The following is a 106059-nucleotide window of genomic DNA, read 5'->3' as shown; positions in this document are numbered from 1 at the left end:
ACTCCCAGCCTTGACATTTTCTACTTATATAAACTTGGGCAAGTTATTAATCCTCTCTGAGACTCAGTTCCTCTATCTGTAAAAATGAAAGTGTTGAACTAGATAATGTCTAAGGTCCCTTCAAGTTCTAGGTCCCTTGATATGATCTCATCTATAGGGGGAGAAGATTGATGACCTTGAAGGTTCCTTCCAATTCTTAATCTCCTAGTCTGCTTGCAATAATAATAATTATACCTAGCAATTCTTTACAGTTCTAAGATTTACAAAGTCATCATGACAATTCTGGGAGGTTAAGTGCTATTAGTATGATCCCTATTTTGCAGATGAGGAAACCAAAGCAGATAGAGGTTAAGTGCTTTGCCCAGGTTATACAGTTAATAAGTGTCTGAGGTCATATCTGAACTCAGGTCTTCCTGTCTCTAGTTCCAGTACTCTATCCACTGCACTACCTTGTCATCTCATTAAAATATGCCTCAAATTAAATGCTCTATGAATCAGACTTCAACTTAGACTAGCATTTCTAATATAAGTACAAATTAGTAAAGCTTTTGCTCTGTTCCCATTTTAGCTTATACACACATACACACACGTTTTACTTACAATAACTCTTCTGTTACAGAGCATGCTTTGAGGAACTTCAGTCGAATTACTTAGAATATTGGATTGTTTGTGATTACTTATCGGATGCAATCTATCTTCTTGATATGTTTGTACGAACGAGAACAGGTAAATATGTTGCGTTGTCTTTTAAACTGTACCCTTTTTATACCATAATGTGAAACCTCTCAATGCAAATAACACCAAATAAGCCGATAAACCAATACTCGAGGGAAGGAAAGCAGAGTTAAAGGCATAGCCATACTATGTAGAAACCATGAGTTTATTTACTTACTTATTTTGCTTAGACTCAGCAAGTTTGCTGCTGTGTATGTAAAATGCAGAAATGATTTTCCTCCATATTTCCCCTACCATCCTAGCTTATATTAGACCCGAGGTAAAAATTTCCTACTCATTTTTTTCCACAAAGTGAGAATAGTTCTGCGGATTTTGAAGGTATCTTGGTTCATCTTAGGAGAAGGCATGAGAATGGCTTCTCTGTAGAAGAGAAAAAACATTGCTTATAAAGAAGCACATGAATATGACCAAGACTCACCATATTTTGCCTAATATGCCTTACTTCTGTTATCTCTTTCCTTCCAATTTTTCTGTTTTGATTGTCCCATTTCTTGCTTATCTTAGTTATTTCTTCTTGCTAATAGACTTTTCCACCTTTATGTATCTCTTATATATATTTTTCTCTTTTAAAAAATATCAAGTGAAAATTAAATTAAAAAATACCAGTGATAAGATAATTACATAACTACTTGTCCATTTATCTCTGGAATATTTTATACTAATAAAGATGTATTTATTTTAAATTCAGTCTTGCCTTTGACCATAGTATATAATATTCTGTTATAGAGGGAGAAACAATGTATTGATTTGGCATTATATTTTAGGTTACCTGGAACAAGGATTATTGGTGAAAGAAGAGGCTAAACTCATAGACAAATATAAATCACATTTGCAATTTAAACTTGATGTTCTCTCAATGGTACCAACTGATCTGCTGCTTTTACAATTGGGATGGAACTATCCAGAGGTAAGATTAAACCGATTACTCAGGATATCACGTATGTTTGAATTCTTCCAACGGACAGAAACGAGGACAAACTATCCAAACATCTTTAGGATTTCTAACCTTGTCATGTATATTGTGATTATCATCCACTGGAATGCATGTGTATACTTTTCCATTTCTAAGGCCGTTGGATTTGGGAATGATACATGGGTCTATCCTGATGTTAATGACCCTGAATTTGGTCGTCTGGCTAGAAAGTATGTTTACAGTCTCTACTGGTCGACTTTGACCTTAACAACCATTGGTGAAACTCCACCTCCTGTTTTGGACTCTGAGTATGTCTTTGTGGTGGTTGACTTCTTGATTGGAGTGTTAATTTTTGCTACTATCGTCGGTAATATCGGCTCCATGATTTCCAATATGAATGCAGCCAGAGCAGAGTTTCAAGCAAGAATTGATGCTATAAAACAGTATATGCATTTTCGAAATGTAAGCAAAGATATGGAAAAGAGGGTTATCAAGTGGTTTGACTACTTATGGACAAACAAAAAAACAGTAGATGAAAGGGAAGTCTTGAAATATCTACCAGATAAACTAAGGGCAGAGATTGCCATCAGTGTTCACCTAGACACATTAAAGAAGGTACGTATTTTTGCTGATTGTGAAGCTGGACTATTGGTGGAACTGGTGCTAAAGTTACAGCCTCAGGTCTACAGTCCTGGTGATTACATCTGCAAAAAAGGAGATATTGGACGGGAGATGTACATTATCAAAGAAGGGAAACTGGCTGTGGTAGCTGATGATGGGATCACACAATTTGTGGTCTTGAGTGATGGTAGTTACTTTGGGGAGATTAGCATTCTTAACATTAAAGGTAGCAAAGCTGGGAACCGAAGAACAGCCAATATTAAAAGTATTGGCTACTCAGATCTCTTCTGTCTTTCAAAAGATGATCTCATGGAAGCTCTGACTGAATACCCAGATGCTAAATGCATGCTAGAAGAGAAAGGCAAACAAATCTTGATGAAGGATGGACTGTTGGACTTAAATATTGCAAATGCAGGAAGTGATCCTAAGGACCTAGAAGAGAAGGTGACACGAATGGAGGGATCCGTAGATCTCTTACAAACAAGGTTTGCCAGGATTCTGGCTGAGTATGAATCGATGCAGCAGAAGTTGAAGCAAAGGCTAACTAAAGTTGAGAGATTCTTGAAACCATTAATTGAAACTGAGTTCTCAGATATTGAAGCACTAGAAACAGAGAGTGCACCCACAGAGTCTACACAGGAATGAAATGATGTGAGATGACAGGGACCATTAACTGGACTTTGTGAGTTGCTTGGGTAATAAGAATCCAAGGCAAATGTGAAATATCTATTCAGCAGTCCTACAAAGCTGTCTTTTCATACTGGGAAAGTATATATATATATATATATATATATATATATGAAACAATGGGAAACTGACTTGGATTCAGTAAAGGAAATATGCTTTGATGAATCCTACAATAATCATCACTGAAATGGAAATACAGTTGTGGAGTATTCTGAATATAGTCACCATGTCATGAAGTTTTCTTGCTGGATACTATGTAAACATGCAAGCCAATTAATTTATCAGCACACATATCTTCTGATTACTTCTATATACCATCCTCTGTGTGGATATAGTAAACTTTCTGTTATCTGGGATTGTTGAGTAAAGAGCTATTAATTAAGGAGTGATTAAATATTCTGGCAATTGAGAGTTACAATCATGGATTACCAGTTTTAAAAGGAGTTAGAATATGATAAAATACATTTAATACTAAAACAATATTGAGCGTGATTTAATCTTTCTTTATGATTCAAAAGGCACTTCAGGATCCTACAGTGCCTCTGGGCCATTGAGATAAGTACAAATTAACATTGTATTGGAGAATTATAGAAGTGCTGGTTAGTTGGGATTTCTGACTGGTAGAATATCTAATGAATGAGTAGCACTTTGTTTTGCATCTCTCAAATACTTAACGAGTATTATTGTTTATGGTAGTTATCTGTGTTTGTGTCTTATTTCCTTACTAGGCTGTAAGCTCCATGGGGGCAGTCTAAATTTTGTATCTGTGTGCCATGCACGTAATAGATGCTTAATAAACATGTGTTGATTTGAATAAATCAGCTTTTTTTGCATGTGTTTTTGTCTTTGAGATTCATAAAAAGTTGTCTAACCTATCTAGAATAAATTAGTTTATTTTTGGGTTCAATTCATCTTAAACTCCTCTTAGGAAAAGTACTATAAAAGTTTGTCAGCTAAAGCTTTAGAGGCATTCTTAACAAAATTGTGAAATTCAGATAGTATGCTAGTATCTAGCCCAGGAAGAAACTTTAGAAAGTATAGTAATATAGTGATTGAAGGGTCTGGAAAGTTAGGACTCAGGCTATGACTATATTATCCAAATTGAAAATTAGCCAGAAGCATGTTAATCTTATGAGAATATTAACATATTAATGGTTTGGGATATGATGAGGTAGAGCAGAGATGTGTGTATACATATATGTATATATGTATACATGTATACATATATGTATACACATATACACAAAATGCATATGTATACACACGTGTTTATGTGTGTATGTATATAACATTATCTGTGTGAGACAATACACAGAATGCGTACAATAAAGGATGTAAAAATCTCTCAAATAAGTAGATGAATATCAAACACTTATTACCTTTTTAAATGATCCAATATCCTATTAAGAGAGCAACATCTCTTACCTTTGTGAAGAAACAACTAAACAATTTTCCCTAGGAACTTGTCCTATATAACTGCAGCATTACAACCATGCCCCAAAGATTTTAAATTTCTGATATTTTCCAAAGCAAGTAATTACAAAGTCTTTTATATACATCTAATCCCTCCAACCATTCTCTAAGGTAGATAGAATGAATATTAATATCTTCATTGTACAAATGAGGTAACTGAGGCTTAGAGAACTTGTGATTTCTCCAAAAACATCCAATTTAATGAATGGTAGAATAGAATTACAAACTGAGATATTCTGGTCTAAGTTTTGTGCTTCATTTATTACACCACCTCCTTGTGACAGTGAAAAATATGAAAGTAAGAGAAACATTGGAGTGCTGCTCCTTTGGGGTAGCTCTCTACCTCCCCTTGCAGTATTCTATTCAACTCTCCTTCTCAAAAACTGTTTTCAGGAAAGCTTCCCCAGAGTTCTATAGTGATAATGCAATTTTTTTTTTGTTTTAGTATAATCAAGTACCTCTGATTGAATAATGTGATTAAAGATCCTCCTCCCCGTTTCCCCCCCCCCCCCCCCATTAATGGGCCTGCCTATTAAGGGGAGTTGATTAACAAGGCACTGGTTCTCAAGGGTTGTGATGCCCTCTGGCTCTAAAAAATGTATAAATAATCTGAGGTGAGGTTTTACTTTGGGGCTTACTCTTTGGAAGTGTTTGGCCAGACGAGACTCTGGGTAGCTGCTTAGGAGACCGACCCCAACCCCGACTTTGAAAACCCATACATGAACTTGTGTTCCTGATTCCTGGCTAGGCTCTCTATTCACTTCAGCACCTAGCTGCTTCTTACCTATTACTACCTAGCTATCTACTTACTACTACCACAATGGTAAATACTGCAACTACTAATAGTAAACATATAATGTTTTAAAGTTTGAAAATAATTTATCTCATCAGATTCTTGCAAAAACTGTAAGATATATACTATAGATATTATTTCTACTTTAAAGATGAGGAAATTAAAGCTCAGAGAGGCGAAGTAATTTGCCTGTGGTTACATAGCAAGTTAGCGTCAGATGTGAAATTTGAATGCAAGCTTTTCCTGAGTTCAAGTGATTTCCAACACAAGGAAAAAGTCCAGAAGGGGTACCTACCGCAAGTATTCAGAGAGATTGTAAGAAAGCATCTCATACTCTTCATAAGGTCCAGTCTCAAGAACCATATAGACTTTATCCTAGGCTACCAAAAAAATTGATGGATGCGACTGTTGAGCCAGTGATTTATCAAAGGTCATGGAGTACTCTTTGACCCAGAAATTTGTTCCATGCTAGGCATATACCCTAAGGAAATCAAATACAGAAAGATCCCATTTATATCAAAATATTTAGAGCTGCACTTGTGGCAGTAAAGACCTTGAAATGAAGCAGATGTCCATTGAATGGACATCTAAAGAAATTGTGCTACATGAATATAATTGAATCTTATTACACCATAAGAAACAATGAATATTAAAATTTTGGCATATGTTGATTACAAAGAGCCAAAATGGTTCATCAATAACAGATCATGCTGACTAACTTCATTTCCTTTTTAGATGGGTTACTGAACTAGTAGGGCAGTAGAATGCTATAGATACAGCTTATCCAGATTTTAGTAACACTTTTGATAAAAGTATCTTATGCTAATTTGTGGAGTAGATGGAGAGATGTGGATTATACCATTAGATTCAGAACTGATTGGCTTGCTATATTCAGAGTAGTCATTAATGGTTCGATGACAATATAACTCCACTGCTGGAGTGTTCAAGTGATTTGTACTTAGTCTTGTGCTCTTTAATATTTTTTTAAATCGATAACTTGGATTAAGGCATACATGGTATGCTCATTAGATTTGCAGATGACACTCAGGATTAATTAAAGTGGATGAAAGAATCAGGATCCAAAAGGATATTGGCAGGTTAGAGCATTGGGCTGTATCTAATCAGATAAAATTCAATAGAAAAAAAGGTTACTTTGTAATTGTGAAGTTGATTTTTCAATCCAGATGTGAGAGCAGAGGGGACATGGTTAAACAACAGTTTGTCTGGAAAAGATCTAGGCATTTAGAAATAATATGATAAGGTTGAAAGAGTGCTGGATTTTGATTCAGAGGATCTGAATGAGCTTGATTTTGATATCTGAAAAAATTCTAGAATTCGTTATTAAAGATTGTGTTTATAAAAAGCATGAAAAAAGAAGTCATGATCATAAAGAGTCAACATGACTTCATGCTAGACTAACTTAGCTTCCTTTTTTTTTTGTAATAATTACTACACTAGGAGATCAGAGGAGTGATGGTCATATATGTAATATGGCCTAGGGATTAGAGGTGTTTTGCTAAAGAGAAAAACCAGCTATTCCCTCTCTTTAGCCCCTACCCTCTTTTGGGTGGAACTATGCTTTCCCAAATTCTTCTATCTGTGTAACCCTGGGCAAGTCACTTGATCCTGTTTGTCTCAGTTTCCTTGTCTGTAAAATGAACCAGAGAAAGAAATGACAAACCACTCCAGTATCATGTCAAGAAAACCCCAAACGGGAGTCATGAAGAGTTGGACACAACAACAAACTATTCTAGACTCTCAATAGATGGTTATATATAAATATTATATATATATATATATACATATATATATATATACACACAAGTTACTTTTCTATGTTATGCCATTCCTGTGTTCCTCTTTTATATTTTTTCCCTCTTTTCCAGTTAACTTTAATTAATCGATCATGGATGTATTTATTGAGATATATCCCTAGTATTATGCATAATCCCTGTCTACCAAGTTATTTTCTTTTTCTTTCACTATGTTACTGATCTTCTGCTTGGTTCATGGTTTGTTTGTTTTTTTAAAACTTCCTCTTGAATTCCAGATGTCCTAAATCATGGAGGCAGCTGAAGTTCCTTCATCTTTGGCACATAATTTCTGTTTTGGAGAGATCTGAGACGTTGAGGGGATTAGAGAACATATCTAGTCCTCCATCTTGTTTATCAAGGAACCCGGAAGTCTCCAACATGATCTCTCATTCTTTCCTTTCCCTCAGTCTTTGACAAAGAGGTAGCCTTTCCTCTTGCCAACTGCAACTCTACATGTGCACTTGATCCTATTCCTTCACATTTTTTCCATAAATTACATCATCAACCATTCCTTCCTTCTTTCTTTTCTCTCTCATTCAACCTCTCCCTATCAATTGATCCCTTTTCTACTGCTTTCAAACATAACTCATGCCTCTGTATACTTAAAAAAGCTTCACTAGACCAAATCTGATGGGCTAATCCTTCTTAGCCTCTCTGTTGTATTTGACACTATTGACCACCCTCTCCTCCTGCACACTTTCTCTTCTTTAGGTTTCCATGACCCTACTGTTTCCTGGTTCATCAGCTACCTGTCTGGTTGCTCTTTCTAAGTCTCCTTTACTGACTCCTCATCCACGTCATGTTCCTTAATTAGGTATTGCCCTTGATTATGCCCTAGCCTCTTCTCTCATCTCTATAAACTTTTTTGATAACTTCATCAACTCCCACTTAACTATGTAGATGACTCTTAGATCTATAAAATTAGACCCAGTTTTTCCCTACTCTTCAGTCACATCACGATTGCCTGCTGTTCATTTCAAATTAGATTTGTCCCAGAGACGTCTTAAACTCAACATGTCCAAAAAAAAAAAAAGTCCTGCCTTTTTCCAAACTTCATTCTTTCTGTCAAAGCTACCACCATTCTTCTAGTCTCCCAAGTTTGTAATTTTGTAATTATCTTGGACTCTTCAGTTTTTCTCACTCCATATAGTCAGTCAGTTGCCAAACTTTGTCATTTTTACCTTCACAATATCTCTAGAATCAAACCCTTTCTCTCCATTCACACATCCGCTACCTTAGGTCAGGCCCTTATCACTTCTTGCCTACGTGATTACAGTAGCATCCCTATTGGTCCTTCTGCCTCAAGTCTTTTATCCTACACTATGCTGCCAATACAATATTTTAAATGCAGATCTTACCATGTGACTCCTCTACTTAACCAACTTTGGCGGCTTCTTTTTGCTTCTAGGATAAAAATATAATTTCTACTTAGCCTTTAAAGCTTTACACAACGTGGTCCCAACTTACCTTTCCATGTTCACTGGACATTACTTTCCTTTTTACACTTTGTGATCTAGTCACACTGGCTTTCTCTCTGTTTCTCATATACAACACTGTATACTTTCTTAACTCCAGAGAGAGAGAGACAGAGACAGAGACAGAGAGTCCTTTTCTTCCCTAAGATGAAGATTAAGCAACACTTTCTCCATGAAGGCTTTCTCTGCCCCACTCATGCCCCAATAGCTAGTGCCTTCCATACCAAATCATCTTGTATTTAACTACTTTGTATATGTTTATATATATTTACTTTATGCTGTACATCTTTGTGGATATATGTATGTATATATCTATATATGAAACATAGATATTCATATATACTTGTCTATATACTATTAGAACATAAGCTCTTAAAAAGCAGAGTATTTCATTAATTGTATTTGCATCCCTAATGTCCAGCACATAAATGCTCAATAAATATTTGTTGTTTGACTGATTATTTTCCTCAGACATAATTTCTACTATAGAAATTATCTACATCTATGTAATTCAGAATTTTACCACTTGATGGCAATATCCATCCACAAAGTAAGAACCTCGGCAAAGGAAGAAAAAATCATCAAATTCAAAGCCTCAAAGTTCCATTGTTTTTCACAGAAAAATGTACTTTTTCCAAATTTCAAGGGAATATCCTAACATACTTGCAAAAAATATGAGGGATTACAGTCTAGAAACTTGTAATTTCAATTGTTTTCAGGACAATATAAAATGGTCATGTCAATGGAAAACACAAAATGGAACAAGAATTTAAAACACAAAGATAATAAAAAATAATGATGCAAATGAAAACATTTAAATATGTAGAGGATTTATTTGTGAATTTCAAGAGAAACAGGGAAAATAATAGTCATATTAAAAGGTTTAAAAATTAAATTATGTTCTATACCAAGTTCATGCTGCTCCCAATCATATACCCTATATTCCAGTCAAACTGGTTTATTTGCTGTTCTCTGTATATAAGATTCTATTTGCTATTTCAGTGCTTTTGCATAATCTATCCCTCAAGCCTGGAACACACTCTAGCCTCGGTCTTACCTCTTGCAATCTCCACATCCCTTCAAGATCCAGTTCAGGGGCAGCTAGGTGGTACAGTGGATAGAGCACCTGCCCTGGAAATAGGAGGACCTGAGTTTAAATCAGATCTCCAACATCTGACACTTCCTAGTTGTGTGATCCTGGGCAAGTCACTTAACCCCAATTGTCTCACCAAAAAAAAAAAAAAAAAAAAGACTTGGTTCAAGAGGCCCATCTGCACATTTTCACCAAAACCCTTTGTCTTTATTTATAGTTTATACTTCCTTATCTGTTTACAAGTTCTTTCTGCTTTTCCTCTTCATACAGAGCAGGTCAGTCAGTCCTCAGTCAATAAACATTTATTAAGGACTTGCTATGTGCCAGGTTCTGTGCTAAGTGCTGGGCTTACAAAAATAGGCCAAAGATAGTCCCTGCCCTCAAGGAGCTTGAAATCTAATGATAGGGCTGCTGTTTTGTTTTTGCATTTGTATCTACAGTGCCTATTATAGTGCCTGATATATAGTAGTTGCTTCAAGAACTTTGTAAACTTTAAGGTACTATCTAAATGTCAATTTTTTTGTTTTAAATCAAAGTGTAAGAAATTCATTGTAGTTAAAGAAATGGGGGAAAAAGTGAAATAGGTTAAATCTTCAGCTATGCGTGCAGCGTGGCGATCTTGTTCTTTTTTGAATCTCTTTGCTGAACATCTTGCACTTTCCCTCTCACCTTCAGTTCCTCTTTTGAATCACTTAGCCCCTTCCTCACCTGGAGCTCCTATTCCAGCAGTTTCAGAGACAGGTAGAGTGAGGGCACTGTTAATTAAAAGGGAAATATTCTTCCATTATGACTGCTGAGTCTGTAGTTTTCAGAAGTCCTAGTTAATAGAGAGATTTGATAGAATAATCATATTGTGCCATGATGCTTTCTGGACAAGGCTGAGAGCTTACATGGAATGAAAACTGGAAGTAACAACTTAGGGATTTCTCCTTTTTAATATATTCACAAAAGCAAGGATCTATATTCCCAGCATGTTGAATAAATTCTAGATGATACTTTCTAGAGTTACCTTTGGAGTCTGACTCTTGGTTTCCTGATTAGTAAAGAGATGAAGAAAGCCTTTTTTTTCACCATTTATTCCCCTTGGGATTCTGAGAATTATAGTGTTGCCCCAAATTACCAGCCTGACAATGTCTGGCCCTAAATCAAGAGTAATATTGGATTTCTTGTCAGGTCTCCAATTTTCCCCCTTTCAATTAGCATTACTTTATCTGAGCTGAGTTTTAGCTAGTTGGATTCCATCCAAGACTCCACTTTGGTTAGTTCTTAAGGATGAAGGGAGGCTGTCTCCTGGATTTGTCACAGAGAATACATGAAGTTGGCCATTACCTATACATTGGTGGCATGGAAGACTATGGTGTTTTATGATCTCTCCCAGTGTTCTCATTGCACAGATTGCGTAGAAGAGATGACAGATGGAACTTTGAGGTTCAGAATACTTTAGGGAAAAACATCTGCCTGCTATCATCAAGAGGATTTTTATAAGTGGGATTAAATTTTTTAAATCATCAGTATTTATTTAAAGTATAGTAAGCCAAGCTCCTAGTTTCTTAGTTTGCAAAGAATAGTCAATAGATCTAAGTTCCAGATGTTTTCACTGCTCTTCACAGGTGTGAGGACTCCCAAAGCAAATGAAAACCTTAAATTACCAGACAATGTGTTTATGCAGTTGAGTAATATGAAAATTGCTTTGATTGCTTGCCATTTATTTTTTAACCACTAAAATAATTGGACATTTGAAATATATGAACAAAAAACACTATTCCTTGTTAGTGGAAAATCTAGTTGGCTTTATTGAAATGCTGTAAAGGAAAAACTTCTGAATTAAATTCTAAAAATAAATAAATGCTAAAAATAAATGCTTCCTTATTTCAGAAATCCCTGGGAGCTCTATATTCCATTCCTAGTCCCAACCAAATGGCTCAACGCCCTTACTTTCTCAGGTGTTCTTCATTCACAAGATCAGAAAATCAGCTGCTTCCTCTTTGTGGCTCCAGGAATCATGATTTCTGAACTTCATTCATTCTGTTGCACTGGAAAATGCAAAGGGGTGAAAAGTTGCTGGGCAAAGCTGCTTCTCAAAATGACAGTTACAATTAATGTCTGAAGTCTGCGTGAATGCAGATTAGCAGGGAAGAATATCAAAATACCTTCTACAAGTTCACTAGTTTTAAGCAGTTCTACGCAGACACCCTGTCCTTAGACTGTGCACTTAGATTTCTCGCTAGAATACTTATGAAAGACATGCCTGTAAGACAGATAAACACACAGGAGGGCTGCTAGCACTGGTTCACTCTTGATCTGGTCAGACAGGAAGACAGCTTTGGAGGGGTTCATAATCCTACTTTATTAAAGTCTGGTCTTCTCAGAAGGGTTGCTGATAAATGGGAGCACCAACTCCGACAGCATTCCCTAATCACGCTTCTCGCAGGGGCTGGCTTGATGGGGGTGCACCTACCCCTACTTCTTGATGGGGTCAATTGAGACAGGCACAGCTTGTGCACCCCCCCAAATCCCCTCAAACCTCAGTGGGGGTCGGTAGAGGCAAACACAGATTTCCCCCAAGCCTGATCAAGGCACCAACAGCATTCCAGTTTATGCATTCAACCCTAACGTTCCCCACTCACTGATCAATGCCCACTTGCCAGCAATAGTCTCACAAGTTTGCATTATCTCATTGTTAAATCTCACTGTACAGCTGCAATGGATATTTACAATTTTAAGCACAAATGTTTGTATTATTTATAACTATGTAACACTGTGCAAGCAAGGTGGAAATGCTTTCAACCACTATTGTGAGAACTCATAGCCAACACCTGGGAACAAGACATTGTTATGGATGTGGATCCTGGGAGCTAAACTGTAAGAAAGAATAACAAAAATCTACCTTATACACACTAAAATCCACCTTACTAACAATGCTGAAAACATATGAATAAATCAGTGTGCCTCATCTGAGTACTGAATCTATCTGGGTGGGGATGCAGCATATGTGTATATATATACTTTTATACACATATACACATTTAAATATGTGTGTGTAAATAAATGCAGGATTTCTAGTTGGCCCAATGGATAGTGTACTGGGCCTAGTCCAGGGCTGAGGAACCTGCGCCCTCAAGGCCACATATGGCCTTCTAGGTCCTTGGGTACCACCTGTCTTTTGAGTGCGTCCAAGTTTTACAGAACAAATCCTTTTATTAAGGGGATTTGTTCTATGACCCCAAATGGGTCACAAAGAGGTAAACACGACAGAAATGACTGAACAAAACAATATATAAATGCATACATATATATGTTATATACACATGCCTATAATTTATATATGTATAGTGTATATATGGGGCAGCTAGGTGGCACAATGGATAGAATGCTGGGCCTGCAGTCAGAATGAGTCATCTTCCTGATTTCAAATCTGGTCTCAGATACTTATTAGCTTAATTCTTTTACCTCAGGTCCTCATCTGTAAAATGAGCTGGAGAAAAAATGACAAATCACTCTAGTATCTTTGCTAAGAAAACCCCAAATGAGGTTACAAAGAGTTGGGTACAACTGAAACAAGTGATTAACAACAAACAACGAGAGAGAAAGAGAGAGAAAGAGAGAGAGAGAGAGAGAGAGAGAGAGAGAGAGAGGAAGGTATATGGATATTGTCTGTATATATACAATTCATATATGTATATATGTGTGTGGGTGTGGGTGTGTGTGTAGAGAGAGTATAAAGAAGGAAGGAAGGAAAAAAAGAGAATAAATGACCCAAAAGGAAGTGGTAGTTGGATTTTTCTAAAGAATCCATTACTGTCTTTTCCATCCCTTAACTTAGATTACCTCAATCCTTGGTTCGTATGAAGATATAATGCATTAATGAACAATTCATTCTTCATTCTTTCCCAGGATTAACACGCATTTAAAGAAACTATGTAAAGTCCTTTTGTAATTCCTAAAACAAAATCTGGCAGAATATACAGTAGGTTCTCTGGGTACTATTCTTTTCCACAGTAAATTAGGATAGTACTTGAAGAAGATACTCAAGGAATCTGCAAGGATACGTTGTATAACTTTTTAACTCAGTGTGTAAAGAAGAAACAAATATTTGCAAGGTCAGACAGCTTGAGATTGAAAGACGTAGACTAGAACAAAGAACATTTCTACAGATATTATTTTCCTGGGAAACTAGGAGTTGACAATGATACGTGCTCTGTAAGATGAAATTGATATTGATATTTCCCCTCCTCCCCCCTTTTCTTCTTGTTGCTGCTTCTTGTTTTGAGAACAGTGAGGGGGTGTGTGTGTGTGTGTGTGTGTGTGTGTGTGTGTGTGTGTGTGTGTGTGTGTGTGTGTGTGTGCTATCTGGCTTGTAACAGAGCTCCCTCCTCTTTCTGAAGATTGAGGGCTTCAAAAATGCTCTTACTTTTTCTGCCTGACCAGGAACTCCAACACACTCTGGCAAGGACAGTGGGCCTTGGGAAAGATATCTTTCTCAGAAGTACTTCTACTGCAATTTTTAACCTCTTTTTAAATTCTCAGTGTGTTCTTATGTGCACGTTCTCCCCTTCACCTCCTGTCTTTTTTGGCCAGCTTTGTGATTTGTTGTTGTTCAGTTGTTTTATTATTCAAAGTTACTAAACCTAAATAGTTCATACAAAGTAACCTCATCGGGCTAATCCTCATTTTGATGAAGAGTGATTTGGTATATTTGTCTGAGCTAAAATGTCCCCAGAACTGCCAAAGCTACAAAATTCCAGTCCACCTAAAAGATTCTTGGAAAATGTGTAGTTAAATATTGTGTTCAGGAGAGAACTCTCCCTGACAATGCCCCCTGAATGATACAAAGACAAAAACAGTTCTTGTCCTCAAAGAGCTTCCATTGCACTACGGATATGATGTATGTGGGGCAACTGGACAATAAGGTTCTAATTCTTAGAGTATGTGTAATTTGCTCTGCCAGATAACAACCCCAGAGAGAGAGCTTAATGATCCTTCTCCTGGAATGGTTTGATAACGAGTAGTGGAAGGCTCAATTGTTCACTTTAAAGCATGCACAAATGAGTATTCTCCACATAGGGATGAAACAACTTTTAATGGACTGTTAAGCCAAAACTTTGGGTGCATACAAAAGGCATGAACAGATAAAATGCCTCCTTTTCCTAGTGAAAAGTCTCTAGTTGGGATAGAAATGACAGGTACTGCCTTCAGCTGCCTCATTTCCTCATGTGGCCACCATGTGTCTGTGAACACATGGCTTCCTTTGTTTCTTCTATTTCATCAATTTTTTCCTGATTTCAGGTGAATGAGTATTGGAGATAAAATGAACAAGATTACAACCTTGTGAACTTCAAAGAATCAGAAGGTTCACCAGAGGTCCAGCAACAGGGTCTATAGCATTGTTTGCAGGTACATGCAGTAGCAGAAACCTTTGAAGGAGCTAGCAGTAAGAAGTGACCTCTTTAACCAAGTCCAGCAGTGAATTAGGGTTAGCAGTCAAAACCAGTTATCCTGCATGGGAAGGAGTGTATCATATGCTGGATATACCACAACCAAAAATTAAACTGGTGGAGTTGGAGGTGGAGAGAAGCTTGGTAGTAACCACTTTAAGTTTGAGGCCATTCTCCCAGGGATTGCTAGATGTGTGGAGGAGAGTGTGTTTCTGGCTCAGGAAATATCTGTACTTCTGTCCTTGCTATACTTTCTCAGTAAATATATCTTTTAAAGAATGAATTGGTATTAATTGATTAATTGATATTGAGGCAATAATCACTGGTTAGACGATATTGGAAAGATATTAAATAGCAAAGACATGGCGAAAATGGTACCAGATGAGGGCTTGTAAGTATATTAGAAGATACCCCTAAATCCTTCAGGATTATTTCTGGAATTCTAAGGGGATCTGACCTGCTTGTTGGAGTATGGGTTTAGAGAGTGAACCTAGAGTCTATATGTTTATAAAAAAAATAATAATAATTTGAGAAAGGAAAGGGCAATACACACGCACACACACACACAGACACGCACACACACACCAATCAGACAATTGGCACAGTAGGACCAGAATTCTGAGAGGTGCTTGGAGGTAGTGCTGTAAATTTAGAAGTCATCAAAAGTGAGAATTGAAGATACACAGGGAAAAGATTGTAGAGAGAGAAAGCCAAAGAGAGAGAGAGAGCCTTGACAGATATTTATGACTAATGGGTGTAAGAAGGATGAATCCAAAAGAGACAAAGGCAGGGTGTTCAGAGGGATGGGATGAAAAATGTGGCTCAGTGGAAGTAATGCTGGATTTGAAGTCTTGGGCCTTGATTCAACTCTAAGCTCTGGTACAAACCCCAATCACTTGCTACCTGTGCAACTTTTTTTTTTTCAACCTCAGTTTCATCATCTATAAAATGAGGGGGACCAGATTAGATGGCATCTAAATCCTTTTCTCTCTAATGGTGCTATGGTACTAGTCTGCCAAAAAAAAAGAAAGTGACGACGGGAAAAGTAACAATGGGAATGTAGTATCATGGAAGCAAAGGGAGGAGATAGCATAAAAACAGAAGCTGGTCTATAGTATGAAATTTCATATAGAGGAATATGAGAATTATGAATATGACTATGAGGAATAAAAAACATGGCCACTGGATTTAATGAATAGATATTCAAGATCCTGAAGAAACCTGTTTCAGTGGGACAATGAAGACAGAAATTAGATTGGAAGGGGTTGAGGAGTGACTGAGAGGTAAGTAAGTGGAATTGACAAGTAAAGGTAGGAGATAGAAAAGATGTTAGCTTGGCAGGCAAGGAGTAGCTGTGACAAGGAAAATGTATATTTATTTTAATTTTTAAGACTAGGAGTGTCAAAGAAACCAGTACAGAGGGAAACACTGAAGATATGAGAGGGGAAGGATAATGTTATGGAGGAGATGAGAGAGAATGAGATAAAAGGTACAAAGGGAAAGATTCTGCAAAGAAGGAAGGTCACCTTTCTCACTGACACTTGAGGGAAGAAAGAGAGGATGGGGAAGACAAATGAGAGTTTAAGAGGAATCAGGGAAGGGCAAGGAGTTCATAAGATTATAGATTTAGAGCTGAAAAGGAGCTTAGAGGCAGTTTCTCTCATTTTACCAGTGAGGTTTCTGAAGCCCTGAGATGCTAAGTAACTTCTCCAGGGTTACATAAGACGACTGTGGCAAGATTCAGACATGGATCTACTTGGCTCCAAGTCTAATGCTTTATCCACTGTTAACCTCATTGAAGGATTTCACATTGGATTGCCTCAGTTTTCTCAGAAAAGAGGGGAGGTCATCTGCTGAAAATGAGGTAACATGGGATGAAGTTGGAAGCTTGAAACAAGTTTTGCAACACTCACTATGGGAAATGTAATAGGTATAAAATGTCATCTTGAGTTTTCGTTGGTAATTAACCTTGACAATATTGCTAAACTGGTAATTAACCTTGGCAGTATTGTTAAACTGACACAGAGCTATGGAAACTATAATAACTCATCCCTCTCCTACTCAGTTTTAGATTTTAAAAAAAAGGCTATCTAAAACAAGACATCTGTCTGGATTGAGGAAATAGTTTTCTGTTATTAATAGAGCAGGACCTCCTTAATTCAAAATCAACTTGTCCTTGGAAGAGAGATACCTTTAGATCGATGAGAACCTAGAATGCCCAAGATATGATATACTCTGACTCTCAAGAGAGAAGATAATTAAGACAATAGATACATACAGTGTTCTTGCCAAGAAATGAAATACACTTAGCACAGTTAAATATCGTTCTTTTTTTTAGTCCATAAGCTAATAGACCCTATTTAATTATCCTGGTCCCTGCTGGGTCTTCTGTGTTTCCTTTTTAGGCAATATCTCATTGTTAATCTTTATCAAGAGCTTTCTTGTTTTCTGGCTTACTTACAGGCATGTCTTTTGTTACATTCAGGGAAACAATAAGGCTTTTCTTTAAGACTGTAGATGAGGAGCAAGGACTTTTTTTTTTTATAAGGTGCATTAAATTAATTCAGCATTGGTTTCTCAGATCATTTGTCATTCAGTATGAGGATATATATTCTGTGAAATGTATCCAACTAATAGCTTTAGCAGCACCTGCCTAAGGCACTGCCAGTTCATATTAGCAACTATCATTTCCTGAACATTGTGGTTATGATACAAACACTGGGAAAACCCCCCACTAAAATACAATAATGTGGTTGGAAGGGATGACATTAAGAAGTCATCTTATTACCCTTAGGCCAAGGTGAATCTATGACATGCTACACAAATTGCTGTCTGACCCATCTAAAAGATCCCCAGGGAAGAAGATTTCATCACTTCGTTGAATAATTCATCGCAACATCATCTAGCAACCACCACCATTAGAAAGTTTTAATTATTTTTATCATGGAAATTATAGGGTTCTTGATAAAATACATACCTTCCTATAAACTATTAATTTAATACTTATAACTATTAATTTAATTTTTAATAGGCAAAAGGTATTAAATTAATACCTATTTCTTTGCCATTTCTCACTAATGCTATTGAACACTATTATTATTGTCATTAGCTCTTATGCCTTTAATCTTTGATTAAATGGAGAGCTGGGACAAATAAGAAACTTTAGGAACCCAGATATAAATTATTGGTTTAGTAGAATACTGTCTTCAGAGACTCATGGTCTCAAAACAATGATAGAAATGTTCCTAACATTCACAGCAATAAAAATGTCTTTTTTCGGGTCATATTTTCAAATAAAGTGGTTTTTCTGGGGCCACTTTCCCTACTCTGGTTCCCAGAGGGAGGCTGCCTACAACTACTCAGGATTCTAGGACTAAACCAGAAAAGTTAGGGTTTCTATTACTGTAGATCAGGAAGTCCCTATCTGGTGTGTACTCTTCATTGACTATCAGCCAGAGTTAATTAGCTTTAGAAGGCATATTTACTAAACAGGTAGAGCAAAAATAGTTGTTACAAATTTTCCCAGGGTAGATTCTTCCCTTGTAGAAATACAATGTCCCTGGGGAAACTAGACTCAGACTTAAAAGAGCACACATGGCCAAAGTGTAAACTCATAGACCTAAGTTACAAAAAGTCTTTTTCTTCCTTTTTGAAATTCTTTTGAAATTCCCTATAGTCAGAGCTCTTTGTTAGGCTCTCAACATCACTAACCTTGTAGAGGCCTAAAACTGCCTTTCCTGGGTGTGTTTGGTTTATCCGCAAATGCCTCAGTTCCTGAGTCATGCTCCTGTTAGCCACTGCTATTCTGGATACATAACTATTGACACCAATGGAAACTACAGATTTTCTGACCTAAGTTCACCAGGCCGTTGTCTACTTGTCAATGGTCTCTCCCTTTCCCCAGATAATTCCCTCTTAGGAGTACTTTTCTAATATATTTAACCACCACTTGATTTATAGCTCCTGGAATACATGATTCTTAACTGACTAGTTATTTTATATATAGGACCAGATGTGTGTCTGATTCATTTGGCCAATCACTAGACATTTCCTGTATACTCATCTTCATCAAATGATCAATGAACTTCATTCCTCTCAAATTGAGGGTTTCCTTATGCCTAGTTTATACCTTTGATCAACTTAATCAAGAAGATTGGGCTTTCTGTGATTACATTAATTAATGTAGGGGTGGAAACCCTCACTCTTACAAAGATTCTTGGCTTTATTTACTAACTCCATGTGCTCACATAATTTTAAAATCATTGTTATGTGTTAACTAAAAAGCCTAATGATGCAGTTTTGAAATAATAATTTGCATTTATCTTCTACAAAAACCCCATGTCAATGCTTCATCATGCTGTGGAAGAGACACTAGATTCTTGAAGGCCATGCCATAAAATCTGGAAAGTTCTACAATACTCCAGAAAGCCTTTCAGTATGGCAGGCAGACAGACAACAGCAATTTATTAAGCACTTACTATCTTCTAAGCCTTGGAGATATAAATACAAGCAAAAAGAAAGACAGTGCCTACCTTCAAGGTTTTACTTTCTAATAGGGAAAGATAATACATAAAAAGAAGAATAAGCAGAAAAGAGGTGGTGAAGTAGAAGAGAGATTGGCGGAGAAGTTCAGAGTCAGAAGTATAGTCAGGAGAACATGTACAAGTATCCTGTAATTGAAGCACAGAGGCTTCCTGGAAGAAATTCACCAATGGGAAAGGGTGCTGGCATGGGAGAGGTATGACCTAAGGTGAGAAGGTCTTTACATAAGGTGGGTTTGTTTTCTTTTTAAGATACTGGTTTCCAGGATCCGTGACCATAAACAGTTCACTAGTTCCCAGGATTTCACGTCATAAACAGTCTCACTGTGCTTGTGCAGTGATGGATAATATAAACATTTGAGTCAAGTTGCAAACAGCACACTGCACCTGCGCTATGCTGAATCACCATGATATTGCTAAAGTTAACGTAAACTTGTGAGGCTATGGCTGGCAGATTGCATTCTTTGTGTGCTTCTCTATAAATCAAGTGAGCACTGGTCAGTATTTGGGGAAAGCACAAGCTAGAAAGCTGCGCATGCCTTGACTGGTCTCCATCGAGGCTTGGGGGATCTGTGGAATGTGTGTGCCTGTCTCGACTAGCCCCCATTAAGACTTAGGGGATGCTGTAGGAGTTGGTGCTCCCATTATCAGCGACCCCCTTGAGAAGAATAAAGCAAATAACCCCTTATTTTGTCTCCATTGCCATCCTTTTGGCTGCTTGGATCAAAAGTGAACCTGTTAGAGGCCGGAGCCCAAGAGCTCCTGTCTTACAAGGTCATGGGCACTGAGAAGATAGCTAGCTGAGCCATGGTGGCAAAGTCCAGAGAGTCAGAAACACAGTCAGGAGGCATCACAGCAAAAGTGCTTTTGCGTTCTAAGGACCAGAGAGTCTTGGTCATGTCAAGCTAGAAAACAAAGACAATTATAAAGTACTCTTTCATCCCATGTGACCTGATCCAGTCTGGTGCCTGGAGGCTTTCACAAAAGAAGAAAATCAATCAATTAGTGATATTAAAAGCAATAAACCTCTATTATAGGTTCATTTAATTCACACAAAGGGAAACAGTGGGCCTAAGTACATATACCTCTGAGCCAGAGCATGAGGGAGAAGGGGCAAAGAATGAATGGTCTCCAGACAAAAGATACACAGACTTCCCAGTCCCTAAAGAGGGGAAGAATGCAATTGGATCTCAGTTCTCAGATGAGTTTACTAGGCCTTGGGAGTAAAAGCAGGAGGAGGAAAGGGAAAAATAATAGTCCTATGACAATAACAATGTGAATGGTAACACCATCTGCAAGCCTTCCCTCCGTTAGGCTTCCCACAAACCAGCTCCCTTAAACAAAATCACAAATAAGCTCTTCCACTCATGCTAGTTGCTGCCTTCTCTCTCTTTCCCAACTCTGACTGCTCTGACTTACTTTCTACTCTACCCCTTCTTGCTCTACCTGTTCAGCAAACTTCTCCCACCACAGGCTCCATGTGACTCAGACTTCCATGTAACCCAGGTAGGTCACATGGGCCTATTAATGGATGGGAAAGATTTTCCCATTTAAATTACTATTACAATCAGTCACACAAAAGGAGGACCACATACTAGATCTTGCCATTACCTGCATGTGTTCTATTTCCTTATTAAGAAACGTGGCCATTGACCCTATCTGACCATATTCTCTCATCATTCCATCTGTTCCCATGCTTCATTTCTATTCTTTGCCTTCACTGAGACCTTTCCTCCCTCCAGCCTTCAGTACTTTCTCAGGTCATTATCCTGCTCTGACTTTGCCTTCCTCCTTCCCCAACTTCAACCCAATAATTAGACATTTCAACTACATAATGTTCCCTGCTCTTAAATCTTCTGCCCCTTGTCTATTGCTGCTCTTCTCTTTTGAAAGCTTAACTCAAGCTTACTCCCACTAAATGCCTCTTTTGCTCCTTCTCACCTTCCACTGAATGAAGTTAGAGGAAACCTCACAACTCTACTAACTAGATACATGGGAAATTCCTATTATTCAACCTCAAATGGGCCCACACTAGAGCAAGACAAATTTTTTTATTACTGTATAATTGAATCCTTATATCACTCTCCACAAAAGGTATTCCAAACTTTTTCTTCCTTCCTCAAGTCTTTCCGATACCTCTATGTCTATCTCTCTTAGTTGAGGACTTTCCATCTTATTGTACTGAGAAAATTATGACCATTCAACATGATCCCTCTCTTCTCCCATTCACTTCACTTCGGAATCCCTTGACATCATCTCCCACTCTCTAGTCTTTGACAAAGAGTTGGCCAAAGCCAACCCCCTCTACATGTGTCCTTGCTCCCATTCCTTTCCTTCTTCTCTAGTCAGTCACATCCTCCATCATTCCCCTTCTCTTTCAAGTTTTCAAACTCTCCCTATCAACGCATATTTTCTCTACTGCTTTCAAATATGCTCATGTCTCCTATCCTTAAAAATCCTTAACTAGAGCTCATCATCTCATCAAACTATTATTCTATATCTCTCCTCCCTTTTAGTCAAAGGAGAGGCATATGGTAAGATCTGTTCTTCAGGAAAATTACCTTGACAGTAGTGTGTAGGATGTATTGGAGTGGGAAGAAACTTGAGGCTGGGAGAACAATTAGGAGGCTGGTGCAAAGTCTACACAAGACATGAAGAAGGACTGAATTCAGGTGGTAACTTTGTGAATGGAAAGAAGACATCAGATGCAAGAGATACTGTGCAGGTAGGAGTGGCAAGATTTGGTAGCTACTTGGATATGAGTGGTGAAGAAGAATGGGGAATTCAGGGCAAAATTACAAATCCATGACATTAGAAAGAAGTTAATGCTTTTGACAGAAACAGGGATTTTTATACATATATATACATACATACTTTGTATATATTTGTATTTATGAACTTTATACTTATTCTGCTGTAACACCAATGTAATACCCATAGCAACTATTATGAATATGCATGTGTATTTCCAGCATAAATTTTCAAATAATAATAAACTTTCTTCCTCAAAGACAAAACCAAAATATTTATTTGGGACATCATTAGAATACTAGCAGTTAAGATTTAAAAGGGTACTTATCACTAATCCAGGGAGTACCAACACCTCAGACTTTCTTTCTGTCAGGCCTCCCCACAAAAACAGGTTCCCTTAGATAAATTCCTCCCTTTGCCCACTCACAGCTTGCTTCTCTTTTTCTGCTCTGCCTACTCTCATTCTCTGCTTGCTTTCTCTCTCTCTCCTCCTTAGGCAAGCTCCTTCTAGTCTGAGCTTCGTGTGATCCAGGCTCCATGTGACCACAGGCTCCATGTAATCAAAGGCTCCATGTGTTAGGCCTTTTAATGGGTGGGGAAGATTTTCCTATTCTATTAACATTACAACTGCACATATTTTGCTGCCTTTCCATTAGATTGTAAGTTCCAACTGAGTAGTGACTGCTTCATTCTTTGTACGTGTATTCCTCAGTGCCTAGTAGAGTGCCTAGCTTATTGAAAAAGCTTAATAAATACCTATTAATTGATTTATTGAAGTACTACTATGGGCCTCCTAGATGGAGCCAGATCCCCAGATTCCCTGGGGCTTTTGTCTCTGGTTTGTGTGATCTGTCTTTTCATACAGATGCCTTGACTGACAACAGGGAAGAAAAAGATTGATTTGTCTGGTTAGTGCTTTTTGTATGCGTGCTAAGTTTCAACTCAACAGCCATTTAAAAGGCCATTTCTTCACCATGCTGTAGGCAGACATGAAACAATTACAGAGTGCCTGAACTGGAGAGCTGGGTTCCTCCATTGCATGAACTTCCATGCAGGCTCATCAAGGTAGAGAGATCTTGGGAAGGTATTTTGCAAAGATGGGGTTTGAGCTGAGTTTTGAAGGAAGCTAGAGAAGCTAGGATTGGGAGTAGAGGAAGAAGTACTGGAGGCAGTAGGAGACAGAAAATGCAAATGCAAATGCACAGATGTGTCATGTGTGATGAATAGCAAGATGGACAGAGTTAGCTTGATAGTGGAGCACATAGAGGAGACAGTCAAGAGGAAGAAAGTTAGAAAGGGACCAGGTCTTGAAGGTCTTTAAATACCAAATGAAGGAATATTTGATTTGGAGGTAATAGAAAGTCTCTGGAGTTTCTTGAGTAGGGGGAATGATATAGTCAGACCTATGTATTTTCTTTCTCAGCTGCTATATTACACCATTGCTCATATTGACACTGTAGTCCAACAAAATCCCTTGCTGTTCCTACTGACCTTGGTATCTCTGATGGACTCTATACCACTGATTGCTCTGCTGAAATTCCTGACTTTGCTCTTCTGGCTAGCTCTTATAGAAAAAGTAGTCACTCTTATTGTAGGACCAGCTGAAGCCTCCCCTGTTTTGCTCCCTTGGAGTCTGGGTTCCGAAGCCTTCCATTCTCTTTTTTTTTTTCTTTTTAGAAATTTAAATTTATTTTCAGTTTTCAACATTCACTCCCACAAAATTTTGAACTTCAAATTTTCTCCCCATCTCCTCTCTACCCCCACCTCAGAACAGCATGTATTCTGACTGCCCTTTCCTCCAATCTGCTCTCCCTTCCATTCCCTCCTCCCCCATCTCCCATCCCCTTCCTTTTTATTTTCCTGTAGGGTAAGATAGATTTCTATACCCCATTGCCTATATATCTTATTTCCTAATTACATGTAAAAACAATTTTTAACATTCATTTTTAAAGCTTGAATTCCACATTCTCTCCCTTCCCTCCCTTCCCCCATCCTCACTGAGAAGGCAATGGAATATAGGTTAAACTTTTGTAGTCATGCAAAACACTTCCACAATAGTCATGTTGTGAAAGACCAACTATATTTCCCTCTATTCTGTCCTGCCCTCCATTTATTCTATTCTCTCCTTTAACCTGTTCCTCTACCATAGTGTTTGCTTCTGATTATCCCTTTCCCCAATCTGTTGTCCCTTCTATTATCCCCCCTCTCATCTCCTTCTCCTCTGCTTTCCTGCAGGGTAAGATAAACTTCCACACCCAATTGATTGTGTATATTATTCCCTCCTGCAGTCAAATCCAATGAAAGGCTCACTTATTCCCTCTCATCTTCCCCTTCTTCCCCTCCATTGTAAAAGCTCTTTCTTGCATCTTTTATGTGATGATTTACTAAATTCTACCTCTCTTTCTTTCTCCTAGTACATTCCTCTCAAAACTTAATTTTCTTTTTTAGATATTATCCCTTCACATGCAGCCCACCCTGTGTCCTCTTTCTCTCTTTCCCCAAACATATACATACACATATACAAACATACACACATATACATACATACACACATGTATTCTCTCCAATTATCCTAATACAGAGAAAGGTCTCATGAGTTACAAATATCATTTTTCCATGTAGGAATGTAAACAGTTCAACTTCAATAAGTCCCTTATGGATGACTTTCCTCTTTACCTTTTCATGCTTCTCTTGATTCTTGTATTTGAAAGTCAAATTTTCTATTCAGCTCTGGTCTTTTCAACAAGAATGCTTGAAAGCCCTCTATTTTATTGAAGTTCCATTTTTTCCCTTAAGTATTATACTCAGTTTTGCTGGGTAGGTAATTCTTGTTTTTAATGCTATTTACTTTGACCTCTGGAATATCACATTTCAAACCCTCTGATACCTTAGCATAGAAGCTGCTAAATCTGGTATTATCCTGATTGTGTTTCCACAATATTTTAATTATTTCTTTCTAGTAATGTTTTCTCCTTGAGCTGGGAACTCTGGCATTTGGCTACAATATTTGTAGGAGCTTTTTTCAGGAGGTGATCATTGGATTCTTTCCATTTCTATTTTACCCTGTGGTTCTAGAATATCAGTACAATTTTTCTTGATGATTTCTTGAAAGATGTTGTCTAGGTTCTTTTTATGATCATGGCTTTCAGGTAGTCCAATAATTTAAAATTATCTCTCCTGGATCCATTTTCCAGGTCAGTTGTTTTTCCAATGAGATACTTCACATTGTCTTCTATTTTTTCATTCTTTTGGTTTTGTTTTATAATTTCTTGATTTCTTGTAAAGTTAATAGCTTCCATTTGCTTCATTCTAATTTTGAAGGAGTTATTTTCCTCAGTGAGCTTTCAGACCTGTTTTTTTCATTTGTCCCATTCTGCTTTTTAAGGCACTCTTCTCCTCATTGGCTTTTTGGACCTCTTTTGCCATTTGGGTTAGTCTCATTTTAAAGTTGTTATTTTCTTCAGCATTTTTTTGGGGGGGGGGGTTTCCTTTAGCAAGCTGTTGACTTGTTTTTCATGATTTTCTTGCATCACTCTCATTTCTCTTCCCAATTTTTCCTCTACCTCTCTTACTTGATTTTCAAAATCTTTTTTGAGCTCTTCTATGACCTGAGACCCATTCATATTTTTCTTGATGGCTTTGGATGCAGGAGCTTTGGCTTTGATTTCTTCTTCTGGTTGTATGTTTTGATCTTCCTCATAAACAATGAAGTAAAAAAATATCTCTTCACTGAGAAAATAAGAATCTATAGTCTGTTTCTTTTTCCTGTTTGCTCATTTTCCCAGTCATTTCCTAAGTCAATTACTTGACTTTTGAGCTCTTTGTTAAGTGAGGGGCTCCAGAAGCAGCCTTTACTTCAGCAGTGGCTGCCCCTGCCCTGGGGCTGGGATTGGGGCTGGGGCTGGACCATGCTCCCCTCTCAGCCAAGTGACAGACCCTTTCTGCTGACCTTTGCAGCTGTGTGGTGTTTGTGGGTTGAGAAGTCTGGAAACTGCAGCCACTGACAATGATTCAGTCCTCTAAGGCCTGCTCCAACTCCATTCATGTTGGCATGGCCCATGCTGAACTGTACTTCATTCCCAGTTTGATTGCAATAGACCCTTCCTGTCAACTTTCCAGATTGCCTTGGGATGGAAATTTGCTTCAGTCTGTCATTTTGTGGCTTCTGTTGCTCTAGAATTTGTTTAGAGTCATTTTTTACAGAGTTTTTGAGGGGTTTTGGGGGACAGCTCAAGCAGGTCTCTGTTTCTATTCTGCCATCTTAGCTCTGCCCCCACTCTATAGTCTTTTAATAATTTTTAAAAAAGCAGAGTGGTTCTATAAAGCCATTGCCCTTAGACTTGGCCTTTACTATCACTTAAAAAAAATATTTTCTTCTTTATTATGAACTTCAACTACTCTTTCTGAATGGATGAAAAATATTCATTAACTGCTTACTATGTGCTAAGTATTGAACTAAACTCTGAGAATAAGGTACAAAAGCAAGCCTGTCTATCCTTTAAAGGTGTTTCTCATAGAGTGAGACAACAACATTATAGCAGAATGATGGTCAGGAAAAGGTGTTTTAGTCTGAGAAATCACAGGAATGGGAAATGGAGTACTCCCTTTTTATAAACAATAGTCACGTTGAGATTTAGGAGTTCTGGGACCAAAAATAGTGGCATACCGCGTCCTGCCCTAATGAATTCGACCTAAGACTTCTTTCAGCCAAAGTAAATCAAAGTTTATTAAAAATCTGCCATATTGGGTAGACTCTTAAGAAATCTCAGCATCTGCTAGACTCTTACAGAATCTGTGCATTTGTAAAGCTAATGCCAATGGGCCAGAATGAATCTGAGCTACATTGAATCTAAGCTTCTTCATGGAGGCAAGATGGATTTTATATACAGAAAGACTGTGGGAGGGATCTAGGGGTGGCCAAGTAGTCTGGGCTGACTGAAGGTAGAATCCAGGGAGGATTTGGATGGGAGTTGCTAATAGCTGGGGTGACTAGAGGTCACACACCAGGAACCAAGAGAATGGGATTAAAGATGGGAAGCAACTGAAGGCTGCCTGGAGATACCAGACATTGGAGGGCTAGGTCAGGTTATGGGTAACAGAGATTGGCACATATCAATAATGGAAGGCTTGTGGCCTCGGGCTTACAACAGATCAAGTGGGAAGATTCAAGGAGAGTTCAAAGGGGCTCCCAGAGCCTATACCCCATCATTAATACTAATATGATTAGTTCCCAGAGCAAGATGGTGGTGGTGGTGATGGGGTATAAACTGAGAGGCAGGCCAGATGACAAGAAGATGACAATAGAAGACTGGAAGCTTCCTCCACCAGCCCTATTTAATGAGTGGACCAGAAGCTGGTCATAGTTTCAGCTTACCTTTCAGTTGCATTTCTGATCTTTTCCTATGCAAATGTAAGCCACTCAAGTCACAAAGGATTTATATCTTTCAAAATCTGCTATTCCAAATCGGAAAGAGGCCTTTTCAACCTGACTTATGGTTGAGTAAAGTATACAGTCAATACCTTTCAAAGAGAATTAAAGTTTAAGGACTATTGATTACATATCAGTTTTTCATACCACTTAATTAACAAGGAGATCCCTAGTGATCTGCCTACTAGTCAGTCAACAAACATTTATTAAGCTTCTATTATGTATCAGGCACTACGTACTAAAGAAAGCACACAAAGAAAGGAAAACCCTACTTACAGAACTCCAACTCTCAAGGCGCTCACACTCCTCTGCTGGGGGAGACAACATGCAAACAACCGTGTACAAACAAGGATAAAAAGTACTGGATAAGTTGGAGAGAGTGGGATCGAGACTTTTTGTAGACGGAAAGAAGGAGGCCAAAGGAAAATTCCAAAGCTGGGGGACAGCGAGTGAAGGGTGGGGGTCTCGGCTGCGGCCTTCCTTCCGCAGCCCCGCCCCAGATCTCTGCGGAGGGCCATTCCATTCAGTTACCCTTCTGCCCTCCGACGGACGCGGGCTAGTTGGTCAAAGCCCTTCCCAAAACAGAGGGCTTTTCTTCCCGGCCTTCACCCCCTTTCTGGCCGGCAGAGGTGGAAACTTCCATCGACATGACTTGGATCATTTTGAAATCGCCCTCTCAAACCCAGGGCAGGTACCAGGCGTCATGGTGGGCGTACACCTTTCAAAAGTCCCGCCAGTCAAGCCAAACACCAAACGTGAGCTTGGGGAACCTCGCAGTCCTCGTGCTTCCTTCCCCGCCTTCCTGGCGCTTCATCCCTAGACCCTACTATGCCCCGCTGGGAACTCCAAGGCATGCTGGGAATTGTAGTTCGAAGGACGGCGCCACCCTAGGCGTATGTGTTCACTCGAAGACAGCGTCTACTGAAAGACCCAGCCAGAGCCCCGCGGAGAAGGAAAAGAGGAAACGGACCTTTTTTGCCACGCGTCCAGCCACAGTGCCCGCTGGGAGTTGTAGTCGGTAGGGGGCGGGGTTAGGGGCGGGGTTAGGGCGGACGCTGCCGGTAAGGAGACGTAGCTCTCTGCTGGGGGTGTGCGTCGGCCGCCGGATGGAACGAGGCAGGCGGGCTGAACGGCTGAACCGAGCCCGTCCCTCCGTTGGCCTGGCCCGGGCGGCGGGTTCGTGTCTCCGGGTTTCCTCGCCTTCCGGTGCCCGGATCCTGTCAGAGCCCTGAGGCGGCTCCTTTCTTCTCCATCCGTCCCGCGCGCCGGGTGATCCCGTCGCCCCACAGACCACGGTGCCTCCTTCCCCGGCTCCGGAGGGCGACGTGGCCGCCTGCAGGGGCGGCGGCGGCGGCTCCTTCCCCGGCCCTCCGCCTACCGGGGGTTGGGGATCCCTCCCGGCCTTCCCGGCCCTCACTCCTCGCTTCTTCTCTCGGCAGGGATGGAAGCGGCTTGGCGCCAGGTGGCCGGAGGCAGAGGCCGCGCGAGAGGCCGGGCGTCCGCCGCTCCGGCCTCGGGGAATGGAGTCCAGCCCCACGGCGGGGGCGGGCGGGGCGGCGGAGCCCCGGGAGCCGGCAGCCGGCCGCGGCCGGGCCGAGGAGCTGGGGGCGCCGCGGCTCCGTCCTCCGCCTGGGGCCCGCCCGGCAGCCCGGCGGCAGCAGCGGCCCCCGCGGCCCACGGTGAGAGCCCCTCGCCCCTCCGAGAATTGCCGTTCCGTGCCCCTCCGGGCATCTGTGCCCTGGGGCGTCCAGGCTGAGCCCCCGAGCTGGGGCACCGTGGTGTATCTGCGAACACGGGGGGCGGTCTTTCCTTTTTTCTCCCCCCTCCCCGCCCCCAGTCTCCCCAGATCCATCCTAAAATGCCTAAGATCACAAAGGTAATCAGCGATATTGAAATAGTTATCAAAGTATTTAAAACAAACATTGAAGGACCTCAGTTTAGTAGTTGCTGTGACGGCAGTAGGTTTGTTCAACCCCTGGCCGAGCTTAAATTCTAGAAAACACTGGAGATGCGAAGCATGAAAAGACTGGGCGGTGAACAAACGAGAAGTTTTACCCCTAAAGTAGGGCAGCTGCGGGGTGCGGGGGATGGAGCCCCAGCTCTGGAGCCGCAGACACTGGCGGCGTGACCCTGGCCAAGTCACCTACCCGAGCTCTCCTCCCCTGGAAAGTCAGCCGGAGAAGGAAGCCGCAGACCCCTGCAGGGTCCTTGCCAAGAAAACCCCACATGGCCGAGCAAAAAAAACACCTGAAATAATCCTAAAACAGTAAAGAGTGGGTCTGTGGCATTTTAGTAGATTCTGAATGTTGTGCGGGCTGCGTTCGCAGCCCTCCAACAGGCTCCTCGGTAGCAGTGAACAGCAGGAATGCGTGTGATCAAAGAATTAATTTGTTAAGTTTTAGAAGGGATTTTTTTTTGCAGCATATTTTTTTCCTTAAGCTAATATTAAAATTTTTCTACTATACATTTATACCATGATAACCATCTTTTCTGATGGCTCACCATGGTTTAGGAGTAACTCTGGGTTCTTCAGGGCTTTTCTAATATACAGGGAGCTCTAATGGGTTCTCTCAGTTTGGAAAGGCTGTGAGTATGGGCCTTTAGGAAGGACTGTGTAAATGTGAGTTTATAGGCCCCTGCAACTCTTGAAGAGGATTGTCATCCATGGCTAGGATGCTTAAGGACCACCTCTGCCAGAGGAATCATAGATCTTTACTGAGCTGACATTAAGATTAGTTTTTATCACCTGAGTGCACTATTTGAATTGCAGTGAGATAGATATCCCAGGAACCTGTAAATAGTGGTGGGATGGGCGATTGAAAGTATTTCCCGGGAGTAATGGGAAAAATTACTAGTGCACACATGGATGGAGAGTTATCCTAAGTGTTTTATTGACTTTAAGTGGTTGTGTTACTGTGCCTTTTCTATGGTAGGAAAGATGCTTTTTCAAGTTAGATATATTTTTTCATATTTGAGAGTAAAGATTTTCTGTTACCCACTCATAAAAGTCTTAATTTTTTTTATCTCTAAGATACTCTTAGTGGTTAATTGAATTGGTGACATTTATTTTTCCTTACTAAGTATTAGCTTTATGGGACGTATTTTGCAAATTTTAAAACCCTATATAAATTATTCCTGTCCTACATCTTTTGATGATCCTTGTAACGGTTTCCCCTTTTCCAAAGTTCTCAGACAACCGGGTTGAGCATCATTTTTTTTTCAAGTTTTCAAATATTTTTTAAACTGTGGTCTGGGGATTGGTTTTTTTTTTTAATAGCCCATTGTAGGGAACTCCTTGTCCCCATACATAGAGATGAGCCACTTATCTGAAACTTAGAGTATTTAGAGGATGTGTTGGGCACTCAGAAAGGTTAAGGTTCATCACATCACTAGTATGTATCAGTGGCAGGGCTTAAATCCTGGTCTTCTTGACCCCAGGACTCCTTCACATTGCCTGTAAGAAATATGGGGTCCTTATATGCAATGGCAGACGTACAGTAAACACTAAGCTAGTAAATGCTCCGTTATTTGCGCTAACTCACCAAATAATAAATTTCATCTTTGTGCTAGAATATAAAAAATATTGTACCTGCCTTTGAGGGGTTTATCTCAGGCATGACAAGACATAGATACACATGAAACTATACAAAAAATTCTTATCTTCAGTCTGAATCAATTCCACTTCCAACAGATTTATTTCATTAACAAATCCATGCTAAAAAAGTTGACGTTCTTTGAGCATTCTCTAGGGAAAAAAGGAAAACTGGCTCTGATATGCTAGGTATCTTGGTTTATATTTCTTTTTGTATCTACCTCGTCATCTGTCAGTGCTGTGCATAATTAAAGCTACAGTCAAAGTCAGTATCAAAAATCCATATATGGGATTGGATTGAAAGTATTTGTTTGAAACCCAATTTCTTTAGTAACGTAAATGTAAAAATGTTAAAAAATTCTTTTTGCAGATTTTGACAGTTTTTAATACGTATATCACAAATGAAGTTGCATGTCTCTTCTGCTCCAATGTAAAAATTTGTAGTTGAAATTTAGAAGTAATATTAAACTGTTCTAAAATTGTGTCATTAACCTTTTTTACAATTTAATTTTCTTTCAGAGGGAACAGTCACTAGAAACTTTATTCCTTTACATTTTTAGATATGTGAAATTTTTTTTGATATAGTTCCAGTTTAATATTTTTCACAAAAACATTATTCTAGATACCTTTTTGCCAATTTTTGTGGGTGTGTGTGTGTGTGTGTGTAGACTTTCTTTCTAATATTGTTATTTCTTTGGTTCACTTCGTAATCTTTTTGAAGGCCATTGTTATAGAAACATTTTATGTTTTACAGAAGTGAATGTTTTCTATTGAAGAGTGATAAACTTGACATAGATAGTCTACCAGAAGTTACTTCTGGGATTTTGGTGAAGGAGAACTTGGCAAAAACTAACTAATGTATCATAACTTGTGCTTTACTACTTGAGAGTATTTTACAGAAATTAAAAATCAATTTATTCTTTTAAACAGAATTAATTTCACAGAAGAAGTTTGAAGAAATCAAGAAGGCTAATCAAGCAGCAGCAAAAAAACTCATTGAAGATCATTTTAGTTCCTCTGAAGAAGAAGGAGATGAAGATACAGAAGGAAAGCAGGGCAAAATAGTTGACAAAACGTTTATAACCTACACCAGTCAGATAGGTAAAACATCTAAAATTTTGTTGGTTTTTCTTTTGTATGTGTGGTTGACAAAGTTAAACTTATGATTTGTGGTGACATGTGACATGTTTGTGAGGCTTACAGCTAAAGAGTTTGCCTTTTGGTTCCCATTAATGTGGTAGGCCAGGTTGCTCTTCTTTTTAAGTTGAGCCTTGAGCTGACTGTGAAGCACATAGAAGAATTGTAGCTATAACTTTCTCCCTTATATTTTGTAACTCTTCCTCTTGCTCTTGTGGATAAATCTCAGCAGAGTATGAGGGTGACATTGGCAAAATTTGATTCTCTCAGAGATGCTGCTGAGGTTCCTGAACTTTTTTGTACTCTCTTTCGTCATTTAACTAAACTTTTGTGGACTTTGAATGTTCCTTTTGGATTTTTATTCTGATACCTTTTCCTTCTGTGTCTTATGCTCAGTGCATTCTTGAAATTAGTATTCGTTTCTCATTGAATTTCTTCAATAAATTTTTTGCCTCGGTATGTTTTAAGGTTTGTGTGGGATACTCTCATACCCTGTTAACATGAATTTCTTTTTTATTCACTCTATTGGGAGAAGACTATAGAGATCTTATTTCAGATTTGTACTGTATTTGATAGGTTCGATATGCAAGTGTGTGGCTAAAAGGTTGTTGCAGTTTTGATAGAATTTGAGGAAGGTCTCTTGAGAGGTCATCTAGATATTCTTCCTTGAAATTTGAATTTGATAGGCAGTGAAAATGCACTATGGAATTCAGGACAGAGGTCAGGGTGGACCTGCATGTACATAGTTGTGATAGTAGATGCTCTGGGAATAGATGTAGTAATTAAGGGACAAAACAGAGGGAGAAGACAAAAGGGTCCAAAACAAAAACTGTAACCTACATGTAGGGAGCAACAGGAGGAGGAAGCAACAAAGAAGATAAAAGATGCTGGTAGAAAGAACTGGGACAAAACAGTATTGGAGAAGCCAAGTGAAAAGAGAAGTTCAGAAAGTGGGAAATGGTCGACAGTGTCAGCTGATCCCACAGAGTCTAAATATTAGCTTATTTCTTCTTACTTTCTGTTCAAGGTCACTTTTACTTTCTTTTATAATGTCATTGTAATCAAACTTCACTTCAAATCTGCTTCAAGATCCATAGAAATCTGAATGTTCACCTTAACGCAAGTGAAAGACAGAATACTATCATAATTGTTATTTCTCTAAATATATGAATATACTATAGGTCTGTTAAAGCAGTTTGATTCTGATTTGATAAAGCAGTGATAGGAATATCTTTCTGTGGTGTGTGGATGATAGGACAGGCACTGAATTTGGAGTCAGGGAAATAAGTTAAAATACTGCCTAAGAGTAGCAAAGTCATTAGGTCCTTTAACTTCTTTGGGCCTAAGTTTCTTCTGTAGAATAAGGAGGGGTTGTACATGAAGGATCTCTTTGAACTCTAAAGCTAAAATCCTATGATCAGTAATACTGCTCTAATTTGGTGGCAGATAGTGTATCTCAAGTGTATATTACTTTATTTAGCTAAGATTAGCACATTTTTGTTAGTTCACAACGGTATTCTTATAATGGTAGTATTTTTTCCTCTTTATAATTGAAACTGGTGTTAGCTCTACTTTAAGTGGCTCAATGACTTCAGGATTATAGAAAATTTGTGATAAAGCAAGAACATGGGAGCTTCTAATTCTTAGGATCAGTAGTTGTAAATCATATAAAAGATAACTAACTAAGTCTAGGTCTTTGCTATGGCCTGACCTTGGTTGGAATAAAAATAAATTTTTCTTTAGTCTTGTTGAAAAGTTGGTCTTGTGAACTATAGTGATCCTTTTTGGGTGTCAGAGAAAGCTTAACCTTAATGAAATTTTCAGAGAAATCCTTGGTTGACAAAAAAAAATTAATACTTACTTTAACTAAGTATTTGTGACCAAGGATACCTTAATAGTGGTTAGAGTAAGTTTTCATTTATGTGGTTTTTATGATGTATTTAGCACTTAAGGTCCTCAGTCTCTTCTCTTTGGGGGAGATAATTTAACTTTTAAATTAATATTCTCTATTACATGTTAGTTACAAAATGTTTTTGTGACTTGTGGAAACATGATGGCATTTTGAGAGTGACTGTTTTATGTGGCACATTTTCTTTTGAGGAATAAATTATAGGTAGCTGAGAGCTTAACCTTTTTAAGTATAAACTTTTAAAGTTTACCTGATGTTTACATTTAGAAAGATAAAATTTTATCACATGCTTTTATTTTCTTAAATAGAGCGTAATATAATGTGACTTTTTCCTGATGAGTCAGAGTTTTTGTTAGGAATATCATTTACTACACTGTGCTTTCTAAAGTGATCCTCTTTGGTGTGAAAGAAGTAGGTAGGCCTATTTGGCCCTGTACTCAGTGGCCCCAGTGTACTCTGCTTTTTCAGCTCCTCTGGTGTTTTCTGTCTCCTTTGCTGTCAGTCCCTTTTTACTACTATTAGAGTGCCTATCCCTAGCTTCTTTCCAGTTTTAAATTTGCTTCTTATGTGAAATTTGCTGGCTTGGAAACCGTATAACCAAGCTTGCTTAAAATTATATCTGAGGTAAGTATAAAGAAATTCCGCCAGGTTTAAGGGCTTCTCTGGCAAGTCAAATTATTGAGCTGTGTGACTTCTCAGAGGTCTTTTTTTGCTTAATTTTTATATTCTAGACAAATTAGGTTTCTGGATAGATGAATAGGCAATTATACTACATTTCAGAAAATTCAGGGTACTTAAAATGTCAATTTTCTTTTCTTTTAAGATGGAGATATGCATGAATTGGAACGGACCAGACAGTACATAAATGAAGCTTTTCAGTCGGGGGCTATGACATGCTTAATTTGTATTGCTTCAGTAAAGAGAAACCAAGCAGTAAGTTCTTTATATCTATCCTTGAATAGTTTTTATATGTGCTTACTATTTCCTTTTTATCTTCTTAAAAGTTTAAAAATACCAGTGAACTTGGACAATTTAAAAATAGAATCAACTTTTTATGAGCATATTTTTAAGAGGTAAAAATACTCATTCAAAATTATCCTTGAATAGCCCATCTGAATGTGTGGATTTAGCATTATTGAGTTCCTTGTCATCTAACATTAATTTTAATGACAAATGTTTAGGGAAAGCACTAGGAATACCATGATAGAGTAAGATAGTCCCTGCATTCAAGTAGTTTACAATTTATTCAGTAAATTACTAAATTACAATCTATTTAGTAAATTTATTTAGTAAATTTATTTAGTAAATTTATTTACTAAATTTTATTTACTAAATTTATTTATTTAGTAAATTTATTTACAATTTATTTAGTAAATTTATTTACTATCTATTTAGTAAATTTATTTACTGTTTTACTCAGGAACCCTGAGCATCTTCTCCTCCCAGTTGAAATTTTTTTTTTTAATTAAAGGGGCCATCCCTTGAGCAGCTACTTAAAGAAGCCCATTCATTGAATGGGTGCATCTCACACAAAGTGAGAATGTGATAAGACTTTAGCCTGAAAGGGCCAGGGTTTCACATTGCATTTCCAGTCATTCTGATGAATATCAGGCCACTGCACCCGGATGGCTCGGGAGAAGAAAGTGAGGCTGGTGACCTTGCACAGGCCTCCCTCCCTCAAATCAAAGTCAGCTACAAGTCATGTCATCATCTTAATGTTATGGTCTTCTTCAAGAACAAAGGACAAACACAACAAGGAGAAAAGTATTCCTTATATATGAATACAATAAAGGAAATTTTCCATTCTAGGGAATACAAGAGTCCTAGAATGGCAAAATCCTCTGGAAATGTATGGATAGCCTCCAGTGTTTGAAAAAATACTTGATCCTTAAATTCATAGATAAGTCAGTTGTTGGGAAAGCAGAACATACTTTTCCCAAGTCAGCCCACAGTCTATAATGTTCAGGAAGTCAGGTGGTACAGTGCAGAGTGCTGGACTTAGAGTCAGGGAGACCTGAGTTCAAATCCAACCTTAGATACTTAAGAGCGCTGTGACCCTGGGCAAATCATTTAACCTCCTAACCTCCTTCAGTTTTCTCATCTGTAGGTAAGAATAACCATAGTCCCTACTCTCAGGGTTGATGGGAAGAACAAATGAGATAATGGGTGTTGTGCTTTGCAAAGCTTAAAGCAGTACACAAATTCTAGCTTATCATCATTATTGCTAATAATAATGCTAGATCAGAAATCTAGTTATACAATTTTAACTATTACCCATATTTCAGAACTGTGCTACAAAGCTCACAGATCATCACAACTATTTTGAATAGGTTAAAAAGAGAAGTCAGTCAATGAACAGATTAGCTCCACAATCTATAGAAGCAAACAAACATGATAGCATAATAGATAAACCTAGAGACCCTAAATTCAGGGGTCAGAATCAGGAATTGCTAGGAGAACTGGAAAGCAGAATGGCTAAAATTAGGTTGTCAGTGTCTCACTGTAAACTAGAATAAGTTCCAAATGGATACAGTGGCCTAGAAAGAAAATGTCACAACTTAACCATTTAGTGGAACAAGGCAGGAAATACCTAAAGCTAATATGTTGACAGTTTGTGACCCAGTAAGAGATAGAAAGGATCATAGAATATAAGTGGACAGTTTTTATTATGTTAAATTAAATAGTTTTTGCACAGAAAATTAATAGTTAAAATTGGAAGGGAAACAGTTAACTGGGGGGGAAACCCTTTGCTGCAGAGTTCTTTGACAAAAGTCAAAGTTATTTAAGAAACTGATTCAAACATGTAAGATCAAGATACCTTGTTCTTACCTCAGTACATAAATGGTCAAAGTACACACCATACCTCAGTATGTAAATGGTCAAAGCCATATGATCAAGCAGTTCCTCAAAGGAAAACATTGATTCTGTCAACAGCCATATAAAAGAAAATAGCAGCTATTTTGTAATGACAGAGAACTGGAAACCAAGAGGATCCCTAGCATTGGAATGGCTGACAAATTATAGTGTATGAATTATGGAATATTACTGAAGAAATGACAAAAGGGACAATTTTAAAGAAGCCTGGGAAGACTTGTATAAACTACTTCACTCTACTTGATGTAGAGTGAAGTAGGCAGAGCCCAGAGAAGAGTTTATACAGTACCAACAACTCTGAAAGACTTAAATAAAGAGTTCTGATCCATACAACAATTATCTAATTCTGACAGGTGATGAACTCAGGGTGTAGAATGAGCCATTAGTTTTTGGACATGGCTAATACGGAGCTTTGTTTTGTTTGTGCGCATGTGATACAAGGGTTTTGTTTTACTTTCAAAAGGGGAGTTGGGATCAAGAAATTGGAATGGTAACAGGGTTTCAAAATAATAAAAGAGGGTCAGTCAAATGTTTTAAGAAAAATGCAGAAGAGAACAGATCAGAGGTCAGTGGAAAAAAGCAGACAAGATAGCTTTGCAAATAGCTTGTTGAATTAATTATATACTTGAAAAATTAGCTGTTATAATCATGAATTTATATACAAACCTCATTCAGTTTTACCTTATGTTTAGAAGTCCTTACCTCAGGAACAGTTAGGGGGCATAGTGGATAGAGCCTTTGGGGCCTGGAGTCAGGAAGATCTGAGTTGGAATATGGTCTCGGATACTTAGTAGCTAGCTGTGTGACCCTGGGCAGATAACTTAACCCTTTTGGCTTTAGTTAACACTAGTACCTACCTCCCAGGGTTGTTGTGAGGATCAAATGATGTAATAATTGTGAAGTGTGTAGCACAGTGCTTATAGGGCACATAGGGTTTTTTTTAAAACAGAAAACCAAATAAATTTAACTACCATTTTTAACAGTGTTTTTATGGAAAAGACATTGAATTCTAATTTAGGGTGCCAGTATACCTCTCTCTGTTCTAAGCAGTGAGCATTTATCCCCCCCTTTCTCACCCTCCCTTCTTGCTAAGAGTGGGAATAGGATCTTTCTGGGCACTTCGTCCCAGATTATGGTCTGAGTCTGTTTATTGGTGGGTTGGGCGAGGAAAGAATATTAGGGTTAAGAAACAGGAAGTATCCCCTTGCTATACCTTTGTGGTGTCTGGCTGTTGATTGGCTTGTTCTTCCTGCTGGTGAAGGAAGAGAAAATAACCTCCCCATAGGATTTCCTTTTTATCCATCCACTAGTCCTACCCCCTCAGATGTGCCTCTGGATTTGAGTTGGTGTGTAGGATATTTGGTGGTAAAGAAAAGAAAAATAACACTGTCTCTGCTCATAGTGTATTCTGTAATAATAAAAGTAGAAATCCAATCAGTTCTGTATCTTAAGCCCATCTATCTGGGTGGCCCACGTGGCCCCATTTAATCTGCTCACTTTTCCTATTAATGACTTGCTGCCATTTTTCTGCCAGCTGAAGGAAATCTTAATTTGAACATTGTGACTTTGGTCAGAATATTTAAAGCGTTTTGCTGATGTTTTCAACAGTGTCATCCTTAAGTAATGCTTTACTGGTTGCTTTATGTAATTCTAGGGGGTAAGGCGTAAAAGATAAATGTGGAAGTGAGGGAGAATTCAGTTTTCCTAAGTGGTTTTTGGTGAAATAATGCTTTATTATTTGTCAATCATTTAATGCCACTCAAGTCACTTTCTCATTTCATATTCTTCCAACTACCTTGGGAGATGGGGAGAGCAGGAACTCTTTTTTGTTTTGTTTCTTTTACTAAGAAGAATCCATATTGTTGCCTAATTTTAATTTCTGATGATTTTTTTGTCTTAGGTTTGGAGCTGTTCAGGATGTTTCTGTATATTTCACATGCCCTGTATTCAAAAGTGGGCTAAAGATAGCCTGTTCCTTGTGTCTTCACCTTTGACGGATGATGACTTTGGAAAAAGAGACTATCCGTGGCCTTGGTAGGCTTTTGTCCTGTTGGAAATGCTTAGTTGAAAGTAATAAAAATTGTTAAGAAGTCATAATCTCGAATTTTAAATTTTTACAGGTGCACTGTGTGATCTCAAAGCTTATGATAGTCTTTTAATTAATGATTGGTAGCCGTTGTGGAGAAACCATTTAAGTCACAATCGGTAAAAAATGCCTTTCTTCACATCCCATACTTTTATCTCCTAAGTCTTTGCATTTATACTGGGATGTCTGTTTGACCAGGAATACCCTTCTTCTTGGTTTCCTTTCAAGACTCAGTTCAAATCCCACCTTTTGCAGGAGGCCTTTCTTGATTCTTCCTGAGGCCTAGTCTGCTCTGAGATTACCTTCCATTTGTAGCGTATCTACTTTTGTATACCTAGTTTATTACATATTGTCATGCTCATTAGAATGTGGGTTTCTTAAGAGTAAGGACTGTGTTTTTGTTTTTCTTTGTATTTCTAGTGCTTAGCACTGTGCCTCAAACATAGTTAATGGAATGCTTGCTGACTAACTGGTGATGAGTCAAATAATTTTCTCATTTCTGAGACAAGGTGGAGCTTCTTCACACAGACAAAAAAGTTAGAGTGAAAATTTGATACTCTTTGTTTCTAAGGTTCACTTTTTTTAAAATGGATTTTTATTGACATTTGTTTTTATGTTACACAGATTTACCATGCTAGCTAACTTTTGACCAACTAATAAGATATAGTTGTATTTGATTTTTGGTATGTCAGTAATAGTTTTCAACTCCTGTACTTCAGATAACAAGTCAGGTGTACTTTCATTCATGTGGTGGTTTGGTGAGATGCCCCTCAACTTCTGATAGTACTAGTCTTAACAGCATCCTTGTCTGAATATTTTGAGGGAGTGATAGAGGTTTTTTTTTGAGTAGCCAGAGCGAATTATTTGAAAATTTTTTTGCAAATCATTATTCAGGAGATGCAATTTTTTGATCATCCTTTGGGATAAGATCTTTTTTTAGGAGGTGATAGACTGAGTTCAAAGAAACGTTAGAGGCTGTCTTGTCCAGCTCCTGCATTTTTTGTAGTTGAGAAAACAGACTTGTCCAGCTTGATACAAGTAGTATATGTTGAAGGTTGGATTTGGATCCATGTCTTCTGACTCCAAAGTCACTGCTCTATGGCGTTATCCAAAAATAGCATACTAAATTCTTGGGATGGTAGAAATGTGTTTTCTGTTTTGTTCTGTTTTGGCTCTGTAGTTAATAAGAAATTAATACCTCAGTTTTGTAGCTTTGCCAAGGGTTGAAGTATTTCATATAAATGAGTATTACAGGTAACTAAAGCTTCTTAAGAAAATTTTTTTTTATTAGTACTTTTTTACATCAAGAAAAGTAGCTAGGAAAACAAGCAGACTTCAGTTTTATTTGACAAAGTATACAGCAGTAGATGGACAACCATAGTCCCCTCCCTCTCCTGATCTGTTTTGTCATCCTTCTGAATCAGAATTGTTACATAATTTGAATTGTGATGGCTTTTAATTTGTTTTGTATTACATTTTTGTGATCATTATATGTGTTCTCTTAATTAACTGCTTGGCATTATTTTAGAGATGTCTTCCCAAATGTTTTTGCATTTTTCATATTTGTCCCAATTATGCCCTATTATGTTTACATACCCACTTAAAAAATAGAATGCTTTATTTTCATTTTTTTCTGTCATAAAATCACCTTTTAAAGTATAATAATTTTTTAATTTTGACTGTTTTGAATGGAAATCTTTTAAAAATTCTTTGTGTTTTTATTAAGTAGAAGTTACTATTCAGATGATGTCACAGATCCTCAGAATACATTTTTCTTAACACCTCCAGGTTATTATGAAAATACATTACTGTGTCATAATTTTTTAAAAAATGATTTATTATTCCTATCTTTTTTTTTACATCACCTAGACTTTTTTTTTTCTGTATCCCTCTCCCTCTCTTCCCAGAGAGCCTTCTAAGAAAGAATTTTAAAGGAATTTAAGAGAGGAAGAAAAAACTTTCTTTAAAACTGAGGAGTTTTAAACTGAAAACTAATGTTAGATGCAGTTACACAGGAGTATAAGTCTGTGTCTTCACAACTTTTCTTTGAAGCTGTGCTTATTCTTTATAATTTTGCAGTATCAATTTTCATTTGTTTCTTGATGGTTATTTTTTCCATTTATGTTGTTTCCTTTTGTTATTTTATTTTAAGTGTTTCTTCTTTGTATTTGTCCTGTGGGCCATTTCTTATAGCAGAGCAGTGTTCCATTACAGTCTTGCACCGCAGTTCATTTAGTTGTTCTCTTGTTGATGACCATCTGTTTTGTTCTCACTTATTTGCTACAACAAAAAGTACTGCCATAAATATTTTGGTGTAGGTAGAGTTTTTCTTTCTGTTAATGATAGTGTTAGATATATGCCTAGCAGTGTCATCTCTGGGTTGAAGGGTAGGGAGTTTTAGTTCTGTCTTCTAACTCTTGCTATCATTGGGTCATAGACATTTTTTGTCTATAAAAGTCTTTTATGCCCATTTTACAGAATGCAGAGGTATCCTGAAAAAGTTTTAGGTATTACTTACACAATAATGGAGTGTATGACAGTGCAAATGCATTGTAAGTTGAATTGAAGTTTTATGTTCATCTTTTCCTCTGCATGTTGCTTTGAAAAAGGATACTAAAATCCAGCTTAATAATTCTTTTCCCTTCCTCTAGTCCAAAATGTAGGTTTGAATATAAACGATCTGAAACACCTACTCGGTATTATTGCTATTGTGGAAAAGTGGAAGATCCACCACTGGATCCATGGCTTGTACCTCACTCATGTGGACAAGTGTGTGAGAGAGAATTTAAGCCTCCTTGTGGGCATAAATGTTTACTCCTCTGTCACCCAGGTAACTTTAATTTTGTTTTAATCACTTACGGTTGATTAACCACTTTTCAAAAATGCAAAAATAATTTTAAAATTTGACATTGAAACCTAAATGTTGATTAAACAAGTACGGAAACAAGTATCCTAAACTGTTCATATGAAAAGCAAACATGAATTGAAAGTTAAACATGTCATCACAGGCTTCAGTATTCACTTTTGTCCTTTCACTGGATTTCACTAGGTCCTTGCCCTCCCTGTCCAAAGATGGTTATTATTACTTGCTACTGTAAGAAGGCAAAACCAGTATCCCGCCGGTGCAGTACCAAAGAGTGGTCCTGTCAGCAACCATGTGGTCGGAAGTTGTTGTGTGGGCAGCATAAGTGTGAAAACCCTTGTCATGCAGGTAAAAGGAATGTCTAAGTAAGCTAGATGTTTTGAATGAGACAATTAACAGAGCCACCTATGAAAATGTGATACTTCTGGCATAAAAGAATCAATTCTCAAATTAATTTGTAATACTCTTGTTTAATCATAATTCCTGATTAATCATAATTTTAGGAGATTGTCAACCCTGTCCACGAGTTAGCAAACAGAAGTGTGTCTGTGGCAAACGGGTAGCTGAACAACTTTGTGCAAGTCCAGTGTGGCACTGTGATCAGGTGAGTCTTTTAGAACTGAGCTGTGGCGCTAATGGGAAGCTGCTTTTTTCTGTCAGTTTCTGTTGTTCAGTGCTAATCAATGCCACCCCCAGTGTCCTGTGACACTTGGAATGTAGGGAATCACTCTTTCTTTTAGCTCATGAGGAGTAAGAGTGAACCCTAGTGGAGGCCTGTGCCTTTTTGGGTATTTGTGTTAAATGATTGGTAATAAACTTAAAAGAATGTGTTAGAATAACCAAGTAGATTTGCTGACATTTAAATTATTAATGTATAAATTGTCACAATTTTTTAGTCACTCTAAATCTTCATCAAGGTTATTTTTCTTAGCTAATTGTAGTTAATGTGTACTTTGGTTCTTCTGCTTTTGCTTTTTTGCTTTACGTAGTTGCATAATGGTTTTTCCATAAACTTCATATTCTTGATACTTAATGATCTTAATTGCATCATAGTATTCCATTACACTGATACACCACAATTTATGCAACCATTCCTTCATTGTTGGTCATTTAGAAATGGAAGTGACCTAAGAGGTTATCTAATATAATATCCTTCATTTTTGAGATGAAAAAACCAAGGGTGGAAGAAACCAGAGTTGCTCAACTAGTAAGTAGCAGAATTAGTATTGCAACCAGGTCCTTTGATTCCAAATCCAACCCTCTTTCCACTATACCATGTAGGCTGCTTCCAGGGTTTTTGTACTTAAGAAAAAATGATATGAAACTCTTTGAACTGATAGTTTTTCCTTTAAAAAAAATTGAGGTTACATTCCATGCCCAATAAAGGAATCTGATTAAAAATGGTGTGATTATTTTTGTAACTTTTTCTACATTTTGCCAGATTGCTTTCCAAAATGACTAGACTGGTTTGCAATTGTATTCATAATGAATGTGTACTTCTGGTCATGGTAGTGTTGAGTTTCATTGCTTTTTAAATGTTTTGGCCAATTTTATAGATATATACTTCCAAAATTATTTTAATCTCTTTGATTAGTAAGGTTGAGTTTTTTTAAGTGACTATTAGCAGTTTGTCTTTCTTCTGGAAATTGTTAATATTCTTTGTCCATTTATCTATTGTGGACTGGGAGTTACTTACCAGTGAAAATGTTTCACAGTTCTTTGTTGATTTTTATACTTTCAGTTCTTATCTGTCATATTTGCATATTATATGTATTTTCTGTTTCTCTTTTGATCATATTATTTTTGTTGTATTGAAATTTTAAACTTGATATAATCAAATATCTTCATTTTTTTCTGTTTAATAGAAAAAAATCATTTTGCTTTCCACAGTTGAGATAAACGTATCATTCTATTTTCATTTTTTGTTTTCTGTCCCATTGGAATTCAGTGATGTTTGTGAGATGAGGGCTTTTAAATGAGATGAGAACTTTACTTCCCTTCTGAATTTTAAAGACAGACCATTAACATGTCACCCATTTCTGATTTGTTTTCAACTTCTCATTTCATTCAATAGTGTTATCACACATTCTAGGAATTTTCTTATATTTTGGGATTAATGAGACCCATGGAGGTTGTGATTTGCTTAAGGTGACATAGGTAGTATAGAAGAGTCAAGAGTTAGATCCAAGTACTTGACTCCAAATAGGAATTCAATTTTCAATTCCATGAAACTCCTTTAAAAACTTATTTTAATACTTTGAGATGTCATTTTATTAGTGTAGATATTTTGTGCACTAATATGGATTGCAACCGTACCATTTTAGATGGTCTTTGTGAATTGCTGTAGCCAAAAAAGCTCAGAACTATTGGAGTTCATTCATTTCCATTACCAGGTCCATACTGGAGTCTTATCTTGATAGAACCAACCAGAGTTTTGTTCCTTTTGTTATAGCCTTGAAGACCTCAGGGGCATCCTAGTGATGAGTTCTTGGAGAACTTCATGGGAAATTAAAAAATTAATATTTTACTGATGATTTTTTATGAGGAGTTAAACCTCTCTAAGTTAGTGTGCTGATTATTTTGATGGGGATGGATAAAAATCTCCAAATTTTTACTTTCTTTCTTGGTGTATGTGTTTTTTTAAAACCTACAGAGACTTTGCTTGCGAAGCATCATTTATGGATGGGGGGTAGCACAGTGTTATCATAGAATTCATTCTGGGTTAAAGAGGTAAATAAAGAAGGAATTCAGTTATTTGAAAAGATATTAAGTACTATGAAATTGTGTTTTCATTTTATGGGTGTCAGATGAATAGTTTTTGTTATGTTGTTGGGAATTAATCTATTAAATGCTTCATTGATGCTGATGACATTTCTTTTAGGTATGTGGAAAGACATTGCCATGTGGCCATCATACGTGTGAGCAGATTTGTCACCCTCTTGCTTGTGGAGAATGTCCTCGATCTGGGAAAAGATTCTGTCCATGCCAGAAATCAAGTAAGGGTTTGCTACTTAAATGTAAAGTATTAGAATTGAGAAAGACCTTACAGATCACATTCTTGAGGAAACAGACCCAAAGAGAACTGCTTTTATGACTCCCATTCTATTTTTTCTTTTCTCTCCCCCCTCCTTTTTTTTTTTTTTTTTAACAAGTTTTTAATTAATCCCTTGCTACCACAGTTTCTCTCCTTTTTGGGTAAAAAGAAAAAAAACCCACCCCAAAATGAAATCCTTAATACATAATCTGCATAGTTCAACAAATCAGTTTCTCTCATTATCTCTGCCCCCAAATAATAAGCGTTTTTTTTTGTGTTTTTTAATTTAATCTTCCTGTTGGGAGGTGAGTGTAGTATATTTCATTGTCATTCTTTGGTTTATCATTGTGTTGAACAGTTATAAAGTCTTTTGAAGTTTTTTGTCTATAATGCTATGATCATTGTATAAATTATTCTGCTCACTTCTCTCTGTATCACTTAATAGAAGTCTCAGTTTTCTCTAAAATTGTCTTTTTTATCATTTCTTACGGCGCAGTAATATTTCATTACATCCATATACAGCAGTATCTAAACATATTGTTGTGTATGGATGTAAATGAGAGAGCGCTTCTTAGTTTCCAGTTTTTATCTTTGATGAAAAGAGCTGCTATAAATCTTCTTGTACTTTTCATCTCTTTGATTTCGTTTAGTATATAGGCTTGGTAATGGTATAGGTGGACCAGAGGTATGGACAGTCTGATTACTTTCTGAGTGTAGTTCCATATTGCCTTCCAGAAATACTGGATCAATCCACCGCTTCACTAATAATGCACTAGGGTACCTGTTTTCCTAAAATTCCTCAAGCATTTGTTATTTTTCTTTTCACCAGTTTGTTAAGTTTGAGGTGGAATGTCATAGCTACTTTAATTTTCTTTTCTCTAGTTATTAATAATTTAAAGCATTTTTTCAAATGATTATTGATAACTTAGATATTTTCCTTTTAAAGCTACTTCTTCCTTTATCCGTAGATTTGAAAGGTAATATCTTCCTTGTCTTCAGTCTGTTCCACTGATGAATCTTTTTTTTTTTTAGTCACTACCAAGTCATTTTAATGAATATAGCTTCATAGTACAATTTGAAATATAGTACTGATAGATTCTTTTCCCCTCTCTCACCCACTGCTTTCTCTCCTTTTTCCCCATTTTTACCCTTGAGATTCTTAACCTTTTTGTTCCTTCATATAACTTTTTTTGGCTCTATAAAGTATTTTTTGGGGAATTTGATTAACAGTGAATAAATAAATTAAGTAATATTTTCATTTTTATTGCATTAGCTTGAGTTATCTTTTAGCAATTTTTCTCCAGTTGTATTTATTCAAAGAATATTTTGTATTTAGATTCATATAGTCTCTGGGTGAATCCATAACTACTATTCTAATTGTAGTTTTCATTTATATGAAACACTTTACAAATTTAAGTTGATATCCTAGATTCTTAGTATAGTTTACAATAGAAATTCGACTTGGAATGTTGACCCAGAAAGAATACTACATGACTGTTCTTAGGGGCCAAAAATATTGGTTTGTCACTTTTTGAATCTTTCACCTTCACCTCCATAAGAATTATACTTTTTATATTATACTTTTGTCACAGGGCTATTCCTTATGTTTCTGGTTGAAATATATTAGTTTCATAATTACCCTTTATGATTTTTAAGCCTGCCTGTCTGGGTTTAATGCAGATCTCCTGTGATGAGTTGTCAACTAAAATTCCTGATTTCCAATAGCAATTGAAAATTCTGTAACATGTAACATTTTCCTTTATTTCTGAGACATGTATATTAGGTCATTGGTCTTTGGTTGCTTTTGGATACTAATAGGTTTTTTGAAACCATATAAACTACGAAGTGTTGTGGGGATTACTATTAGTAGATTTCTCTTCAGCTATCGTTTCTGATAACTTTTAGTGGTTATATAACTCAGAGGCATAACTATACAGTTTAATTTTCAAAAGAAGTATTTATCAATGGATTCTAAGATAAAGTTTAAATTGGCAAGTACTGTTAATGCTTAATATGTCATTAACATTGACTTTTTGTCTGCATTTAGAGTTCTCTTTGCCTTGTACTGAAGATGTTCCAACTTGTGGAGATAGTTGTGACAAAGTACTTGAATGTGGAATTCATAGGTGTTCACAGCGCTGTCATCGAGGTCCTTGTGAAATATGTAGACAGGTTGGTCATTTTTTGTTCCAATAACTTTGAAATGTTACCTAATGAAAGTATAGGACTGGAGATCCTTTTTTTCCCAGGCTGATTTCCATTTTTTAATTTTATGAATCAGAGGAAAAGAGAAAAAGGTACTTTGTATAGTAGGTTGTGAACAGTATACAGAATTCTTTTTTTAAGTATGAAAAAAGAGTATGTCATCAAAGAATGATTTTGATTTTTTTTCCCCTTCAGTTTAGGTTCTCTTGGATTTATGGAACTTGTTTTATTCTTTTAAGAGATAGTCAATGTAGGATTATCGTATTTAAAGAAATTTTGAGATGTTACCCTGTTGGGGGCCCAATCTTGATTTTTAGGCCCCTATTACATATGTACATTGTAGCTTTGACCTAAGTGCAAAGTTAGTGAATAAGCTTGCAAAGAGACTTAGGTTTCACACTTGTAATGATCCTTCTGCTCTCATTCTAACTGGCGAGTTTCTGATAAAAATTCACATGTTAAAGTAACTAGACATAAGGGGCATTTAATGAGTTTGAAGTTTTCTTTTTTTAAAAAATAAAATAACTTAGAACAGAATGTAGAAAGCCTTACTCTTACTCAAGTAATGTACTTAGAATTCAATGATTCCATGATACAATGAAAAATACCAAAACAGCAAAATAAAAAGATTGAAAATAGAAGAAAATGAAAAATGTTTGCTGTCAAAAATAACTACTCAGATAACTGGTGAAGAAAAGTTAATCTAAGAATCATCGGACTCCCTGAAGACCATGAACAAACAAAAAAATCTGAATATCATGTTTAGGGAAAGCACAAAAGAAAAACTTCTCAAATTTCTAAGAACCAGAGGCCTAAGTAGAAATAGAAAGAATCCACAATTTCCTTAAAGAAACCTCAAATATAAAGTACCCAGAAATCTCATAGGCAAATTCCATAGGTTTCCAGGTCAGAAATTACTGCAAATAGAAAGTAAGACTTTTCAGGTATCAAGGAATCACAGGATCCCTCAAGATTATGCCACAACTTTTCTACAAGCTGGGGAGATGATATGTGATATTCACAAGACAAAAGATTAAGGTTTACAAACAAGAATAGCTTACCCTATAAAACTGATCATAATCATTCAGGAAAAAAAAAAATGAATCTTTAATTAAGGAATAGAATGCTCTTAAAAATCCCTAAGGGAAAACAAAAACCAGAGCTAAGCAGAAACTTTAAAATGCAAACATAGGTGTTGAGAGAACCCTAAAAATGTTTACATTTGAGCATGTGGGACTAAATAGTGATGAAGTGCTTATATTATAATAGAAGTAGAAGAGATTCATGCTTTTTCATAATCTCCTTTAAAGGTCACAAAGATACAAAAGATGCAAACACAGAGATTGGGATTAATTTTGTTGACTTTAGAAGAAGAAAGGAAGTGGAGGGTTGAGAAGAAATATAAGGGAAGAGATGAAGGAGAAACTGAATGTTACATAATATAGGTATAGGAGAGGAACATGGAACAACATGGGCGGGGACAATGGGCATCTTATCCTTATTTTTTTCTGAATAACTCAAAGGAGAGATGAACATCTGACAGATAAGGAGTCTGGGCTTAGTAAAGACAGGCAATAGGAACAGACTACGTGAGTTATAGAATGTTAATGTTAATTAGATAGGTTAGGTTTTTTTTTTCTCATTTCCTTCTTTGTAAAAGTAGGAACAGGGAGAAAGAAAAAAGTGTAACAGAATGTACTGGAGGAAACTGTAATCATGAATGTAAATGGGATGAATTCACCCATAACAGAAGAATAATCTTAAAAATTTGGTGGGGTAAAGAAACAGTACATGCCAGCACAGGTGGCACACACTGTACTATATATACTTCTATTCATCAGTTCTTTCTCTGGCATTGCATCACATCTTCCTTCATAGGTACTTTGTATTCGATATGAGTATTTGTAATACTCAAAATAACTTAGTCATTCAGAGTTGTTTTTCGAACAGTGTTGCTCTTACTGTGTATAACATTCTCTTGGTTCTGCTCATTTCAGTGTTCATTATTTTGTGTAAGTCTATCCATGTTTTTCTAAATTCACCTAGCTCCTCATTTCGTGTAGCATAGTAGTGTTTCCTCACAATCATACACTGTAACTTCTTGAGTCATTTCCTAATTGAATCCCTCAATTTCTAGTTTTTTGCCACTACAAAGAGAACTGCTATAAATATTTTAGATCATGTATGTTCTTTTCCCCTGATCATCTTGGGAAACAGACCTAAGAGAATTATTGTAAGGTCAAAGGGTATACACAGTTTTATAACACCTTGGGCATAATTTCAGATTGCTCTCCAAAGTGGTTGGATCAGTTCATAGTTCCACTGATACTGTATTAGTGTCCCAGTTTTTCCACAACCCCTCCGACATTTGTCGCTTTCCCCTAACATTCTAGCCAGTATGATACGTGTGAGATGATATCTTAAAGTTATTTTAATTTGAATTTCTCTATTTAGTAATGCTTTAGAACATTTTTTTATATGGTTATATATAGTTTTGATTTCTACATAGAAAAACTGAAATTTTTAAGTTTCACTTTTAGCTTACACTGAATTCATGACATTAGGGAAAATTATGTTGGGGATTGTTATCACTTTGAGTTTCGGACTCTAATTATTGTACACATTTTAATATTAAAAGTTATTTGGCTACCAACATTGTTTAATTATTTGTTCCATTGTTTTCCAGGAAGTTGAAAAACATTGTCGTTGTGGAAAGCATACCAAACGAATGCCGTGCCACAAACCTTATCTGTGTGAAACTAAATGTATTAAGATGCGTGACTGCCAAAGGCATCAGTGTAAGAGAAAGGTAACATTTTAAAATATTAGTGTTGGAAACATAGAGATTTCTTGGTCTTTCAAAACTTCACCCTCAACTGCTTGACATCTGCTACAATTTCCCTGTTATGTTCAGGAAATCTTTGTTCCTCATGCATCAAGATATGAAATTAAAAAAAAATACTGGATTTCCTCACAGGAATTTTTATAAGTCTTTGGAAGTTATTCAGTCACATAGAATGTTGACTTATTTCCATCAGTCATTTAATACTATCAAATTATGTGTTTCCTAGAAAATACAAGCATGACCAGTATATTTGACTGATTAATTTTATTCATCTTTATCAAAAAAAAAATTTTTCATATTGTATGAACTGAGTTAGCATAATTGACCTTAACACTGTAAGAAAGATGCTTCTACTTAGGACTAAATCGTTGTTAGAAGATACATATTTTGACCTTCCTTGACTTTTGGATTTGTGATTTCTAGTATGTCAATATGAGCCAAATATTTTGGGAGATAGGTTCTCTGAATGTTGGGTTGTAAATTGAATTTGTAAATTGTTATAAATGTTCTGAAGTTTTTATAAAAGGACTTAGTGCAGAGTTTCCTACCAGAGTATTATTTCTCAAATTATCTTTTATAATAGAGGTTTCCTATATTTTCTTAAAAGTGAAGTAAACATGATTTCATATTACTATATATGCTAAACTTGAAACTTCCTAAAATTCTTTTTCTGTTATTTCCTGCATATATGTAAATAGACAGGAAAATAAATGACAAAATAAAATTCATAATTAGTAGATCCATACGTTATTGTCATCCCTTCTATTGAATTTTAGTCTAATTTTGAAATGAGCAGAGTGGTGGTTTTTAAAAAAAATTAATTTTAGTTTCTGTGAAATATGCCACTTAGTGTTACAGGTAAATTTTAGGAATCTAAGAGATAATTTCTTTTTTTTTACAATTTTGTTAAATACTTGATTTGCAAATTATAATAAAATCAAATTAATTTGAATTTTGAAGTGTCAGTTTAAGCTAGTGAACTCTAAATTACAGACTATGCTAAAATAAGTTCTGTTTTATTCATATTAATTAAGGTTATTTGAACTGTGCTGCTTTGCTCAGGTACTTAAAAGATTTGCTTAAATGAATAGATGAATAATTAACAAAAACAGTTATTTTAAAAAGTAGTTGTGGGCATTTGCCAGAAAGAACATTTTTTAAGGGCTTACTGTGCTAAGAGTTAAGGATACAAATAGAGAAAGCTAGTTGGAAATCCCCTGTTTTATTTGCTTGTAAGTTAATTTGCCAGCTAGGTGGCACAGTAGAGAATGCCAAGAAGGTCTGAGCCTCAAACATGTACCAGCTTTGTGACCCCAGTCAAGTCACTTAAACTTGTTTGTTTCACTTTCTCATTTGTAAATTGACTTGGAGAAGGAGATGCCAAACCACTCTAGTATCTTTGCCAAGAAAACCCCAAATGAGGTCATGTTGTTGAGTATGACTGCAACAACCGAACAAGAAGTTAATTGGGGAAAATGATACTTAAAAGAAAGTTCAGTTTCAGGTTAGATAGCGCTTAAAGTCCTAAGGGTCCAGCAAGGGGAAGAGGAGATGAAAAGGCCTCAGGATGAAACTGTGCTTATATTATCTAACACATTTTTTTTTCACTCAGCAAAAATCTGTATTCTGAACCTTCCAGGGCAAATCCTACCCTTTCTCTTCTCCCTCTCTCCTCTGTTGCATGAGAACAAAAGGAAAACTGGATCCATTGTGAGCATGTATATAGTCAGTCATAATATTTTCCCTCATTGGCCATGTCCAAAAAAAATTCTTATGCCTGTGAGTCCTTCATCTCTCCATTGGGTAGTGTGTTTCATTATTGGGCCTCTGAAATAGTGGTTGTTTATAACACTGATCAGAGTTCCTAATTCTTTCAAAGTTTTTTGCCTTTACTACATTGTTATTGTATGAATTATTCTCCTGATTGTGTTCACTTCATTCTGCATCATTTCATCTAAGTCTTCCCAGATTCCTCTGACTCTGTACCCTTCATCATTTCTTATGGCACAGTGGTATCTTATCGCGTTAACATACCATAACTTGTTCATCTATTTCCCAGTTTATGCTACCCCCTCTGAATTCTATTCTTTCATACCTCAAAAACAATGATAAGTATTTTTGTACATCACTATAGTTTGTTTAACTTAGGACTAATCACTCCCTTAATCTCCTCTCCCTCTTCTTAAGTCTCCTCACTTCTCTTTCCCTCCTATATTTCTATACCCGTGTGTGTGTGTGTGTGTGTGTGTGTGTGTGTGTGTGTGTGTGTGTGTATGTATGTGTATGTGTCCCTATTATTCCTTCCTTTGACCACTTCAGATAATGAGGTTGAAGTGTCAGACCCCTCATCTTTATTTGTATAGCTAGCTATTTGGTGCATCCTGATTAGGTGAGATAATTTTCCCTAACCCTCCTTTTCCTTTCCTCCTAGTGTATTCCTCTTCTCCTCCCTTTACAGTCTTCTCTTAACGTCATCAAGGCACTGCAGAGCTATTCCTAGACCTTAGGCCTTGTTTTATTAGACTCTCTTTGTGACCCCTGATGATGAGGTTCAGAGGAAACACATGTATCATCTCCCCTTATTGAATGTAAGTGGTTGATCATTGTTGTGTCACTTAAAATTGTTCATTCATATTTACCTTTTTATGTTTCTCTTCACTCTTGTATTTGAACTTCAAAGTTTCTATGCATCTCTGTTCCTTTCAAAAGGAAATCTTGGAAAGATCTCTTTTATTAAAGGTTTATTTTACTTTATGGAGCATTATACTCAGTTTTGCTGGGTAAATTATTCTTGGTTGTAAGCCTGTATCTTCAGCCTTCTGGAATGTCATGTTCCAAGTTCTTTGCTTTTTTTGTAGCCGAGAACTGTGAAATCGGATGTGATCCTGATTGTGGTTTCTGGGTACTTGAACTCTTTTTTTTCTGGCTGCTTATGGTATTTTTTTCTTTGATGTAGAATTTCTAGATTTTGGCTGTGATGTTTCTGGGAGATTTTATTGTGAGATTTATTTCAGGAGGTAACCAGTGAATTCTGTTTCCATTTTGTCCTGTGCTTTTATTTTTTTGGTCATAGCCTTCATATATTCCAATAATTCTTCAATTTTTTTCCCATGATCTTTATTTTCCAGGTCAGTTGTTTTTGCTTTGAGATATCTTCCATTTTCTTCTATTTTAGCAGTCTTTTGAATTTGTGTTAGTATTGCTTACTGTATTATGCAGTAATAATAATGGCTTCTATTTCGTCCATTTTAGTTTTCAGGGAATTTGTTGTTTGGGCAGTTTTTTTTAATTCTTATTGCAAGCTATTACTTTCCTTGCTTGGTGGTAAGAGTGAAGAGTCAAGGTTGATACCTAGATGGTGAGCCTGGAGAACTGGGAAGATGCTTACCCTCAGCAGATATAGCAATGTTTGTAAAGGAGGAGGGTTTGGGGCATTTTGAGTTTAAGATATCTATTGGACATCCAGTTTGAGATGTCTAATAGACATTTGGAGATACAAGATTTAGTATCAGCAGGAAGGTTGGGGCTGAAATAAAGTAGATTTGAGAATAATCATAGAGATGATAATTGAATCCATGGTAGCTGAAGAGATCACCAAGTGAAATAATTTAGAGGGAGAAGAGGGCCCAGGACCAGATTCCTGTGGAACACCCAGCAGCAGAGACTGGGAAGGAGTGGTTACATAGGTAGGAGTAGAACCAGGAGACAGTGGTGTCCTGAAAACCTAGTCAGAAGAGAGTGTCAAGGAAAAAGAGTGTGACAGGCAGTGGCAGAGACTGCAGAGAAATCTAGAATGAAGATTGATTGAGAAAAGGCCATTAGTCTGGGCAGTTAAGGGATCTTTGGTCACTTTGGAGAGAGCAGTTTCAGTGGAATGATGAGGTCAGAAGCTAAATTCTAGGGAATTAAGAGAGTGTGTAGAGGAAGTGGAGGTACTTGTAGATTTCTATCTCAAGGAGTTTAGCCATAGAAGAGATACGGGAAGAAGCTAGCTGGAAATACAGATCAAGTGAGGAAGGAGGAGCCATGAATGTGTTTGTAAAGGCAGTAGGGAAGCAGCCAGTAGACAGGGAGATGATAATAATAATAAATAACATTTATTTAGGGCCTACTGTGTGTCAGGCACTGTGCTAAGAGCTTTACAAATATTATCTCATTTGATCCCCCACAACAACCCTGGGAGGGAGATGTTACTATTATCCTCTTTTTACCATTGAGGAAACTGAAACAAACACAGTTAGGAAGTGTCTGAAGCCTGATTTGAGCTCAGGTCTTCTTGACTCGAGGTTTAGTGCTCTTTTCATTGCAGAGGAGGCTGGAAGTTGGAATTGAGAGCCCCTTTTGCTCCAGGTGTGTGACCCCGTGGTGGCTGGTCCCTTCTGAACTTGCTTCTCCCTTGGTGCACTGCCTGGGGCCTATTGCTTCTCTTTGCCCTAGAACTCTGCTTTCCTGTCCTTACCCTACACCATTGATGTGGAACTGAATATTGGCCCCCAAAGCTGTCAGTTGGCTTCTCTTCATGTCATGTTACCCCCATCTGGGTCAGGGTGTTGCATTGTGGGCTTGAAGCCTGCCTCCGTGTAGGAGTGTTTGGTGCACAGTAGGCCCCTGGCCAGACCCAGGCCTCAGTGTTCAAAGACCTGTATGTTTCTTTAGGTTGGCTAGGCAGGAAAAATGACTCACTGTGACTTTTTCTTCTATTTTCCCTTCAGGATTTGGTCTGGTACATTTTCTTTATCTCTTTGGAGGAGTTTTGAGGGCTACGTGATACGCTTTTTCCTGCTAGTCCTCCATGTAAAACTAGATCTTCGAAACACTGTGTTACAAAATATTAAACCGAGATTTTAAAAAATAATAAAGATTGATAATGCATGTTGATAGATTAACAGTCATTTTAGTGAAAGTAAAAATGGTTTTTGTACTAGCAATTAAATATTATTTTCAGAATATTTCATTATCATCCTTTTATTTCTGTTTTAGTGTTTTATGACATAATTATTAACTCAATAGTATATACATAGAATTTATAATTAAGTAAATTCAGTGTATGTTGGGGCAAACATTTTTAACTGATGGGTATAAAATAGATTTGGGAAATTACTGTTATAAGCAGTAATAACCTCTGAGGATTTTTGGACAGGAAAGTGGTTTGGTCACACTTCTACATTAGGAAGACTATTTTGGTAACTTTAAGAAGAAAGAATTGGCAAGAGAGAGGGTAGGGCCAGGAAGATGAGTGGCAGATGATGTGGCTCTGAATAGGTTCCTAAGAAAATAGTAGCTGTTGACTGTGACCTCTGGAGCCTTTGTACACATTGCCAGTGGAGCTATTTTAAGCTTGGGTAACTTTTCATACCTGTTGGATCATAGGGGTTAAACTAAACTCTTTTTCTGCCTTTTCCCCTTTTTTGCTGCTCTTCTTTTCCAATTTTCCTCATTTCTAAGTGCTTCCTTACTTGACCACTAGTTTATCTGCTATTGTTGTGGTCTTTCACAGTTCTTGGCAGAGTTATCAGAATATGATAGATGTAAACAGTTGCTTTATTGATTAAGCTTATAGTTAACATTTAACGTTATGCTTTACAGAAGCATTAAATTAACATTTAATTAAGTTAACATTTGATTGCTTTTGGAAGTGTTTAAAAGTTTTTTAGATTATCTAACACTTTATGCATTTCTCTACAGTGAAACTGCTTATTCAGGCCATGACTTTGAAGTCCCAAAAGATGACTTCCTGTCATTGCTTCATGCTGTACATTAAATAAAAGAGAGAGATTTATAGTTCTCTAGAGTTGATAGAAGGGAGTTAGCCCTTGTTACAGAGGACCACAAGTAGCTAGGATAATGTTGGGATATTGGCGTGGACTTGAGATGTCAATATGCTTACTGCTTGTGGAGATAAGAATTGGGCAAGTTCCAAACACCTGTATTTTTTCTAGTTTATGGATACGAGATATTAGATGTCACTGATTTATTCCTACAAGTGTTATCCTGGTGTCTTTGAATTCTCAAATTGAGAAACTGTTAGAGATAATTTAATTTACATAACTGCCTTCTGTTTTTATTTCATTTAAAAAAATCACCCAAATTAGTTTATGGCATGAATTTACCAGTAGCTAAGCTATATTGAGCTACTTTACTCATAATAGTCAAGCATTGTGTTTTTTAATCAGTTAACTGCTTTAAATTAACGTGACATGGTGGATAGAATGCTGGGCTTGAAGTTAGGAAGACAGTTTCCCTGACTTCCAATATGTTTTCAGACACTCACTAGCTGTGTGACCCTAGGCAAGTCACTTAACGCTGTTTGCTTTAGTTTCTCATCTGTAAAATGAGCTGAAGAAGGAAGTTGCAAACCACTTCACTGTCTTTGCCAAGAAAGTCCTAACTGGGGTCACAAAGAGTTGGACATCAATGACTGAGCATTAACAGTAACAACAAAGTTTAAAAGGCAGGAGAGAATTAACTGAAGGGGAAAATAGAGATATGGGGAGTTTGGTTTTTTTTATGTAAACTTAAAATGAAGAAAAGATTTTTAAAATTTGACTTAGGTGGATAAAGTCATTCAGACAGTAGACATTTATTGAGCACCTGCCATGTGCCAGGCGCTCTGCTAGGTGCTGGAGGTAAGAGCAAATGTAAAATGTTGAGTCTGTAGTTTTTATATGCTGCTTCCTGTAGGTTCTTGGTAGAAATTGTAATGGGACTCAGACTGGAGAGAATAATTCAGAGTGACTTAGACTTTGTGTACTTTTTTCTCCATAGTGTTGCCCTGGAAACTGTCCACCTTGTGATCTACCATGTGCGCGAGCTTTAGGGTGTAGAAATCATAAGTGTCCCTCCATCTGCCACAGAGGTAAAATTAAATATAGTAAATTCAGTATGTAAAAGAAATGAAAATTGTTTTGTTTTTCATTTTTATTAAATACTTAGATTGTAATTATTTTTTTAAATTAATTTATTTGTTTTCAGTTTTCAACAATCACTTCCATAAGTCTTAAATGTTCTCCCCCTCCTTCTCCTTCCCTGAGACGGCATGCAATCTTATATGGGTTCTACACGTAAATTCTTATTAAACACATTTTCATATTAGTCATGTTGCAAAGAAGAATTAAAATGATTGGGAGAAACCATAAGAAAAAACAAAACAAAACATAACACAAGAGAAAATATTCTGCTTCATTCTGCATTCTGATTCCATAGTTCTTTCTCTGAATGTGCATGGCATTTTGCCCCAAGAGTCTTTTGGGAATATTTTAGGTCCTCGCGTTGCTGTCTATCAGAAACAGTCGTGGCACACTGACTGTTACTCTGTATAACGTTCTCCTGGTTCAGCCCATTTCACTCAATATCAGTTCATAGAAGTCTTCTTTGAAGTCTGACTGCTCGTCATTTCTTATAGTGCAGTAATATCCCGTTACATTTATATACCACAACTTGTTTAGCCATTCCTCAATTGATGGCATTCCCTCGATTTTCACCTACTCCCAGTTATTGTGAGGATCGAATGAGATGATGATTGTAAGGAGCTTAGCAGAGTGCCTGGCACATAATTAGTGCCACAGGAGTGTTAGCTGTTGTTGTTTATTAAAGAGAAGGGAGGAAAAAAAACAGTCCAGCAAAACTAACAGACTAAGTCTGACATTACATGTATTCAGTGTTATACTCCCTAGTCCTCTGTCTCTGCAAAGAAAGGAGGGAGGTTTATTTTTTCAGGTGTTTTCTGGCAACAAGGTGGAGGGCAGGAGGGAACAAGGATTGAAGTGCAGACTGTGTGCTGAAAAGTTTTATAAATGTTTCATTTCATCCTCTCAACAACCATTTGAAGTAGGTGCCAACCTTTAGTAATTACTAAATTACAGCGTTCTATTTCTTTACATTTACGTTGTTAGAGCTGTATATACATTTTCCTGGTTTTGTTTTATTTCATTCTTCGAGTTAGGATAAGACTTTAATTATTTCTATGAAGTTTTTATATTCCTTTCTTTTTTTAACTTTTTGATGCTTTTTGATTTTTCTTTAACTGATGTAAATGCTTATTGAAATAATGTTTTTGTCACCTACATTTCCAACTCTATCTATTCCACCCTCCTCAAGAGCAGTATAACAAAGAATATAAAAGAGGGAAAAAACAGTTCAACAAAACTAGCCGTTATATCAGAATAGTCTGATATTATCTGCAGTATTCCACACCCACAGTCCTCCATTTCTGCAAGAAGAGAGGGTGAGGTGACTTCCTGTCTCTTCTTTAGGACTGAGTTTGGTCATTATAATTTTATAGCATGCACATTATTCTCTTTTTTTTCATTATATACTTATTTTTTTCCATTATAAATATGTATATTCAAGTAAAACTAATTCCTCCCATTAACCAGTCCCCTCTCTATCTGGAAGTGGATAGTGTGTTTCATCGGTAGTCCTCTGGAATTGTGGTTGGTCATTGTGTTGATCAGAGTTCTGATTCTTTCAAACTTATTTGTCTTTACTTTACTGTTATTGTATAAACATTATCCCGATTCTATTTACTTCATTCTACATCAGTTCGTACAAGTCTTCCCAGGTTCTTCTGAAACTCTTCCGTTTATCTTTGATCTCTTTGGGGTATGGACCAATTGTGGTATTGCTGGATTAGGGAGTATGTACAGTTTAATAGCTTTTGGGACATAGTTCCAAATTGCTTTCTGGAGTGGTTGGACTGATTCACAGCTCCATCAGCATTGCATTAGTATACCTGTTTTACTATATCTTCTAGAGCAGTTGTCATTTTTCTTTTTTCTCAGGTTTGCCATATGATAGGTGTGAGGTAGAACCATGTATAGAGTTGCTTTAATTTTCATTTCTCTAATTATTGATAAATTTACAGCATTTTTCATATGAATGTTGAAGAAATTTCTTTTTCTGAAAATGGCTTATTTACATTATTTGACCATTTATCAATTGGGGAATGACTTTTGTAGATCTCAGTTCCTTTTATGTCTTAGACATGGCACTTACAAACTTGCTGCAGATATTTTCCTCCCTTTGATTTATTGGTGCTAAACCTTTTCATTTTTATGTAATCAGAATTGTCTGTTTTATTTGCTGCGAACTTCTCTCTCTTGTTTGGCCATGAAGTCATCTCCTATTAATAGCTCTGGCTGGTAATTTCTTCCATTCTCATTTGGAGATTGTCTTGCTAACCTATGTGAGATGTTGCTCTATACCTAGTTTCTACCAGAGTTCTTTCCAGTTTTCCCAACATATTTTATTGAATAAGGAATTCTTGCTCCAGTGTGGATCTTTGGTTTTAACTAATCATTTGACTACTGTGCTCATTTGCTTTTGTATATTGCACATTCTTAACCAAATTGCCTGGAAGATTACAGCTTGTATAGTTTACTTATACTATGGTTTTATATGGCCAAGGCAATATTCACAGCACAGATGGTGACTGGGAATATGCCTAAGCCGGAGTAGTTCTGAATCGCAAAGTATACTAGACTCTCCACGTAGAAGGCCGAAGAAAAACATTTATTCAGATACCAGAAAGCCAAATCCCAACACCAGAAAGTCAGATCTGTCATAGCAACCAAGAAGTCAATACATATTAGCGCTGCAGGGGACAGAGCCATTCCCAAGCCTCACCCCTCAACCCCTGAGACCTTCCTACAAACAAACACTCAGGAACCTCTCTGTTCCTGCTTGCTTGTGTCCTCTCCTCCCTCTGCCCTAATTGCTCTCACTGACTTCCTCCCAGTTCTGCTCCACCCTTCCTGTTCCACCTATTCAGCAAGCTCCTCTTTTAGACTTAGGCTTCTATGTGATTGAAGCAGGTCACATGGGTCTATTAATGAATGGGAAAGATCTTCCCATTTAAATTACTATGATGGGTTTATGATCCAGTACTACTAGACCTTTTTCCTTCCCAGTTTTTTAATTAATTTCATTGATATTCTTTTCCTTTTGTTCCTCCAAATAAGTTTCATTAATTTTTCTAGCCCTAAATAGTAATCCTTTGATAGTTTGATTGCTATGACCCTGAATAAACAAATTAATTTAGGCAGCATTTTCATTTTTATTACTACATCGACTCAGTCTGTCCATTAGCATTTGATGTTTCTCTAGTTGTTTAGATCTCCCTTTATTTTTGTGTCTTTGAGTGTTTTATAATAGTGTTCACATAGTTTATGTATATTGGTAGGTAGTCTCCCAAGTAGTTTATCCTGTGTGTCATTAGTTTAAATGGAATTTCTCTTTCTTTTCCGACTGAACTTTGTTGACAGTATAAAGAAATGCTGATGATTTGTGTGGATTTATTTTATATCCTATAATTTTGTTGAAGTTGCTAATTGTTTTAATTAGTTCTTTTAGTTTATTCTCTAGGGTTCATAACATTCATTTTGTTATTGTTGTTGCCATGCTTTTTATTTTCATTCTGTATGTTGTTTTCCTGGTTCTGCTTACTTTATGTATGTCTTCATTTTCTTTTGTGTTTTCATCATTCATCTTTTTTGTTTTTTAATAGCACAGGAATATTCCATTACATTTATGTATCATGACATGTTTAGCCATTTCCTAGTCAATGGGCATGTAATTTCTTTTTCATATTTTGCTATCACAAACAAGGGCTACTATTCATATGGGACCTTTATTTTTGTGTATCCTTTTGTGTAACTTTCCTTGATGTATATACCCAGTAGTGGGCATCTTTCTCAATTTGCTGGATGTGAGATGAAATCTCCAGTTTTTTTGTTGTTTTGTTTTGCTTTTTTTGATTTGCATTTCTTTGTGATTTAGAGCAGTTTTTCATGTGGTTATTAGCTCTTTTGAAAACTCTTTGGAATATTTTCCTTTTAAACACCTTTTATTAGCCTGAGTAAATAATATTACCTTTGAAGGGGTGGTTTTTGGCCACATCTCTCTTTTTTAACAGATGACATTTCATGTTAATATTGACATTTTCTCTTGAAGGAGTGAAATGTATGGAATTCACAGTTGTTTTGGTCTAGGTTGCCATATATGATTTATGACACCAGAGACAAAAAGGTTCAGTTTTGCAAGCTTCTCTGTACCCTACAAGGCTGATCAAAATTATGATTCCTTATTTGGTGAAAGAACTTGTACTGGCATATATTGTGGACTGCGTATCTAAACTGGGTCTTGAATTTATGTATTATGAAGGACTTTGCATGAGGACTAATAACTGTCAGGTAAAAGTGATAATCCATTGAGTTTTTTTCCCTTCTTTTCAAATCTCTAAACCTAGTCTATTAATATTACAAAGCATTTACTGTTTGTATAAATTAGAGCTTGAACGGAATAATTGTCTAGTTCAGTGGTCTGGGATGAAGAAAAGGTTATATTTGATAAGTTTCTATTTGCTTTAGATAAGTGCTGAATTTATCTGTTTAACACTGAACTTGGCAAAAGGTGTTGAATGTCATCTGAGTTATATTGTCACTTCTGAGCTTTATTTGTAATTTTTTTGTCAATCTTCAGAAAGGTTAAGATAAATTAACTGATACCCGGGTCAGAGAGGCTTGCTTTGAGTTGGTATTAATATAACATTTATAATAATCCATCTTTAAAATATCCAGTGCAGAGTTTTAGTAATTTGCATAACAGATATTGAATTTTTCCCAGGTTGTGGTTATGTTGGCTTTTCTGTTTCTAGGGTCACTTGTTTAGATCTGAGTTGATATTTACTTTCAAGGCAAAGAAGGTGTTTTTATATATATATATATTTAGGGGTAAGTTAATGCTTGTGTGTAAATAAGAAATACCATACTAAATGTGTGACTTTTTAAAACTGAAAGCTGCAAGTGTGCTAAGCAGACTTTTAAAACTAGACATGCAGGAATGCTTACTGTGTAGTAGATTTATTTGAGTGGCTTGGTCATATTGTAATCCAGGACTCCTGAGATTTTTTGCTTGACATCAAAAATTGAGATTCATTGGCTCGAATCTTGTGAGATAGAAGGAAGAAAGAGTTGAAAGCTGGAGGATAGAACCATTTAAGCAGTCTAAAAAAACAAGTAAAAACAGCAACTTTATTTTAAAGAAGGTACAAGACTTATATGAGAGTATTTTTTCCCTTCCTTCCTCCAAGGAGCGCTATATAATTGTGAATTGTATTCTTTCTTTCAAAAGAATTGGATTATGCTTCTTAAACTGTAGGTCTCAAGTGGAAAAAGTTTACGAAGTTTTGAATAGCATCGTCCTGAAGGCTGTCAGGCAGCTTTAGAAAATCCACTTGAAAGCCTTGATCCCTGTCAGCTTTAATTGAATTATTGAATATTGTTGGTACGTGTGTGTATGTGTGTGTCAGTGTGTGTGTGTGTGTGTGTGTGTGTGTGTGTGTGTCTGTCTGTCTGTCTGTCTGTCTGTGTCAGAGAAAAAACATTTTAAGGCCAGGTTTGTTGTTCCTGATTCTTCACAGCTAGGAATGTCCTTCTGAGATGGAGCCCAGGGATCTGAGGAAGTTTATTTCAGATTTATTTTCTTTGTTTCATAAAAGTTTTCTTCTTTCTTTTGCTACCTAACTTTATCACCCAAATGCTTCTACCATATTGTGAACCAAGGGAGAGAAAAATGAAACTCAGGTTAATTTTTTCTTGGAGTATTTATGAGAACTTGGGATTGGATTTATTTACTCAGGTCTTCCTGATTCCAGGCCCAGCACTGTATCCATTGAGCCACCTAGCTGCCCCAGTTATAACTGGATTTATTAACTCAAATAAGTTTTCTATATTATATGCAGAGGGAAAATGCAAAGTTGAATCAGTCAGGAGATTTGAGAATCCTCAGCATGGAACGATTAATTGAATCCATGAGACTTGATGAGCTTACCAAGTGAAGTAGCATAGAGGGAGAAGAAGGTTCAGAGCAGAGTCCTGTGGGTTAGGATTAGTGGGTATGACTTGGATCTTCATCCAGCAAGAGAGATTGAGAAGGAAAGATTAGATAGATTGAAGTACCAGCTGAGTGGTGTCCCAAAAAGACAGAAGAGAATATTAAGGAGAAGAGAACGAATAACAGTGTCAGAGGCCTGCAGAGATGTGAAGAAGGGTGAAGACTGATTGAAGAGACCATTAGTTTTGGCAGGTAAGAGAGCTTTGGTCACTTTGGAGAGAGCAGTTTTGGTTGAATAATGAGTGTTGGGGCTTGATTATAGAGAGTGAGAGGAGAAAAAGTGAGGGTACTGATTGGAGATGATTTTCTCAAGAGTTTGGCCACAAAAGACAGGACAATGATGTTTCATTGTGCAGATGGTTGGATCCAGTTAGAGTTTTTTGAACATGGAGAAGTTATAGGCAATGTTTATAGGAAGCAGCCAGTAGACACGGTGTCATTGAAGAAAAGTGAGAGCGTGGAGATGATAGGAAAGACCTGGCTCCTGCCATCATGTTATCCAGGTCTGTTGGTTTTCATAATTCACAGATATTAGGGAATTGTTCATAATTGTTGATATGACCAAACTTTTTTTTCCTAGTTGGGGAAAATGGTAATATCTGATGGTTTTGCATTTGACTAAGATTGTGTGTCTGAGACAGTTTAAGAAGGAAAGTGTTTTCATCATTAATTTTCACTAAATTTAAACCTTCATGCATAGTTGTAAGAATGCTTCATTGCTTTTAAGCTCATTATTTAATAAGATCTGTAGGTAATTTTAAGGGAAGAAATGAGATAATTTTTAAAAAAAAGTTGTATTGATGCTTTTTGTCTTTGCATAATAGTCATTTCAGAACCTCCCTGTGACAAAAACATGATAAAAACATGTTTATCTGATAAACACAGATAAAATGAAATCTAGTAATGTATATATTTTTTTCTATCTTTATAGTTCTCCATCTTTGTGTCATCATTATCAGTTCTTCTGGACTGTTTGTTAAATGACTCAATTCAACTTTCTATAATTTGTTTTAGTTACATTTTAAAAGTCATTACGTATAAAATTCTCTTGATTTTTTCATGTTTTCAGTTTGGACAACTGTTCCCAAGTTCTCTAACCTTGTGGTGTCCTTTCTTGCATCACTGTGATATTCCATTATATTTATGTTTCATACTTCTTTCAGCCATTTCCTGGTAGATGGTTGCCTACTTTGCTTAAAGTTCTTTGCCACCACAGAAATTACTTCTGTGAATGGTTAGTACACATTTAGCCATTGTTTCTGTTTTACCTTTCCTGGGTGTGTACAAAATTATATGATCAGTGAGTCAAGGGGTATGGATGGTTTGAATCATTTTTCTTGAATAATTCCAATTAATATCCAGAGTGATTGGATTAATTTACAACTAAGCCTGCAGTGCATTAATGTGTTGTTTTATGTGCTGTTTTATGTGCTGTCTAACTTTGATTTTTTTGTCATCCTTGCCATGCTGGAATTTTTTGCTTTAAAACATTTCTGTACTTTTTTTTAGGTAGCTGTTATCCCTGTCCTGAAACAGTTGATGTGAAATGCAAGTGTGGTACTACAAAGGTGACTGTACCTTGTGGCAGGGAGCGCACTACCAAACCACCCAGGTGCAAAGAGCTGTGTAGGTAAGTATGAAGCTATACAGAAATTTTAGTTTTTAATAGTATTTAATTTTCTCTTCTTAAAATTTGTCTTCAGTGTTAAAGTATGAATGTATATAGAATATTTATACATTGATATAATAAACATGTAAATTAATTTTCATTTGAAGACTAAAAGTTATGCCAAACCTACCATTAACTTAAACAGAAAAATGCTTATGGTTCATTGATCTTGAATCTTGGACTCATCTCGTGACCTGAACTGCTCATATTTTTGCTTGTTCTCAAGTATTGCACCTCTGAGACTGTGAAATTATAGAGAAGGTGCTGACCTGCTTAGGAAGGTTCCTTTCCCGTGATTTCCCTAGATCATTGAAATCACCATATGCAAAGATTAATGTCATATTCCATTAACTTCTGAACTTTGCCGCTGTAAACGTTACAATACCTTTATATATTTTTTTGGGTAATTTCAGTTTTGATAGAATTGTCTGAATAAGTTAAAGAAAAAAAACTCCCACAAACATTTGTTGACACTTTCTAATTTAGCCAGCCTTCAACTTGCCATCATCCAAATCGAGAGAAACATCGGTGTCATTTTGGCCCTTGTCCTCCGTGTCATCAGCCTTGCCAAAAAGTTCTGGAAAAATGTGGCCATTTGTGTCCTGCATCATGCCATGACCAAGCATTAGTAAAGCAAACTGGCACGGTAAGAGGGAAATGTTTTAAAGAGGTAGTTGTTTGTATTTTTTAACTAAATAAGTAATTTATGTGTATTTGATCTCTCTTTGTTGAAAATGTTTAGAAATCACGATTTGGTATAATTTTACCTTGAAGTACTGTATTTATTTTGTCTCTTAGTCTAATCTTTGTACTTGAAAATTTGGGAGTGGTAGGCCTTTGGAAAGCACTTTTTTGTCCCCAAAACCTTTAGATATTAAAATAGTATTCACAGTGGAAGAAGCATTATATTTGGAGTCAGAACATGAATACAGGTTTTGCCACTTCATATATACATATATATATATATGACATTTTCCTTTTTAAAAATTAATTTATTTGTTTTCAGTTTTCTAAAATTACTTTCATAAATCTTAGATTTTCTCCCTCACCCTTACCCTCCCTCTTCCTTCCCTTCCCGAGATGGTGTGCAAGCTTATAAGGGCTCTACACTTACATTCTTACTAAATACATTTTCACCTTAGTCATGTTGCATGGAAGAATTAAAATGAATGGGAAAAACTGAGAAAAACCAAAACAAAACACAACAGAAAATAATCTGTTTCATTCTGCAATCCAATTCCATAGTTCTTTCTCTGGATGTGGAAGGCATTTTACCTCGAGTTCATTGGGAATTTTTTAGGTCCTTGCATTACTGTGAAGGACTAGGTCTACCAGAAAAATTCCTCACATACTGGTTGTTGCTGTGTACAAAGTTCTCCTGGTTCTGCTCCTTTCACTCAGCATCAGTTCATATAAGTCCTTCCAGGCCTCTCTGAAGTCTTCCTGTTCATCATTTCTTACAGCACAATAGTATTCCATTACATTCATATACCACAACTTGTTTAGCCATTTCCCAGTTGATGGGCATCCCCTCAATTTCCAGTTTTTGGCCACCACAAAGAGAGCTGCTATAAGTATTTTTCTACATGTGGGACTCTTTCCCATTTTTATGATCTCTTTGGGATACATTCCTAGAAGCAATATTGCTGGGTCAAAGGGTGTGCACATTTTTGTAGCCTTTTGGGCATAGTTCCAAATTGCTCTCCAGAATAATTGGATCAGCTCTATGTGTATGACTTTGGGACAACTCATTTCACCTGAGCCTTTTTTTTTTTTCCAGTTATGAAATAAGGCTATTTGACTAGATGATCTTTTAGTCAAGCCTCAAATCCTTTGACCCTATGAAGCTTAGTCTGATTTTTCTCACTATTTCCCAAAGAATAGTGCATTGTCTGAAGTTATACAAATCATTGAGAATCCATATCTAGACTATATAACATTTATGAACTTCTCTCTTTTTGCACAGAATTAGAGTTGAATTCTATTTATGTTGGAAGAGTGGGAGTTGTAAATGATTTACAAAGTAATTCAAATTTTCCATCAGAAATTTTTTCACAGTTTCATTTAAGGATTCATTTAAGGATTACTGGGTAACAAGTTTGCAGCTACAACCTATTGACTTAAACTGTGTGTTCATGAATATTGGTAGGTGCATTGAAACCTCAAGCTACTGTTCTTAACAGTAGCTCAGTTGCAGTTGTCCATCGTTCATTGTAGCAGCAGCAACTCAATGGAGATGAGAGAGATAGAAATAACAAAGAATGAGAGAGCAAAGCTATGGTAGAAAAGTAAAAGATTTTCCTTTCCTTAGCCAATAGTTAGTCTCTGGCTACAATTTTTATTCTTTTTTTTTTTTGTCCTGGAAGGGAGAAACTCAAATTCTAATGAATCAAAAAGAAAAAAAAAATCTTCAAGTAGCTTTTTTTGACTAGTAAGCATAGTGAATCTTCAAAAACTAGGATTTTTTTGTAGAATTCTGTGTATTGTAGGATACTGTGGAAGTAAAACATCTTTTTGATTGAAAAACAAAAAGTTAAGGATAAAAATACAGGGCTAGATAAAATACTTGAAAAGTAAAGAAACAAAAATTTCATTCTTCTTGAGAATTTTTTACTTAATTATGTATCTTAGAGTATTTGTCATGGACAGAGGTTAACCACATATATGATAACATGAATTTAATCTGTTCCTATATTTGTAGCATCAGCCTGCAGGTCCCTGGGAACAGATTTCTGAACCAGTATATATTCAGACTGCTTTGCCTTGTCCTCCCTGTCAAGTTCCTATTCCAACGTGAGTATAAATATGTCTTGGAATCTGTATCTGACAGAATGAAAAAGAAAGTAGACTTAAAAGCCATTCAGAATTTGTAGTGTTATCTGTTCAGATTGAGATAGGTAAAAGTTATACTCTGCCCTCATCATGTGGCAAGTGGAAGATGAAATGACTGAGAAATCAAAGGTTTGAGCTTCTGAGCATCTCAGGTTATTATGCAATGCATGCCAGTTGCCTCAGAAGTTAAGACCAGGCCCTGAATATGGGAGGAGACAGACTTTTATACGTTCAAAGCAATCAAGTAAAACCACTAAATTACAAGGAAACAACATATTAGGTAGTCTGATTTCTAGTTGGAGGAAAGATCAGGAACTTTCCCAGTTGGGAGGGAGAGAGTAAACAAGGACAGTTTCTTGAAATTGGGAGAAGATGTTTCCCACTCCCCCCGAGTGTCTGTGAACAATCAAAGAAACATGGAAACAATAACTGATTAATCAGAACAGGGCCAGTTTTCAGATAAGACATGGATTTCTTGAGAACTGTAATTATTTCTTTGCATCAATCTTTGGCTCTGAGTTTCTGCTCAGTATAACTGGTTCTTAGTTAAGCAGTAGGTATCCTGCTTGTCCTTTCTTATAGCACAGTAGTATTCCATCACAATCATTTACTACAACTTATTTAGCCATTTCCTAATAAATGGGCCAGCTCTCAATTTTTAATTCTTTTGTCACCACAAATCCTTTTTCCTTTTTTTAAAAATCTCTTTGAGATACAGACCTACTAGTGGTATTACTGAGTTTAAAAGGTGTACACAGTTATAGCAATTTGGGCATAGTTCCAAATTGTTCTTCAGAATGGTTGGATCAGTTCACAGCTCCACCAACAATACATTAATGTTCCAGTTTTTCTGTATCTCCCCTTTAACATTTGTCATTTTTTTCTATCATATTAGTCAATGTGCTAGGTATAAGGTGGTACCTCATAGTTGTTTTAATTTGCATATCTCTAATCAGTAGTAATTAGAGCGTTTTTTCATGTGACTATAGATGGCATTGATTTCTTCATCTGAAAACTGGCTCTTCATATCCTGTAGCTCCCATAAGCTGTAGCATGCACAGCAGTGACACCCCTGTAAAACACTTTCAAGCAGATTGACTAAACCAGGTTGAGAATAACTGATAGACCTCAAACTCGTTGGTGAGTTAGGGGGATATCTACCCCAAGCATGTAAAGAGTTCCATCAGGGGAATGAACTGATGAGAACATTTTATTCCCACAGCCAGGAAAGTGGCTGAAGCAGGCAGTTGTGGAGCACTTAGAGCTTGGTCAGACATTGGAGACATCAAAGTCATCCACTGTGTGGCCATTGCCAGTTGTCTTAAGTTAGGTGACTTAGGTGACTAAGGAAGAGAGAGTGAGGCTGATGATGTTGTGCAACCCTGCCTCAGATTCGATTCATGTGCAAGTTAAGACATCACTCTGTGACATCATTGGTCCTCTTCAAAAACAAAGAAAGAACAAGAGGTGGTCCAGCTTTCTAGCAGCATAGAGCTAGGTTCAAACAATGCAACAAGGTTATTTTCCAATTCCCACAATTGAATACACTTTTCTAAAAAGACAGAAATTGAACTAGACCCAAAACTGAATAGAAGGGCAATTGAACTAGCTCCAGAATTGAGTTATAAGATGGAGTCATTGTGGTTCACTCACTTCACACACTTAACCACTTGCTATCCTAATCTCAGTTCCTTCAATTTCTTCAGTCAGACTACATGTAAAGTATTGCATTCAGTTCTGTCTGCCATATTATGGAAAGGACTTGATTATCTGGAGAGTGTTTAGAGATGGTCACTTAGTATGGTGAAGGGTCTAAAGGTCATTTTATATGTTTTATTTGTCCTTTTTCTGAAGAGGACCAGTGACATCACAGGGTGATGGCTTGACTTGCATGTGAATTAGATTTAACTGAGGCAGAATTACACAAGATCATTAGAATCATTCTTCCAGAGTCATCAAAGTGTCCAGTGGCAGGACAAAAATCAGAACAACTGGCAGTGGCCATGCAGTGGATGACCTTGATGTCTTCAATGTCCGACCAGCTCTAAGTGCTCCACAGCTGCCTACTAAAGCTGCCTTCGTGGCTGGTGGAACAAATTGTTCTCATTGGTCCATTCCCCCAGGAGGAGTTTTCACATGCTTGAGCTAAGACATCTCCTTAACTCTCTGAAGGGTTTGAGGCCTGTCAATTACCCTCAACCTGATGTAGCCTATCTGTAGAGGTGGTTTTATAGGGATGTGACTGCTGTGTTTACTACATACAGCTCCTTGGAGCCACAGGTGAGAGTTGAATGAATCAGATGGACATCAAAGGTAGATGAGCAGCCCTTAAAATCACCAGAGGTGCTAGTCGTCCTGAACATCCCATACACCACTTTCTATATGAGCAGCAACTGAAAGAACTAAAGCAAAGACTTGATGAGAAGGGGATGAGTATATAGTTGTATTCACGTATTTTAATGACTGTCATGGAATAGCTAAGCAGTTTGCTCTGCTTGGCTTGAAGGATGAAACTAAGAAGAGTGGGTAGAAATTGAAGATGCAGAATTGGATTCAGTGTAAGGGAAAACTGATACAGTGAAAAGATATGATGTTGAATTTGGAGTTAAAAAGGTTTCAGGTTTGAATTTTGACTGCTTCTTTTAATACATATGTGACCTCAGACGAGTTCCTCATTTATAAAAGAAGGTGAACTAGATAGAACTTCTTCAGTCTTTTCCAGCTGTAAATCGATAATCCTGTGACCTTATCCAAATGTTCCTAATTAGTTGTTCCAGGAGGTTTAGTATGTTTCCTCCTTATTATAGGTCTTTATACAAAGATTAGATTTCTGCCCTGTGTTCTTAAAAATATTGAGTATTTTATTTTGATGCATCATTAATGAAATTGTTAATTCCAGGTGTAGAATTGGTAATAATAACTTTAAAATGATTACATGTAAGATTTAATATAGCTAGGCAATAGTTCTGTCCAGTTAGATACTTCTGTCCTGTTAAATAGTTCTGTCCTCATTAAATTTCAAAGTAAAGCTAAGTTTGTCATTGGTATTCCCTTTCTTTCTCTTCCCTTTCCTCCCTCATTCCTTTTCTACTACCCTCTCACTTTTTGGTAAATCTTAAGTTACCCCCCACCCCTGTGAAGCCTTAAGATCCTTGATATGACATTACAGCCATGATCCAAAATGGTTGATTGCCCTTCTATTCTATATGAAATTTTTATTTCCTCAGTGCAACAAGACTTCAGCTACCTGTTCATTTAATCAGATTGCTATTTCTCTGAATTCTCTGTAATGTGAGAATGAATGGATGGTATCTTAATCTTTCCAGAGTTATTTATTTTTTAAAAGATTTCCTTATCTATGTGATTTTCTAGTTAGTAGAATTTCAAACAATACAGATTAAGATATGTTAGGCACCAGTTTTGCCTTCCTATAAACTGTTCTAATTGTAATAGTTTCTTCACTTCTGCTGCTTCTAAATCTTTTAGTACTCTACAGTCTGTAAGGTTTCCTCACCCTCATCTTTCCAATCTCTTGTCAATCTAACTGCCACAGAAATAATAGTTTGCATTTTTCAAAAGAAGTATAGGTAAACTTGGCCTGTGGGCCTTATGATTTGAGCAATTCCCTTAGGGAGTCATGGGGTAGTAAGATACCAATGTACAGGTAACTCTCTGTGTTCGTAATTTGGTCACTATGTTGTTAAGTTCAGAGATATGTGAAGTTTCAATTGCAGAAAATATATCCTGCATTAAGAAAGAGGGGAGATGAGAAATTGATATATAAACTACACTATTAAGTTTCTAGCAGATGTAATTATTTCTAAGCATGCTTCATGGAAAGATTATAGTTAAGATTAATTTCAATCCTAACTCATTACACATAAATCCATTGAAATTCAAGTTTGATATTAAATATTTTCTAAAAGGAAACTGCATTTGGCAGTAGAAACAAAGTGTTTGGCATTACCAAGTTGTATTACCCCAACGTTTTTAAACGTAGATTGAAAACAGGCTCTTCTCTTGAATTGAGTAAAGGGACTTGTAATATTCCACTTCCATGGTAATGAGGACTTGTACTAGGGTGGTGGCAGTGGAAGGTAGGAGAGAATGGTTTACAGAGATATTGTGGGGGTGAAGTCATAGGATTTACTAATTTATTGAATAATGTGTTAGGGAAGGAGAGGAAAGAGTTATGGTTTTGAATATGAGGGACTGTTGAATGATCGTGCCATAGAAAGAAATGTTGGTCAGAATGATGAGCAGGTGACTTTGAGGAGCTAGTGGAATATCCAGTTGGAGATGGAAGATTGGCAGACAGAGATGTAAGAATGGGAATTACGTATTTGGTAATCATCTCCATGAAGGTAATTTGAAGACATGAGAATGAATGAGACTGTACAAGGAGAGTACAGGTACTCTTTACTAACTAGTAATTCTAATTTAAGGAATTGCATCTCCACACTTAGGGAATTGAAGGTTCTATTATACCATTTTCATCTAACTTCTATTGTGGCAGCTGAATTCTATACCAGTTGCAACTGAATTAGACTTTAAGTTACTAATGAAATTTATTGTTAGACTTCACACACTAGCTTTAGTTTACTGACGCATTCTACTACAGCTTCCAGTCATTAGCAGATAAATCATTAGAGTTGGGAAAGAACCATTCAAAATTGGCAATTTCTACTCATTTCAGTGGTGGTTGAAGAAAGCCTTCCACAAAACATCAATCTTGAGTTTTTTTGTATTGTAGTTTTTTGTACATAACTATGTATACATTATTGGGCAAAAATATCAGGAAAGAAATATCTTTAAGGTTGTAAACTAGATGATAAAAGAGTTATCTTCAATATGAAATTAGAAGTCAGATTGAGCCTGAGAAAACAAAACAAGCAGCTGAATCTTTAAAGCCTCAGATTGTTAACTTTGCATTGAGAATTGATAGACAGATGATTGGAATTCCAAAATTTCTCATATTGTATTTTGACTTTTAATGTTTTTATTTTTAAATTTTTACTTGTATAGTAATTTTAGCATTTTGAATGGGATAATTAATATTAATTTGTATTTGAAAGTTATTTAAACTTAACACGTTTTACTTTAAAAAAAAATGTGGCTCTTGTTGCATTTTTATAGTACAAATTTATTATGGAATGCTTTGAGGAAAAAGTGCTATCAGTGACTCCTAGGCCTTAGTTTTCTCATTCTTAAAATTGTGAGGTTAGGCTTGATTTCTAAGGTTCTTTTCAGCTCTAACTCACATGGTCACATACATCAGTTACATATATAATCTTAAATGGACATATCAGAGCCATGGGGAAAAATATAAACTGCCAGAAGGTAGAGGGTTTTTGTCTTCTTTTTTAAAACTTTCCAAATAGCTTCCTACTTGACTTTTTTTAAGATGACTGAATATAGTACTCAAGATTATGTTTGTTTATTGTTGGGGGTAGAGGATAAGATTCTTTTATTCTTCTCAAAATATTTAAAAAATTTTAGTAGTAAGATTTTATCCAAAACTATCTAAGAGATTACATATTATGTTTGAAGTGACAGTGGACTGGAAATCAAGGGGCCTGACTGGATTGTGGTCTTCGTTCTGCCTCTCCTAGAGTGCTTTGAAAAGGGAAGAGCTACACTGGGATTTCTATCAGCAGAAAGCCCCATTCTCGTCCCTAGAGATAACGTTCTTGGCATTGAGGACAACAGTGATTTGACCTGATAAGAGCCTCTGATCCTGTTGCTCTGGGATTGTAGTATTACCCCATTTTGGAATCATGAACCCATTTTCTTGCAGAAATATTGTTTTTTGAATAGTGTTTTTGTTCCATAATACTCATACAACAATGCTGTGTTTCAGTTACATTTCAGGTTAAATTGGCTTTTTATGGAATGGTTTGGTAATTTACCCACAGAATCAGATTTCAGTCAGGAATGGACGTCAGTGGTCATCTCCTATTCATAACTGATAAAGAATTTTCCCTATGAAGTACCTGAAAAGGTTTTACTTAACCTTATGCGTGAAGACCTACAGTGAGAGGGGTCCCTTTACCTACCAAGGCAGCCCATTTTTTTACTTAATAGTTAATTTGGATAGTTTGGTTACAAAGATTTTCCTGATGTCTGACTTTTCTTCTTTGCCATCTCAACCTAATTCTGCCCTCTAAGGTCAAACTGAATAAATGTCATTCTTCTATGTGAACTCCATTAAGGTACTTGAAAACAGCTATCATATGCATTCTGAGTGGTTTTTCCAGGCAGCCTTTCCGTATTTACTTTTATTTTCTTACAGCAAGACCTTTAGACTCATTACCATTCTGATTACTCTCTTGGTTATTTTCCAACCTGCTGATCTCCTTAACATGTGTCTCCTAGAACTGACCTCAGTACTCTAGATACGCTCTGACCAGGACACAGTACACTGGGGATTATCTTCCCTTTCTACCTTCAGTGATTTGTCTGTGCTTAGGTTTTTACTTGCTTCTGGTAAACTGGCAAAAAGTAAGAACTACCAGATTCCTTTAGCAATTTGTAGCTATATTTCTTACAAAGATTAAAAATATTTAAAAGTTAATTTGTAATCCGAATAAACTTTTAATATAGAAAACACGGTACTTGTAATCTCAATAAACTTTTAGTATATAAAATGTGGTACTTGAAAAAACAAGGTAAGTTATACAAAGTAATTTCATGTTCCAAATTAACAATACTTTAGCAGGTTCCAATGCATAGAAAAATAGTCTTGTATTTCTTTTCCACTTTCCTTGTCCACCAGTGTCCATCTATTCCTTTGGTGAAAGGAGAAAGAAAAACAACTTTAGAGTAGCTTAATAGAATTGGGATAGAGCTTAAAAATCACCTAATCCAAACGTCTCTTTCTACAGATGAGGAAAGCAGGGTCAATAGAAGTGAAATAAATTGCCCAGAGTTAGAGAACTGTAGAACTACAATTCCAGTCTCCTTAAATGTTAGTCCAATATTGTTTCTACTATACCAGAGACATTAATTTCAAAGGTGATTAGTTATGACAGAGAACTGCAAACAGGACAAGTTTTTTGCTAGTATGTTTATACCCACAGAGAACTTTTGTCTTTTCTTTGTTTTTGAGGCCTGACATTTATAATGGATATGTAATATTTCCAAACTTACATTCCTTACCATTTTAGGTTTATTCTTTGAGTGGACAAAGATATTAGTTCTATAACTGACCTGCTTCTTTGGCTATTGCTTATTTGTGCCAGAAAGCTATGTTGCTTTTAATAATACATGGAATGGTTTTTAATGGTTTTTAAAGCCCATAGGAAACCACAGAAATGTTGACTGTTTGTTATTAAGTTTGCATTTACTCTGATAATTATGATTGTACAACTCATTTTTGTGTCACTTTTGTGATCTGGTACTTATAGAATTCCTATTACATGTAATCATACAATAGGGACTGAAAGAAAAAATTAGGATATTAAATTTATTGTATAACCTCTATTGCAGCTCGAGACTTTTACTCATACTTTCTTTTGCAAATCTTTTAAGCTAATATAATTATTATGGGCAGCATCAATTCTTGTGGTCTAGTCTCATCTAGAAATTTTTCAGAGCAGGTGTTTTTTGGTGCATATAGATAGATCCTTTAAGTACTTTAATAATAGAATATATTGGCAATTTGCAATGAAAAGCTCTTTCAGTTTAATTATCATCTTCATACAAATGTCTCCCAAATCTAACCCTAGTCTCCAGCTCTGTTTGCTCATCTCCATTTGCCTATTGGATGTAACAAACTGTCTCAGCACCTCAAACTCAACATCTCCAAAACTGAACTTATTACCTTTCCTTCAAGCCACACCTCCCTTCCAGACTTGTGTATTCCTACAAGGGAACCACTGTCCTTCCAGTTACCTGTGTTTCTAGTATTGGTGCTTTCCTTGATTCCTCTGTCTCACTCTTCCCAGTTTTAAATCAAGTAACAAATCTTGTCATTCCTACCTCCACAACATCTCTTTACTACCCTGGTTCAGTCTCTCATCACTTCTCACCTGGATTATTCCAGTAGCCTCATAATTGTTCTTTTTCCCTCAGGTCTCTGCTTATTCCAGCCCATGTTGCACATGGCCATACTTTTCCTAAAGTGCAGATCTGATGATGTCTCTCCACTGGATCCTTATTTCCTCTAGGATTAAATAGAAGCTCCTCTGTTTAGCTTTTAAAATACTCCAAAACTGGGCATCCACCTACCTTTTCTACCTTATTTACTTTTATTTCCCTGCCTGTGCGGCGTGGTTCATCCAGGCCAGCTGCCTTGCTCTTCTTTACACAGGAGAGTCCGCCTGCTGTCTCTGTGCCTTGGCTCTGCCTCTTCCTCACGGGTCCCTGCACGCCTTTTTCTTCCTTGTGTTTCAGAATCACCCGTTTCCTTCACGTGTGCGTACTCTGTGTTACTTTGCTTAGGCACTTGTGTAGTGTGTACTGCAGTATACTCGGTGCGCGGTATGTTCAAGATCATGCTGTGTATATATTTGTTTACGTGCTTGTTACCTCCCCCAGTGGGACGTGAGCTCCTTGGAGGCTGCGGGGACTCTGATTGCTGTCTTTGTGTCTGTCTCCAGGAAGTGACAGACACATAGTGTATCCCTAGTTCCTAGTGCGTAAATACTGAGTAATTGAAGTGAATGATTGAAGCTATCTTTTTTTTATTTTTAAGGATTGAATCTCCATTAAGGAGAGCTTGCTTTTATTTATTTTTATTATTTTTGTTATTTTTTATATAATTTATTTTTAGTTTTTAACCTTCACTAATGTAAAATTTTGAGTTTTAAAATTTCTCCTCCTCCTGCAATCTTGATATAGGTTATGCTTCTACATTCATATTAAACATTTTCACATTAGTCATGATGTGAAGCTTAGAACTAATGGAAGGAACCATGAGAAAGGAGAAACAAAACAAAACAACAAAAGAAAAGGAGAGCAAATAGTATGCTTCCATCTATATTCAGACTTCAGAGTTCTTGCTTTGGATGTGGATAGCATTTTTCATTGTGAGTCTTTTGTATTTTTGTTAGATCTTTGCATTGCTGAGAAGATCTAAGTCTATCAAAGTCAGTCCTTGCACAGCGTGGCTATTACTGTGTACAGTGTTGTCCTGGTTCTATTCATTTCACCCAGCATCAATTCATATAAGCCTTGCCAGGTTTTTCTGAAGTGTGCCTGCTCATCATTTCTTATAGGACAGTAATACTCTGTTACATTCATATACCACAACTTGTTCAGCCATTCCCCAATTGATGGGCATTCTCTCAGTTTCCAGTTCCTTGCCATCACCAAAAGAGCTACTATAAATATTTTTGTACATGTGAGTCCTGTTTTTGTGATCTCTTTGGGATACAGACCTAGAAGTGGTATTGCTGGGTTGAAGGTTTTGCACAGTATGCCCTTTGGGCATAATTCCAAATTGCTCTTCAGAATGGTTGGATCAGTGATTGAAGCAATCTTTAATGAAAGTTGAAGTATGTTATTACTAAAATTACTAACATTAAAATTACTAACATTTTTTTTCCCTTGAGGAGTTTTTTAAGAAATTCTTTCTCAATTATAATCTTTTGGTTTCTTTTTTTTCCTTGTAGAGAGTGTCTTGGGAAGCACGAGGTGAGTCCTGGGCATTGATTATTAAAAAGTGATTATTATAAAGCTTGTGATGTATATTTGTTGTATACTAGAATAAAAACAACTTTGAAGCATTGTTATTTTAGCAGGTTATACAAATTCCAAGTATTTTGATTCAATTAACTTTACAATTTCAGTGTACTTTTAATTGAGTACTAGAAAGCTTTTTATACTAGAGAATACATGATGGCCGTTTAGCTTTTCCTTAATTAAATCATTTGGTTTTCAACAGAATCCTAGGGATTGTAGATAACCCAGTCTGTCCTCTCACTATACAGATGAACAGGCTGAGGCCCACCAAGGGAAAGTGACCTGCCTCCCTAAGGTCTGAAAGCTAGTGACAGTGAAGATTACATTCTGGGTCTCTTTGCACCATCATTGTTGGCAGACGGTGGTGGTGCAGTGGACAGTGTTTTGGAATTGGAATCAGGAAAATGATAGTTCATATCCTAGTTTACTAGCTGTGACCCTTGACTAAGTCACTTGACTTCTCTTAGCCTAAGTTTTCCTCATCTGTAAAACAGGGTTATTGAACGGATCCAATGATATGTAAATGTGAAGTGCTGTATAAATATTACATTGTCCGCAGCATTCATTGTAAGAAACTTTGAAGAGGGTATTTCATTGCTGATAAATTCTATAGTATATCTTTAGAGGTCATCAAAATCTTGCTTCTGAAATTCATTTGGGTAATTCTAAGTAAAAAGCCAGTTTTTAAAAAAGGAATGTAAAAAAATATATGTTATATAGCCTAAGATGATTTTTCTTTAAATGATCTATTTGGTTTTGGGGACATTAAGTGAAGCCATTTAAAATATGTTGATCTCAGCTATTTCTTTTATTAATTTACCTTGTTATTTCCGTAAAATATTTTGGTAGAGAGAGAGAGACAAAGGTATAGTATGCCTGTGTCCAGAGTAAAAATATACAGACAGCTCTGTTATCTAATTATTGATTCTAATTTAATCATAGGATAATATCTGTTTCTTTACTGTTAAGATTGTTGGATGAACAATCTGTGTATCACATAGATTTTGTAAATATTTTAGTGTTGCATGTTTTGGCCAAAATGCCAATAGAGGTGGTCATGGCAGTGGGGTGTTTGTGTGTTTTATAAGCTGGTTTTCTAATGTAAACTAAGCTGTTTAGGAATTTGTAAAAATATTCATGCAAGATAGGAGGTCTGACTGTGATGGCAGTGATCCCATATCTGATAGAGAACTGATTGCAAGTTGAAAAATAAAGCTTAAAAAAAAAAAAAAAAGAAAACCTATCATTTAGTAACACTGAGACCCAAAAGGACTTTTTTTACTATCATATTTTAGGTCTTACTGATAAGAGAAATCTGAGCTGATTCTGATGTAGAACTTTTAAAATTAGTTTGTAGGTTACAATTTAACTTCAAGTTGAGTAATTTATTTTCTCACTGTCAAATTAGTTGTCACCATTGGAACAGAATCATATCTAAACATAAGTGTTAAAATGTGTGTTTTACTGCTTTTCTTAATGTTTCAGATCAGTCCTCTACCATGTCATGCTGTGGGTCCTTACTCTTGTAAGAGATTTTGTGGACGGAGTCTGGATTGCCAAAATCATACTTGTATGAGGGAATGTCATAAAGTTACTGAAATGAATGGCTGTGTGGATGAAAAAAAGGTAATATCCTTATTTTTATAAGTAATCATGTTTAACAATAGATTTTAGTGGGAATCTTGTCACCTCTTTCGTTACTGTTAACATTTAGGATTTTAAGATATTTTGTTACTTTTAGGGTGCTATGATCTCATTGATGTGGATCTATAGACCCCAACCAGTAGAGATTGCAAATCATTTATACCTTCTTGTTCAGTGGTGTTCTTACTCTTATATGAATTTTCCATAAAGAATCTATTCAGTGTCGTAGATTTCCTTGGCTTCTTCAAGATACCAGTGTGGAACTTGGATCATGCATTTTTTATGCGACTGGCTCACCATTTTTGTCTGGCCATACTTGTCCTTTTAGATAGTTTGAACCACTAATTGCTTCTGTACTTCAGCTCTGCCTCAGTCCACTCTGGCTTTTTTGTACTACACTGAGCTCTAGTAGTATCTGTTGGCCCTAATGTTTATTCATCTCAGGGCAGTGATAAACAGTTCTGTGACTGGTAGAGGTAAGTGAAGATTGTGGTTACTAGCAGCATTGGGTTTGCTGGTGGCAGATATGATGGTTGCAGATAGCCAGAATCTACATAGTGTTGGGATGTAAGAAAAGTGAGTTTGTAAGATTCTAACGGAATTAAAGTAAAGGTTTTCTGGGACAGTCCTGCTTTCAAGAAAAGGCAGTATACTTTTAATGAGAATTTCCAGAAAGAATATTCCTCATTAGATCATATTTCCCAATTTTTGGTTTAGAAAATGTGGTCACTGTTAAGTATAATAGAAATTTTTTTCTTGATCTTTGGTTTTATTGGTACTACTTTTTTCATTGTTTCCCACACTCTCCCTGTCTCCCCCACTCCCGATGACTGTTCCCCTCCCCCATTTTTATCAGTAAAACTCTCCTCAAGTAAAGAAGCACAGGTAAGCATCAGAAATCAACACAGTGACTACATCTGACAAGTTGTGTTTCAGTTCTTAAAACATAGTCCGCTACTTTTTCTGCGAAGACAGGAGATGCCTTACCAGCAGTTCAGTGCATTTATCAGGTTCCTGAAGTCTTTCAGTGTTTTAACATTATTTCAGGGATTGTATAAGTTGCTCTTCTTTTTCTGCTCTCTTTGCTACAAGTCTTTCCCAGTTTCTCACAATGCTTCATATTCTTTTGGTGCAAAAATATAGCATTCCATTCATTTTTGTTAAGTCATTCCACATTTGATGGGCTTTCAGTTCTTTACTATCATAAAAAATGCTGCTGTGATAAATCTTGTATAATACAACGTTTTTGCCTAGTAGCCATATTGCTGGTTAAAAGGTTATATGTACAGTTTAGTAACTTTCTGACAACGATTACAGATTGACTTCCAGGGTAATCAGACCAATTTGTAGTTCCACCTAATACGGCATAGCCCCTCTAATATTTTCGACTTTCATCTTTTGTTTTTTTGCCAGACTGCTGATTATGAGGTAAAACTTCACAGATTATAATTTGCATTTTTCTTTAGTAAAAGCTAAGATCCCTTAAAGCCCTTTTTATTCTTGGGTACTTTAAAAAATAATTTTAGATAAAGAGAAAATGTATTACAATCTATATATAATCTTGACATATTTCTGTATATGTTCTCATATATATCCATTTATACACACACACACACATATATATATACACACACACACACACACACACATATGTAGAGAGAGAGAAATATTGAGGTTGTTTGGGCTTGAAATGGTATCTCATACATATAATATATATTATGCATAATGCTTGGTCTTAGCAAAGTACTTGGGGGATATGTGTGCATACACATATGTATACATAGCATTATAGAAATTTTTTTTGTTACTCTTGTGTATGTGTCTGTGTATATATTTCAAATAATTTTAGACTAATATGCAATCTCACTTTCGATATATTTTTGGTGGATTTACCCACACTAATTTGTGATGTTATTTTGGACAGGGTCTAATTTTATAGGAGATGCTCATTCAATTAAGAAAACAAATATTTTGAAAACAAAGCACGTATGTGAATAATCAAATGCAAATAATCAGCATTTAACACTATATACTATTTATGTTGTAACTTGATATTCATTAAAGTTGGGCTTCTATTAGGAGCTAGATATCACTTAAACCGTATGTAATGGCTTTATGTACAGTACTTGGAAGGGATTAAGAAAATTTTTGTTTCTTAAAAACTTTATAATACCGATTGTCTTTTTTTCCATTAATATGAGTACATGAAGTTTGAGAAGCACTGTGTTATAGAACCTTGAACTATCAGTCAGAATACTTGGTTCCAAATACTGATTCTGTAACTTAATAACAGTATTGTTATCTAATGTATTTTACAGCTAAGGAAATTGAAGCCCAGAGACCGTGACAGTTGCATTATCAACTTTATAGGATTATTGTGAAGAAAGAACTTTGAAATTCACATCTCTAAGTCATGTTTATGTAACATTTTTAATCTTACTTTCATTAAATCCATTAATATTTATTCCTGATCAGATGACACTCTGAATTTCCACAAGTATAGGTGAATCTGACACACTTAATTTTACAGCAGAGGCCTTAGTTTAATCTGTTGAATCATGATATAGAAGTGAGGTATATAGTTTTAACCTACCAAATTCTGTCAGTACAAAGTAAACAGAACACTGTCATGCTTTTTTCCTAATTTTTCCCCTTCTATATGTATTAGCTAATATTTCATCTTTAATCATATAAAATATCTAATACACAGATAATCCCATTACAATGAGTAACAATTTATATGTTTAGTTTTTACTTATCCTGATTGCTTTGCTGATCTACTTCTAATAAACTGAGTATTCTTATATAATGCAACTCTGGATCCCTGACTATATAGATAGTATTATTATTCTATAATCCAAATGCCTTATCAGGAAGAGAGGGGAGGGGAAAGGCAGTCTAGTATATTTATACTTTTTTTGTTTTGTTTTTAAGTAGTTAATTTTAGCTTCCTTCTTTCTATCTCAACTTCAGCTATCCCAGCTATGTTATCAGACTTTCACATATACTTGGGGTAGCACATTTATCTGTGGCCCTCTGGATCGTGGATTTAGAGCTAGAAAGGACTTTTAATATCATGTAGGTGACCTCTAGCAGTTTTCAGAGTTTGGGTGTCAGATCATTGAGGACCCCCAAAGAGCTTTTTTGTGTTGTCTATGAATATTTATCATATTAGAAAGTGAAACTAAGTAAAATGTTAAATTATTAGTTCATTTTAAAATAGCATTATTAAACCATTATGTGTTAACATGAATCACATTTTAAAATGAAAAATTACTTATTAAAAAAATTTATTGAGAAGAGTGGTGTTTTACATTTTTGCAAATCTCTTTAATTTCTGTATTCTGTTGTAAACTGTAGAAATTTAATAAAAATAATTATTATTGCTTCATCAAGGACATTTTAAACTTAACCTTATTGGAAGTGTTTGATACTTGGGGTTGTGTTTAATTGAGTTTGGCTTTGCTAGAGGATAGGATTTGAGAAAAATAGTGAAGATGGAAGGGAGATGCATCATGTTGGAAAGAGCATATTATTTGATTGCTGAGGGTCTCGGTTTGAATCATTGTTCTGCTATGTGTTTCATGGCCTATTTGACTTGGGTCAAGTCCTTTTTTTTCTTACATGTTAAAATGAAGAGGTTGGATTAGTTAATGTCTTAAATCTCTTCTATCTTGAAATATTGGCCCCGGAAATCAGGGACAGTATCTTGAGTTTCCTTGTATTGTCTACTCAGTCAGATGTTTTTTAAACAAATGAATGGGCATAGCATAGTAGGATTTTAGAGCTGAAAAGGATCTTAGAACTCTAGTCCAAACCTTTCATATTACTGATTAGGTTATTGAAGACTCTGGAGATTGTAACTTGAGGCCACACAGCAAGTTGCTGGCAGGGCTAGGCCTAGAAAGCAGGACTCTCAACTCTCAGTTCATTGTTCTTTATTTGACAAATAAACAAGAATTAATTGTGATGAATATTTTGTAGATAACTTACGATGGAAAATGACTGGCTTTAGGCCAGTTTTACAAACCATTGTTGTATTTTTCATAATCCTTAATACTTAGAGAAGGATCTTATTTTCTAGATACTGTAATATATATAATAGATTAAGATTTCCTATTTAAATAGCCCTAGAACTAGAAGTTTTAGTTGTAAATGATATCTGGAAGTGGTGATAAAAAATATTAAACTTTGTAATTTGTTCTCCTTATCTATAAGATTGTGCTGTTTTGTTGATTTTTATAAACCATATTTCAATAATGTCCTATAGATAAAGCTTGAACTTTGCATAGTAGTTTGATAATGTCAGTGAGTTATTTGTCAAGGTGCTTTGTTATGTCTTGAAAATAACAATTGTTTTTATTCTTTTCATATTTTTCTCTAGTGTTAGTCATTTGAAGATTTTGTTTTGGAAGGGGGAAGTGAAATCTGTGCCTTCTAATTTTATAACTCTCATGCTGCCCATTTTCCATATTCTCTTTTAAAAAAGCAAAGTTACATTTTTAAGTTAGATATATACTTACTTGAGCTGTTTAAAAAAAATGCCTAGACTGCTGTTTAGTCTCCTTTTTTCCTTTTCTTTTTGATAAGTAGGAAAGCTCAATTCCTGAAGGATTCTGACTTTAAAAATGGGTAGGAAGGAAATGGGAAATCATAACTTGGATCAAAATGGTGGTTTCCACAGTTGACTGAATTTATTTTTGATTTCTTTCTAGGCAGGACCAGAATGTCTTCAATGTGAAGAAGCATGCTGTAAATCACGGCCACCAGGTTGTCCTCACCCATGCATTTTGCCCTGTCACCCTGGAAAATGCCCTCCCTGTGTTCAAATGCTCAGAGTAAAATGTCATTGCAAGCTCATAAGCTTATATGTGGAATGCAGGTAAGCAGGTGAAAGACCTACTTTTTCTGTGTCTAGATTTCAACATGAAAGAATTACATTAATTGTTCCTTTTTAAAATTAAAAAATTTTGTTTATGGTATTGATCTTTATACCTAGATCATGTACCGATTTGGACTTTATTCTTGCGTACGGTGTCAGGCTTTGTTCTGTGCCTAATTTCTGCTATACTGTTATCCAGTTTTCCCAGCAATTTTTGTCATACAGTGAATTCTTATCCCAAAAGCTGAGGTCCTTAGGTTTATCAGACGGTAGATTGCTATATTCGTTGACTGCTGTGTCTTGGGTACCTAACCTATTCCACTAGTCTACCATTCTGTTTCTTAGTCAGTATCAAGTGGTTTTGATAATTGCTACTTATAATACAATTTGAGATCTGGTAGAGCTAGGCCACCTTCCCTAGCATTTCTTTTCATTAGTTCCCTTGATATTCTGGACCTTTTGTTCTTCCAGGTGAATTTTGATATTATTTTTTCTAGCTCTGTAAAATAATTATCTGATAGTTTGATTGGTATGGCACTGAAGAAGTAAATTAATTTAGGTAGAACTGTCATTTTTATTATAATGGCTCAGCCCACCCACGAGCAACTGATGTTTTTCCACTTACTTAGATCTGACTTTATTTGTGCGAAAAGTGTTTTGTAATTGGGTTCATATAGTCCCTGGGTTTGTTTTGGCAGGTAGACTCCCAAATATTTATAGTGTCTACCGTAGCTTTAAATGGAATTTCTCTTGCTATCTCTTGCTGTTGGGCTTTGCTAGTAATATATAGAAATGCAGAAGATTTGTGAGGGTTTATTTTGTAACCTGCAACTTTGCCAGAGTTGTTAATTATTTCAAGTAGTTTTTTACTCGGTTCTCTAAATATATCATCATATCATCTGCAAAGAGTGATAACTTAGTTACTTCTTTGCCTATTCTTATTCCTTCAATTTCTTTTTCTTCTCTTATCGCAGTAACTAATATTTCTTGTACCATATTAAATAATAGGGATGATAATGTAATCCTTGTTTCATCCCTTACTGCAAATGCATCTAGCTTATCCCCATTGCATATAATGCTTGCTGAAGGTTTTAGGTAGATACTGCTTATTATTTTATGGAAAGTTCCATTTATTCCTATGTTCTCCAGTGTTTTTAATAGGAATGGGTGTTGTATTTTATCAAAAGCTTTTTCTGCATCTATTGAGATAATCATTTGGATTCTGTTAGTTTTGTTGTTGATATGATCAATAATGTTAAATAGTTTTCCTAATATTGAACCAGACCTGCATTCCTGGTATAAATCCTACCTGATCATAATATATTATTCTTATGATAAGTTGCTGTATTCTTTTTGCTAAAATCTTATTTAAAATTTTTGCATCTATATTCATTGGAGAAATTGGTCTATAATTTTCTTTCTCTGTTTTGGTTCTTCCTGATTTAGGTATCAAAACCATATTTGTATCATAAGAATTTGGGAGGACTCCCTTTTTTCCCCAATTTTCCCACATGGTCTGTATAGTATTGGAATTAGCTGTTCTTTAAATGTTTGATAGAATTCACTTGTGAATCCATCTGGCCCTGGAGATTTTTTCCTAGAGTGTTCATAGATGGCTTGTTCAATTTCTTTTTCTGAGATGGAGTTGTTTAAGTATTCAGCTTCCTCTTCTGTTAATTTCAGCAATTTATATCTTTTAAAATAATCATCCCTATCATTTAGATTGTCGAATTTATGGGTATACAGTTGGGCAAATTAATTTCTTATTATTGTTTTAATTTCCTCCTCATTGGAGGTGAGTTCATCCTTTTCATTTCTGATGTTGGTAATTTGGTTTTCTTTTTTTTAATCAAATTGACGAAAGGTTTGTCAAATTGATTTGGTTTTTTCATAAAACCAACTCCTAGTTTTATTTATTAGTTCAATAGTTTTCTTAATTTCAGTTTTATTAATCTCTCCTTTGGTTTTCAGTATTTCTAATTTGTATTTACTTGGGGATTTTCACTTTGTTCTTTTTCTAGCTTTTTCAGCTGCATGCCCAAGTCATTGTTCTCCTCTTTCTTTATTTTATTCATGTAGTCATTCAAAGATATAAAACTTCCCCTAAGAACTGCGTTTGCAGTATCCCATAAGATTTGGTGGGTTGCCTCATTATTGTCATTCTCTTGAATGAAGTTGTTGATTGTTTCTATAATTTGTTGTTTAATCCACTCATTCTTTAGGATTAGGTTGTTTAGTTTCCAATTAGTTTTTGGTTTAAATTTCCATGGCCTTTGATTACATATAAGTTTTATTGCATTGTGATCTGAGAAGGATGCATTGGCTATCTCTGCTTTTCTGCATTGAATTGTTAGGTTTTCATGTCCTGGTACATGGTCAATTTTTGTATGTGTGCCATGTACCACTGAGAAAAGGTATATTCCTTTCTATCCCCATTCAGTTTTCTCCAGAGATCTGTCATGTCTACCTTATCCAGAGTTCTGTTCACCTCCTTAACTTGTTTCTCGTTTATTTTGAGGTTGGATTTATCAAGTTCAGAGAGGGGGAGGTTGAGGTCCCCCACTAGTATAGTTTTGCTGTCTTATTTCTTCCCATAACTTCCTTAACTTCTCCTCTAAGAATTTGGATGCTATACCACTTGGAGCATATGTGTTTAGTAATGAAATTACTTCTTGTCTATGGTGCCTTTTAGCAGCATATAGTTTGCTTCCTTATGTCTTTTGATTAGATCTATTTCTGCTTTTGCTTTGTCTGAGATTAGGATTGCTATTCCTGCTTTTCTTATATCAGCTGAAGCACAATATATTCCACTCCAACCTTTGACCTTTATCTTGTGTGTATGCCCATTTCAAATGTGTTTCTTGTAAACAACATATTGTTGGATTATAGTTTTTAATCCATTCTGCTATCTGTCTCTGTTTTATGGGAGAATTCATCCCATTCACATTCACAATTATGATTATTACCTGTGTCTTTCCCTCCACACCTTTTCCCCTTGTTTATGCTTTTAATTCTCCCTTTTCCCCTCCCCTCCACAATAAAGTTTTAATTTTTGACCACTGCCTCCCTTCTTTCAGCCCCCCTCCCTTTTAATCCCCCTTTACCCTTACTACTTCTTCCCTCCCATTTAGCCTCCACTCCCTTTTCTTTCCCCCTTCCCCTCCTTCTGCCTATAGAGCTAATTTTATTTCTATACTTAACTGAGTTTGTTGTTCTGTCTTTGAATCCAATCAACAATGCTCATCTCCCTCCCCTCTTTCCCTCTACTCTAATATAATTTTGTGCCTTTTCCTATGTTGGAATTTATTTTTTTCTGCCTATTCCTTTTCACATCTCCCATTACAATCCCTTTGTACCCTTAAATTACATTTGTTATCACATCATTTAATTTATACCCACTCCCTCTCTCTGTGTATTTCCCTTTTACATTTCATAATAAATACACAATTCTCAAGATTAACAAGTATCATCTTCCCTTATAGGGATGTAAACAGTTTGCCCATATTGTGTAACAAGTTGGGTTTTTTTTCCCCATTTACCTTATTATGCCTCTCTTGAGACCTGCGTTTAAAGATTTAATTTTCTATTGAGTTCTGGCCTTTTCATCAGGAAGGTCTGGAAATCCCTTAATTCATTGAATGTCCATCTCCTTGCCCGAAATATTATGCCCAACTTTGCTGGATAATTCATCCTTGGTTGTAGTCCCAGCTTCTTTGCATTTTGGAATATCGTATTCCAATTTCTTTGATCTTTTAATGTAGAAGCTGCAAAGTCCTATGTGATCTTGACTGTAGCTCCTTGATATTTGAATGGTTTCTTTCTGGCTGCCTGCAGTATTTTCTCCTTCACTTGATAGTTCTGGAATTTGGCAACGATATTCCTTGGTGTTTTTAGTTTGGGGTCCCTTTCTGGAGGTGAATGGTGGATTCTTTCTATGATTATTTTGCCTTCTCGGTCTAGGACTTCTGGGCAATTTTCCTTGATGATTTCTTGGATGACATTATCCAGGCTCTTTTTTTTACCATCTTGGCTTTCTGGCAGGCTAATAATCCTTAGATTTTCTGTCCTGGATCTATTTTCTAGGCCAGTTGTTTTTCCAATTAGGTATTTTACATTTTCTTCTGTGTTTTCATTCTTTATATTCTGTTTGATTCTTGATGTCTCAGATTCATTAGCTTCTACTTGCCTGATTCTGTTTTTTATTAAGTTGTTTTCTTCGGTTAACATTTGTATCTCCTTTTCCATCTGTGCAATTGTTCCTTTTAAGGAGTTATTTTATCCAGTTAGGTTTTGTGCTTCCTTTCCCATTTGTCCAATTTTCCTTTTTATAGAGCTGTTCTCTTCAGTGAATTCTTTTTTCATATTTTTAAAATCATCGTCCAGTTTTTCTTCTATTTCTCTAATTTGGGTTTTAAAATCCTTCCTGAGCTCTTCCAAGAAGGCTCTTTGTGCTTCAGACCAGTTCATATTCTGTTCTGAAGTTTCAGATGGGAGTACAGTCACAATACTGACCTCTTTGGTATTTGTGTTTTGGTCCTTGTCCCCATAGAAAAATTCTATGGTCTTGTCTTTTCTGCTTTGCTTCTTACTCATGATAATAATCCTTTTCTTGGCCTTTAAAGTAGATCTCTGCGTCTGTGGTGCAGGGAGCTCTGTCCTACAGTTCTTGTGCCTAAAACTTGAGGCTTTGTGTGTTGTGGCCTCTGGTTCTTTCAGCTAGAAACTAAAATGCTGCAGCTTACCTGATGCTGAGCTGGCTGGTTTTTGAAAGCAATGGCCAGTTAGGTCTTTTTGGGTTTCCCCGCAGGTAGCTTAAGTGTGGGAGAGAGGTGGTCTGGATGCCAGAGGCTCCTCTACTAAACTAGAGCATAGGCAAACTCAGTTTCCTGTGTTAATGTCTTCCTGATTCCACTGGGGTGCTGAGGCACGCCTGGGGTCCTGGTGTTGGCAGTTGCTGGCTTCATCCCCCTGGGCTTCAGGATCTTCACCGGGTTTGTTGAGGTGGCACTGTCTAGGATAGCTCTGATCCTGCACTGGTCTCCTCCAACCACATCCTTAGTGATCTTTCTAGTCTCCCGGGCTGAGAGTCTGTTTACCCACTTCAGCTGCTCCCATTGTTCCAGGGTTTTTCCTGGGGAGATATCATAAGGCTGTTTTACACAGTGGTGCTTAAAAAGTGTTTGGATGGATGAATGGTTGAAAGTTAATGAGCTAAAAATCTACATAAAACAATAAAGAAGAGCTTTGCATATAGTAGAAACTTAATAAATGGCTTTTGAATGATTTTTTTCTTGAAAAAGCAGTTCATTAACAAATGTTATAATTAAAAATATTTTGTGAGAAGTTTAGAAATGGTATAAAGTTTGCCCAAAAGTGCTATAAATGCACTTCTTATTCAGATATTTTTGTAAGTTTTTTGTGTTTGGTTTTAGACAATTATCAACTGCTGATGTAGATGAAAAGAATCTGTTGACTTCTTGCAGAAATCAGTGTCCTAAAGAGGTAAGCCAGAGTTAATCCAATTGTCTTTGGATATCTTTCCTTTAACTCATTTTCCTGTGAGCATCTTATTTCAAGTTTAAAAGATTTAACTTAAGATTAGATTATCTTGGTAGCGTTGTTTTTATAAAGTTATTACTGGTATGCAGAGTACAAGCATGGATTTATTTAAGAAATGTGGAAACATTAGAACACAGGCCATAATTTTTAAGTAGTAAAAAATGTAATTTTAAGAAAATTAAAGGACATATTTTACATAAGGAGTCGTTAAAAAGTGGAACTTCTTTATCTAATAAAATAAGCTGAAAATATTAGCAGGTTGATGAAAGAGTAGATAACTTTCAAGGCAGTAGGTCCATAACCTATAATTAAAGGATATTGAGTCTATCTAAAGGAGTATCATCAGTCTGTTGGCATTGCATTCATGGAGGAACAGTTGTACCGTTGTATCAGCTTGAGAAACCATTTCTTTGATCCATTGTATATATTTGTTCATCTGTCACTCTACATTTAAAGAGTCATAAAGTTTTACGTGATACACTTTGAGTTTGTTTTCATCACATCTATAGTTAACAAGCTAAAAGAAGGAAAAAAACAAGGGAGTAAGAAAATGAACTGTTTAGAATAAAGCTAAAACTTCCAGTACTTTTTTTTCTCAGAACTAGGTATAATTTTTAAATAATTGTTTTTTGTTTTTGTTTTGTTTTGTCATTGTCCCACAGTAGTGTTGAGTTAAATTATTAGGCAACTCTTTTACAAGTCACTAAGAATATAAAGAAAAATAAGTCAGCCCTTGAGGAACATACGTTTTTCTAGGAAAATATAGCCTGTGCTACAGATAAGTCAATATAAAATAATTTGAAGAGGGAATTTTAATGACTAGGGTCAAAAGGGAAGACTTTATAGAGGAAATAGCATTGAAGATGTTCTTTGAAGAAAGAAGGATTCTAAAAAGCAGATAAGGAAGAAATTCATTCTAGTCACATAGGATAGCTTGTACAAATGTACCAGAATAGGGCACGGACTGTTGAGTTTGAAGAGTAATAATACTGTTTGACTGGAAATGTAGAATGCATGAATAAGAAGAGTGGAAAAATGAGGTGGAAAAAGACTCTGGATGGTCTTAAACATTAGGCTAAGGAGTTTACATTTTATCCTAGAGGTGCTCAGGAGCCACAGGAGGTTTTTGAATTGGCAAGTGGCACAATTAGATCTGTGTTTTAAGAAGATTATTTTGAAATATTTGTAAGAAGAGTTATAAAATAAGTTATTCCCAATAAACTTTATTTTGTACTTTGTCTTAACATACCTCTGTTTCTTCCCTTGTACTTTGAGTGCTGTTTTTATACATAGTACAGCCAAACAGTTGTTGCATGTACAGTTGTATTTGGCTAGTCTCCACAACTGTTGCTTAGTTGCTCTTAGGAGACATTCAGCAAGGAACAGAATGTTTCAGAGACCTAGTGACCTTCCAGATGGTCCAAAGACCCCTTTTCCCAGACTGTACATCCTCAAGTACCTCGTTATAAAAATAGAATAGTATCTGAAGGAGCAGAGGAAGAAGGATACTGTTTTTTAGTGGACAAAACCTGAAGACAATGAAGGAATTTAAAAAAAAAAAAGATTACTTTAAAGAGACTTGATTGATGTCCCTTACAGTTTTTATCAGTTGCTATGACCCTATATCTTAGCTGACATTGGATTAGAATTTTTCTTACAAAAGACTATAGAAATGGAAAAACTAAAAGCTAATTTTTTGAATAAGAAAATGATAGAACTTTAGCAAACCTGAGAGGGAAGAAAATCAAATCGCCAAATTAAGAAAAATGGACAAAGTGAAATCCAGTAGAAAATTTAAAAGTTAAATCTGCACCGACTATATATAATTACATGCTAGCCAAACTAATAATTTAGTTTCAAAGAAATAGAGGATTGCTTACAAAAATATAGATTACCTAAATTAACATCACATGAAATAGGAATCTTTACGAGTCACTGAAAATGAAATTGAACCATCTATAAAGAAACTACCCCAGGAAGGGGGGAAAAAAAGACCACACTTGATTCAAATTATGAATTCTATCAAACATTAAAGTACATTTAATACTTATGCTATACATATTACTCTTAAGAATTGAGGAAGAAAATCCTCTGTCAAACTCCTGTTCTACGTCCCTGATATCTGAACCAAAGAACTATAGACTGATAGTTTATAGAACCATAGGCCGTTTTCACCAGTGAGATTTGATGCAGAAATTTTAAATAAATTTCTATCAAAAAGTCTAAAGATCTGTTATCTGTAACAATAAAAATGTACTCTGCCCAATAGGCACTGTGATTTTCTGAGAGCTACTTTTACTGTTTGTCAAAATGCCGTTTAGTAATTTTTTTTCTTTTAAATGAACTGGTTTCCAACTAAAAATATATCTGTTGCCAAAGTGGGAATTGTTACTTGTTTTCTGTATATTTTCTGACCTTTTCACTGGCAGTTTCATAGAGAGTTTTACTAGTTTTAAAAGGAAGAGGGCTATGTTAGAACAGAAATCTTAAACGATTTTTTAAACTGGGCTTGTAGGCCCTAGCATGTGATTTAGTGAAGTGTCATCAGATGTCCCATAGGGTCCCTAAGAATACTAGAAAAATCACCTGCCTTGAATGTAAAGGAGAGCACTTAAACACATTTGTGTTGATTCTTTTTGGAAGGTCTCAATTTTTCTACTACCGTGTCGCAGTGTGGCTACATGTCAAGGATATTTAGCATGTTTTAGAATTAATAGTCTGGCTCTCCGTCTCTATTTTTTCTAAGTGAACTTAAAAAAAAAAAAGTGACCTCGGTGATTTTTAACCTGAAAAAGTAGCAATTTGTCATAGTTGTTTAGTAATTAATAGAAATTATACCTAGTTACTGGATATGGAGAATAAGTCTTACTGTCATCTACATTGAAAAATCTTATTTTGCCTAATTTTGATAGTAGAAAAATATTTTTATTTAAAATTTTTATAGGTTATTTTTCTTTCTACTCAGTTTAATTCTAATGATGTAAGTAGTACGTAGAGCAGAGCGTCTTCCCAAACTTGTTTGGCCTATTGCCGCCTTTAAAAAAAAAAATTAGCATCCCCTAGCAATCTACTATCTTTAACCTTTTTTTTTTAAATTTGTGTCATTGAAATGATGCTTCTTTATTGTAAATTTGGTTTTTCTTGTGCATTGAAATTTTGATGATGCAATTGCATCATGTAACCATATAGTATTGTATTGTAAACAAGTCTTTACACACATGTATTCCAGCCAGTGCATGCAGGACTTCTGGACAATGTGTGACACACTCGCCTGCAAACACTTGCTTGTTAAGACCTGTTGGCGGACCTGACCATTGATGAGTTATAACTTGCATTTTATATGATCAGTATGACTTTTAACTCTGTTGCACAACAGATGAAACTTGCATGAACAGTTTTTCAAAATTTTATTTTCTTTTCTTTCCCTGTGCTTCCACCATCCCCTTATTTTTATTCAACACCCTCCAATAGCACCTGAAGCTACTACACCACTACCAACCCCCCCTCAATCGTTCCATTGCCCCCCAGGGGGCGGTATTGCCTACTTTGGGAAACCTTTGACTACTAGAGCAAGTGGCTACTTTCCTTCTCTTCCTCTAGGATATTAAGTACCTAGTCTTTCAAGATGTGGACTAATCAACAGGCGATTGAAAGTTCTATTGATTGATGCTAAATACATTTTTTTCTTTGGAATGGTATCTCAATTCAAGGGATTTCATTTGTTGTTTTAAAGTTGTTTTTATAGCTTGAGGCAAAGCCTTATACATCCTATAGTAATAGAATAGCATAACTTATGGTCTTTGGGGGTGGTTTTGTTCAAGAATTTTAGGCATTAGTTCTTAAAGAATGGGAGAAATAGAAAATATAACGTTAATTTTGTTTTAAGTTGATCGTTTTCTTTTCAAGTAAACCTGCAGATAAAATCATATGCATCTTGTTTAAAATTACACTTCTAGACAGAGAACATTTAGGCTAAAATCTAAAATAATTCATAAATATGTTAAGAAGTTCTGGGAATACTGTGAGAATATAAGATCCCATAGTAATAGGCTAATTTCTGGAAGGCATTGTTAGAAGTTAAATTAGGTTTTTCCTTTTTGCTGAAATATACCATTCCTGTCATCCTCTCCTCCTCTAGGCCTTAAGTATATTTTTTCTTTGTACTTAATTCAGGCTTTGGAATGAAAGTAACACTAAAGAAATCTGTAAGGGAAATGCTGGTCTATTATTTTTTTGGTTGAGGACAGCATAGAGAGTGAAATTTGGAGTACATACAGGGAGCATTTTATTTTGTAGTCTACATATTTGTTACTTTTTCCAAAAACTACATTGTTTAAGGGAGTTGGCTTTTTTTTTTTAGATGAGTTTTTCTTTTTTTAAGTTTACTTCAGAGCCCTAATGGTATGCCAGATACACAAAGTTGTGGGAAATGCCAACATTTAAAAGAATTTACTATCAGTAGGAAATTCTGTAAGTACCAGAGTTAAGGGATTAGAGCCATTAAGAAAAATAAACTGCCAATTTTAGTGGTGTGGTGTGTAATCAAAGCATAGAAGACAATTTAGGGAAAGTTTAAAAAGACCTTTTTTGACCACTGAAGTATTTTGTGAAATGTAAGTCCATGAAACAGCATTTAAAAAGAATATAGGATTTGAAGTCAGACCTGAGTTTTCATGTAGTCAGATAAGTCACTAAGCTTCTCTGGATTTGAGTTTCCTCAGCTGCAAAATGATGACTTCAGACTATGTGGCAGTTGTAGTGGACGATATACGCAGTATGAATCAAGGGTCTAATGTTGATAGGGATAAGGAATGTATCCATGATTTCATGGAAATCCTGTCTACCTACACAGGTCAATACCTTCTTTGTAACTTAGAGTCTCAGAGCCCTGAAAGGTTAGGGGATGCTCATGATGTGTCAGAGGCAGGACTTAAATTCAAGTCTGGTTATTAGATCTGCTCTCTCTCTCCACTACACAAAACTGCCTTTATTATTAATGTGTCAGCTGTATGATAAAAGTTCAGCTGGCATTCATCCATTACATGCTGTGTGTCAGGCATTGTTGCTGGGTGCTTGGAGATAAAGAGACAAAAAAGAAATGTTTTCTGCAGGCCTCAGGATGTTTATATTCTTTGGGGGGCAAATGACAGGTGTAGGAAGTTAAGTGAAAATATTTACAAAGCAATTTTTGAGAAGTGGGTGCTAGTAACTGGTATCAAGATGGGCTTCATATAGGAGGTGACCCTTGAGATGAATTTGAAAGGAAACTATGGATTCTTTGAGGTAGTGTTGAAGAAAGAATTCATTTCAGGCATGGGGCAGCCTGGACAAAGACAAAGAAATAACAAATGGAATGTTTAAATAGGATGGTTTGGCTGGAAGGTAGGGTGGATGAATGGAAGAAATGTACCAAACTAGGAAAGGTAGACTGGAGCAAGACTGTAAAAGACCGAAAAGAAATTTGTATTTTATCCTAGAACCTGAGGGAGGGAACCACGGTAGCTTTTTGAGCAGGGGGAGTAACATGGTCAGACCTGTCTGTGCTTTAGGAATATTCATTTGGCAGCCATAGTATATGAAGTATCAGTTAGTAAAGGGGAGAAACTGGAGACAGGGAGACTAATTAGGAAGCTGTTGTATTAGTCCATCCAAGAGATAATCAGGGCTAGAATTAGGATAGTGGAAGAAAGAGGACAGAAAGCTATTTTGTGAAGGGAGAACCAGCTAGACTTTACTAATAACAAAGGGGAGAAAAGTGAATGTTGTCCTAGGCTAGATTAAGAGAGGTATAATTTGGAGATGGATAGTACACGTTGTACTTGAAACCAAAGCAGAAGTTTTGTTTTTCCTTCTGGATGCTACATTTTAGGAAGCATGTTGATAAACTAAAGAGTAGTCAAAAAAGGGTGATTCAGAATGGTGAAAGATCTTAGTTATGTCATATGAGGGTCAGTTGAAGGAACTAGAGATATTTAGCCTGGAGAAGAAAAGAATTGAGGGTTTGGGAAACATGAAGGCTATCTTTCATTATTTGAAAAACCCTACTATAGAAGATGCATTAGACTTGCTTGGTCCCCATGGCAGAACAAAGCCAGCTAACTCATATTTAACTGGAGGGGCTCATCGTTTCATTGATCATTTAGTACAAGATGTTATATTTTTTCAGCCTTGGCAACTCCCAAAGGCCATTTACCAAATTGTAGAGAGGTTATGATCTCTGTCACTGGATAGAGTATCAAGGTTGATAGCACCCTCAGCCTTGGAGTTTTATGGTAATGCAGGCATAACTCTTTAGTTACCTGTCTGTTGTGCAAAGTGATAAATATTTTAGTTCAAAGGGTAATGTTTTTGTTGTTAACATATAGTAATTATCATTTGAAGAAAATCTTTTTTTTCTGTTATTTCAAAGTAGTTATAGAGTGCTAGCCCCTTTCCAATAGGTGGCAGTCTAAAAATTCACTTATAAGTCAACTTTTTGAAACTTGGGTTAATTTTCCCAAGGCAACAATATTACATATGATTGTTGTCTTTGATCAGGTCACAAAAACCTATTTTACCCATCACATACCTGTAGTATTACACTGATGGGATTTTAGAATCTAACTACCATGTGTTATAAAAATGCTTCTGTGGGAAGATAAATTCAGAGTTGTACTTTGGGTTGCCAGGTCATACCTTCTGCCCTGCTGCAATCCTGGTAGCAGAATCTGGCACCCAACACCTCATTCCTCGCCTCCTGAGCAATAGAATGGATCAGGGCTTCCCCCAACTCCAAAATCCAAAAAGATTCATTTCCCAAAGATGGCGGAGTAGAAAGACACACATACGCTAGCTCCAAACCCACAGCCCATAAAATATCTGTAAAAAAGAACTCTCAACAAATTCTGGAGCAGCAGAAGCCACAGAACAACGGAGCGGACGAGATTTCTGTTCCAGAGAGCCTGAAAACCTCTCGCAAAAGGTCCTTGGTGCTGCAGACCCGGAGCCCAGCCCAGCCCTGCCTTGGCCACGCAGCACCAAGAGGAGCACATCCGAGCAGGCTTCAGGGACAGAATCTCCAGCGGCCACGCGGGTCCCTCCATCCACAGGTGACAAGGGTCGGTGAGAGGGTCTCTTTGGAGGGTCAAGAGGGGAGTGGGGTGCCCCCATAACTTAGGCCCCCTCGGGAGGCAGCAGCAGAGGCGGCAGCAGACCAGGGCTCCCCAAGCAGACAGGAACTCGGATCCATTGTTGAAGCTCTCTGCATAAACCCCTTGAGGGACCTGAGCCTTGTGAGGCGGCCCTGCCCAGACCTGAGCACCTGAACTTGATCTCACACTGAATAGCAGCCCTGCCCCCACCGAAGCCCTGAGGCTGGGAAGTAGCAATTGAATCTCAGACCCCAAGTGCTGGCTGGGCAGATCTGGAGGCAAAGTGGGTGTGAAGAGAATACTCAGAAGTCAAGTCACCGGCTGGGAAAATGCCCAGGAAAGGGAAAAAAAAAATAAGACTATAGAAGGTTACTTTCTTGGTGAAAAGATATTTCCTCCCTTCCTTTCTGATGAGGAAGAACAATGCTTACCATCAGGGAAGGACACAGAAGTCAAGGCTTCTGTATCCCAGCCCACTCAATGGGTTCAAGCCATGGAAGAGCTCAAAAAGGATTTTGAAAATCAAGTTAGAGAGGTGGAGGAAAAACTGGGAAGAGAAATGAGAGACATGCAAGCAAAGCATGAAAAACAAGTGAACACCCTGCTAAAGGAGACCCAAAAAAATGCTGAAGAAAATAACACCTGGAAAAATAGGCTAACTCAATTGGCAAAAGAGGTTCAAAAAGCCAATGAAGAGAAGAATGCTTTCAAAAGCAGAATTAGCCAAATGGAAAAGGAGGTTCAAAAGCTCACTGAAGAAAATAGTTCTTTCAAAATTAGAATGGAACAGATGGATGCTAATGACTTTATGAGTCATAGAAACCAAGAAATCACAAAACAAAACCAAAAGAATGAAAAAATGGAAGATAATGTGAAATATCTCATTGGAAAAACAATTGACCTGGAAAATAGATCCAGGAGAGACAATTTAAAAATTATGGGACTACCTGAAAGCCATGATCAAAAAAAAAAGAGCCTAGACATCATCTTTCATGAAATTATCAAGGAAAACTGCCCTGAGATTCTAGAACCAGAGGGCAAAATAAATATTCAAGGAATCCACAGAACACCTCCTGAAAGAGATCCAAGAAGAGAAACTCCTAGGACCATTGTGGCCAAATTCCAGAGTTCCCAGGTCAAGGAGAAAATATTGCAAGCAGCTAGAAAGAAACAATTCAAGTATTGTGGAAATACAATCAGGATAACACAAGATCTAGCAGCTTCTACATTAAGGGATCGAAGGGCATAGAATAGGATATTCCAGAAGGCAAAGGAACTAGGACTAAAACCAAGAATCACCTACCCAGCAAAACTGAGTATAATACTTCAGGGGAAAAATTGGTCTTTCAATGAAATAGAGGACTTTCAAGCATTCTTGATGAAAAGACCAGAGCTGAAAAGAAAATTTGACTTTCAAACACAAGAATGAAGAGAAGCATGAAAAGGTGAACAGCAAAGAGAAGTCATAAGGGACTTATAAAAGTTGAACTGTTTACATTCCTACATGGAAAGACAATATTTGTAACTCCTGAAACTATTCAGTATCTGGGTACTGGGTGGGATTATACACACACATGCACACGCACATGCACACACACATAGAGACAGAGTGAATTGAAGAGGATGGGATCATATCTTAAAAAAATGAAATTAAGCAGTGAGAGAGAAATATATTGGGAGGAGAAAGGGAGAAATTGAATGGAGCAAATTATCTCTCATAAAAGAGGCAAGCAAAAGACTCATTAGTGGAGGGATAAAGAGGGGAAGTGAGAGAAAAACATGAAGTTTACTCTCATCACATTCCACTAAAGGAAGGAATAAAATGCACAGTCATTTTGGTATGAAAACCTATCTTACAATACAGGAAAGTGGGGGATAAGGGGATAAGCAGGTTGGGGGGGGTGATGGAAGGGAGGGCATGGGGAGGAGGGAGCAATTTGAGGTCGACACTCATGGGGAGGGACAGGATGAAAAGAGAGAATAGAAGTAATGGGGGGCAGGATAGGATGGAGGGAAATATAGTTAGTCTTATACAACACGACTATTATGGAAGTCATTTGCAAAACTACACAGATTTGGCCTATATTGAATTGCTTGCCTTCCAAAGGGAAGGGGTGGGGAGGGAGGGAGGAAGAGAAGTTGAAACTCAAAGTTTTAGGAACAACTGTCGAGTACTGTTCTTGCCACTAGGAAATAAGAAATACAGGTAAAGGGGTATAGAAAGTTATTTGGCCCTACAGGACAAAAGAGAAGATGGAGACAAGGGCAGAGAGGGATGATAGAAGAGAGAGCAGATTGGTAATAGGGGCAATTAGAATGCTTGGTGTTTTGGGGTGGGGGGAGGGCACAAAAGGGGAGAAAATTTGGAACCCAAAATTTTGTGAAAATTAAGGTTATAAGTTAATTAATTAATTAATTAATTAAATTTTAAAAAAAGATTCATTTCTCTACTTTTCCCATACCATCACCAGTCCTGCTATCTAAGATCCTTCTCTGGTCCAATACTTTACTGAGATGAGAAGGGGAGACCTGATTCAAAGTGACAGGGTAGAAGACTCTGTATGTGTGTGTGTGTGTGTGTGTGTGTGTGTGTGATATGCAATTTATGTGACTTTATGATATCCATTGTGATTACTGAAGAAGAAAAATAAGTTCACCTTATATAGTCATTTTATGCAATAATTCATGAACACTCATTGTAAAACTAAGGGTTGCTGCTAGAGTAGTATTTGCATTTATTTGACCCTGTCCTTCCCTGGTTCAAAAAGCTCTAGTGGCTCACTCTTGCTTTTAGGATAGAACACAGATTCCTTTGTTTGGCCTTTAAACGTCTTGACAGCCTGACTATAACCTCTCTTTCTATTATTGTGATGCATTATTTCCTTTCACCCAACCTGTGGTTCAGCTTCCTTATTGTTACCTATGACTTTCTTCTCCTGTCCTTGTGCCATCTTTAAAAATACCTAGTTTCTTTTATAGCTTCAGTCAACTGCCTCCTCCAACTTGAGGCAATTCCTTCCCTTCTTCCCTTTCACCCCAAGATGCTGGTGCCTTTCTCCAATAAATTACTTTGCATTTACTTTTAATATTTACTTATAGCTTTCTATGTACTTCCCTAACAGAATGTGAACTTGTGGGCCTTTTTGTCTTTCCTGATACCTGGCACTAGAAATGTTTAATAAATGCTTTGTTTTGCTCTTCCCCCAGTGTGTATGAAACTTAATTTAGTTTTTCAGTAAAATAAAAGCTTTTTTGTGTATTAAAAAAATTAATTTAGATTATTTAGATTAATTTAGATTAACTGTGTTAATGTGTGGATGGCTTTTCTTTTTCAGAATTTGAAAACTCAAATTTTAAATTAACTTTTAAAATTTTTCTTTAGTTGCCCTGTGGTCATCGCTGTAAGGAGTTATGCCATCCTGGAGAGTGTCCCTTTAACTGCAATCAGAAGGTAAAACTCAGGTGTCCTTGCAAGAGAATTAAAAAGGTAAATTCCAAATTATTAAAATATCATGAGTAATTTTTTGTGTTTAATTCTTATTTGAATATTAAAGAACATATTACCTTACCATATTATATATTTCTGTAAGTCCTTTAAAAAAATGAATTCTAGCAATGGAATAGTACTCTGCATTTATAATGGAAATATTTTTCTCTCTTTCTCATATGCTTTTATGGATGTACATGCTAAATATGAGATATGAAGTGGAAACTAAGTTCAGTAGATTTAAAAAAGGGATTTGAACTTTAATGCTTTTAAATTTAAAACAGGTTTTTGCCACTAATTTCATGATCCAGATTCAATCAGTTTTATATTTTTTTCTTTGTGGGTAGGTAAATAACCACATAGTCAGAAAAGATTTTATTTGTGACATGCTTATAATATGTGGTGGACAAGTAACTGAAGATTGAGTCTGTGAAACTACTTTGGAAGGTCATTCATGATTGAATCACTAGATTCTATGACCATTTAGTTTTTCTTGTCTAGGATTTCTCTGAAGCTTTAGCTGTGGTTGATTTTCAAGCACTTTGTGCCCTTTGGTGCCATAATCCAGAATTTCATCACCTCAATTCTGCATTTAATATGGCAGCCTCTTGTATAATTTCCTAGCCTTCTACATCCTTTCCCTGTGTTTTGGACACTATTGTGTTCTTACTAAAACATTGTTTTCAGTGAGTTCTGAAACTGTTGCTAGAGATAAGCATACTGACAGCAGAAAAAGTGATAACTAAAAGGGAAGGAGACAAAATTAATTAAAAAAAACAAACGACACATCCAGCTTGAAATCAAAGTAGTCTGGGAGTTTTTAGTGAAGGGGCAAATAATTCAATAGATTCTGATATTTTAATTGGTATTTTATATTACTGCAGAATGTGATAATTTATCAGGATAACCCCTGAGTCTTTAGAAAAAGATTCAGTTATATTTCAACATTGAGTAAGTGTGGCATAGTGGGTGGATAGAGTACTGTGCTTAGTTAGGAATGGATCAACAAGAACCATGTTTGCCAGGTACCATGCTAGGGGCTTATAACTAGCCCTCTCCTACCTTTCCAGTCTTCTTATGTCTCGCTGCTCCACAGACAAGACACTTCATCTCTTGCTTCTGGTCATTTTCTCTGGCTGTCCCCCCATTCACAGAATGTTTTCCCTCCTCCTAACTTCTCTGACTTCCTTTAAATCTCAAATGGAATACTGTCTTGTACAGGAATTTTTTCCCAAACCCTCTTAACCGTAGTGCCTTTCCTCTCATTTATTTCCTATTTATCCTCTATGTAGCTTGTTTGTACATTTTTTTTGCTTGTTGTCTTCTCCCACTAGATTGTCATGAGCTATTGGAGGGCAAGGACTGTCTTTTGCTTCTTTCTGTATCCCCAGCACTTAGCGCATGCTTGGTCTATAATAGGTGCTTGTTAAATGTTTATTGACTGACTGGTAAAACAAAAGACATTAAAAATGAAGCATCCTTTGCTCTCTAGGAGCTTACATTCTATTAAAGAATAATAGGAAGACGAGTTCAAATCTTGCATCACTTACAAGTACACATTTACTTTAGAAAGCTTTCCATTGGAAATAGTTGGAATCAAGTTGTGACACGTAGAGGAAAACTCTTGTTGAAAACCATTCATTGCTAAGGATTCTGGGTGGCTAAGCTTTTATTTTACTTGCTTGGAATACAAATCATACCCAGAACAGGCTTGTGCACTTTGTGGGTGTCCAGTTGTTCAGTGAAATCAGGAAAAGATGGTGTGCTTTAAAAAAAGTGTGGGATGCTTGAGAGAATAAGAAAGAATTGAAAGGTTGAAGAATACTGGAGCTCATTGGACTCATGCACCTGCAGAGTAATGCCAGGAATGTTTTGTTCATTGTTTTTAAATGGAAAGCCGTTAAAAGTTTGGAGTCTGAAAGAACTGTTTTTAATCCCTATTTCTGGTTACTTGTAGGACCTGCAGTGTAATAAGGTACGTGAAGGCCGAGTTTCTCTAGAATGTGACACCACGTGTAAGGAAATGAAACGGAAAGCCTCTGAGGTAATGAGGGTCTTTGTGGTTCTCCCTGCTTTGGAAAGGAATTCACAGTTGTGAATTATAGCTAAGATAAAACATAAGTGGAATAAAATGCAGATGGTTTTTAAACAGTGCTTTTTTAGTTAGCTGTTAATAAGCTAGTTCTGTAGGTGGGTAGAAGCAATCTGTGTGTGTGTGTGTGTGTGTGTGCGCGCGTACATGTGCGTGTGCGCTACAGCTGGTCACAACTCTTTGCCCATAGTCATATGAATACTAAGTATCAGAGGTGGGATTTGAACCCAGGTCCTCTTTTAATTCCAGAGCCTCTTTCCGTTATATCAAGCTACCTTATATGTCAATGAATAACTGAAGGAGGTAAAAGAACCTGAGAGCAATTTTAAATAGCACTGGAAGAAATGTAGCTGAGATTTCCTATTTTTGCTTTGGAAATAAAATCCTCATTATGTAGAGTCAGCTCCTGATTATTTGCATGTCACATTACTTACAGCTGGTTCTGAATTCTGAATCTGCCTGTCCTTGTCTGCTCTGCTCTCTAGTCTCCTCAGGTTTGTGATGTATGCGCAAAGAATAGAGACATATTTTAATGTTATCATAAATCAAATATAGTCAGACAATATGTTGCAAGAAAAAAGTCATTTTATAAAGTTGCCACCTAGATTACCCTAGCCTATGCTTAGTAGCACAGATAAGAATAGTTTTCTTAAGAACAGAGCTTCTCTTTTAAGTATGAAGATTTTTTGTCAAAGTATTACCTGTATAATCTTTAAGGTAAGTTATTGCTTTCATATAAGAGAACTAGCCTCATTTAATATTTAGTATCTAGCTTTATAAAGTAATTTCAGGTAAAGACGATCCATCTAAAGTATTTTTACTTTTTATAATGTGTTTCATTTAATACCTTTGAATTGAGATCCATCCTCTACAATAAAATGTCCATAAATGTAAAGGACAAAAAAAAAAAAGTCAGTGGATGAAAACATCATGAAAATTACATGACAGCACAAATCAGTAAAACATTTTATCTGCTTTTTAATGCCTATGAACAGATAAAGGAAGCAGAAGCCAAAGCTGTTGTTGAAGAAGAAAAACGAAGACAGCAGGTAAGCAAACAAGGCTGACTAAATCTAGTACTATGGAGGTGGAGCTTGTGTCAAAGGGGTACCCTTACTAGTTGCATATTTTTCTACATTCCTTAAACCGGTAACCCTTAGTCTATTGAGTCAATATTAAGAAGTTATCCAGATTAATGTAGTGTGAATGTTTTAAAAAATGCAGTCATTTGATTCAGTTTTTTTTGAATTTATTTAAATAATTGCAACTGTTCTTTCCTGTCCAGGCTGAATTAGAGGCTTTTGAAAACAGATTGAAAGGTCGTCGTAAGAAAAACAGGAAAAGAGATGAAGTAGAAATTGAACCTTCAGCATGGCAAAAGTATAAGAAAGTGTTCCTTTTCCTAGTGTGCACGATTGTTGTGATGTTTGCATGGTATGTGGCCTATGATATGTACTGAAAAGTTTTGATCCATTTTAATATACCTCAGTTTAATTTAGCTTTAGGTAACATTCTTAGAACGTTAGTTCATGTATATCATAGAACATGATTTATGTTCATATTCATCTCTACTTTCTTTTAGAAGAGGAAAAGAATGTCAAGTGTTAATCTTAACCAACACCAAAAAGGGCAGCATAGTATGATTAAAATAATAGCATGTAAAATACATTGAATTATTTACAAAGTCTCTTGCCAAGAACATTTTATTAGTTGTATATTTCTTCATGTGCAAATCTTCATTTTTTGTTGTTAAAATGAAACTGAGCCACATTTGCTTTAAAATTAACATCTCTAAAACATCTTTCTTATTAAAGGATAATTTCTTTGATCATGTATTTTGTTCAGTTATCTTGTATAATAAGACTTTTCAAAACAAAACCTGAAAATGTCTGAATTTCATAATCAGGTATGGAGAAAGTTTGTTTATTATGCTTTATCACTGTGAACTTTGTAACATTTTTGTTAGCTATTTTTGTTCATTAGAGGAGAAATTGATTTCATTCATTAGAATTTATCAGATGCAAAAAATACAGTGTTTTTATTGAAGTCAAATAGTACATTTGACACAATTTAAATATGTTCTTTAAAGGTGCATTTCTGATAGATGCGTGGACATAGTATAAAGCAATTGACAAATCTGGTTGAAATTGTAAGTTATTTTAAACAGTTTGTTTAATTTTTGTGACTAATCTCTAATTAAAAATATTTTATTATCAGCTTTGCACTCCTGAATCTTTTTTTTTTAAACAAGACCTTTGACTTTCATCAGTACTCCTGGTAAGGAAATTCTGCAAATACACCTCAGCACCTAGTTTGCAAATTATAGTTTCATGCCCAGAGTCATACAGACACTATGTGTCAGGGGTTCATCTTTCTTGGACTTAGGTGTTGAAGACTCAACTCTGGTTTTCTATCCACTTCATTTCTCTCTACTTTCTGACAGTTCCCAAAGGTTATAGAATACATAATTGGATGTTAGAGCTTACTTTAAACGTATAAAACTCAGTTTGGCCACATATTTTTCAGTTAGTGGTTATGATCGTTATTAAAAATTAAATAAAATACAAGATTAAGGGGCAAAATCATGTCAGATGCTTAATGAGAACATAGATGTATGGAGTGTTCTGTTTTGGGGATTTAAAGGATTTTGCTGTTTAATGTTAACAAAGTGATTGTTGATGTCTAGTCACTCCCTTTTGAGTCTTTTTTTCTTTTCTCTACTTGCTGAGAATTTTTTTTTAATATATCTTTCCTTTATTATATAATTTCTATCATGTGAAGTATTGTAAGGCCACAGTCATAAGTGGAGTCATACAGTACTGTGGATTTCTATTTGTATCTTTGGGTTTTACTCTTTCCAGTGGTGTGGACTGCAGCTGATTCATGCCTTCTCTGTGTGATTTGTCAGTGTCTTCTATGCATCTTTCTAGCAAGTCCATCCCGTGTGCTGGGGCCAACTGTAGATCCCCTGCCATTATGTAGGTTCCAACTAGAACACATAAGCTACCCTCCCTAACTGTAGCTACATGATTGGACCCTCTCTTCCACTTGTACATTTCAGGTCTTTTTTTTTTTTTTTAATAAATTTATTTTCAGTTTTCAACATTCACTTCCACAAAATTTTGAATTTCAAATTTTCTCCCCATCTCCTCTCTGCCACTGCTTCAGAACAGCATGTATTCCTCCAATCTGCTCTCCCTTCCATTCCTTCCTCCCCCATCTCTCATCCCCTTCCCTTCTATTTTCCTATAGGGTAAGATAGATTTCTATACCCCATTGCCTATATTTCTTATTTCCTAGTTGCATGTAAAAACAACCTCTAACATTCATTTTTAAAGCTTGGAGTTCCACGTTCTCTCCCTTCGCCCCTCCCCACTCACCCTCAGTGAGAAGTCAGGCAATTCAATATAGGTTATACATGTGTATAACCTATAACCTATGCAGAAGATCTCCATAAGAGTCATGTTGTGAAAGACTAACTATATTTCCCTCTATCCTGTCCTGCCCTCCATTTGTTCAGTTTTCTCCTTTGACCTGTCCCTCTGCAAAAGTGTTTGCTTCCGATTACCCCTTCCCTTCTGTTGTTCCCCCTCTCATCGCCTTTTCCCCTGCCTTCCTGTAGGCATATCGAATCATATCGAATGAAAGGAAGGCTCGCTTATTCCCTCTCACTTTTTCCTTCTTCCCCTCCATTGTAAAAGCTCTTTCTTGCTTCTTCTATGTAAAGTGATTTACTTCATTCTACATTCTCTTTCTCCTAGTACATTCCTCTCAACCCTTAATTTTCTTTTTAGATACCTTCCCTTGGTATTCAGCTTACCCTGTGCCCTCTGTCTCTCTCTCTCTCTACATAAACAAATACATATACGTACATAACATACCTGC

General features: G+C 36.4%; 2 protein-coding genes across 2 annotated transcripts in view; both read left to right on the top strand.

Moving 5' to 3' along the window:
* The window catches only part of CNGA1 (cyclic nucleotide gated channel subunit alpha 1), a 15738-nt gene extending 12735 nt beyond the window's left edge, over positions 1 to 3003 (top strand). Inside the window, exons 7-8 of the mRNA XM_072619274.1 lie at positions 620 to 726; positions 1500 to 3003. Of these exons, the coding sequence (XP_072475375.1) occupies positions 620 to 726; positions 1500 to 2914 (1522 nt within the window). The 3' untranslated portion in view covers positions 2915 to 3003. The remainder of the gene's footprint in view (positions 1 to 619; positions 727 to 1499) is intronic.
* A 26051-nt stretch (positions 3004 to 29054) lies between these two features.
* On the top strand, positions 29055 to 104390 carry NFXL1 (nuclear transcription factor, X-box binding like 1). Its single transcript, XM_072620691.1, has 22 exons — positions 29055 to 29438; positions 32282 to 32452; positions 35221 to 35330; positions 39172 to 39305; positions 42009 to 42187; positions 42407 to 42568; positions 42724 to 42824; positions 45102 to 45216; positions 47302 to 47426; positions 50146 to 50268; positions 57070 to 57160; positions 64705 to 64825; positions 65351 to 65510; positions 67566 to 67657; positions 77311 to 77332; positions 78866 to 79006; positions 83740 to 83906; positions 89339 to 89408; positions 99978 to 100082; positions 102040 to 102126; positions 103170 to 103223; positions 103460 to 104390. Exons 1-22 carry the CDS (start codon positions 29201 to 29203, stop codon positions 103631 to 103633), a joined length of 2742 nt encoding a protein of 913 aa, XP_072476792.1. The 5' UTR covers positions 29055 to 29200; the 3' UTR covers positions 103634 to 104390.
* Positions 104391 to 106059: the final 1669 nt, after the last annotated feature.

This window comes from Notamacropus eugenii, chromosome 6 (genome assembly GCF_028372415.1).
Source record: "Notamacropus eugenii isolate mMacEug1 chromosome 6, mMacEug1.pri_v2, whole genome shotgun sequence".
Lineage (NCBI taxonomy): Eukaryota > Metazoa > Chordata > Mammalia > Diprotodontia > Macropodidae > Notamacropus > Notamacropus eugenii.
The sequence above is the reverse complement of the archived record's forward strand: the minus strand, read 5'-3'. Positions and strand labels throughout refer to the sequence as shown.

Excerpts from the sequence above, each read along its gene's own strand:
- NFXL1 (XM_072620691.1), top strand. The coding sequence starts at position 29,201 with ATGGAAGCGGCTTGGCGCCAGGTGGCCGGAGGCAGAGGCCGCGCGAGA. Across the intron at positions 42,825-45,101 it reads CAGTGTGGCACTGTGATCAG|GTATGTGGAAAGACATTGCC; the intron begins GTGAGTCTTTTA and ends CATTTCTTTTAG. Across the intron at positions 100,083-102,039 it reads CTTGCAAGAGAATTAAAAAG|GACCTGCAGTGTAATAAGGT; the intron begins GTAAATTCCAAA and ends GGTTACTTGTAG.